General features: G+C 45.3%; 2 protein-coding genes across 6 annotated transcripts; both read left to right on the top strand.

The window, feature by feature from the left end:
* Window positions 1-10,585: 10,585 nt before the first annotated feature.
* Window positions 10,586-11,331, top strand: LOC115897425 (peptidyl-prolyl cis-trans isomerase A). The gene has a single exon (XM_030929903.1). The coding sequence runs from the start codon at window positions 10,609-10,611 to the stop codon at window positions 11,104-11,106; it is 498 nt and encodes a 165-aa protein (XP_030785763.1). The 5' UTR covers window positions 10,586-10,608; the 3' UTR covers window positions 11,107-11,331.
* Window positions 11,332-32,795: 21,464 nt separating this feature from the next.
* On the top strand, window positions 32,796-138,185 carry SUSD6 (sushi domain containing 6). Of its 5 annotated transcripts, XM_030929899.1 has the most exons (7): window positions 32,808-33,045; window positions 75,536-75,739; window positions 80,117-80,317; window positions 125,819-126,016; window positions 127,020-127,158; window positions 131,422-131,849; window positions 134,008-138,185. In XM_030929899.1, the coding sequence occupies exons 3-7, from the start codon at window positions 80,197-80,199 to the stop codon at window positions 134,031-134,033; spliced, it is 912 nt and encodes a 303-aa protein (XP_030785759.1). In that variant the 5' UTR covers window positions 32,808-33,045; window positions 75,536-75,739; window positions 80,117-80,196; the 3' UTR covers window positions 134,034-138,185. The 5 variants fall into 5 exon arrangements, with proteins under 5 accessions (XP_030785758.1, XP_030785759.1, XP_010358041.1 ...); XM_030929898.1 differs by lacking the exon at window positions 75,536-75,739 and having other exon boundaries at window positions 32,796-33,045; XM_010359739.2 differs by lacking the exons at window positions 32,808-33,045; window positions 75,536-75,739 and adding an exon at window positions 33,293-33,416.
* Window positions 138,186-143,396: the final 5,211 nt, after the last annotated feature.

Raw genomic sequence — 143,396 nt, 5'->3', positions numbered from 1 at the left:
AAGGGGGCTGCTCTTCCCGATCCTGCGTGCGGTGCTGTTTGCTTTTTCTTGCCCCTGCTGCATGGTTAGTGGTACTACAGCTGTGTGGGAACGTCTGTGGTACTCTGCTCCAATTGCATCTCCAGATCAACCCCTTGGTGACCTTGTAGCCCTGGCCCAGGCCTGGTGACCACCTTCCAGTGCCTTCCTGAGGTGGACACCAGGTGTTCCAGGCGTCATACCCACAGTGGCGCTCTGGCTCCCTCCCACCAGCCTCAGCTCACCTATAGTTTCCTACTTGCCCAACAGCATTGGAGTGGCTCTGCCCTGGGCAGACTTCTGTGCCACCCAATGGGCTGTAACAATACTTCCTCTAAGGAGGTCTGAACTCCAATCTTTTTTTTTTTTTTTTCGTAGAGATGAGGTCTTGAACTCCTGGCCTCTAGTGATCCTCCTGCCTCAGTCTCCCAAAATGCTGGGATTGCTGGCATGAGCCACTGCACCCAGCTCCCAGTCTTGAGGAGGGAACTCTCCTTCCAAGTTGTCCTTCCTTGAATACTCTCCTTCAGCCCTGGGGAACTGTTAGAGTTCTCTTTATATCTTTACATTTACTCTTCTTTCATAGCTTCATACCTCTTTGTGTTAGGCTTCTCTGTGTAAATTGCTATGTGGTTTCTGTATCTTGATTGGACCCAGAACTATATACAGCTTAATGTGTAACCATTCCCAATTTCTGAGACTAAAGCCTTAAGAAGAAATTTAAGACACAAACCAGCAGGTAAAATGTAATAGTTGTTAAAAGTAAAGTGTTTTATTTCATACTTTAATGAAGTAACATATGTTCATCAAAGGAGGAAATTAAAAAGTACAGGAAAAGGAAGGAAAAAAAATCACGTGTAGAAAAATCATTGCTGAAAGAACACCACTGTTACATCTTGGTGTGTAGGTGGCAGGGACTTGCAAGCTGCAGGAGTACAGGTTCTTGTCTGTTTCTGCTCTCAATTGCTTAGGGTCCAGTACGTGGTAGTCCTCCTGCTGGATGCATCGAGAGGGAGTGAGACCTAAGTAGTGCTACTTTGCCCACTGTGTGTACCATAAAACTACCTAAAGTACCCTGAGCCATTAAGCTGCTTTGGTGAATCTTCAGAGTTAGGCTTCTTAAGTAGGTGATGCTCATGTTTAAGAACTGTGTCGTGGGACAGGAGAGACCCAGCCTGCCCTTAACTGTGGAGCTGCATCAGTGAGGAGATCTAGAGGGAGCCTTACGATTAATCCAATGGGCTTTTCTCTCACTCTGTGAAGGGCTACACCTCGTTCCATCCACCAGCCTTTTGTATGATACTGCAGAAGCATCCTCCTTCCTGAGTATGACCAGGCACCAGGGGTGCTGCCCCACAGGCATCTTCTCTGTGAAATGCTTGTGCTTGAAAGAACGGGCTGGTGCTCAGGAGCCAGGCTTGTTTCCAGTCTCTGCCTCTCCTGCCGGGCCGTCCGCCTCTGGCATAAGCCACTTCTCTGCTCAGTCCCTTTAGGCCTCTTCCATTTCAGAGAGGCTAAATTGGCATTACAGCCACTGTTCCCACTGGCCTCTCCCCTGTGCCCATGCCTGCCAGCATGCATGTATGCACGCGTGCATGCACACACACACACACACACGTGCACACATGCGTGCTGATGTATTTCTTTTCTTTTTAAATTTTAACTTAACTTTAATTTTATTTTATTTTTTGAGACAGAGTCTTGCTCTATTGCCCAGACTGGAGTGCAGTGGCACGATCATGGCTCACTGTGTCCTTGACCCCCCATGGCTCAAGTGATCCTCCCACCTCAGTCTCCCAGTAGCTGGGACTAAAGGCATGCACCACCATGCCCACCTACTTTTTAAATTTTTTGTAGAGATGAGGTCTCACTATGCTGTCCAGGCTGGTCTCAAGCTCCCGGGCTCAAGCAATCCTCCCCGCTTGGCCTCCCAAAGTGTTGGGATTATAGGCATGAGCATTGTGCCTAGCCCCCCTTCCTTTTACTTCTTAATGGACAATTCTAATTTAAACCATTATGCACCATTGCCTTCCATGATGCCTTAGACCAGTTATCCCAATGTATATATCTAGACATTCAGAGATGAATCATATTCTACTTCTGGAATATGCATGATCACAGGCAGAATATGTATCCTTTGGGGATCAGGAATTTACCTTTGTGTGTGTGTGCTGGGGATCAGGAATTTACCGTCAGGCTCCTTTCAAATTTACTTTTTACTTTTTTTTTTTTTTTTTGAGATGAATTCTTGCTATGTTGCCCAGGCTGGCCTCAAACTCCTGGAATCTAGCAATCCTCCCACCTTAGCCTCCCAAGCAGCTGGGATAACAGGAATGAACTACCATGCCCAACCATCAGGCGCCTTTTTACCAATCCAAATGTGTCAATCAACCACACAACAACAACAACAAATGCATCGAAAAGTTATTGTTAAAATGCACCAAGCTTAGCTAGGATGTTTGGGAATACTGAGAAGGGGAAGACAGGGCCCCTTACCCTGAGTGCCAGTTGGAGCAATAAGACTCAAACACTCAAGAAGTTAAATAAGAGTTAAATCCATTGCAAGAGCTGATAATCAACATAAGACAGTGGTCACAGGCAGAATGTGATGAATGCATTACTAAGGAGCTATACAGCACTAGGTGAGTCCCTCAACCTTGCTGAGTCTGATTTCCTTTCTTGATTGTATTAGTTTGCTAGGGCTGCTGTAACAAAATGCCCCAGACTAGGTGACTGAAGCAATGAAAATGTATTTTCTCACAGTTCTGGAGGCCAGAAGTCCAAGATGATGATGTCAGCAGCTTGGTTTCTTCTGGTGCCTCTCTCCATGGCTTGCAGATGGCCACCTTCTCACTATGTCTTCACATTTGTCCCTCTGTTTCCTGTGTCCTAATTTCTTATAAGGATAGTAGTCACATTGGATTAGGGCCCACCCTAATGACTCCACTTTAACTTAACTACTTTTTATGTTTTAGAGATGGTATTGCTATGTTGATCAGGCCGGTCTCCAACTCCTGGATGCAAGCCATCCTCCCTTGGTCTCCCAAAGTGCTGGGGTTAGAGGCATAAGCCACCACATCCAGCCTTAATTACTTCTTTAAAGGGATGATATGGTTTGGATCTGTGTCCCTGCCCAAATCTCATGTCAATTGTAATCCCCAGTGTTGGAAATGAGGCCTAGTGGGAGGTGATTGGATCATGGGGATGGTCTTTCATGAATGTTTTGCATCATTCTGGTGCTATTTCTTGTGATAGTGAGTAAGTGAGTGACCATGAGAGCTGGTTGTTTCAAAATGTGTAGCACCTCCCTGCTATGTCTCTTCTGCCTGCTCCAGCCATGTAAGACGTGCCTGCTTCCTCTTTGCCTTCCACCATGATTATAAGTTTCCTGAGGCCTCCCCAGAAGCCAAGGAGATGCCAGCATCATGCTTCCTGTACAGCCTGTAGAACCATAAATACAGAACTTCCATAAATACAAAAAAATTAGCTGGGCATAGTGGCAGGTGCCTGTAATCCCAGCTACTCAGGGGGCTGAGGCAGGAAAATCTCTTGAACCTGGGAGGCGAAGGTTGCGGTGAGCTGAGATCGCACCACTGTACTCCAGCCAGAGTGACAGAGTGAGACTCTCTCTCAAAAAATAAAATAAATAAATAAATAGATAAATAAATAAATAAAGAATCACACATGTGCTGGGAAGCAAAGGGACTGCTAGGAGACCCTCTGATTAGGCAAGAGATGGGCATGACCTGAACTAAGGCAGCAGCAGCGAGGATAGAGAGCATAGGGAAAATAATGTGAATTTATGAGAGAGAATCAACAAAATTGTTGAGTGATTAGGTGTGGTATCAAAACTCCTGGGTGAGACGGGCACAGTGGCTCATGCCTGTAATCCCAGCACTTTAGGAGGCTGAGGTGGGCGGATCACTTGAGGCCAGGAGTTTGAGACCAGCCTGGCCAACATGGCAAAACCCTGTGTCTACTAAAAATATAAAAAATTAGCTGGGTGTGGTGGCCGGTGCCTGCAACTCCACCTACTTGGGAGACTGAGGCAGGAGAATTGCTTGAACCCGGGAGGTGGAGGTTGTAGTGAGCCAAGATGGTGCCACTGCACTCCAGCCTGGATGACAGAGTAAGACTCCATCTCAAACAAAGACAAAGACAAAAACAAAAACAAAGTCACCTGGGTGTCTGGTTTGGTCAACTGGATAGGTGTGGGGAGGACAGGTCGTGCTGTTTGCTGAGGTGTGAAGTGGAGGAGGAAGAGAAGCAAAGATGATGAGATCCACCTTCAACCTGTTCAGTAGCCATATCTATCAGGTGTCTAACCTAGTGGTTAATAGCATGAGTTTCAGAGTCCACAAACCTGAAGTCAAATCCCAGCTTATCAGGTCCTGGCTGTGTGATCCTGGGAATTACTCAAACTTTCTGAACTGACATTTGTTCACTATAAAATGGGTATAGTAATATCTCCCTTATAAGGTTGTTGCTGATAATTAAAGGAGATTAAATATGTTCAGCACATAGCACAGCATACCCATGCATCTGGAACGTAGTATTAATGCAGTAAGTGGAAAGTCATTATTATCATCACTACATTTAGATGAAATGATGAACAAATCCAAGCTTTCTTTTGGTTGCTTTCCTGTGTATTTATAGATTATGTCTCTAACTTGGATTTCAGTTCCTCTGCTCCATTTGGAAACACTGCCTTCTACTTTTTATTGCCATTTGTTCCTGGAGATCGGAGTTTTTCCCTGATGCTCAGCTCTTTGATAGGGTTGACTAGAAGGCAGGATTATTTTGCTTACTGGAGGCAAATTTTGAGAAGGGAACTCAATGCGCACTCCACACTTTTACCACCAGGTGGCGTCCCTCCTCTGGTCATCTCCATGTAGCTCTGGTATGAGAGAATCAACAAAATCAGTGTGTGATTAGGTATGGTATCAAAACTCCTGGCTGAGACAGGCGTGGTGGCTCATGCCTGTAATCCCAGCACTTTGGGAGGCCAAGGTGAGCAGATCATCTGAGGTCAGGAGTTCGAGACCAGCCTGGCCAACATGGCAAAACCCCGCCTCCTAACAACACAAAAAAATTAGCCGAATGTGGTGGTGTGCGCCTGTAATCCCAGCTACTGGGGAGGCTGAGGCAGAATTGCTTGAACCCGGGAGGCGGAGGTTGCAGTGAGCTGAGATTGCGCCCCTGCACTCCAGCCTGGGCGACAGAGCAAGACTCTGTCTCAAAAAACAAAGAAACAAAATACATCCTTAAAAAAGAACTTCAAACATAAGGAATAAATAATAACCCCCTACAACCCCAAACTTACTGAATTGTAATGTTTTATTTTCTTATCCAGTTCACCTACTAGACAGTGACTTCCGTGAAGAGAGGACCTCTATTTTATGACATTTCCTCCCCAGCCTCTGTGTCTGACATAGATATTCAGTAACAGTTTGATGAATAAATGGAAGTACACTCAGTCCCCCTTCTCTGTTCATACTCTTCTGCTTTCCTCCTTTTTTGGGAGATTCTCCTCATCTACGCCTTCAGTTTTTGAGAGGCAAGCAGGGAGTCAGCCATGGGCACTCCCTGACACTGAGAACTAGTGATGTCTCACCATGACACCCTCTGCCACCAAAGCTTGGTATACTACAAACAGCGCGGGCTTGGAACCACATACATGTATCCAAACTTCAGCTCTTTCTTTTTTATTCTTATTTATTTATTTATTTGAGACAGAATCTCACTCACTCCGTTGCCTAGGCTGGAGTGCAGTGGTGGCATCTCACCTCACTGCAACCTCTGCCTCCTAGGTTCAAGCAATTCTTCTGCTTCAGCCTCCAGAGTAGCTAGGACTACAGGCATGCATCACCATGACCGGCTAAGTTTTGTATTTTTAGTAGAGGCTGGGTTCACCATGTTGGCCAGGCTGGTCTCGAACTCCTGACCTCAAGTGATTATCCTGCCTCAGCCTCCTAAAGTGCTGGGATGACAGGCATGAGCCACCGTGCCTGGCCTTTCTTTTTTTAAAAAATGAACATGGCAAATTATTTATTGTCTCTGAGCCTCAGTTGTATTATCTGTAAAAATAAGAATTATAATTGCTTTGCAGAATGGTTGTGAGAATCAAATAAGATACCCAACTGCTTGGCATAGTAGGTGAGCATTAAATGTTTATTTCCTTTCCTGTAGGTTTTATGTTGATTCTGGGAAAATGACTTCATCCTTGGGGAGGAACGGCTGTTATTCATTATGCAGCTGGAACAATGACAATATGGATCTTTGGGAAACACCCACTTCCCCTGCCCCAGCATAGGAAATGGAATGTCAGCCTCCCCCACTTACCCAAGTCCTCTGTGTCCAACTAGGCCAGGGAAAAATGAGAAGGGGCTGCAGTGCCTCTGCACTGTGTCCTCCCAGTTCTATTTGTCCATTCTTCCATTCGTGTATTCATTCATATAACACTCCACATGGCTGAGTGCCTACTGTGTGCAGGCCCAGGGCTGGGTGCTCGGACTCAGTGGTGAACAGACAGACTTGGCCACTGTCATCACAGAGAGTTTGTGGATGGAGGTGAGATACCCGAACACCTTGCGACAGCCTTAACTGTAACTGGTAAGGGCTATGGATAAAAAGTGCAGGCTCTGGGAGGGAATGACACGGGGATCTCACTTGTTCTGAGGCCTGGAGGGCTTCCCTGAGGAATTGGTGCTGAAACTGAGATATGAAGGACACATGGGAGTCAGCCAGGCAAAGTGGGTGGGGAGAAGAGAACACCTTCCATCCTTGCACTCCCTGTTTACCCCCTTTCCCCATCAACTTGTGGGGTGCCTCATGTGGGTGCCCATCCCAGCGCTCCCTGCCACAAAGTTCTACCTGGGCCTCACCCCCAAAACCTCCTAGCTCAGCCCCTCCCTCCCCCTTCTTAAATGGCTGCAGGAACTAGAGTCTCCTTCTCCTCAAATAAGTTGTCCTAAGATGACAGCAGAGAAACGTGTCCCCTTCACAGAGCACTTGCCTTCTACTCAAGGACGCATACAGATGAAGTCTCTTTAAAGAACAGAATCTAAAAACGGAGATCTCAGGCACTTTCTGGCCAGAGTTTTGGGGAATCTGGCCAGTGTTTTGCTGACTCTACCCTGAGCATAATCTCCTGCCACATGGGTCCATCTTTCTTCTCTCCCTATGTCACTGCACTCCTCAGCCTCTCCCCACCAGAGCAAACAGGCAACACCCTGAGTCTGTCCTTCCTGGTTTGGCATAGCCAGAGGCCAGGGTCCAGAGCAGCCCAGGGCACCAGGTGAAGGTACACAAGTGTTCCATCGCTGGGCAAGAGGACCCAGCCCAAGCAAGGAAAAAGATGATCTTGACGTCAGCCCTGGGCGAGGCCGGCCAACGGTCGGTGTGTGAGCCTCAAAAGGAAAAGAAGGAATCATGATGAATGGAGTCAGGCTGCTTTCATTTTCTTTTCTTGAGTAGGCTGCAGAGCCGGGCAGTGCTGGCAACAAGAAGCAAGCCCTTGTAGACCCTCTGCGGATGGGATGGGGACGCATACGTCCAATCAGACTATAGCCAGATGGTGGCATCTCTAGTGGCAGTGTTGTCCTGAGTGCTGTGCCATTGAAGGGATATTGATAACTTGGATGTAGATAGAGTGATCAAAGATGACACTAATCTGGGCAGACAGATAATGAAAATCATCATAGTTAGCATTTATATGTCTGGCCCGTTTCACTTTGCCACACACTTTTGCATTGTATTTAATTCTCATGATGACTCTAAGAAGTGGGAGTGATGTCCCTAGGTGACAGATGAGGAAACAGAGACTTGGCAGGGTAAGCAACATACCCAACGTCGCATAGCTAATATGTGGTGAGTTGGGCTTGGAAAACCGTCTGAGGGTCTCACCAACACTTACAAACTCCACTCCTCTATCCATCGTCCATCCATCCATCCAACAAAGATTTATTGAACTCCTTCCAAGTGTTGGGCGACATGTGAGGTAAGGCAGACAAAGTCCTGCTCTCATGGAGCTTACATCCTAGGAAGGAGACTGAGAATAAAGAAGTCAACCAATTTTTAAGAATTTCACAGAGGCCGGGTGTGGTGGCTCAAGCCTGTAATCCCAGCACTTTGGGAGGCTGAGTCGGGCGGATCACGAGGTCAGGAGATCGAGACCATCCTGGTTAACATGGTGAAACCCCGTCTCTACTAAAAAAATATAAACAAACTAGCCGGGCGAGGTGGCGGGCACCTGTACTCCCAGCTACTCGGGAGGCTGAGGCAGGAGAATGGCGTAAACCTGGGAGGCGGAGCTTGCAGTGAGCTGAGATCCGGCCACTGCACTCCAGCCTGGGCGACAGAGCGAGACTCCGTCTCAACAACAACAACAACAACAACAACAAAAAGAATTTCACAGAAGTGCTATAAAAAATAAAGTCGTGGCCAGGTGTGGTGGCTCACACCTGTAATCCCAGCATGCTGGGAGGCTGAAGTGAGAGGATTCCTTGAGCCCAGGAGTTCAAGATCAGCCTGGACAATGTAGTGAGACCCCGATTATTTAAAAAAAAAATTAGCTGGGCATGGTGGCATGCGCCTGTAGTACCAGCTGCTTGGGAGGCTGAGATGAAAGGATCGCGTGAGTCCAAGAAGTTGATAAATAAATAAATAAATAAATAAATATAAAGTGAGGCAATAGGATAGTGCCACTTTACACTGAATGACAGGGGAAGATGTCTCTTCAGAAGTGACATCTGTGGCAAAAAGGAGCCAGGTGGGGAGCATCTGGGGAAGGCCCGTAGGCAGGGGTAGGTTTGGCATCTTTGAGAAACAGCATCAACTTGAATGGATTAAGTGATCTGTGCTTCTAGGCTGAGTTTCAAGAAATTGATTAGGATCAATGTCAGGTCTTGTGCTTGGGCCCAGGGTGCTGTGGACTTGCTTAGACTGGGCCTGAGTGAGAGAGGCTGGAGTCTCAGTTGGTCTGGTAAAGTTCACATGATCTTGAGTTGCGCTGCGCTGATAAAGTAGTGTCTGGGGTGGAGAAGGGGATGGACTCTCTCTCCTGTGTGCTGGTCGGACCCACCGGGAGATCTGCATGCTCCCAGGCCGCACATGGACAAATTAGACTGTCTGGCCTGGAGAACTGCCACCAGGACGGTGAGCAGGATGGGGCGGGAAAACCACTTACTCCTGGCAGAGGAGATCTGGGGAGGCACAAGCACCGCCTCCAGAAAAATCTAGGGTCCGTGGGAAGGAGTTACAAGGAATGAGATTTCTTTTACTTCTTTTTTTTTTTTTAATTCATTGATAAAAGAGATATGTGCAATATCTAAAGTAGAAATAAGTATTAGAAAAAGGAAAAGGAATCATTTAAATCCCATATCTACTATAGGCAGTCATTGATGACATCTGGCATAATTTGTTTTCTAGGCTTAAGAAAATATACTGGGGCCAGGTGTGGTGGCTCATGCCTGTAATCCCAGCACTTTGGGAGGCCGAGACTCTGTAAGAAAGAAAGACGGGGCAGGGGGGGCGGTGGGGAAGGGAGGGAGGGAGGGAAGGAAGGAAGGAAGGGAGGGAGGGAGGGAGGGAAGAAAACATGCTGAAATCATACTGTGCATATGCATGATTTTATTGATGTGTCTGTGCTTATATAGATGTTTAGGGAGGCAGTGGAGGAGAGGGGCTAGAGGCGGACTCTGGGTACTTGGCCTGGGCTTGGATCCCAGCTCTGCCTTTTATTACCTGTATGGTTCTAAGCAAGGGATTCCACCTCCCATCCCTCAGCCTCATCTGAAAAATGAGGGTAATATTAGTGTCTACCACAGAGAGTTATTTGAGGAATAAATGAGCCAATAGTAGTTATAGACACTAAAAACAGTGCTTGTACGAACCTAAGTTACATATTTAATACATAAATAATACCATCCTTCTTTTAAGACAATAAGCATTTTACAGTGACGTCAAGAACTGTACGTAAACATCTTTCCATTGTCTGAATAAAATCCCTTCATATATTTTCCCATAGCTTATTGAGACATCCCCCAATGTGAGACATTGTGTATTTCTCATGTTTCACTCCTTACGAGTGGCGCATTTTTGATTGGTTCATTTGGATAGAGTCACAGAAGTAAAATTATTGGGTTAAAGGATGTGGACGTTGTTCTGTATTTTTTTCTTTTTCTTCTTTTCCTTTTTTTTTTTTTGAGGTGGAATTTTGCTCTTGTGGCCCAGGTTGGAGTGCAATGGCACGGTCTCGGCTCACTGCAACCTCCGCCTCCCGGGTTCAAGTAATTCTCCTGCCTCTGTCTCCTGAGTAGCTGGGACTACAGGTGCATGCCACCACGCCCATCTAATTTTTGTGGGTTTTTTTTTTTAGTAGAGACGGGGTTTCACCATGTTGACCAGGATGGTCAGGATGGTCTCTATCTCTTGACCTCATGATCCACCCACCTTGGCCTCCCAAAGTGCTGGGATTACAGGTGTGAGCCACTGCGCTACCGCCCCCCCAACTTTTCTTTTTTTTTTACATTTTAAAAAAAGTTGGCTTTGCAGACGCTGCCCGCCGAGGAAATTCTTGTAGTACTAGCCATGGTCAACCCTACCGTGTTCTTCGACATTGCCGTCGACGGCGAGCCCTTGGGCCGCGTCTCCTTCGAGCTGTTTGCAGACAAGGTTCCAAAGACAGCAGAAAATTTTCGTGCTCTGAGCACTGGAGAGAAAGGATTTGGTTATAAGGGTTCCTGCTTTCACAGAATTATTCCAGGGTTTATGTGTCAGGGTGGTGACTTCACACGCCATAATGGCACTGGTGGCAAGTCCATCTATGGGGAGAAATTTGAAGATGAGAACTTCATCCTAAAGCATACAGGTCCTGGCATCTTGTCCATGGCAAATGCTGGACCCAACACAAATGGTTCCCAGTTTTTCATCTGCACTGCCAAGACTGAGTGGTTGGATGGCAAGCATGTGGTCTTTGGCAAAGTGAAAGAAGGCATGAATATTGTGGAGGCCATGGAGCGCTTTGGGTCCAGGAATGGCAAGACCAGCAAGAAGATCACCATTGCTGACTGTGGACAACTCGAATAAGTTTGACTTGTGTTTTATCTTAACCACCAGACCATTCCTTCTGTAGCTCAGGAGAGCACCCCTCCACCCCATTTGCTCGCAGTATCCTAGAATCTTTGTGCTCTTGCTGCAGTTCCCTTTGGGTTCCATGTTTTCCTTGTTCTCTCCCATGCCTAGCTGGATTGCAGAGTTAAGTTTATGATTATGAAATAAAAACTAAATAACAAAAAAAAAAAAAAAAAAAAACAAAAACAAAAAAAAAAAAAAAAAAAAAAAAAGTTTATTTTTGGATAGAGAAACCATACAAATGGTAAAACATTCAAACAATACAAAAGGATATACAGTAAGAAGGAAGTCTTCCAGTGACTCCTGTTTCCCAGTTTCCCAACTTAGTGACACCAAAATCAGGTTCTTGTTTATGCTTCAAATGATAATTAGTACAAACAGCAGATATAGGTATGTATAACCCCCATAAAAAATGATATTCGGGTGGGCATGGTGGCTCACACCTGTAATCCCAGCACTTTGGGAGGCTGAGGCAGGTGGATCACCTGAGGTCAGGAGTTCAATACCAGCCTGGCCAACATGGTGAAACCCCATATCTACTAAAAATACAAAAATTAGCCAGGCATGGTGGCACACGCCTGTAATCCCAGATACTCGGGAGTCTGAGGCAGCAGAATTGCTTGAACCCGAGAGGCGGAGGTTGCAGTGAGCCAAGATCACACCACTGCACTTCAGCCTGGGCGACAGATCGAGACTCTGTCTAAAAAAAAAAAATAGCTGTTGTGCCTTGTTAAGGACAGACAATAATTTAACTGGGGATTTTAAAGATGTTTGATGCCTATCAATAATTCATTTAGCAGAGGTGAGCACTGGTTTATACCTACCCTCTTTTAGCCCCAGATAATTAGTGGAATCAGGATTGAAATCCAGATCAGCTTATAGAGGTACAAAGACTAGTTAACAATGGTTGTCCCTGGGGAGGGGACCAGTTGCTGGAGAATACCTTCCTCACACCTCCCAGAGAAGATCTGACTAAAAATGAGCTGCCTCACTCACCATAAAGCCCTCTGTTTTAAAAATGTTCAGATGTCAGCCAGATAACTGTATCCTCTACAGCAGGTTCTTGTAAACATGTGAGGCATACGGCAGTGCCGAGTGGAGGTAACTATGGCAGGCTGCGAACAAACATGGTTTTCTTAGACATTCACACTCAAACACAGTTACAGACGGTGCTGGGCCAACAGCCAGTTAAGACCTCAAGATAGCAAAGAGATAATCTAAAGAACACACACTTTACATGCAAGTGGCTGTCTTTCTGGGTGGATGGGCATGGCCCCCACTGAACCCCAGATATCTTTTCCAAGGTCTGATCCTTGCAAATCCTCTCATGTGGAATGGAGAGGAAGTAGTGCCTTACCAAAGTGACAATGGGATGGGAAGACCACTCACTGGCATTGAGGGCCCTCTTATGGGGACAGAAGATCCTATCCAGGGCTGGCATCAGGAGCGTGAGACCATTTTTCCATCCAGCAATGCCAGTTTCAGGGAGAGAAAAATGAGGCTTCTAGGGTGCTGGTGCAAGAGCCTGGGAGGTGCTCTCGTCCCCTAGGGAAGCTGCAGAAGGCGACCAGTCAGAGGCAATGGGTTTTCACTGAATCTTGTTCCTGGACCCAGTGAAAGAATCAGTCCTGTACAGGTTGGGGTGGGTTGGGGATGGGTGTTACTGAGACTCGTGGCTCCAAGGGGCTCTAGGGAGAACTGGACATCAGGAAGGCTAGAGTCAGACCATGTGTGTTGGGGGGAAGTCTGAGAGATCCAAGGATGGATTCCCAAACTGAACATTCGGTGCCTCTAGAAAGGCTACAGATGGGCCTGCTGGAAGAGGGTGTGAGGGTTTTTGGGGTCTAGGACAAGATAGAAGGGTCTGGAGGACTTGCTGCAGGGTTCTGAGGCTAAGGTGACCCATGGGGAACTTGGGTCCTTGAGTTTGTTAAATCTGGGGGGTCTGGGAGTCATTGGATTTTTTGTTTGTTTGTTTGTTTTGCTGTTCTTTTGAGACAGAGTGTTATTCTTATTGCCCAGGCTGTAGTGCAATGGCATGATCTTGGCTCACTGCAACCTCTGCCTCCCAGGTTCAGGCCGTTCTCCTGCCTCAGCCTTCCAAGTAGCTGGGACTACAGGTGCCCACCACCACACCCGGCTAATTTTGTATTTTTAGTAGAGACAGGGTTTCACCATGTTGGCCAGGCTAGTCTCGAACTCCTGACCTCAGGTGATTCACCCACTTTGGCCTCCCAAATGCGCCTGGCCTGGATTGTTAATTATGTGGTTTTCTCTGCAAAATTTCTGTAACCTTGTCAAACTACTTCTTGTTTTTGAGCATCTGTGTTATCACTTGTCACAAAAGCTGTGTCCTCTTCTGAGGCATATTATACAGCAAGACTTTAGAATAATCTATGAAGCTGAGGCACCCAGAGAGTAGGACTGTAGACATAGTGTCTTTGTTAATATGATCACAAAATATTTAAATGTCTCATAACTAGATGAAAACTAGGTACATTCATAGACATCCCCTAACTCCAAAAGATGCGTTGATAGACATCCCCCTTAACTCCAAATTCCACAGTATACTCCTAGAACTGATAAATATTTCTGCCTGAGGGTTAGTATCAAAGTTGCATTTTAAATGTGTAAATCACACCTGTTGACTCCTCAGGGCTGTAGGGAGCCTTCAGGTGCTGGGCGCAAGGTCTTGAGCCTGAACAAGTGTGTGCAGGCCCTCCTTTCTTCTCTTCTTTGTACCTCCTCCATTCTCAGCCCTTCCCAGCAACACAAAGATCAAAGCTGCCCCCTACACATGCAAAGCTATTGCTGGAAAAGCCACATAAACGCTGCAGCTCTTTGCCGACTAGGGCTGGGAGTGGTGCCAGGCCAGAGATCTTAGAAGGGAAACCTTCCAAACGTGGGATTAAGCCTCTGGAGCAGATGTTGCCTGTGGATCGAGAGCATTCAGAGAGCTAGGCAGGCAGCAGGCAAGGACTGAGATTTGGATAGCTCAAAAAAACCACTGAACAAAGACCCACAGACACTGCGCCAATGGAGAGACCTAGGAAGGGTCAGCTGTCATCAGGGGTTCCTGGAGAGCCCCTGTCAGTCCCCTCAAGAGACTAGAATCACAGTGAGTCATTTCCAAAGTCAAAGAAAGGCACAGAACAAGTGTTCATGTGAACACCTCCCCGACACCTCACCCACGGAGGACTCAGCGGATATTCCTGCCTCTTCTAGCTTCACACTCAGCCTCCCTGTTTTAAAAATGGGAACAACTTCATGCCTGAAGTTTGCAAAGGAGTCAGGATTTGAGAAATTATAGAAATAATGTAGGCACTGTATCCGTTAACCACGTTTTTGCACACAAAGCCCAGGCACTCAGAGCTGATCTTACTGCCTTTTGGAATAGGTGATTTGAGGGACCAGAGAGGTATGCCAATTAGAAGCCATTTTCCCTGGGCCTGCCTGAAATTCTGCCACTTCAGTTTGAAGCACTGGGCAGTTGAGTCTGGGCAAAGAAGGGGGCAAAAAGGAGAAGCCAGGGGACCTTAACACACATGATGAAAAATACAGTTAGCTGACTACACTGATCTACTTAAGAGCAGCTTTAGGGAAAAGACACGTTATCCCACAGAACAAAGAAAAGAGCACTGGAGGCTGGGGGCGGTGGCTCATGCCTGTAATCCCAGCACTTTGGGAGGCCGAGGCAGGCGGATCATGAGGTCAGGAGTTCCAGACCAGCCTGGCCAACATAGTGAAACCTCGTCTCTACTAAAAATACAAAAATTAGCTGGGCATGGTGGCACGTGCCTGGAATCCCAGTTACTAGGGAGGCTGAGGCAGGAGAATTGCTTGAACCCGGGAGGCAGAGGTTGTGGTGAGCTGAGATCGTTTCACTGCACTCCAGCCTGAACAACAACAGAGTAAGACTCTGTCTCAAAAAGAAAAAAAAAAAAAAAGAAGAAGAAGAAAAAGAAAAGAAAAGAGCATTGGGCCTGTAATCTCAGCACTTTGGGAGGCCAAGGTGGGCGGATCACCTGAGGTCAGGAGTTCAAGACCAGCTTGGCCAACATGGTGAAACCCAGTCTCTACTAAATACACAAAAATTAGCTGGACACGGTGGTGCGTGCCTATAGTCTCAGCTACTTGGGAGGCTGAGGCTGGAGAACTGCTTGAACCCAGGAGGCGGAGGTTGCAGTGAGCCAAGATCATGCCACTGCACTCCAGCCTGGGTGACACAGTGAGACTCTGTCTCAAAAAAAAAAAAAAGAGCATTGGATTTGGGTTTGAATCCTGGCTCTGACATTTACTAGCTGGTGACTTTGAACTAGTTACTTGACTTTTCTGAGCCCTCATTTCCTATTGCTAAAGTAAGGCTGATAATCCCTGCCTTATTGGGTAGCTATGAATGTGAAATGCTCTTTTAACTGAGACCTCGAGCACACATGTAATTTATTAGAAGCGGCCCAAGAGTCATCACTGACAATGCGTATCTGGGGCTGGGATGTTCCATTAGCTAAGCAAATTCTCTCTGCTGTCATTGTTCATCTCAGCTCAAGACCTGGGATTGTTCTTGGGCGGTGACTTCAGAAGCTGGGACGACATTCCCTGAAAGCTGTTGAGAGGCTGGAGGCTTGGATTTCACTGAAGCCTTCAAAAGATACTTGCATTTTGAGGCCCGTTCCCCTTTGTCATGTTTTTCCCATTTATTCTTGGCTGATGAGAGAAGGGTTTTCATCTCTCTAGTTCCCCTGAAATAAACTTTTCTCTGAAAGTATTTCTTACCACCAAAGAAGATCTGAGCCTGTACCCAGACATTCTGCAAAGGTGAGTAGTGCAGGCGCTCTGGAAGAGTTGGAAGAGAAGCACAAAGAAGGAAAAAGTTGAAGTTGGAGGGAAGTCAGGAAAAGGAATAGATGTGATAGCGGCACATGGAGAAAATGCAGGAAGTTAAGAGGTGATAGGTAGAAGGCCTTGTAGCTGGTGGGTCGCTCCCTGAATTACTATGAGAAGCAGCAGTCCTTATGAACAGGCTTTTGGCCACTCCTGTGCCCTCTGGGATGCCAAGCAGCCAGCCCCACCATGGAGCTGTGCAGAAGGTGCCTCCATGTAGATTCTAAAATTGTCCTGAGTCTTCTGGCTCCCATTTCTGTCTGCCCTCCTGCTGCCTCTGGGAGGCCAACGCATTCTCATGGTAACTGGTCTCACTAAGCTTCTCACTAAGCACTGCTCTCACTAAGTATTTTATGGATGTGACAACATTGGAATACTGATACTGATAAATTACCCCCAAAATTCTGATAAATTATTTCAAAATATAAATTTCAGTGCATTTAGAGAGCATGATTCTCATGGAACAATTTTTCCAAATTTAATTCTTCATACAAATCAGCATTGCCACATGCATTTTGCATTGAGATGCATCAGCAATCTCATGCACTGCCCATCACTACGAAGTGCAGAGCCAGCTTGGGCATGCGACCTGTGCAGCTGTACCAGAAGGACCCTGTCTTGGTTTAATCTTCTGCTGTCTCTATCTTGAAATTCTTAATAATTTTATTTCCAAATTTGGGTTTTATAAGTGAAATCCAGTGGGTTGATGCAGGCTGGATGTGAGCAGTGGAGATTAGACACCTGGTGACAGCACACACAGGGCAGGGCAAGCACCAGAAACATGGAACAAAGGGCCAGATGGCCCTGCAAGCACATGCATACCTGAAACAGTCTGGAGCAATGCTAGGCCCCAAGGGGGCCAGAACCTGAGCCCAGACCGGTGGCAGCAACAGTGATGGCATCAGCAATCATAGGAAAGAGAAGGGGCTACATGAGACATCAGTGCTGGAACCCACCATGGGAAGTCTGATTGTCTGTCCCTGGCTGTATAAACAATAACTTGTAGGTCTGGGTGCAGTGGCTCACACCTATAATCCCAGCACTTTGGGAGGCCAAGGCGGGAGTTCGAGACCAGCTTGACCAACATGGTGACATCCCGTCTCTACTAAAAATACAAAATTAGCTGTACACCTGTAGTCCCAGCTACTTGGGAGGCTAAGGCAGGAGAATTACTTGAACCTAGGAGGTGAAGGTTGCAGTGAGCTGAGATCTTGCCATTGCACTCCAGCCTGGGCAACAAGAGTGAAACTCCGTCTCAATAATAATAATAAATAACTCTTAAGTCTAAGTTGCAGGACAAGAACTGTTGGCTCTCAGGCAGTAAACTTTGTAGATGATTAGAAAATAAAAGCATGTATATGGACATCGTAATAAAGCATATCAGGGAATTATTAGAATTCTTTTAAAAATTTTGAATTTTCAGTTTTGAAAAGTGCCGCAAAATTGCAAGCAAATATTCATAGACTTACAGAGGGAAATTAAAGGTCGTTGTACTCAATGGAAAAGAACACTTTGATATGAAGCTTTGGAGAAACCAATTATTAACAAGCAAAACAATTTCATAATTAATTTTTCTTGTAATTGAAGATACAATGAAAGAATGCATAGTAGGTGTTTTAAATTATACACAAAAGATGAAGCCACTTTTAGTTTGCTGTGTGACCTCCACAAATTATGGGATATGTCAGAGGAAATATGAAAAGGCCATTGTGGGGCTGGGTGCAGTGGCTCACGCCTGTAGTCCCAGCACTTTGGGAGGCTGAGGTGGGCAATCAATCACCTGAGGTCAGGAGTTTGAGACCAGCCTGGCCAACATGGCAAAACCCCCGTCTCTACACAAAATACAAAAATTAGCTGAGTGTGATGGCAGGTGCCTGTAATCCCAGCTACTCAGGAAGCTAAGGCGAAACAATCACTTGAAGCAGGGAGGCAGAGGTCGCAGTGAGCCAAGATCGTGCCATTGCACTCCAGCCTAGGTGACAGCACAAGATTCTGTCTCCAAAAAAAAAAAAAAAAAAAAGCCATTGTATAAACTTTCATTTATATTTATTTATTCATTATTTTTTGAGATAGAATCTCACTCTGTCACCCAAGCTGGAGTGCAATGGCATGATCTTGGCTCACTGTGACTTCTCCCTCTCGGGTTCAAGCAATTCTCCTGCCTCAGCCTCTCAAATAGCTGGAATTACAGGCACCTGCCACCATGCCTGGCTAATTTTTTTTTATTTTTAGTAGAGATGGGGTTTCACCATGTTCGCCAGGCTGGTCTTGAACTCCTGACCTCAAGTGTTCTGCCTGCCTTGGCCTCCCAAAGTGCTGGGATTACAGGCGTGAGCCACTGCACCCGGCCATGTAAACTTACATTTAAAACTAAATTTATGCCACTTCCACAGATGAGCTCCAAATAATTCTTTTAATTTTTAAAATAAAAAATAGTAATTAAAGTAAATTAATTCAGATCTACATGAAGCTGATTTGTATGAATTAAATTTGTTTGGAAAAATTGTCCCATGAGAATCATCATCTCTAAATGTAGTAAAATTTGGTGGGGTGTGGTGGCTCATGCCTGTAATCCCAGCACTTTGGGAGGCTGAGGCCAGTGAATCACCTGAGGTCAGGTGTTTAAGACCAGCCTGGTCAACATGGTAAAACCCAGTCTCTACTAAAAATACAAAAATTAGCTGGGCAAAAAAAAAAAAAAACAACAAAAAAAAAAACTAAGAATTAAATAATCAGAAATTATTTGTTTTGGGTTTTTTTTTTGTTTGTTTTTTGCTTTTTTTGTGTTTTGTAAGACCAAGTCTCTGTCACCCAGGCTGGAGTGCAGTGGCGTGATCTCACGCTCACTGCAACCTCTGCCTCCTAGGCTCAAGCGATTGTCCTGCCTCAGCCTCCCGGGTAGCTGAGATTACAGGTGCCTGCCACAACGCCCAGCTAATTTTTTTTTTTTTTTAGACGGAGTCTTGCTCTGTTGCCCAGTCTGGAGTGCAGTGAAGAGATCTCAGCTCACCACAACCTCTGCCTCCCAGGTTCAAGCGATTCTTCTGCTTCAGCCTCCCGAGTACCTGGGACTACAGGGGCCTGCCACCATGCACGGCTAATTTTTGTATTTTTAGTAGAGACGGGGTTTCACTATATTGGTAAGGCTGGTGTCGAACTCCTGACCTTGTGATCCACCTGCTTTGGCCTACCAAAGTGCTGGGATTACAGGGGTGAACCACAATACCCGGCCAATGCCCAGGTAATTTTTGTGCAGTACATTTGCTCACAATAATCAGAAATTATTTGTGATCTTGGATTTGCCAATGGCAACTAACATTGCTTTCAATGTTAGTTATATTCATTGAAAATAAAGTTACTCTGGCCGGGCGCGGTGGCTCAAGCCTGTAATCCCAGCACTTTGGGAGGCCGAGACGGGCGGATCACGAGGTCAGGAGATCAAGAGCATCCTGGCTAACACAGTGAAACCCCGTCTCTACTAAAAAATACAAAAAACTAGCCGGGCGAGGTGGCCGGCGCCTGTAGTCCCAGTTACTCCGGAGGCTGAGGCGGGAGAATGGCGTGAACCCGGGAGGCAGAGCTTGCAGTGAGCTGAGATCGCGCCACTGCACTCCAGCCCGGGCGACAGAGCAAGACTCCGTCTCAAAAAAAAAAAAAAAGAAAAAAAAGAAAAGAAAGTTGCTCAAATTGTAAATTTTGATAACCTGATAAATAAACTTGCAGAAAAGTGAGCCCGGATAATCTGGTCAAGATACTATATTAATAAAGTATTATTAATTATTATTAAAAGTATTAATAATTATTAAGTAATAATTAATAAAGTATTAACATTTATTGCATTACATGACATATGACACCAAAGTACTTTTTTGTCATTTGTGAGTTTATGTTGTTACTCATGTATCACTATTACCTCATTATGTTTGTAAGTAATAAAAAAAAATTTTTTTTTTTGGGGATGGAGTCTCACTTTGTCGCCCAGGCTGGAATGCAGTGGCACGATCTCGGCTCACTGCAACCTCTGCCTCCTTGGTTCATGCCATTCTCCTGCCTCAGCCTCCTGAGTAGCTGGGACTACAGGTGCCCACCACCACGCCTGGCTAATTTTTTGTATTTTTTTGTAGAGACGGGGTTTCACTGTGTTAGCCAGGATGGTCTCGATCTCCTGACCTTGTGATCTGCCCGCCTCAGCCTCCCAAAGCGCTGGGATTACAGGCGTGAGCCACCATGCCCGGCCGTAATAAAATATTTTTAAAGGTAAAAGCTTTATGTTTTCTAGTACCTTTAGCAACACCTTTTTCCTGTCTTCGAATAAGGTCACTGCCTCTTTATTTTGTACTGTGCTTTACAAAGTATATGGTCAGCCCTGTCTCAGTGTCTTGGAGTCTCTCTAGATTGCAGAAAAGCCCATAGGCCTTTTTTTTTTTTTTTTTTTTTTTTTTTTTTTTTTTTTTTTTTTAAGAGTTCCAGGCTGGGCTTAGTAGCTCACACCTGTAATCCCAGCACTTTAGGAGGTCGAGGCAGAAGGATCGCTTGAGCCCAGGAGTTCAAGACCAGACTGGGCAAAATAGGAAGACCTTATCTCTACAAAAAATTTAAAAATTAGATGAGCTTGATGGCATGTGCCTGTAGTCCCAGCTACTTGGGAGGCTGAGGTGGGAGGATCACTTGAGCCCAGAACATCAAGATTGCAGTGACTGTGATCACACCACTGCCTGACAGAAGACCTTATATATACATTTAAAAAAAAAGAGTTCCTCTAAAATTTTAACAGAGGGTTTTGCTTCTCTGATAGGGGAGACCGGGCAGGGCAATGTCTGAAGTCATTTTTTCTTTTCTTTTCTTTTTCTTTTTTTTTTGAGACGGAGTTTCGCTCTCGTTGCCCAGGCTGGAGTGCAATGGCGCAATTTCGGCCTGCAACCTTCATCTTCCAGGTTCAAGTGATTCTCCTGCCTCAGTCTCCCAAGTAGTTGGGATTACAGGCGTGTGCCACCATGCCCGGCTAATTTCATATATTTTTTAGTAGATACGGGGTTTCACCATGTTGGTCAAGCTGGTCTCAAACTCCTGTCTTCAAGTGATCCACCCGCCTCAGCCTTCCAAAGTGCTGGGATTACAGGTGTGAGCCACCACACCCACCCCAAAGTCATTTTTTCTTGTTACTACTAGGGGACTGCTGCCGACATCTTGTGGGTAGAGGTCAAAGGTGCTGTTAAACGTCCTACAAGGTACAAGACAGCCCATACAAATGCTTATCCCACACAATAGTGCTGCAGTTGAGAAACCCTGCTCCAGCAACTGTGTAAGTGTGGTCTTTGGACAAACAGCACAGCATCCCTGGTGGGTTTTTGAAATGAAGACTTTTAGGCTCCACTTCAGAACTACCGCATTTTAACAAGATCCCTAGGTGATTCATGTGCACATAAAAGTTTGAGAAGGACCGAGCTAGGGGATGCACATTCCTAATGATATGTTTCAGACGTGAGGGGAGCCCTTTCCTGCCCCTTCACTCACACCACGTTAAGTCAGCCCTGCAGGGACCTAAGGACCAGGCTGTTCCTGCTATTTCCCTCACTCTCTGAGGGCTGTCCCAGGGGCAAGGAGACTGTGAGCATTGTCCCACAGCACCTCAGCCCTGGAACTCACTTTGATTTTGAACTTGTACCTCTGCCAAGCAAGTGTGCAGAGCAGGAGAGCAGGCTGGTGTCAGACCTGGGAACTTTAAAGCTCAGGCCTCTTTCTTAGCTCACCCCTGGCCTCCTGCTGTAGTGGGCCTCAGGACTCTGTCAAGTGTCTCCATGAACGAGGGAATGGCCCTTGGGCATGGCACTGCTCTTATAGCGTGGATCTTTGAACATGCCACTCCTTCCACCCAGAAAGCCCTTCCCCACTTTATCTGCCTTGCACTGAGCCTTTGGGACTCTTCTGCCCCTTCTGGAAGTTTTTAGTTGTCCTGAGTTCCCGTAGCTATCAGGAGACGGACCTGTGAGATGGCTCCAAGCCCCAGGGTCTGCCAAGGCTTGGTAGGAAAACTAAATGAAGGTCAGGTGGGGGCTGTGGCAAACACAGGTCTCCTGACCATACACATGCAGGACTGATGTTTACAAAGTGATCGATTTTTCAAGAGAAGCAGGAAATCTCATCTTCAAATACTGGCAACTAAATAAAAAATGAAAGCAATGGTCAGGCACAGTGGCTCATGCCTGTAATCCCAGCATTTTGGGAGGCCAAGGCAGGTGGATCACCTGAGGTCAGGAGTTCGAGACCAGTCTGGCCAACATGGTGAAACCTCGTCTCTACTAAAAATACAAAAATTAGCTGGGCATGGTGGCGAGCGCCTGTAATCCCAGCTACTCGGGAGGCTGAGGCAGGAGAATCGCTTGAACCCAGGAGGCAGAAGTTGCAATGAGCTGATATTGTGCCACTGCACTCCAGTCTGGGTGAAAGAGGGAGACTCCGTCTCAAAATAAATAAATAAACAAAATAATAATAATAAATGAAAGCAAACCACAAAGTAGATCAAACCCCTCTGCAGGGGGCTGGAACCCGACAGAGACAATTTGCTGCCTCTGGGCTATGTAAACACTATCGCATTGTGTTGTCATTACTTGTGGAGGCCTTTACCTCCGCACTCAGAAACTTGAGGGCAGGAGCTGGACAGAGCAGTCCTCAGCACAGACTGCTTTGTGAGCAAATGAATGAACGAATGAATGGCACTGCTACTTGCTGTAAGTACAGTTCATCCAGTAGGTTTAAAGTCATGGTTTTTAAGGGCAGTGTCAACCCTAGAGGCTGTAATGTAAAATGACATCTGTGGGAGCATTTTGGTGTTATGACGATGAAGGCACCATTGACATTGACATTTAGTGGGTAGGGCCCAGGATGATACAAATAATATCAAGCACTTATTTTGCGCTCGTGTGTGCCAACTGCTGTTCTGAGCACTTTATTGAAGTGAATTCATTTCATTTTCACAACAGCCTTATGAAGCAGGTACTGCTGTCACTCCCATTTCACAGACAAGGGGGCATAGTCGGTCTGCAGTAGATAGCCCTGTACAGCATAGAACCATCCTGTGTGCCTATACAAAATCATAGACCCTTGTATGCCTACCACTAGATGTTTCTGTAGGGAAAACAAACAAATAAACAAAAACGAAAACCCTGTTATAATGATCAGAATACAACTACAGGAGCTGGGCGTGGTGGCTCACACCTGTAATCCCAGCACTTTGGGAGGCTGAGGCGGGCAGATCACTTGAGGTCAGGAGTTTGAGACCAGCCTGGCTAACATGGCAAAACCCTGTCTCTACTAAAATACAAAAATTAGCCGGTTGTGGTGGAAGGCACCTGTAATCCCGGCTACTCGGGAGGCTGAGGCAGGAGAATCGCTTGAACTCGGGAGGCAGAGGTTGCAGTGAGCCGAGATGGCGCCACTGCACTGCAGCCTGGGCAACAGAGTGAGGCTCCATCTCAAAAAATAAATAAATAAAAATAAATGGTAATAATAATAATACAACTACAGGAAAAATGTGCTTTATTTTTCAGCATTTTACCAAGAGCTGAACATTTCAGAACATAACAGCGACATTGCTGAAGGCATTTGCATCACTAAAATCCCACACCTACATCTGTCTGCATTTATAATTGCTGTGACTTGACTCTAGGTGCAAGCGGCCTTTTCTTTTTTATATTATAGTTAGGGCATTGTATTGATTTTAAGTAAACTTTTTATTGAATAACTACATACTTCAAAAAAGTGAACAGATCTTAAGAGTACAGCTCTATGAATTTTTGCAAAATAAACACACCTTCATAACCAGAACACTCTCAGTATCCTGGAAGTCCAACTCATGGTGCCTCCCAGTCACAACTCCTCTAGGTAACTCCTTACTTCTAACACCTGAAATTAATTTTGCCTACCTTTGAACTTGATATAATGGAATCATACAGTGCATGCTTTTTTCATGTCTGGTTTCTTCCAGCCAAAATCATATTTGTGAGATTCATCCATGTTGTGTGAATTGGAAGTTTGTTTGTTTGTTTGTTTGTTTTTGAGACAGAGTCTCACTGTCTCCCAGGCTGGAGTGCAGTGGTGCGATCTTGGCTCCCTGCCACCTCCGCCTCCCAGGTTCAAGCAATTCTCCTGCCTCAGCCTCCCGAGTATCTGGGACTACAGGCACCCGCCACCATGCCCCGCTAATTTTTGTATTTTTAGTAGAGACGGGGTTTCACTATGTTGACCAGGCTGGTCTCAAACTCCTGACCTCAAGTGATCTGCCTGCCTTGGCCTCCCAGAATGCTGGGATTACAGGCATGAGCCACTGTCCCCACCGTGCCTGGCAGAAGTTTGTTCGTTTTCATCATGTGGACATACCATATCCATTTGTGTTGTTTCTAGAGTCTGGCCATTATGAATAATGATGCTGTGAACATTCTTGTACATGTCTTTTGGTGAACCTATGTATGCATTTATTTTTTGCAATTATGTGTGTAGGCAGATTATGCTGATTTTCATTTCATGGTAGTGGGATGCGGAGTGTCATAAAATACTATCCAAAGGGGGCATAGATTCTAGGGGGATGGTGGAGACCCTCCTGTTGGAAGCAGATGCTTCTGTCCATCGTCCATTTGTCCCACAAGGATTGTCCCAGCTGTCCTGTGCTCTGTGCTGGGAAATGCCACGATTGTACTCTGTGCAGGGAGAGGGTTTCAGCATCTTGACCTAAGGTTGGAGGGCAGAGGCTGCATTCTTTCTCCCACCACTAGAGGCCAGGCATTCACAAGGGACTGAGGACCAGCGGTCCCCTTCTTCCAGGCAGGCTTCCTCTTAGGTTCCTGTTCCTCCATCTCCCTTGGTAACTGGCGAACACACTCTATTGGGGATATGGAAAGTAAGAAATCTTTATTTTGTTGCCCACGCTGGAGTGCAATGGCACTATCCCAGCTCACTGCAACCTCCGCCTCCTAGGTTCAAGACATTCTCCTGCCTCAGCCTCCTGAGTAGCTGGAATTATAGGCATGTGCTACCATGCCTGGCTAATTTTGTATTTTTAGCAGAGACGGGGTTTCTCCATATTGGTCAGGTTGGTCTAGAACTCCCGAACTCAGGTGATCCGCCCGCCTCGGCCTCCCAAAGTGCTGGGATTACAGGCATGAGCCACTGTGCCTGGCGGGAATCGACATACTTTTGAGGCATCAAACATTTCTCACCTGGTCTGAGGATTCACCTTCCCTGTAAAATGGAGACTATGTGGTCTGGCTGCCTCCTAGAGGTACTCCACATGCGCCCTGCACCCACTCACCCTGCTGGCTCTGCTGGTGAGCTCAGCTAGCCCTGGGTTCACCTCCTCTACTACTGCTACAGACCCTCGTGCTGGAAGCTTTCAGTTTTCCAGATGTAAATGTTTCACATTTCAATTGTAAATGTTTAGCAACTTGTTCTATAGGTGGGAGCTGATTTATGTTTGGTAATTTCTGTGGTGTAAATACTTCCACTGTATCTGATTTCAAACTATCAATGTGATGTCACTGAATGTGGAGTTGAGAAGAGATGAGAAGCAGCATAATATGATGTACTTCCACCATATAGATATAAGAGACATAAATAAACTTGAAAGCATAGATAAGAGTATAATGTAAGAGGAGGGAGGCAGAAAAAGTAAAAAAAAATACAATGTAGTAAAATAACTAATAATTAGGAAGTGGTAACTTGAGTATTTATTACTTTAACAACTATAATTTAATTTTACATATATATATATATTATTTATTTATTTATTTATTTATTTATTTATTTATTTTTAAGACAGAGTCTTGCTCTGTCACCTAGGCTGGAGTGTAGAGGCGCAATCACAGCTTACTTTAGTCCTGACCTCCCGGGCTCAAGTAATCCTCCCACGCAGCCTCCTGAGCAGCTGGGACCACAGGCATGTGCCACCGTGCCTGGCTAATTTTTGTATTTTTTGTAGAGAAGAGGTCTCACTCTATTGCCCAGGCTGGTCTCAAACTTCTGAGCTCAAGTGATCCTCCTGCTTTGGCCTCCCAAAGTGCTGGGATTACAGGCGTGAGCCACTGCTCCTGGCCATAATTTAATTTTTAACAAAGGCTGTGTTTAACAGCTAGCTTACGAAAATCTTGGACATTTTAGAATTGATTCTTGACAGTTCGAGCACTCTTCAGCACACCACTGTAGGTAACCTGCTTTGGTCCCCCTTGAAAAATCACATTGCTTTTTACAGTGCAAATTACAGCTGTATTCTGTAAGAAGCAGGACATGCTACTAGTAACTGTGGCCTTGGCCTCATCTTTAAACTTTATGTACCTCAGTTTCCTCATATGCAAAATGAAGATAATAGTATTAATACCTATTTCAGAGGCTATTGCAGGGATTAAATGAGATCATATACGTGGAGCCACTAGCAGTGTCTGGCAGACAGTACATACTTAATGTATTGGAGCTTTTTTCAGGGGGTTCATTGACATGCCTGGGGGTAAACCTGTACCTTGGGGTCCATCATCAGCACTTTCAAAATACCCTGATTTTGGAGGTATCAGAATACCCTGATTTTGAAGGTCCCTGGCTAGCAAAAAAGAGGGACTGACCCTACTGATCCAGCCAACAAGTCCTAGAGCCAAGACCTTCTGAGGTGTTGTGTCTGCCAGAGCTTCACAGCTCTGTCTTCTCACCATTAAATCACATGAAAATGAACCATCAGGGAGGGAATACAGTGTCCAATGACCAGGAGCAGTGTGTGTGCGTGTGTGTGTGTGTGTGTGTGTATGTGGGAGGGGTTTGTGGGTTTGTGGGCTGGCTGTGTCTAGAAAGGCCTCAGGCCCTAGGCTATCCCCAGTCCCTTCCTTCTTCCCTGCATATTGTCTCCCAGAGTCACTGCCCAGCCCTTGGGCAAAGGGCAAAGAGGAGCAGCACGTCATCAGGCTGGTTGGCACCAGGGGTGGGGGGGATTTGGTATTCATTCATCTCCCACTGGGATACCATCTGGGGACATAGCAGGTAGATGCTCCCTTTCTACCTTGGCTTTTCCTTGTGTGAAAAATGGGGCCAACACTTTTACCAGTTAACCTGATCTGTGTCAGGGAAAGAATGTTGTCAAAGACATGCTTCAGAAAAGCAGGTGGGGCTAGGTTGCCCTCTTATATGTACCTGCTAATTGGGCAGCCTCAAGTGCACATTTTCTAGGGCTAGGGTCAGAGTTGGAGTGGATAGGGAATCATAGCTGCTGCTGTGAATAGCCTAGATCTAAGCCCTGAACTATGACCTCTACAAAGCTCCCTCCGACCAATGGCTGGCAGGGATTGCGTCACCAAGCCTGGCTCTCACAGGCTCCTGACAAGCTCCAAGAAGGGTTGCCCCTGTTGATGGTGCAGGCTCACAAATTCAGATAACCACCTGAGCCCAGATATTCCTCGTCTGGAGTGGGAGTTGCTTCTCAGTTCCTGTTGGCCTAGCCCTGTACAACCCACCCATTTTGGACTCTGACATTCTGCGGTGAGGGTGGGCTGAATACTTCCACCTCCTCTGGGGTCAAATGGGTTTACTTTCACAGGGCTTTGAAGGCTGCCCAAGGAATCTTGAATCAAAACATGAAACTCATGCTAATTTCTATATGAGATCAGACAAGCTAGTGACATTTCCATGCCTCAACTTCCTTATAGGTAAAACTGGGGAAAATAATGTCTCTTCATTTTATGGGGATGTTGTAAAAAAAACTAGCTGGTATGCAAAAAAAGCACTTTTTTAAAAAGCAAGAGATATATGAGGACAATTTCAGTCTTTATTTGCTATTTTTATTGGGGGTGGGAGGAACCACATGGTTTATTTGGAAAAGTGTGACCTTTGGAACAGATAAACAAGAATGAATTCTGGTTTTGCAACATACATACTATGTGGTTTTGATATGTCAAAAAAAGAATCTCCTAAGCCTTGCTTGTAAAATGGTGTTAATGATAATTAACTTGGAGGACTGTTGCCAAAATTGAGGTTACACATAAAGTCCCTACCAAGCACCTGACACACAGTAGGTGCTTTGTAAATAGTAGCTGTCATAACTACTATTGTAATAACCATAGCAACTGAGATTCCATGTACTTATTCTGAACCTTTTCTCTCACTTTCAGAGAGCCAAACTCCTTTGCCTACAAGCAGTAAAGGCACACACCCCTTGTTAGATTCCTGGGAGATGAAAGGAATACCATGCCTCCTGACTCTTATCATAGGAATGACTACCTCATCCTGATTGGCCCAGGACTGTCCTAATTTTGGCACTGGAAGTCCCACGTGCCAGGAATCCCCTTAGTCCCAGGCAAACTGGGATGGCTGGCTATTCTACTCACCACCAACTGGGACTAATCTAACCCCCATGCCATTTTCCAGCACCTAGATTTAGAGCAGAGTATTAAGATTTGCGCTGGAAATTGGCCGGGTGTGGTGGCTCACGCCTGTAATCCTAGCACTTTGGGAGGCAGAAGCAGGCTGATCACTGAGGTCAGGAGTTTGAGACCAGCCTGGCAACATGGTGAAACCCCGTCTCTACTAAAAATACAAAAATTAGCTGGGCGTGGTGGCACGCACCTGTAGTCCCAGCTACTTGGGAGACTGAGACAGGATAATCCCCTGAACCCAGGAGGCAGAGGTTGCAGTGAGCTCAGATCACACCACTGCATTCCAGCCTGGGCTACAGAGCAAGACTCTGTCCAAAAAAACAAAACAAAACAAAAAAAGATTTATGCTGGACATCTGGAAGGACCCAGAAATATTAGTTCAAAGAGCCATATTAAGTCCTTTTAGAATAAGGCAGGGTCCGAATTAAAAAGTGAAAATAAAAAATTAGCTCTGGTTTAAAATTCATTATGTTGGGTGGAAGAAACAAAAAATCAATTATAAAGGCCACATATTTGTATGATTCCATTTATAGGGAGTGCTCAGAATAGGCAAATCTATAGAGACAGAAAGTAGATTGTTGGTTGCCTAGGGAGGGAGGCAAGGAAGGTGGTAGGGAGGGAGGAAATGGGTAGTGACTGCTAATGGGTATGGGAGTTTTTTTAGGGTCATGGAAATGTTCTAAAATATTGTACAACTCTGTAAATATACTAAAAACCATTGTTCACTCTAAATGTACAATTGTACATGTACAAATTTGTACAATTTGTAAAGTTATACAAAATAAATATACAAATTTAAACTGTAACTTGCTGGTATGTGAATATCTCAATAAAGCTGTTAATTAATTTATTTATTTGAGACATAGTCTCACTCTGTCGCCCAGGCTGGAGTGCAGTGGCGCAATCTTGGCTCATTGCAGCCTCTGCCTCCCAGGTTCAAGCAATTCTTTTGACTAGCCTCCCACATAGCTGGGATTACAGGCGTACACCACCATGTCCAGTTAATTTTTGTATTTTTAGTAGAGATGAGGTTTTGCCATGTTGGTCAGGCTGGTCTTGAACTCCTGGCCTCAAATGATCGGCCTGCTTCAGGTTCCCAAGATGCTGGGATTCCAGGTGTGAGAAAGCTGTTAAATTAAAAAAAAAAAAATCTTAAAAAAATTTTAAACAATTTTATTTTTAAAAATCTATGATCCCTCCCACTTGAGAATGTCTAAGTCTAAATTATTCTTAACCTTCATCTTGTGAGATCTTTTCAATGACAGAAAGATGATATTCACCCCAGACCAGGAAGTACCATTCCATTTTGTGGGTGAGAAGAGCAAGGGCTATGTGTAGAATGTAACAGGGGCTTTTCGTCAGTTCAACAGAGGAGGCCAGTGGAACTTCAGATGGGAGAGGAAGAGCAGACAGGAAACGCTGGTGAGCTGGCGTTTATAAAGGGAGGAGGCCGGGCGCGGTGGCTCAAGCCTGTAATCCCAGCACTTTGGGAGGCCGAGATGGGCGGATCACGAGGTCAGGAGATCGAGACCATCCTGGCTAACACGGTGAAACCCCGTCTCTACTAAAAAATACAAAAAACTAGCCGGGCGAGGTGGCGGGCGCCTGTAGTCTCAGCTACTCGGGAGGCTGAGGCAGCAGAATGGCGTAAACCCGGGAGGTGGAGCTTGCAGTGAGCTGAGATCCGGCCACTGCACTCCAGCCTGGGCGACAGAGCGAGACTCCGTCTCAAAAAATAAAAAAAATAAAATAAAATAAAATAAAGGGAGGAGACTTGACCCTGATTCTGGCAATTCAAAGCAGAAGGAAATGGATGCTAATCCCAGCTGTAATCCCAGCTACTCGGGAGACTGAGGCAGGAGAATCCCCTGAACCCAGGAGGCAGAGGTTGCCGTGAACTCAGATCATGCTACTGCACTCCAGCCTGGGCGACAGAGCAAGACTCCGTTAAAATACATACATACATACATACATACATACATATTTAAAATGTTTAAAATTTTAAATTTAATACTATTCTGTGGCACTTTGGGGCTCAACCAAAGTGCCACAGAAAAGTAGAAGCAGCAGCTTTGGGAAGATTCTGAAGGGTAAGTGGAGAAGGCCTTCAAGATTGAGGAAACAGCATGGGCACCTGGTTTGTGACTGAGATGTGACAGGAACGGCTTGTTAGAGACCAGCACGTGTGGTATGGGGAGGCTGGAGTGGGGTGTTTGGAGGGATGGAGAGCATTTGGGCCCAATTGTGGAGAGCACAGGATACTACAGTCCTTGCTGATGAGTTTGAGTTCATTCTGTGGACCCTGAAGGTCTGGGAGAGGATTTTTGTTTTTTTGGTTTTTTTGAGACAGTCTCACTCTCTCACCCAGGCTGGAGTGCAATGGCACAATCTAGGCTCACTGCAACCTCTGCTTCCTGAGTTCAAGCGATTCTCTTGCCTCAGACTCTCGAGTAGCTGAGATTACAGGCATGTGCCACCATGCCTGGCTAATTTTTGTATTTTTAGTAGAGAAGGGGTTTCACCATGTTGTCCAGGCTGGTCTCAAACTCCTGACTTCGTGATCCGCCCGCCTTGGCCTCCCAAAGTGTTGGGATTACAGGCGTGAGCCACCGTGCCCGGCTGAGGATTTTTGGGTAGTGATGGACAGATCTGCATAGGGTCTCATAAGGGATTTTATAAGGTGGCAGTTCTTGCACGAAGTTACTGAGCCTCTTAGTGGCCAAACTGACTTCAGTGCACAGCCAAGGGCTCAGTTACCTCGGCAGCTGATCTGATCTGAACCATCCATGCCTGCTTTCTTCCCTTTCTTCTCTTTTTCTCCTTCTCTCCATTCGTCTTCTCCAATTCTTCCTCCATCCCTTTCCCTTGCTTCCTTCCCTCCTTGTCCCCTCCCTGAGCCTTGGGTCTGCCTGGCGTGTTCCTGCTGCCCACACTGATTTGGTTGCGCTCTGCTGCAGACCCAGGTAGTTCTGAAGTTTACTTTTCAATCTTCTAGTGGTCTGGGCAGTGTGGCCCCAAATGAGCAGGAAGGGAGGGGTGCCCATCTTCTCTAATGAGTGTGGACCCAAGAAGGCAAGGATGAAAGAAGGCAGAACAAGGATAGGCTTATGAAAAAGGCGTTTTAGCAACAAGCCACAGGTTGCTGTGGGGCCCAGAAGGGAAGGGTTCTTTTGGGGATGGGTCTGTGTGCATGGGGAGGAGCATCCTGTTTATTTGGTTCAAGCTACTTCACAAGGACATGCCCTGTTAATTCACAGCAATTTTCCTGAAAGCCTATTAGAACTAGGCCTGGTGAGAGGCCCAGAGAAGGTGTATCCTTTTGTCCAAGAGCATCTGGGAGAAGAGGCCTGCCTGACCCAAGCTGCAGCAAAGACACAAGTCTGTAGGTCCAGATGTGAACTCTACCACTGATTTACAAGTAGGAGTTCCTTAACATTTATTTAGGACCTCTGAGACCTACACGGTGCAAGGTCCTGGGGCACAAAGATAAAAAGCCAGAGTCTTCCCCATCAAGGCGCCAGGGGCCCTGTAAACACATAAACCGAGAACACACTGCATGAGAGATCACCAATAAACGATGTAGCCATACAGTGCACAAACTGCCCACTCAGTATGTGCTAGAAAATAGCCCCAGGAGGCAAGGCCCAAGAGGGGAAATACAGTTAGGAATGTGGCAGGCTTCTAACCTGGGCTCTGCCAGTCGTGCCTCTGAACTGCGGTTTTCTCAACCTTGAGATCCCTTGTGTGCTTTTAGCATGCTGAAGGATCACTCACTTCGGAATGCTAGTGAAAATACAGATTCCCAAGTCCAACCCCACTGAACCACAATGGCTGGAGGTGGGGCCCCGAATCTGCATTTTCACCCCCACCCACCCCCTGGGCAGCTTTAATGTTGGCAGGCTAGGAACCAGTTTGGAGTACTGCTTAACAGGGAGATAATAACCTGCTTCAGAGATAGGTCAGACGAGCAATTCAACAGCTAACAAGGCAACATGCGTCAAAAGCCTTGTAAACCTGACAGCAGTACAATTCTTTTCAAATAATAGTAATTCAATAATGCAAATAATAATAATAGTAAACGAACTGGAGAGCGCACTGCAAACGCCGCACAGTCCAGCTGAGTCGGTGCCACCGCCCCATCCACTCCAGCGCAGAGGGACTGTCCCTTTAAGGACCCCCCCACTTCCCCAACCGCGTCGCTTCTCCCGTGGGTACCTGGCCCGGCCTGCGGCGCGTGCGTGCGGGGCCTCCCGGCGGGGCGGTCGCGGCGGCGCGACGCCGGCGCGACGCCGTCGCTGTTGCGTGCGCGCCTGGCCCCGCCCCTTCCCCGCCCCCTCCCCTCCGCGGGGCCTCCCCCGCCCGCGCGGTACAGCTGGGTTAGTGACGCTGGCGCTGCAGCCGCCGCTAGCGCCGAGTTCTATTCTCCCAAGCCGGCGACCGCCCCGCCGCCTCCCTCCCTCCCGCCCGCTTCCTCTGCCCACCGCGCCGGCCAGAGCGAGCTAGACAAGGGCACGCGGGGCCTCGCCTAGACCCGAGAAGGCTGCGGGCGCGCGCAAGCGGCGGCGTGGAAGCGGTGAGCGCCCCCATCCCGGAGGTCTCCGCCGGCTCCCGGGTGAGTTGTCACCGCGGGCGGGGGGCGGCGGGGCCGGCATTGTGCCACCTACGCGCCCGGCCGGCTGTCAGGGGCGCGGGACCAGCGCGCACCGCCCAGGAGTGACGCTGGCCGTAGCCCGGGCCGGCTTCGGCGGCTCCCCGTTCTTCTCTGCGCCTGCCCGCTGTCACCCGGCGGCGAACCGCGCCGCTGGGAGTCCCGCGCTGGCGTGGCGCGGCCGGCGGGCCGGCAGTGGCGGCTGCGCGGCCGGGGGGACCGGCGGCTGGTTTGCGGCCGGGAACTTAGTGACCTGCGGTCCGGGGCGCGCCGTCCCGCGTCGCTGCCGGGGCAGCGCTGGCAGAGCCAGACGCCGTGCCGGTGGTGCAGAGGAGGTAAGCAGAGGCCCTCTGTGCCACTGTCATTACTGCCCTCAGCGCAGCAAAGCTGCGGGGCTTGCGCTGGGGCAGGCAGGGCAGGGTTAGAGAAGGTGGATTTCCTGAGGAAATCTCAGAGCCAGCCTATGCGCTCCGCAGCATTCTGGAGTCCCTGCGCCTCGGCAGCTCTTTCATCTCAAAAACGTCTCTTATTAACCAGGCTAAACTCCCCGAAACCAGTTCTTTTCTTTCAAAAAGTAGGCACGTACATACAGACTTTCCTTTTTTACGCTTGGTTTTGAGACCCCAGCTATGAGTGTGGATCTGACTCTCCCTCATGGAAGTCGTGGCTGGGGAGCTGCTGAAGTGGAGAAAAGTTACTCTGGACGAATTTAGGAGCAGGAGGGGGAGGTGGTTATGCGGACAGCAAGACCCAGGAGCAAAGAGGCGTCAACATAGTCTTGGTCTGGTTAAAGGGAAGTTGGCGTCTGGGCAAAGAGGCCTAAAGCTGTTGTTCCCACAGAATTTTCTTTCGGTGGCAGGCGACATGCTGGGCTTTGTTGCTCTTGCTAACTGGGCTCCTGTGTGCTCTTCCAGAGGTGCAGTAAGATTACTCGGTTCAATTAGGCCTAGGGATTTACCCCCTTTTTTGATCTACAGAGATGGGAAGTGTGGCTTTCTACCCTTCACAGTAGTTAATTCATTTCTTGCTGTTTTCGTTCCTCTCGTGTTAAAAAAATACATAGGAGTTACGCGCACACACCTTTTCTGTTTTGGGAATTCCACACCCAAATTGTCACCATCTAGTGGAGGCTAGTAGAGACATGTGCTTGGCACTGACTTCTGAGTTCTCTGGGCTTTATGTTTTTAGCTAGAAGCATATTCAACCAGAAATTAAAATTTTCCTGGAGTTGGGTGAGGTATTTCTGCATCTCAGGAAAGAAGGTATTTAATTAAGCAGCAATGATATGGAAAGGTTCTTGAGGACTTACAAGCTTTGTGCTAAGGGCTTTACTTTTTTGAACTTATTTAATAAACAACAGACTTTTGAGGTAGATATTATTATCCCCATTCTTCTAGTTGAGACCCAAACCAAACAAGTTAAATAACTCGCCTGTGTCAGATAGGTATCTCATGGTGGAGCCCACAGTCTGAACTACTAGATTATACTGCTGGTTTCTGGTTTGTTTACCTTTTGGTAAAATTGAACCTGGAGTCTTTCTAAAACCTTCTCAAAGCACTGCTGCTTCAGGCTGTTTCTCAGATCAGGAGCATTCTAAACTCTTTCTCCAGGGTACACACTTACGGTATGTTTGCATAAGAGTCATTTGTTCATTCTTTCATTCAGTACTCCCAAGTATTTATGTGATACAGAATGTATGCCAGGCACTGTGCTATGTATTGCAGGTACTGCATTGAGTAAGTCAGAATCCAGCTCTCATGGACTCACAGCCTTTAAGTCAATTTGTTTTGGTTTATGTTGTTAGCTTTCATTGTTGGCCATTTGCTGCTGAAAGAACTTCTGCCCAGCGAGTTAAACAGAGGACAGTATTGGTATGAGTCCTGATAGATAGGACTTCCTGTCTATAGAGTAATTTTTTGGATATTGTAGTAGAAATGGCATATGAAACAAATCCTCACTTACACCTAGATAGAGCCAGGTGCCAGGATGCTCAGTGTTTCAACACCTGAGAGCAAATCCACTGTCAAATGGCTGAGTTTGACTTCTTTCGCTGAAGCCTGTCTTCTGAAAGCCCAGAATTTGGTGAGATAGAAGAGGAAGAAGGGTGGAATGAGGTGTTACAGATGCAGGCTGGCAGATAAAGAGATCTCAGCACTTTGTTTTCCTGGCCAGTCTCTGAGGTGTGATGATTGAACTTGTGTTCTTTTTTATTTTTTTGAGATAGAGTCTCACTCTCTCACCCAGGCTGGAGTGCAGTGGTGCAATCTGGGCTCACTGCAACCTTCGCCTCCCAGGTTCAAATGATTCTCTGCCTCAGCCTCCTGAGCAGCTGGGACTACAGGTGCATGCCATCACGCCTGGCTAATTTTTGTATTTTTAGTAGAGACAGGGTTTTACCATGTTGGCCAGGCTGGTCTCAAACTCCTGACCTCAGGTGATCTGCCCATCTTGGCCTCCCAAAGTGCTGGGATTACAGGAGTGAACCACCGCGTGCGGCCTGAGCTTGTGTTCTTATGTAATGGTGCATCTCTCAGTAGGGGATATCCTCCTTTGCTCTTTTGCTGGGGCAGCAATTCCTGCGGCAGCCTTCCCTCTACATACACACACACACCCCTTCCAAAAGGTAATAATTCACCTGGTTGCATAACCTGGTTGCTTAAAAGTTAGAACTTCTTTCAAGTTTATTGCTACAAAGCATTGTTTCACTCCCTCCCTGCTTGTCCGTTTCCCACATAAAAACTTGACTTTTGCTTCAAATATTTATTTTCTTCTGCCCTTTTTTCATATCCTTAGCTCTTCTGACAACCACGTTACTACTGGTATCATTTGTGGGCTGGGAGAAATACAGCATCTTTAAAAAAAAAAAAGTGAGGTACATACTCTTCCTCATTTCAGTACCAAACAAGTGAACTGTGGAGAATGAAGCAGAACCACTTGCCAGCAGAGAGGGAAGGCCAGAGGGCACACATGGTTGTCTTTCCCCTCTAGTTCCCCATTTACTAAGAGTTCACACTTGCAGGCCCAAACGTCAGCAGATCCACTGGGCCCAGGTTGTATAATTGCCATACATGAAGTGATTTATTAAGCTCCTGAATTGACATGCTGTCTCCTAGTTGAAGCTGACAAGCAGGATTTATTTTCCCTCTTTCTGTCTGGACACTATGGAAGTCTTGTTAGAGGGTGTTTGCTCAAGCAGTAGGAGAAAGATCAGAAGGAGCCAATAGAGGAAGGAACCCCATGTCTTGTCTTTTTTTCAACTTTGAGAGCAAACATTGCTTTGTTGCAGACTTGAATGTTGAGGATTCGGACATTTGGTTAAGGGTAAGCTTTGGGACAAATGCAAAACTAGGGGAAATAGAGACTTTCCCCAGGTTTCTCACGAGCTCCATACTACTCAGGAACCTTTGGGTGGACTGTCCTTGCGCATGAAGATCTGTTCACTCCACCCCTGGCTTGGATTCAAGGCAACAGCCATTGTGTGTCCCTTGGATGAGTGTAAGTTTGTGTTTCTGTGTAAGAACCTTTTATCTTAAAAAGTACAAGTTCTGGGGAAAGAGGTACCTCTTACAAGGCTTAGGTTTTCGCAGCAGAGCCTGTTAGGCACCTGTGTTCTTCTCGTGCTTGTGTGTCTGCGATGGTGTCCTTTTTCTTGCCTTTTTAGTTTTTTTTTTGGCCTAGAAACCAGCAGGGTTCCTCCATTTGCTCTCTCGTCCTCTGGTTCTTACTTGAGTGTGGAAGTCGCTCTGCTGGTGGACCTTGCAGTGGCACTGAGCTGGGTCACTTCAGCCATGAAAGGCCAACTGTGCTACTATCAAGGCTTGGGACAGTTAAGCATCTGAGAAGGTGCTGGATACAGCGACAGCAGGAAGTGCAGCAGTGAGAACTGAAACTAACTTCACAGACTGTGGTGTTGCCTGTGATGTAGTCTCCCTCCCTGGCTCTTGTATCTCAAAAAGGGAAAATAACCACCCTTGAAACATCTGAAGGCTGCGTGCCAAGAATTCACACAGTACTCCTGAAACAGGATATTACTGAAGCATTTTTCTCAAACAGAAACAGATGTAGTTCCCTCTTACTGTCGCCAGTGTTAGTAGATCCTTAAAATTACCTGATAGCATTGTGCCCTTAAATGTACTCCCCCCTCCTGCACACATACATAAGTGTTTTATTTTATTTTATTTTATTTTAAGTTTATGTTATTTTATTTTTTGGCAAAGCCTCCTTGCTTGGTTTGAGGGAAGTTAGCCTGGGATTCCTGATGACAGTAATAGATTCTCAGTGGGTTTGCAGACGGCAGAGGTGGTGACTGACAATTCTTTATTACTCAGAAGAGGATTTTCTCTGATGAAAAATGATTCAGGATTCTGCAGTTGGAGATTGGATACAAAACCTCAGGGAAGAGACACAAATAGAGATCTTTCCCAGCCTCCCCTTTCTTGCCACCCTTTGTAGAGTAGAGGGAATGTCTAATCTTTCCAAGTCCAACCTACTGCCAGTAGTGACTTGCCTTCACCCACAGAAATTTAAGATTAGAGTGTGGAGTTGCCCTTTATGTAAACTGTCCTTGCTGAAATTTTCTTTGGCTAGACTAGCTTCTGACAAAGACAGTAAAATGAAACTGGCTTCTGGGAATGGCATAAGAGCCTGTTTATCCAATTTTTCCTTTAGATTATTCTCGGTTGAGCTCAACAAACTAAGTGGACGGACGGAGGCTTGTAAAAGGTAACTGCAAAAAGGGAAAAAGGTGATTTTACTTAATTTCCTTTTTAAATTATAGCAGTCTATGCAAACTGTTTGAAGGAAGACTGAGAGATGTTTTTTGGTGGGGAAGCACAAGATTACAGATAGCTTGGAAAATAAAAGGGGAAAAAAATCAGCATGATTCTACCACCCTAATATAAACATAATGTGTTTTCTGTTTTTTCCATCTTCAGCTGGTAGTACCTGTACATTCAGCTTTGTATTTTTTTCACTTAGCTTTTTTTTTTTAACATGTCATAAAATTCACACATTTAAAGTACAATTCAGTAGTTTTTAGTATATTTACAGAGTTGTACATCTATCACCATAACCTAATTTTGGAACATTTTCATCACCCCAAAAAGTCACTCCCTATTTCTCTACAATCCCATCTATCCCTACGCAACCATTCATCTTTCTCTCTATATAGGTTTGCCTATTTGGACATTTCATATAGCTGGAATCATATGATATGTGGTCTTTAATAACTGGCTTCTTTTACTTAGCATAATGTTTTTGAGGCTTATTCATGTTTTAGCATGTATCAGTACTTCATTCCATTTTATTGCTGAATGCTGTTCTGTTGTATTGATATACCACATTTTGTTTATCCATTCATAACCTGATGGACAGTTGGGTTGTTTCTGTTTTTTGGTTATGAATAATTTTGCAGTATTGCTAAGAACATGTGTGTATAAGTTTTTCTGTGGGTATATGTTTTCATTTCTCATATCTTTAAAGCTGCATCCATCCATATCTCTACTTTGAGGTTAACATTCTACTAGGTTATGCAGTTTGTTTGAGGAAGAACAGTGTTACAGTAAACTCTTGGCCCTACTGTGGTGTTGCGGATATTGCCCTGGATCAAGAAAAGGTGCCACCAAAAAAATTCCAAAACCCAAAAACAGAAAGAGAGAATCCTGTTTTTAAGTTTGAACTCTCCAGTAGCATTGTTTCCAAATATTTGGTGCAAAACTTTAACCACTGGTGAGAGTTGACAGACGCAATAGTGCCTAAATTCAATGCACATGTACTGCTGCTTTAAAAAAAAATAAAGAGGATTTTCAATGCGAAGCCTCGGCTCTAAATCTCATCTTTGTGTTTTATAGAGAGAACTTTACCATGAACCCCTAAAGCCTTCCTTATCAAATGTGATTTATAGTTCTCAGAAGCTTTTCCTTTTCTTGTGAAAAATTCCATGCCAGGGTTCTGTGCACCAGCTCAGAGGCTTCTGCTAGGTTGGGGAGTGGAATGCTTATTGACTAGAGAGCCAGCCAGCAAGATAGGGAAGAGGGAGAGGGGCTGTGAGTGCCCTGAAAATGTAGATCCGAGAAAGAGTGCTCTTTAGAGCAGCTGCCACAGGGCTTTTCCAGGTGGACCTCAGGTGTAACCTGAGGTTAAAAACAGATCATGCCAGACACAAAAAGGAGCAGATGGTGCTGCTTGGAGTGTCATTTCCTCTACAGGATGTGTCCCTGGGTGGTTTTACATCATGCCAACCATATTAATGAAATAATGCAACAGAATGTCTCCTTTTGCCCTTGTTCTAATTGGAACCACAGGTTGAGTTTCCCTAATCTGCAATAAGAAGTGCTCCAAAATCTTAAACTTTTTGAGCACCCACATGATGGAAAATTCCACACCTGATCTCATGTTTTGGGTCGCAGTCAAAACTACCTTCAGGCTGTGCGTATTAGGTGTATATGAAATACAAATGGATTTTGTGTTTAGACTGGGGTCCCATCTCTGAGATACCTGATTGTATATATGCAAATATTCCAAAATCTAAAATATTTGTGATCCCAAGCATTTCTGATAAGGGACACTCAGCCTGTACTAGCACTTGTGACCAGCTAGTCTTGCTTTCAATAGCTAGTCTTGCTTTCCCTGCTCCTAGATCCCCAGTAAAAGCTCTTGAAAGTGTGCATATGCAGGCTACCTAGTGATTTAACAGAGGATCAAGATAGTTACACTGCAGAGAAACAGGAGGGATAGGGCACATGCCCTTTGTCCAGCAAGACAGACAAAAACTAGGAACTTGAACTCTCTTCTCTGGGTTCCTGGATCTGGAGCCAAGGCCAAGGATCAGTTCTTCTAGAAAGTTTCCTCCTGTGTATGTGTAAATGTGTGTGAATGCAGCTGTAACTTCTCTGCCAAAATTCATTGCCAAAAATTTTGTGATTTGGAGCAGGACCTACCTGTTAATGCAAATTTGATTCCCAAATCCTAAGAGTTTCCAAAGGTTGAAGTGAGACGAGACTCGTAGTTGAAGATCCAGATTTTTCACTGTTGGTATCTAGATGCTACCAAAACTCCCTGCACGACAAAGTATATGAAGAGAGACTCTAGGCTCATGAAATGTTAGAGTTGGAAAAATGGGACTTTGGGGTTCTTCTTGTTCTACCTCCTCATTTTAAAGAAATGCAAATGGGAAATGGATGCTCAGAGCTGACTTGCCTGAGAGGTGAAAGGGCTAGTGGAGAAGCCAAGGCCCCTGATTCCTAGTCTAGTGCTTTTCCCTCCCGGTGTGATCACCTGTTTGTTTCTCCCCCTCCTTTGGGCCTGGACCAGGAATGGGGATTGGGAGTCCAGCAGGGTGTCGTGGTTCATATTTTTGGGAACAAATTCAAGTTACTTCTGTGATTGTAGTTTTGAATCTAATAGTGAAATTACAAAGGAAATGAGTCTTGAAGTCCAATTCTTCTGAAAGAAAACTGTTCTTAAAATGGGTGCAGAGCCCTCAGGGCCGCTCTGCCTATGGAGTAACCATTCTTTATTCCTTTACTTTCTTAATAAACTTGCTTTCACTTTAAAAAATTGTTGTAGTTGTGTTTAGACTGGGCCTGCTTAACTTTTAAATTTCTGTGCTGTGTATCTTTGCCATTCAAAAATGCTACCTGGCCCGGTACGATGGCTCACACCTGTAATCCCAGCACTTTGGGAGGCTGAGGTGGGACAATTGCTCAAGACCAGTTCAAGACTAGCCTGGGCAACATAGTGAGAGTCCACATCTCTACAGAAAAAAAAATAAAAATAAAAATAAAAATTAGCTGGGCATGGTGGCATACACCTGTAGTCCCAGCTACTTGGGAAGCTGGAGTTGGGGGATCGCTTGAGCTTGGGAAGTCAAAGCTGCAATGAGCTATGATGGTGCCACTGTACTCCAGCCTGGTGACACAGTTGAGACCCTGTCTCAAAAAAAAAAAAAAAAAAAAAAAACCCCACCTGACCCCAGGCCAATGGGTGTGTTCTCTGTCTGGGAGAACTGATCCTGCCCCCACACCCCATTAACCAACCAAACCCTTCAGAGCTGTGTCTCGACTTCCTTGGACTTACGGTATGTGAAATCAGCTACCCACCTAAATGCAGCGTGACCACACATCTATAACTGTATGACTCTAACCAGGCACGAAGGAAGCAGGTCATATATACTGGCTTTCCCTATCCCAGAAAACCAGTGAACAGAGTCTTGTGTTTAGTGTGGGTGCTGCTGTTTCAGTTGGCATGCTTGAGGCATTGCTAGGAAATTAATCAGTGGTATGTTATCTGGTCTACCCCTTTATCAATCCTCCATCTGCCTCCAGGTAGAAACTCTGCCATGGGAAGACTGTCTACATCCTTGTTTCTGTCCTGTGGGGATTTTGCTTGTTACACAGCAGAATAGCAAGAAAAACAGGCTCTGAGTTTCATAAGAATTCATCGATCCGTCTTTCCTTTACATGTACCCTCAAGTCATAATAATTTGTGAGCTGATAATCTGGTTAGGCTATGATGTCAGGCTGGTGGGAGGCTGGTAGGTGGTTGCTGCAGAAACCAAAGGGAAGTAAGTCTAGTTGTCTGGCAAATAATTAGTGGATGCCTGTTCTAGGCACTAGGTATACAGTTATGAACAAAGAACAAAATGGACATAGTACTTGCTGGCGTGGAGTTAGCATACTGCGGGAATACTCACGAGGTTTTTAATTTGAGAGTAGTGTTGGAGGAGTCTTTTGTGTACAGTAGACCTTCAGCTTGACTGTTTGGGATTTGTCAGTTACTTCTGTGTTCCAAACCACAGTCACCCTGGAAGGGAAAAACTTGAAAAGTATCATTAGAGCGTTCCCCCTAGGCTCCCTATTAAAGAAATGAATTGTCTTTCTCTGCAGTGAGCTAGGTCTAGGAGTTTGGTGTGCTTTGAGGATTCCTGTTTCTTGCTTTATTTAATCAACTAGTTTTTAATCTGGGAATGTTTTCAGTCCTTGACTTATCCTATTTTTAATTAAAAGAAAAAAGGAGATGTGGGTTCAACTATGAGAAACTGGGAGAAGGGAATAGAGAGGATCAGTGGCATGAATTCCTTAGGGAATCTTTTTTCTTCTTCCATCTCCCTCAAGCCTCAATTTTAGATAGAAATGTAGATTTGTGAGATCTCTTTTCCTGATATCTCTGTGGCTTTACAACCTGCTGTGGGCAGTAAAGGACCTAGTTCCCAGTAAACATACGCCCTCCCCCTATATTTTACCTCTTTGGGTGGCCATCTCTGTGTAGGCCCTGGTTCCAGGCTGACGTTGGAAGTTCCCTGAGGTCGGTGACTGTCTCATCCACTTCCTGGTACCCCCTCCTGGATTAATTGGATGATTAATAAATGATTGACCAGGTGTAGGGGATTAAAATAAGTATAGGAGGGCAGGGTGACTTCGAGGTTATGAGCCTTGGTGAAAAGGAATCAAAGAGTGGTATTATTGATGAAATTCTAAAAATGGAGTCATTTGGAGGAAGGCCTGGTTTGAGTGAAAAACAAATATAAACAGGGTGTTAAAAAGCTGTTAACATTCACCATGTTCACCCTGTCTGGTGGCAGGAAAAGAAGACAGCTCAGGAACCATGGCAATGGGAGGTGAAGGAGAGAGACGGTATTGGAGGTTCTCCAGAATGTTTTAGGAAGGCCAGTCAAAAACAAACTATAGGGCCCCCTTGTTACGGGGCTGAAGACCAGAAAGTCATCCCTGCTAATTTTTAGGTAGCAGGTCTTTGTTTCTAGAATTCTGTTCTTTTAAAAGCCTCGGGAGGCATCATTTATTCTTGAAAGCCAACTTACACCTTTGCCTCTGTAGTTTGGAGAGAAATACATTTAGTATCCAGTGTGTCAGGTTGCAGGCAAGGAAGTCGTTGCAAGGAAGACTTTTGTCTTTGTTCTCCACAATTGAACTCTTTTTTGGGGGGGGCAGTTCTACTGCTTCTGGAATTATATAATTGTGTGGGTCATCTCCTTTGAAGGTCTGTCCATGCTTTTTTAAAAGCACATCGTTGAAAGAAGGGTGCTCTGTACAAATGCTGACATGCTTTTTTCTTGGGTTATACATAAGCAATGGTAGAATGAACAGACTTTGGGGTTTTGGTGTTGGTATCACTTTCTGTGAATAGTGAAGGTATTAGGAGTCTAATGCTAAAGTAGCAGATGAGATGTTTTTCAAACAACACATCTGAACTCATTAATTGATCAAGTATTTATCAGATGCTCTTTCCCATATACTAATTATCTCAGCACAGGAATTCTTTGCAGCACAAAAGTTTAACACTTAATTATATATTTTTGAATTGTTCTCTAGTGTTTTTTGGCTTTTTTTTTTTTTTTTTTTTTTTTTGAAACAGGATCTTGTTCTGTTGCCCAGGCTAGAGTGCAGTGGTACCATCGCAGCTCACTGCAGCCTTGACCTCCTGGGCTTAAGCGATCCTCCCACCTCAGCCTTCTGAATAGTTGGGACTACAGGCATGCGTCACCATGCCTGGCTAATTTTTTTGTATTTTTTTGTAGAGATGGGGTTTTGCCGTGTTGCCCAGGCTTGTCTTGAACTTCCAGATTCAAGTGATCTGCCTGCCTCAGCCTCCCAAAGTGCTGGGATTACAGGCATGAGCTACCACCCCTGTCCCAGTGTTTTGGTTAGTCTCTTCCCTCATGGATTTCAACCCCCTTGAGGATGGTTTACGTTTCTCCATGTTTACTGTGCAGACTAAGCATCCATATTGATAGCAGTAAAGATTTCTTCCTTTTACAAACTGCTTTCTTTTCTTTTTTTTGAGATGGAGTCTCTGTTGCGTAGGCTGGAGTGCAGTAGTGCGATCTCGATTCACCACAACCTCTGCCTCCCAGGTTCAAGAGAATCTCCTGCCTCAGCCTCCTGAGTAGCTGGGATTACAGGCACCCGCCACCACGCCCGGCTAATTTTTATGTTTTTAGAAGAGATGAGGTTTCGCCATGTTGGTCAGGCTGGTCTCGAACTCCTGACCAGAAGTGATCCGCCCACCTTGGCCTCTCAAAGTGTTGGGATTACAGGCATAAGCCACAGCGCCCAGCCAAACTGCTTTCATGTAAGATATGACATACTGTCAGGAAGATTGTAGTCCCATTTTACAAATGGGAAAGATAAGACCTTTGGCAACTGGCATGCATTTGGCAGCAACTGTACTTGTATGTAGTAGTGATGTTAAGTCAGCTGGAGTTCAAACGCTAAATCAGACACTGGTATGATAGCACATGTTGAGAGATGAGAAACCTCCTAGGATTGCAGACTTGATTAACCTGCCAAGGAACAGCAACCAGCAACATGATAGCAATAGCCCCTTTTTGGTTCCTCCATCCCTATCTCGGCACAGGTACCCTAAGGTCAACATGTTTTTGTGTACTAATGGAACAAAAATGTAAACGTGTGCATACAGTCATGTGTGGTGTAATGACATTTTGCTGCATATATGATGGTGGCTCCATAAGATTATAATGGAACTGAAAAATTTCTATCACCCAGTGACATTGTAGCCATGGTAAGGTCATAGCACAATGCATTACTCACCTGTTTGTGGTGATGCTGGTGTAAATAAATCTACAGCATGGCCAGTCGTATTAGAGTCTAGCACATACAATTATGTATAGTACGTAATATTTGATGATAATAACTGTGTTTCTGGTTTTTGTATTTACTATACTATGTTTTTTGTCGTCAATATAGACTGTACTCCTTCTACTTAGGAAAAAAAAAAAACCCAAAAAACAGTTAACTGTAAAACAGCCTCAGGCAGGTTTTCCAGGAGGCATTGTTATAGGAGATAACAGTTCTGTTACTGCCCTTGAAGACCTACTAGTGGAATAAGATGCGGAGATGGAAGACAGTGATATAGATGATCCTTACCCTTTGTAGGCCTAGGCTAATGTGTGTGTTTGTGTCTTAGTTTTTTTTAACAAAAAAAAGGTTTTTTAAAATAGAAAATAGCTTATACATAAGGATATAAAGAAAGAAAATATTTTGTCACAGCTGTATGTCTTAACCTAAGTGTTATTACAAATGAGTCAAAAAGTTTAAAATAATTAAAAAGTTTATAAAGTAAAAAAGTCACAGTAAGCTAAGATTAGTTTATGGAAGAAAAAAGTTTTAAAAATGTAGTGTAGCCTAAGTGTACAGTGTTTATAAAGTCTACAGTAATGTACACTAATGTCCTAGGCCTTCACACTCACTCTTTATTCACTCACTTACCTAGGGCAATTTTCAGTCATGCAAGCCCCATTCATGGTAAGTGCTCTATACAGATGTACCATTTTTTATCTTTTATACCATATTGTATTTTTTCTATGTTTAAGTATGTTTAGAGACACAATTACCATCATGTTAGAGTTGCCTACAGTATTCAGTAACGTATCTGCTGTACAGGTTTGTAGCCTAGGCCATGCCATGTAGCTGAGGTGTATAGTAGGCTATGCCATTTAGGTTTATGTAAGTTCACTCTGTGATATCCATACAACAACATTGCCTAATGACACATTTCTCAGAAAGTATCCATGGAATCAGAGTGACCCTGCTTCAGTGTCAGTTCTGCCACGTATCAGCTATATGACCTTGAGCAAATTTAACCTCTTTGATACTTAGTTGTTTTTTTCTGAGACGGAGTTTCACTCTTGTTGCCCAGGCTGGAGTGCAATGGCGCAATCTTGGCTCACCGCAACCTCCGCCTCCCAGGTTCAAGTGATTCTCCTACTTCAGCCTCCCAAGTAGCTGGGGTTACAGGAATGCGGCACCACACCCAGCTAATTTTTTGTATTTTTAGTAGAGACAGAGTTTCTCCATGTTGTTCAGGCTGGTCTCGATCTCCTGACCTCAGGTGATCTGCCCGCCTTGGCCTCCCAAAGTGCTGGAATTACAGGCGTGAGTCACCGTGCCTGGCCAATACTTAGTTTTATCATTTGTAGGATGGAAATGATATTAACACTACCAATTTATAGAAGGGTGGCTACCAAAGTATTGATGATTGCCTGGTGTGGGGAATTCTGCATGTGAATGGTAAAGGATAAAGGAGACTTTTTAACTTCTTAAACTTTTTGTTTCATTTGAATTTTTTACTATTGGCGTATATAACTTGAATAATTTATTAAAATTACATTTAAAAGTACTCCCTTGTAGAATTTTATGAAAATCAAATGAAATGGGATATTTAAAAAGATGTGTATGTGCCTGACAGCTAAAAGATATTCAAATGGTAGACTGGGGAAGTATTAATTAGTGGCTGACCCTTTTGTAGTGTTAGATGTTCTGTCTAGCTGTGTGGCGCTGGGCAACTCTCTTAACTTTGTTAACCTCCAGCTTCTTTAACTGAAATTGGGAGTTAAGAGTAGTGTCTATCCCATGGGGGGTTTTGAGGATTAAATGATTCTAGACGGTTAAGCGGTTAACTCAGTATCTGGCACGTAGTAAGTGCCCAGTAAATATTAGCTGTTATCGGCTGGGCGCAGTGGCTCAAGCCTGTAATCCCAGCACTTTGGGAGGCCGACATGGGCGGATCACGAGGTCAGGGGATCGAGACCATCCTGGCTAACACGGTGAAACCCCGTCTCTACTAAAAAATACAAAAAACTAGCTGGGCGAGGTGGCGGGCACCTGTAGTCCCAGCTACTCTGGAGGCTGAGGCAGGAGAATGGCATAAACCCGGGAGGCGGAGCTTGCAGTGAGCTGAGATCTGGCCACTGCACTCCAGCCTGGGCGACAGAGTGAGACTCCGTCTCAAAAAAAAAAACATTAGCTGTTATCAGCTTTTATCCTCACAACCATGCTTGAAGAGAGGAGGCAGTTTTACCTACTTTAAAGTTACAGAAAATGAGGCACAGAGTAGTGAGTGACTTGTCCTAAGGCTAGATGTTGGGTTAGCAGCAGAAATGGGGCTGACTCCTGCATGGTCTCCTTCATGTTTCAGTGCAGCCTTGTCAGAGTGGGTGGCAGCAAACCACGGAGGCCTCGCGGATGTGCAGACAGGAAGCAATGGCCAGGCCTGTGGAGGTGAAACTCAGCAGAACATGGCCGGTCTGGACAGAGGGGGTTAGCAAGGGTCAATGTGGAGCTGAGTGAGTGAGAGAAGCCAGCTTCAGACCACATCCTTTTCCCACTTTCCAGGGCAGATGGACCACATCCAGAGTGATCAAAGGGAGAGGCTTGTTTCCCCTCTCCTTTCTGCCTCCAGGTCTTGTTGGTGGCACACTCTTTACCACTCTTTACCACTCCCTTCGTGGTCTCAGTTCTCTGAACTCTGTCACATCTAGAAAATTCAGGTCTGACCTTCTTTGTGAAACCGTCCCTGCTGCTGGAGTCCGCACTGACAGCCACACCACCTGAGTCTGCTCATCCTCTCCTGCTTTAAACCTGGATGGCCTGTGTGAGGACATCTTTGCTTCTCTAAGGAAGGCCTCTTTCCTTATACCACTTTAGCGCTCCCCGTGGTGTTCTACCTGCTCCTGGAACTATCTGCCTGTTGGTGGGACTGAATGGTTGAGTTGAAGCCAGTCTTGGTGGGAAATAGGTTTTGAGCTTCTCTGTGGGCTCCTCTTCTGCATATTTGCATTTTGAGAGGGGGAAAAAAAGCCCTGAGTGATTTCTGCCCAGTACAGTTTCCAGAGAGTGCGAGATTCTCCTCCTCAAACTCAGTCGTGGGACCAGAACTAATTAAGCACCCGGCTTCTCACCTTCCCACCTTGGGTTTTTACAGTACACTTCTTATCCTTGCCCTTTCTGTTTTCTGCTTATCAGACCTTCCCACATGTGCCCTGCTCTCTTCCTGCTGCACAGGGTTCATGAAATACCAATTAGTGAAAAATACAGACAGTGCAGTATCAAATTTTACCAAATCTCAATTGGCACAGTGGACTGGAAGATGGCACGTGCCATCTTCTTGCAGGACTTGATCATTTTTGGGTGTGCATGTGTTTCAAATATTCACTTTTCCAAATATGCATTTAATGGTGGCTGGCAAACCCCCATAGTTCACTTTTCATTTTTCATTGTAGATATTCTTTGAATATCTTCTTGCTATGAGTATTGGGTTTCCATTTAATAATTCCCCATCAGGATCTGAAAAGTATGAAGGGGCCTACCTATGAAGCACCCATTTTTTCATGCTTAATACCAACTAAGTCACCAGACTTTTTTTTTTCTTTTTTTTTGAGGTAGGGTCTCGTTCTGTTGCCCAGATTGCAGTGCAGTGGCTTGATCATAGCTCACTATAGCTTCGAACTCCTGGACTTAAGTGCTTATCTTCCCAGCTAAGCCTCCTCAGCAGCTCGGATTACAGGCAAGCACCACCACACCGGGCTAATTAAAAAAAAAAAAAAAAAAAAATATATATATATATATATATATATATATATTTATATATTTATATATTTATATATATATATATTTATATATTTATATATATATATATATATTGTCTTGCTGTGTTCCCCAGGTTGGTCTTAAACCCCTGGCCTCAAGTGATCCTCCTGCTTTGGACTCCCAGAGTGCTGGGATTACAGTCATGAGCCACTGCAACTGACCTATCACACTTCTTTAGAGGACTCTGCTCTGACTCCTTTTGGCCTGGCAACAGGTGGATCCTAGAGGATGTTAAAGACCTCATGGAAGGGACCCTGTTAACTTATTGCAAAATAAGAATCTTCATTGGAAAAGAAACCCTCCCACTACCATGGTAAAAGTCGCTATAAAACACAAGTTGTTCAGGACTTTTATTATGTTGCTCTAGTATTTATCTGGTTTTTGAAGATAGTCTTGCTTAAATTAATTCTGATTTCAAGAGTGATGACTAAAAGTTTTGGAGGCGGTATTTAGAAAACAATGAAGCTCTGGGTTTATTTCAGGGCTAATCATGAATTTGCAGGAGCAGCTTCAGGACACCAGGGAGAGAGGCATGGCACACTGCCTTGGAGCTGTCATTAGGATGCTGCTGCCTTTTAGGGACATACTGTAGGGAGTCCTTGGTCTATGTAAAGTTGTGCCTGCACCTTATCAGAAATTAACCAGATGGTATTTGTAGTAAAAGTGGCAGATATTCTTGCTGTTGGAATTAATTTTAATTTTTTTTACATGTAAATGTGGGATTATGGGACTCTTTTTTGGGGGGTCTTAGTCTCATATGGAAGTGCTGCTCTTACCTTACAGAGACTTTATTTATCCCTTACTCTTGCCCAAAGTGACTTTTTTTTTTTTTTAGACAGAGTCTTGCTCTGTCACCCAGTCTGGAGGGCAGTGGCGCAATCTTGGCTCACTGCAACCTCTGCCTCCTGGATTCAAGCGATTGGTCTGCCTCAGCTCCTACATAGCTGGGATTACAGGCACCTGCCACCACGCCCAGCTGATTTTTGTATTTTTAGTAGAGACGGTGTTTCACCACATTGGCCAGGCTGGTCTGGAACTCGTGACCTCAGGTGATCCACCCACCTCTGCCTCCCAGAGTGCTGGGATGACAGGCATGAGCCACCGCACTCGGCCCTAAAGTGACTCCTAACTCTATTTTCCCATCCCTTCTGATCACTTTCTCTCAGCACATGTGTCATTTGTGGTGGCAAAGTACAAAGTGACCAGCCTTCTCTCTAGTAGAATTTGAAGGTTGCTGATGGGGCTATGTTGATGATAAGGCTGTGTGCTTGCTACAGAGATACTGCTGGTGATGAAATTATGCAACATTTGAGTCATTCCTTTGGGTTAAGACATCTGTATTTAGCAGGTATTATACCTAGAAAGAGTGTCTATATGAGAGTGTCCTAGAAAAGAAAGAAGAAAAATCCCCCTGGGGAGTAGGACAAGGCAGAAAGTATTGGATGTGTGCCCTATGCCAGGCAGTGTGCTGAGTGCTTTAACTCGCTAGGCTGATCTTCACTGGATAAATCAGGAAACCAAGCTCTGAAACATTAAGTACTGTAATTTACTGTATTGGAACTAGAACCAAGGTTGGAGTGATTCCAAAGCCTGTGGGGTGTGTGTGTGTGTGTGTGTGTGTGTGTGTGTGTGTGTATGTATGTGTGTGTGTTTTTTGGAGACAGAGTATCACTCTGTTGCCCAGGCTGGAGTGCAGTGGGGCTATGTGGGCTCACTGCAGCCTCTGCCTCCCTACCTCAGCCCTCAACCCCAGTAGCTGGGACTACAGGCACACACCACCACACCCAGCTAATTTTTGTATTTTTTTAAGAGATGGGGTTTTGCCATGTTGCCCAGGCTGGTCTTGAATTCCTGGACTCAAGTAATCTGCCAGCCTTGGCCTCCTGAAGTGCTGGGATTACAAGCATGAGCCACTGAGCTCAGTTCTGCTTGTGGTTATTTTATGGCAGGTAAAGCATATGTGGATTAGAAAGTTGGGTGGGGGATGAGGTGGTGAGAGAGGCAGAGAACAAATGCCTGGAGAGAGGAGGGTAGGGCCAGTTGGGAGCTGCAGTGGAGGAGCACTTGGGAGTGAATGGCCCTGGTGAGGATGTGGAAAGGAGGGGTTGGTTAGCAAAAACAAGCTGAAATGGAAGAGAGGGTTGGGGGTCCCTTGAAGGGGTATAATGTTGGATGATAGCACTTCTTCCCTGAGGGGTGAGGGATGGACCAGAGGAGCCTGGAGGACCAGATAGCCTCTGTATTTAGGTAGATGGCCGTTGGGCCCCCACAGGAAGCCTTTTAATCCGTGGTATTTATAGACTGGCCTGTACTCTACTGAAAGGCAGTTACCATTTCAGTCAGCGAAGGCAACATTATCTGCCTTTGAAACACCACCTCCATGGATTCCCATTTGGCCCAGTGGGAGGGTCTGGATAATGCCCATTATGTTATCCTAATGCCTTGCTACCTCAGAGGTTGTTCAGGGGCACTTCTTCTGTTTCTCCCTGAATGACCTCTGGCTGCCCCTCTCTTGCAGATACTCCTTTTCCTCTCAGGGATGAGTTGGAGCTGGGACTGGGAAAGGCAGCCCTCTTGTTTCTGTTCAGATTGGCCAGGAATGCCCAGGAATGATGATTCTGGTTTGCCAGCTTCTTGCCATGAGGCTGGGGTTGCTGTGTTTACAGCACAACCAACCCTAAAGTCAGTGCAATTCACTGTGGATTTATTGAGCACCTGCTAGTACGTGTGTGTGTTGGGGGTGGTATGTGAAAATGATGGAGGCAGGTCTCTGACCTAAATGAGGGAGGATGGGCAAACAGCTCCCACAGTTGACAGTTGAGCCAGTTCCTTTTCCTTCTCATAGGAAGTGTCATAAACATTGTCTTGTCTCATTTGCATGGTTGTTGAGAGGTTTGAATATAGTGGTAATGAATTGAGACTGCTTCTAAAGGTATTAAGCTCTCGATTTATGTAAAACTTTCTTCAATATTACTAGGCAGGCTGATAATAAAAGCTAACATATATTGAATGCCTTCTATTTGCCAGGCACTGCTCTAAGTGCTTTCTACATATTAGCTTATTTAATCTTTGTAGCAACTTTGAAGTAGATTGCTTGTGTACCCACTTTATAGGTAAAAGAGGATAAAAAAAAAACTTACCGAGGATAGCACAGCAGTAAGTAGCAGAGCTAGGCAGTCTGAATGTTTGGCCAAACACCGGCCACTGTAAAGATCTTGTGGAAGTCGGGGAGTAGAGGTGGTCTCAAGGGAAGGCAGCAGCCAGGACCTACCCTCAGAGACCAGCAAGGAGCAGAGAAAGGTCAGGCTGGTGCCTCAGAAAGCATCAGCATTTCTGCACAACTTAATTAAATTACTGAAACCTTTTCTGAGCTTGGAGCCATCTTTCTTGGAGAGTAATACAATTGAAACAGATAATTTAAGCCAAGGAGGAAGGACCGAATTGGTGAGCTCGCATATGTAGATGGACACTTACTGACTCTGACTAAAATGCAGAGGAAAAACCTTAAAGTGATTCATGTTTATTCAATTTCCAAACAAGTGCAAAGACCCAGGCAGCGTGCTTCGTGTTTGGACTCTTGAAGAACACATATGGAAAAAAAAAGTAAAAAACCTCTTCGCCTCTCAACCCTTTGATAAGTTTTATTAAGAGTGTATTAATTGAGCATTAATATGCATGTATCCATCTTTGGCAGTTATTTTCCAGAAAAATCAAGCTCATTTTTTGAGGCAGCTTCTAGCCAGGTTGTTTCAGTTGTGGAGAACTGGGGGCAAGCATACCTGCTCATCATGGAAAAGGCAATCTTAAATGCATGTCTGTAAAGAGGACTCTGAGAGTTCATGTTTCGGAATTCTTGTTTTACTCCACTCCAATCTGTCAGCAGCTTTCTTAACATGAGGTGCCTGTGACTTAAAGTGATTATCTGTTTCCTTAGCAATTCAGGGGACTTAACCATCATCTAGTGACCTGTGTCCCCAAAGCTTGCAGCAGCTTCAGAAGTCTCCTAGAATGCCCCAAGGCAGTGTCACTCAAAGTATGCTGTAGCATCACCTGGCCCACCTTAGACTTTCAAAATCAGCTCTCACATGTACATGTTCAACTGGCTTTCTGCTGCTTGCTCAAATCCAAGTCCCATCCCACCTCAAGAGGGTGCATAGCTGCAAGCTGCAGGGGAACAATCTTCAGAACTTCCCATCTCTTTATGCTGATGCCTCCTAGTCCATAATACATCTAGGATAATTTTAACATTTAAAATGAATTATGTTATATAATGTGGAATAAATTTCAGCTCTACCAAGATTGCATGCTTTTGGGTCAGACTGCTTAGTTTGATATCTTGGTCTCATTACTTTCTATCTGTGTAAGCTTGGATAGGTTATTTAGTGTCCCTCTGCTTCTGTTTTTTGTTTTGTTTTGTTTTGCCTAAAAATGGAGATAACAGTATCTACCTTATAAGGTTGTTGCAAGAATTAAATAAGATATTAGATGTAAAATGCTTATATCTGTGCACAGTGAATAAGCACTCAAATGCCAGTTAATGATAATGATTCTGTGATTATCCTGAGGTTTCATGTTCCTGGAGTAGGATTATGACCATGACATTTACAGAATGAAGTCCTGCAGGGTGACAAAACATCCCTGTCCCCATCGACACAGCCAAGGCACAAGCTTATAAAAGAATGTTTGCCGTCCCCAGGAAGCCTCACACAGGGCACTGGGAAATGCTTGCAAAAACAGATATTCTCAGGTCACATCCTTTTAGTTTTCTGAGGCCCCTGTGTGGAAAGGGTACAGCATGACTGTTCTAGGGTGGTCAGACTCTGTCACAGGTGGGAGGGAAGTACTTGTTTAGAATATGGCAGAGAATCCACCAAGGTGTTATAACCAACAACGATTTCTTCTTCATTCTGGGCTTTTTCCCCCTTATGCTTGTTTAATGGTTAGGAAAGAGGGCTAAATTGTACTTTTCCTTTGTAAAGGTGCACATCTCAAATTTCTTCCCCATAGTAGCTTGTTTTTTAAAAAGCTTTAAGAAATTACAATTTGTACTTGTTTTTGGAAGAAAGATTAGGAAATACAGGTTAATGGCAACCCTTCCAGAGAGCACCGCTGTTCACCCTGCTATTACCCTGCTGCTTCTCTCCCTGGTCTAGGATGTCAGGGATGGCAGAGTGGCCGGTGGAGGGGTCAGGCTTCAGAGGGAGGGGCTGCATTTCTGGGAGCCAGGCTGGCCCTCTTGTTGCTCTCAGGGCTGACACTTCTCTGTCTCATCCCTCCTCCCTCAGTAAATGCAGCTGGGGAGGGTTGCCTAGAAGGGGAAAACTCATTGTGTAAGGAGAACACTTCCCTTCTGTGTTTTAAAACTAATGCTTCCTTCCCCTTTTCTCTTCTTCCCAGAATAAGAGCTGCCAGTAAAACTTTAGTGCAGGACTGTTGAGATGTATTTGTCATGATATGATGGACAAAAGAATTGTCAGCTCCTCCTTTCTGTATCATCTCATTGATCCCCCCCTTATCCCCTTGCAAATGAGAATTACAGGAAATCACAACTAGCATTAAAACAAAACAACATAAAACAACAACAACAAAAAAACACTGGGCAGATGGGAAGGACGGAATGTGTAACCCCCGTTCTCAGAAATAGGCAGAATGGCTGAACTGACTGACCCTAGCATTTGGTGTTCACTGAGCCAAAGCATTGCCTAAAGATAATGACACCATCTGGAAATCAAAACCTGAATCTTCCTGCTCTCATCCAAAACTCCCCTCTTTTGAACTTCTCCAATCTAGTCAGTGACCTGCCCTGCCAGTTCTTTCTTTCACAGGTTCCTATCTCCACCACTCTAGTCAGACCTTGTCATCCGCTGGCCTTCCAGGCTGTTTTAGTCTCTCTTGCCAGGTTCACCCCCCTAGAACACGGTTCTCCTCTCCGGTGAGACTAGGTAAGAGAAAAAAGCCCTATGTGTATGGGAGGTAGCGTTGCTATCCCTTCCCATGGTAGAGGTGCTCCTTGAGGGTATTCTTGGTCCTCAAATGTAGGAGGCCTTTAGGAAATACTTGTTAAACTGGACTAGGTCAGGTTTCCTGCTCAAGAATATTTGTTGACTTCCCACTACTTACCCAAGGCAGAATTTCTCTGCCTGTTTTTCATGGCTATGCAAACTAGCCTTACCTTAAATATTCAGTTGAATACTCAATACTTTGTGGAATAGCCAGAGTCTGCTATGTGACGGATGCTAAGAAAACCAGCAAGAACTGTCTCTTGCCCTGACAGATTTCTGAATGGAGTTTATTTTCTGTTCTTCCCTGATCCTTGGCCTCTCTCCCCGACCTTACCCTGCCACCCCCCATCTAGCATGCTTGCTTCAGCATTCCTGCCCCAGAAGGAATGTTCCCTCTTCCCATCCTCATACTTATTCAGCCCTCAAAGCTTTCAGGTCAGATCTCCTTTCTTTCCTTTTCAAGGCCCTCTTTGATTATCTTAGTTCAGATTAATTTCCTTTTTTCCAATTTTTTCATTATTTTGTTCATAACTCACAAATAGCTACAGCTTATTCTTCGTTATATTCTAATCATTCATATCTCACTGGTTAGCATTTTATTGCACCCATATAGAATACTGAAGTAGATATGCTTGCCTTATTGTGTGTTTTGATTGTTTGCGGTCTGGGTTTGCAGCCTCCTCAACTCCATTGAAGTTCTTGGTAGGCTGGGGATTGTGCCTTCTTTGCATTTTAAAGCTGTGTATAGAAGATTGTCAGGAAATGATGATACGTGGAATAAACAAATGTGAACCATAGGAGGTGGAAGGCAGCCTGATAGTACTTTGGGAGTGTGGTTCCCAGTAGTATTTTAGGTGGCCTGGAGCACAGCAGGGGCTGGAGGCTGGGGACCATCCAGTTTTAGGACTCTGGTAACCAAGACCTGAGAGAAACTGGAAAGGTCAGGAAGGGTCAGTCTTGTCTCCCAAGAGTTTGTATTATCATGGGATTCTCATGAAACTCTGGTTCATGTGGAAAATGTGCTTATCCTAGAAGTTGACTAGGGTTCTTGGGGAATGATGGTGAGGCCAGATGCCTCTGTTTGATCCAGGTTCTCTGCATGGTGAATCACCCCAGAAGGAGGGTGTGAAAGGTGCCTGGCCACAGGGAAGCTTATAGCTTCAGGGAATGAACTCTTGGGAGCAATGGTAAGCAGACCTGTCAGACTGAGGATTTGATTTATTTGTATTACTGGCATTTGTATTGATTTTTCTGGGGAGTTTGGGGATTTGAATGTATTTTGCAAATACAAACATTTTCTTTGTCATGTCACTGATGTGGTATATAGGCTTATGTTGCATTTTTTCTTTGAATAATAGCATCTTGCATGAAATTAAAAGCAGTATCCTCCACTTCTGACTTGGTAGGGCTTTAAGCATCATGCTCGCTTTTCCCGTCCATCTCCCTTTCATTTCTTAGATCCACCTGGGACTGTGAAACAGGTTGGTAACATCTGTGGGCTAGGATGGTTTCAGCCAGCTAAATTCCCTGTTACATAGTTTAGATTTATGAGGCACATCTAAATTTACTGGAATTCTAGATAGGAAGTGTGGTTGCAAAGGCAAAACTCATGTGATCGTAGCTTGTATGAAAATAGAAGCAGCTGGAATTTTTTTCTCACAAACTTTATGCAAAACATGTCTTTATATCTTTTATTTTTGGTAAATGGATTTTGGGGTGGCATCCCCACTACTGTTGGGATGAAGGGATATAACAAGCCAGTTTGAGATTTCACAGAATCCTGAGCCTTTGAAAAATGCTGTTGCTTTTGAAAAGTAATAAGTATAGAAGCCAGGCCGCCTTTTTCAGATTTATACCCTCTTCCCATTCTATTCTCAACTAGTAAATACTATGGCCTCAGTTTGCCTAAAAAGATAATGGCTTAAGTTTATTTAAATGTCGGCAGTAGTTTGGTAATGAATTAAGTCCTTTGATGATGATGATGATGATGATGATGATGGTAATGTTGATGATGATGGAGGACACTCAGTAGCAGTGGACTGAGTTGTGGACTAGTTCTTTCTAAGGCTCCCAGGAAGAAAATTGCTAACTCACTTTATATGTGAAGGCCTTAGTGTCAGGTAGAGGAGGAAGCAGCTGTGGAGTCATCTGGCCAAAGGTACACTTTAGAGAAGGACTTTGGATGAAGTCGTGTGTTTTCTTTTTGGAATAGGGTGTATTGCTTCGTTTGAGAAGGCCTTTTACAATAGTACAATAGTTCCTCTGGAACTCATAGCAGGATTCTTTTTCCACCCTCTTCTATATTTACAGCTGCTTTTCCCCTAGGGGAGCATTCATCTGTTTTAAAAAGCAGAGAGAGAAAACAAGAAGTTCTCTCAAACAGTGAGGTTTGGAAATCAGAACTGTACTTATTTGCCTTTCAGGAGGACATATTCTAAAGGGTTGTTGTTTGGGTGGAAGAGAAGGAAGTCATCTCCTCTGCCCCCACTCCACCCAAGGCACACCACACACACACACACACACATACACACACATACATGTTCACCTCCACCCAGAGGTTCCTTGTGGCAGATGTGAAGGAGTTTAGAACACAGGATTCCCTTTATAACCCCTTTGTTGTACGAGACCAAACATGGTTTTTCAGCCCCAGAGTAAACTTTTTCTGGCAGGCCACTTTCTTGCCCTTCATATCCATGTCTAGGGCCCTGGGCTGGCATTGGCTCTGAAGGCCAGGGCCAGCCTTTGGGGATTGCACTTGAGCATGTGGTCAGGGACAGCATCTGAGGGCATTTTGGACAGGAAAGATTTCTGATTATTAGGATGTTTTCATCACACCTGTGCTTCAGAGTCATAGAACTGAGGATTTCCAGGGACTGAGGTGAATTTAGTAAGTTGGTTTAACCCCAGTGCCTCTTAGTCTCTTTCTGCACAGTTTTTAGTCAGCTAGTGGGTGTTGACATGCATCTTTGTTTTACTATGAGAAGAGGAGGAATTGTGCCTTAGCAGTTGAATAACTGTGTCTTCTATTTAGATTCTGTGGAGGGTTACACTCAAAGCTAATGAGTGCTTTCTTCCACCCTGCACACACTCCTGCTGCCTGGAGTGGGCGGCAGGCTGGAGGACCGCAATAGAGCAAGTACTGTTGCTGTTGAAGGCATAGACGGAGGTGACAGTAAGGGCAGCTAAGCCCTGAAATTCCAGTGGCTCAGACCCTGGCTGATGGCTTACCTCCTGAGGTGAGACCAAGAGGAAGGCCTTCAGCTTCCCTGAAATGAGTGCTTCTCACAGCTAAGGTAGTGTGACCAGCCAGGGGTGGGGACGGGCTTCCTGGGGAAGAGGGTGGGAGAGCCTTAATTAAGCCTGCCTGGTTTGGCAGTACCTCAGACTCGCCTCCTGTTTCTGTGTTGGCTGATAATTTCCTTCAGCTCTAAGAACAACTCTTCATTTCCAGGGGGAAGCCATTGTTGCCAACACACACTCACAGAGCCTATCCCCAGTACTGCTGTGTGTGCTTTCTGCCTCCTTTCCAGAAGAGGCAGGTAGCCACTTTTTTTTTTATGAGCTGTTCCTGCCTTGTTGGAGCTCCTGGAGACTAGTGCTGCTGGACCTCTAATCTGGCAGAGGCCTGGATGAGAGCCATGCCTTAGGTTCTCAGAACAGACCTAGCCTAGTGGAGAACAGTCCTGGGGCTGCCACTGTGTCCAAAAGCGCTTGGTCACTGGTCGGATTCTGATTGCGAGATATATGAAGAAACTTTGGTGAGTTAGAATGGGGTTCTGGTTCAGCCATTCTCTCAAGAAGTCATGGTTCTTTGATAGGCCTCAGTTTTCCCCTCCTAAAATGGGTAGATTGGACTTTATAAGATGATCCCAGACTTCCTTTAGACAGTAATGTATTAGGATTCCATGACAAACCCAGGAGTCTGCCCCTGGTGTATGTGACCAAGGTTGGCAAAGGCTGGGACAGAAAGCTTGCAGTTCCCAGTTCTCTTTTGCCTCCCAGCTTTTTGATGTTTCTTCTCCTTGGAATGCCCCACACTCCCTGTACCCACCTCTTTCTGCTCTGTCCAGCTAATACCTTCTTAAAGCCAGGTATCAGCTTAGACTACCGCTTGCACCATACTTGTGTGGGTGCCTCTCCTTGGTGCTGCCATTACACCCTGTGCTCAGCACTTACCCCACTGTATTACTGTTTGTTTCCTTGTTCTTCCTGACCTTACCTGAGCTTCTTGAGGGCAGAAACTGTCTGCCGTCACCACTGTATCCCTCATTACTGGTGCAGCGCCTGGGATGTGGTATATACACAGCAAATGTTGAAGAAATGAATGTCCCCCGCTAACCAGGGTCAGCATACCCCAGTGCACTCTGGGAACTGTTCTCTGACCTTTTCCACCCTTACCCTGCCTAAGGCTCTCTTTTTCTGAACTGTGTGTGGGTGTTGGAGAGCCTTGGATAATGCTGAGTTGTTTTTGAAGTGTGTCTCATTGTGGCAAAGCATTGGGTGATGTTGCCATCCCCACCCCCAGGGTACGCTTGCAAGAATTGCTTCCACCAGGGATGGGCGTTGACTTTGCCCTGCTCCTCCTCATCTCCAGCCCTGGGGGAGGGACAGGCAAGCATGTGCAGATTGCTGTCCTCTGCCCAGCTGCCCGGGGCTGGGCCATCTGCTGCTTGTGACAGCGGGTGAGGTGAGAGGGGTGAGTGACCTGTGTGGGGTGAGCAGCAGCCTAGTCTCCTTCAGTGCACTGACTGTGTGACAGAGTTCAGCCCTGCTTCTACCCGCTTCTCCCCATGTCCTGTCTTCTTTTCCAGTTCTCTGTTGTGCTGTTTCATCCAGGTCTTGGTTTTGTTCCAGCTGCTGCCCCCCAGCACTCTGCTAGGAGAACTCTTGCTGTGTTTTTGTTAACTCTGTGTGTGTGCTTTGCCCTTTTGCCCATGCCTTCAAGAATCTTTATGTTACATAAGACAGCAGCAGCAAAAAACAGAAACAGAAACAAAAAATGTTAGAAACGAAACTTTGGACCGTTGTTGTTCTCTGTTCAGATGCAAATGATGAATCTCTTTCCATCAGAGTTTGTACCTTTGTGCTCACCACCCCGTTTTCTTGTCCCTCCTCCTGGGGAGCCTTTGAATGGCAGGGATGGGCTGAATCACTTACTTGGACTGTAATTTAGCTTGTGCTTCAAACCTTGCCTCTTTCTGACCTTGTATGGACCTAAGAAAGACGCAAAAAGGAAGTAACCTACCCCCATCACTCTTGGTGTGGGTTTGAAGGTTCTGAACCGGGGTGGGGAGGGGAGCGGGAGTGGGAGTGTGTGTGTGTGTGTGTGTGTGTGTGTGTGTGTGTGTATAAACTGTGCAAGGAGATGGGATTTGTGGATGAGAATTGTGGACAGTCTTAAAAGCCACCTTTACCAAATGAAGAGGTGACAAAGCAGGGACTAGAAGGGCAGCATGCCCTAACCAGGACTTCCCAAACTTTAACATGCATGTGAATCACCTGGGGAACCTTACTAAAATGCAGATTCTAATTCAGTAGATCTGGGATGAGGGCTGAAATTCCTCATTTCTAACAAGCTCCCAGGTGCTGCCAGTGCTGCCCTTAATGGACCATACTTTGAATAGTAGGCTCTGTTCCTCCTATTCCACCTTTTAACAGTTGATTTAAAAGATTGACCTGGGGAAGGCAAGACAGGGGCTAGTCAGGACTTGCATATTTTAAACCCAAGGCTCTGGGCTGGCCTCTCAGCCAGTGTCTATAGAGCCTTATAGGCAAGTCCCTCTTATCTAAGCTCCTGGCTTCTCTGAGCTCCTTTGGTCCAGTTTGGTTTCCAAGGTATAAGAGCTACAGCCCTTCAGAAGGTGTGTGTGCATACTCACAACAAGATTGGGTCCTTGCCCCTTTCTCTTTGGATCATTAGAAATAGATAAGGCCAAACCTAGCATTTAAAATAGAAGTTTAGAGCTGAAAGAATTTTTAATCTTTTCCAGTTTATTTTACTGAGGGGAAATGGGCCCAGAAAGCTTTTGTTACATGTCCAGAATCACAGCCAGGGGCAGAGCTGGGATGAAAAACCAGATGTCTTAATTCCCAAGCCCCTCTCTGAGGGAGTGTAAATCTGAGTTAGAGATGAGAGAATCAGAATGTTGGTTTGGGGACATGCTGATTGGACAAAAAGGCTTTCCAGTGGTTTAGGGGAATTTTGTATCACATGAACAACTCAGGTAGATCAGCTGACATCTCAGCAGCCCATCGTTTATTCACCTAGGCCAGGGCTCTTAGCTGCAGCACCCCTGACATTGAATCAAGTGATTCTTTGTGGTATGGGGTTGTCCTGTGCATTGTGGGATGTTTAGTTGCCATCCCTTGCTGTACCCATTAGATACCAGTAACACCTTGCCCCCAAGTTGTGACAATCAAAAATGCCTCTAGACATTGCCAAATGGGGGAGGTGGCACAAAATTGTTCCCAGTTGAGAAACCACTGCTTCAGGCAACTAGTATTTTGGGGAAGAAATTCCCTCTGGGGCACCTACACTGGGGGTTTTTTTTTTTTTTTTGGAGTGTATGTTAATCTCGGATTATAAAGGAAGCGTGGGGTCCCAGTCTTCCTGGGAGTTTATTTACAGTTTAGTTTATAGTTTAGTGGGGGAGGGGGGAACCACGAAACTATTAACTATAGACTCCCAGGAAAGCTCCCACCTTAATACCTCCTCCAGGATGTGTAGAGACCCAGGCTGGACTCTGAAGAATGTGGTGCAAGCCCAGGGTGCTTAATGAGGAAGAGATTTTGCTGTCCTGGGCTGGATTGCATAGCTAAGAACTGAATAACTATCTTTCACTTACTCCTTAGGAGAATTCTTCCATTTTGAAAAAAATTTATACACACACACACACACACACACACACACAATATATAATATATATATTTGGAGACAAGATCTCACTCTGTCACCCGGGTTGGAGTGCAGTGGCACAATCATAGCTTACTGTAACCTCGAACTCCTTGGCTCAAGTGATTTCTCCTGTCTCAGTTTCCCGAGTATCCAGGACTACAGGTGCACACCACCACACCTGGCTGATTTTCTTTTTGTTTATTTTAGAGACAGGGTCTCGCTATGTTGCCCAGGTGGTTTCAAACTCCTGACCTTGAGTGATCCCTCCACCTCAGCCTCCCAAAGCACTGGGATTACAGGCATGAACCACTGCACCTGGTGTGAAAAATAAATTTTATCTGAATTTGTAGAGGGCAGTCAGACACATTAACCAACAAATGTCTACCTTTGAATGGAGAGAGACAAACTCAAGCCTGATATTGGTAGACTAACTCCTTATTTTTTATTTCTACTTTGATTTTATTATGATATGGGTTGAATCCTCTGATAGCTTTTCCTGTCTATTTTCTAGTGTGTTAAGAGATTATTACTATAAGACTGGAACTATAGTCTGTAATGTTCTGAGGACATAGGTATAAAACATGGGTAATGCTCTTTTTAGATGTGAGCCTAAGAAAGGGTTTTTATCCATTTTCAATTTTCAGAAGATGCTGTACTTGCAAATGTTTTTAAGGCCACAGAGTTCTCACCTTGTCCTCAACACTAGGCCTTCCTAAATATTATTCCAGTGCACAAAAAGCATTAGTGATGGAATAGAGCCTCCATTGCCTCCTGGCTTGCATCATTCCTGACACTGAATCTGCGGTAATTCTTTGCTCCTCTGTCCGCCATGTGTCTAATTTTCCCTGCCCCATGGCTACTTTTAGGACTTTCTTTATCACTGCTTTTTTTTTTTTTTTAACATTTTGATTATGATGTACCTTGTGTTTTCTTTTTGTGTTTCTTCTTCTTGGGGTTTGATGAGCTTCTTGTATCTGTTTGTGTATAATTTTCATATAATTTGGAAAATTTGGGGCATTCTTTTCTCAGTATTGTTGCTGTGCCTTGCTACCTCTCTCCAGCCATTACTCCTGTTCTATTAAGCTGCTTGTTATGTTCCACAGTTCACTGATGTTCTGTTCTTTTTTTTTTTTTTTAAGTCTTTTTTTCTCAGTATATAATTTTGGATAATTTCTTTTGCAAATTTACTATTTTTTCTTCTGCATTGTCTAATCTGCTGTTAATCCTATCCTGTGTATTTTTTATTTCAGATACTGGTATTTTTCCCTCTAGAAGTTCAATATGAATATTTGAATCTTTATATTTTTTGAGACAGGGTCTTGCTCTACCACTCAGGCTGGAGTGCAGTGCCGCTATCATAGCTTGTTGCAGCCTCAACGTCCTGGGCTCCAGCAGTCTTCCCACTTCAATCTCCTGAGTAGCTGAGATTACAGGTGCATGTCACCACACCCAGATAATTTAAAAAAAAATTTTTTTTTAGAGAGAGGAGGGACTCATCCTATGTTGCCCAGGCTAGTCTCAAACTCCTGGAATCAAGAGATCCTCCTACCTTGGCCTCCCAAAGTGCTGGGATTACAGGCACAAGCCACTGTGCCTAGCCACTTCAAATCTTCTTTATGGCTTTTCTCTCTTCATCATGCTCGTGCCTTGTTCTCTCTTGAACACATGGAGTATATTTATAATAGAGATTTAATATCCTTGTCTACTAGTTCTGTCCTCTCTGTCATTTCTTGATCTGTTTCTGTTGTTCGATTATTCTCCTAGTTTTGGCTCATATCTTTCTGGGCTTTATTTTGCATGCCTGTTAATTTTTTATTGAAAGCCAATCGTAGTTTTACCTTGCTGGGTGCTGGAACTTTTTGTATTTTTTAAAATACTTTTGGGCTTTGTTCTCAGGAGCAGTTCAGTTACTTGGAATTGGTTTGATCCTTTCATGGCTTACTTTTAAGCTTTGTTAGGCTGAGTCCAGAATAGCTAAGATAACTAAGCTGGTCCCACTTGGAGGCAAAACTCTTCTGAAGATACACAGTGCCCTGTGTATTAGAAGACTTTCCTGCCTTGGCTGGTGGGAGCATGTATTAGTCTGTTTTCACACTACTGGTAAAGACATACTCAAAACTGGGAAGAAAAAGAGGTTTGATTGGACTTACAGTTCCACATGGCTGGGGAGGCCTCAGAATCATGGCAGGAGGCGAAAGGCACATCTTACATGGTGGCGGCAAGAGAAAATGAGGAAGAAGCAAAAGTGGAAACCCTTGATAAACCCATCAAATCTTGTGAGAATTATTCACTATCACGAGAATAGCATGGGAAAGACCAGCACCCGTGATTCAATTACCTCCCCCTGGGTCCCTCCCACAACACATGGGAATTCTGGGAGATACAATTCAAGTTGAGATTTGGGTGGGGACACAGCCGAACCATATCAGAGCATGAACTATTTCTGGCTCTGAGTGAGTTCTAGGGGTTGTGCCACCCACTTCTTTGTGATCATTATTTTCCCACCCTTGCTAGTTTCCTCACAGGCATGCACAGATCAGTACTTAGCCTAAAACTCAAAGGGGTCCATCTGCAGGTGTTTGTTGATTTTGCTCTTTGCAGCTCTCTACTTTTCAATTAATTTGCTCTGTAAATTCTAGCCACCTGGACCTCTCCAAATTTCCAACTGTTTTTTTTTTCAGCTGAGACTGTTGAACTCTTTCAGGTTTCTCTGCCCTACCCTATGGCCTGGAAACTCTCAAGGGAGTTAAGTGGGGCCGTAGTAGGGCTCACTGCGTTTTTTTCCCCCATATCTCAAGGATTACTGCCCTGTGCTGCCTGTTGTCCGATGTCTGAAAACCGTTATTTTATCTGGTTTTTCAGTGGTTTAGGGAAGGAGAATAAATTGAGTCCCCATTATTCCATCATGACTAGAGGTAGATATTCCTCAGCTGTCCCTCAAATCAGGTATTAGCCTTGGATGTCATTTTGCTTCTGTGTTCACTTATTGAAACATGGATCATTTAGACAAATCTTATGGTAGTTCAGCTAGATTCACATCATGTCAAGTTGCCAAACATTTAGCACCTGCTATGTCCAAAAGAATGGCATGGGCAGTATCTTGCTGAATGTGGTATAATCTGTAACTTTACCTGTATTCTAATGCTGCACCTTCTAGCAGAAGATTCTGTGCATCTAGACATGCATGTGACATAGATACACTTTGAGTCTTCTTCCTGTACCTCCTGATCATGGTCCCATTAAACCTGGGCAAACAACTGAACTAACTAGTCACAATTGGTGAGCAAACAGCAGGTGCTTGGCTGTCTGCCTATTCATGAGTCAGACCCAGACAACCCTGTGCGGGGAGGAAAGAGAGCATTAAGTCTCTGTGTGTGGGTGGTCACCTCCATTTTACCTGGCCTTGCTCTGTGCCAGATACTATATTCAATTTCAAAAATGTGTGACTCATTGACTCTGTAATTCCATGAAGTATAGGTCTATTACCTCAATTTTATATGTGACAAACAGAGGCTCACAACAGTAAAGCAGCATACCTAGGCCCTGTGAGAAGCTAGAGGCAGAGTCAGGATTTGAATTCCCTTTTGTGTGACTCAGAGACTATGTACTATTCACTAGACTACATTGATTGACCCTATAATTTTCTCTGTCACTTCCCTCTTCTGGACTCTAGCTTATCTTCCTGTTTTATCTTTGACATGTTGGCTGTATATCTCCCATGACTTTTCACTTTGTACCTCATGTTATAATTATTTGTGTTTGTGTCTTATATATATACACAATATACAGTAGACTGTAAACTCTTAAGGGCGTATGCTTCCTTCCCGTCTTTGTACGTCTCAAAGAATCTTGTACCTGTAGGTGCCCAATGTATGTGTTGAATAGTCACTGAGTTCCTTAAGAAAGAAGTGTGTTAGGAATGAGTTCAGAAGCCCTGTCTGGAGGGAAATATCAATTTATGATGTTTCTTCTTCTTCTTCTCTGTGTTTATCATAATCCCTTTTACCATATTCCAGAATGTTGCCTGAATTAATTAATTAATTAATTACGTCCGGGCGCAGTGGCTCACGCCTGTCATCCCAGCACTTTGGTAGGCTGAGATGGGTGGATCACAAGGTTAAGAGATGGAGACCATCGTGGTCAGCATGGTGAAACCCTGTCTTTACTAAAAATACAAAAATTAGCTGGGCATGGGGGCGTGTGCCTATAGTCCCAGCTACTCGGGAGGCTGAGGCAGGAGAATTGCTTAAAGCAGGGAGGCGGAGCTTGCAGTGAGCCGAGATTATGCCACTGCACTCCAGCCTTGCGACAGAGTGAGACTCCGTCTCAAAAAAAAAAAAAAAAAAAAAAAAAATATTTTCTCAGGATGTGTTCTCATCTGACTTGCCTGGATTTTATAAAGTTATTTGTTTGGTGCCTTTGCCTGAACTTTGACTAATTTGTGATTACTTTTGGAATCTCTATTCGGACATTTGAAGGACTCTCCTTTATGTGAATTAGTTTAAGCAAATTCCTTCTTGATTCCTGATTTAGGGCCCCAATGCAAGGAACTGGAAGTATGACTAGGACTAGAACTAGAACATACAGGCCTTGGCAGAGGGACTTTGTACAATTAGAAGGTGATGTAAGGGTGGGTATAGGTGGCGGCAGGGGCATGGGGCTAATCAAAGAGAAGGAAGAGTGGGCAAGTTCCTACTTCTCATTTTTGTTTGTACCTCACAGTCTAACCTTGACAGCTTACAGGAAGTTTGGGTAATTTATGATGAAGAGGACAGGAGGAATCATGGTTTGGTTGTAAGTTAGGAGGCTTCCTGGAAGTTACACAAGATGGAGAACATTTGGAGCCAGAAGACAGGATCTTGTTTGGCTTGAGTGTGTGCCTCATTGGGGCTGCTAAGTTTCATTAGATGGAGGTGAAGACTTGTCCCTGGAATCCTAAACCTGAAACTCAGGGAAGAAACTCAGGTTACTTTCTGAGTAGAAAGGAGGGAAATGGCAAAAACTGAGACCATATGTATGGAGAAACTTAAGGCCTCAGATGTATTAGGGAAGGTCACCTCTTTGGCCCTGCCACTAGGCTATTTTTTTCCATTCATGAATCCTATGGAAGAGGTAGCAATTTCAGGGGAGGGGATGATGGGGTAGAGAGACTTTGTTGTTGTTGAACACTAAGGAAGCAGGAAACTCTAAGCTGTCTGCCCAACTTCTACCTAACTTTTGCTAAATATAGAGTATGGAAGTGTTAGTTCAGAGAGACTTTCCATGGAAGGGGTGGAGGATGTCTCTGAGCTATCCGTACCATTTAGGAAGCCTTAACTCCAATCATTGGGTTAACTGAGAAGTTATACCTCATAAGACACAAACCCCCTCTAGTTATCATCCAGTCTTTCTTCTCCCTTCTTTATCACCTCCTTCCCCAAATAGTTTTGCCCTTATTGTGTCCACTTTCTCACTGCTTTTTTTGAGACAGCATCTCACTCTGTTGCCCAGGCTGGAGTGCAATGGTGCGATCTCAGCTCACTGCAACCTCTGCCTCCCTGCTTCAAGCGATTTTCCTGCCTCAGCCTCTTGAGTAGCTGGGAGTACAAGTGCGCACCACCACGCCCAGCTAATTTTTGTATTTTTAGTAGAGACGAGGTTTTACTGTGTTGGCCAGGCTGGTCTGGAGCTCCTGACCTCAGGTGATCCGCCTGCATTGGCCTCCCAAAGTTCTGGGATTACAAGCGTGAGCCACTGTGCCCAGCCTCCCACTTTTAATTCATGTTAAATTTGATATAATCTGCCTTCACCACTTTGATAAAACTGTTATTGATTAGATCACCACTGATCTCCTAGTGGCCAGATCCAGTGGGCCTTTTTCAGTCTTCGTCTTTCTGGGCCTTTGTTGCATCTGCCACTTCTCATGTTTTCCTTGAGTCTCTCTGTCCCTCTCTTGACATCTGTTGCACATGCCCCTGGTTTCCATGTACCTTTTGGAGTATCTTTCATAGGCTTTCCTTCCTCAGTATGCATATTATAGGTTTGCGTTCTCCCTAGGATTCTGTCCTTGACTTTCTTCTCAACCTGCCCTCTTTCCTAGGTGAGCTCATCTATTTTGCATGGTTTCAACCGTCACTTACAGGTTGATCACGCCAGGGCTACATCCCAAGCTCAGAGTGCTCTGTAGGGTTTCACATTCATTTCTAATTTGCCTGCTAGACCTTTCTACCAGTTATCCCTCAGGTACCCCCAGCTCAGTATATTAAAGAATAATCTGAATGAAATTCATTATGTTCCCTGACAAAACCTGCTTATTTACCTGTATTATTTTTCTCCTGTGGTAGCTTCTACCATTTATGCATAAGCCAAAAACTTAGGCATCATCTTTTTTTTTTTTTCTGAGGTGGAGTCTTGCTCTGTCGCCCAGGCTGGAGTGCAGTGGTACGATCTTGGCTCACTGCAAGCTCCGCCTCCCAAGTTCACACCATTCTCCTGCCTCAGCCTCTCAAGTAACTGGGACTACAGGCGCCCGCCGCTATGTCTGGCTAATTTTTTGTATTTTTATTAGCAGTGGAGTTTCACCGTGTTAGCCAGGCTGGTCTTGAATTCCTGACCTCGTGATCCACGACTGCTGGGATTACTGGCATGAGCCACTGCGCCCAGCCTCAGGCATCATCCTTTATTGTTCTCGCTCACCCCATCCTATTAGCTTTTGGTATCTTCGATAGCATTTGGCACATCACAAGCACTGAATGAATGGATGGATGGATGAAAATGTTTGTTTATTTCATCCAAATTTAATTACAATTAAGTACCTTGGCCTTGGTGAAGCTGAATGCTCTTGGTTACACTAACTTTTGGGAAGGTCATTTGATTTTTGGCCACATTGAAATTATATCAGGAAGACTCTTTTTAAAGATAAATACTTTGTTGGAAGGATTAGTCATTATTAGAAAGGGGTGGATTGGCCACTCTACTATCTTATAGGGCTCTCTAAGGAACTGCTGAGAAATTTGTTTGTGCAGTTAAAGGTGAGGTGGGTGAAGTCAAATTGTGCTGGCTGATGGAGTGGGGGTGGGGTTGTCCATGGTGCTCATGGGAGTACAGAGAGTGTGTTGTTGGTGAACTTGTCACAGTGCTATGGATTTAATGCAAGAAATAGGCAAGGCTCTTCTGTTGGGGGGAGTAATATGCCCCATTTCACTCACTAATGGATTTCCTAATTGTATCCTAGTATTTCTAACATAAAGGCTGATGATGTGTATTTAACCATTTTGCCAAGTTTATCTCCCTTTTCTTGTTGTCCAGCCCCCGGGGGGGGGGGGGGGGAGGAAAAAAGGAGAAAGTGACTTAAAGAATCAGGATTTGGGCCGGCCTCTGTGACTCACACCTGTAATCCCAGCACCTTGGAAGGCTGAGGCAGGCAGATCACATGAGGCCAGAAGTTTGAGACCAGCCTGGCCAACGTGGTGAAACCCTGTCTCTACTGAAAATACAAAAATTATTCGGGCTTGGTGGTGCACCCCTATAATTCTGGCTAATCAGGTGGCTGAGGCATGAGAATCACTTGAACCCGAGAGGCAAAGGTTGCTGTGAACTGAGATTGTGCCACTGCACCCCAGCCTGGGCAACAGAACATCCAAGGAAAAAAAAAAAATAAAGAATCAGGATAATCAGGATTTAGAACCAGAGAAATTCTTCAAGTAGAGATGGTCTAGTCCAGCCCTGCATTTTCAGATGATGATGACAATAATAATGATAGATGGTGATGAATATAATAGTAACTACCATTTTTGATGACTTACTAAGTCACAGGCACTATGCTATGTACTTTATATACATTTCCCCGTATAATACTTAAAGTATCCCTGTGAGATAGGAATTACTAGTACCATTTTATAGGAAGGAAACAGAGGTCCTGAAAGGTTGGATAACTACATTGAGGTAAAGAGAATGCTGAAGTAGCTATCATGCAGAGAGATGGAGCATCCTCCTTGTTCAAGATCAAGTTTTCCAGTTAAAGGAGAAACACAAGTGGAATCCAAGTCTCTTGACCTTGAGCTCAGTTGAGCACCTATTTTTTGTTTTGACTTGAGAACTCACTTTCTGTGGTCATTTTTGTCTTATTCTCACTATGCTTTTAATTTCAGTGAAATTGAATGAAATAGGGGGAAGGGTGATTTAGAGTTGGGGTTTTTGGTGAGTTTTTAAAGTTTATTTTTAAATAGGCAGCTTTCCCAGACTGACTGGGAATGTAGCAGAAGGCCTGAGAACCAGGAAGTGACACAGACCTGTTTATACCATCCCACTCTGGGGCCTTTGCAAAAGGATCCACAGAGATGGTAAAAAGTAAACATAACTGCATCAGCCAGTTCTCTAGGGTTTGCTATTTTTGACCTGGAGGAGGTGTTTCCTGAATAGCTATAAGTACTCAGAATACCAAAATTTATCTCATAAACATTCCTTGAGTGAAGGTATATTGACAGACAGACATTTTTTTGTTATCACACAGCAGCATTCAGTGATTCTAGGCAGACAAAATTAACAGTTTTTTTCCCTCCTCTTTCTGCCACACTTTTGGTGAATTGTTCTTCCATTTGTTTATCTTTCTTTGTAAGTATCACTGTGCATGCAAAACACTGTCCTGGGAGCTCTAAATGTGTGCATGGGTTCAAGGTCCAACTCAAAGCTTTCTCTTTCACTTCTCCCTACTCCCATCAGAAGTCTTTGTTCCTGTGTCCTCTGTGTTCTCAGAGCACTTTTTAAAAAACCTTCTTTGGGCCCTAGTAACAATTTGACAGTGTTATATAGATAAACGTAATTCCTCTCACGTAAGTTGTGAATTCCTTGAGAGTAAGAACTGTGCCCCAATTCATCTCTATGATCACCCGAGCCTTGCACAGAAGACAGCCAGTAAATATTAGCTGAATTGCGGTATAGTCATTGGAAACACAGAGCCCTAAGAAGTCAGCTTTAGCAAATCGGCTTCCCGGACTTTATTTGCCAACTGAGTATTGAAGCCTGTTCCACTCAGCCCTGATGGGAACCAAGCAGAGAGATGTGATGACACATGAGATATATCTCTAGGGTCTAGGAGCCAATTACAGTTGCCTCTGCCAAGCATCTGTTTTGCTACCTGGCCAAAATTTCAGGATTTATATAATCTTTTCCCTCTTGTTTTATACATGCTACTATTTTGCCATTTTGTATGTTTCTATACAAATTATATCTTGTGAGTTTATCTTTTTTTCTCATTCACTGGAGAAGTATTGTTGAGCACTTTAGGGGCAGAGAATTGGTGGTTTCTGCAGGAGTTTATTACCTGCGGAAATGCAGCATACCAAAGTTAAATAACTGTGAGTGGCCTTTGGGGAGGGATATGATTGACTGTCCTATTCCTGGTCCAGGCAGGGATGCTGAGGGTTTGGAAGAGCCTTCCATGCCTTTGGGCTGAACTGAGAAATTCTTCCAAAACTAAGATAGGAACTAAGCTTGCCCTTTTATTTGGAAAACAAAAGAGCAGGGAGCCCTATTAGGGAAGCAGGAGGAGGAAAGACTTCCAGGCCCCTTGGATTCCATTTATCTGTAAAATTGGGCTAATACCACCTATTTAATGAGGTAATGAGTGTGTGTATGTGTATATTCCCTAAGTCTCCTAGAAACTAATATTATTTCAGGATAGTCACAAACAATAGCTGTTTAATTTGGAGGGGAGGTAGTGCTAAGTGCTTTAAAAAATTTTTAAGAATTTGATGGGAAAGATTGTGGGAGGCTCACTTGTTTAACCTGTTGGCTGTTCTCTTGTCTTAAACTAACATTGTGTTTTGAGCCTAGTCTCAGGCAGTGTTTCCAAACCAGCTGAAACGGTGCCCTTTGGTTGTCTAGTGGGGGTCAGTCACAGCCTGTTAGAACAGGAAGGGGCTTAGCCAGCATGAATTTGAGCACCCACTGTTTCATGCATCATCCTACGTGTCTCACGTTTGTCTTAATTTCACCGCACAACAACCCAATGAAGTGGGTATCGTTTATCCAGTTTACAGATGGCAACTGAAAATAACTTGCCTTAGCCACCCAACTGATAATATCTGCCAAAATTTTTCCATGATACTGGCCTCCCTGAGAGATACATAGTTCAACTGTTTCATTTTGCTGATGAGAAAACAGAAGCATGGAAGCCAAGTGCTTGTCTGAGGTTGGCCCATCAGTCATGTTGAAGCTGGGACTGGAGAAAGGGTTTCCTACCTTCAGGTCAGGAACTTATGACAGGCTTGGTTCCTGCTCACAGGCATTTTGCCTCCTCTCCCCCTTTTTTCTGTCCGGTCTTGTTCTCTCTTGCCTTTCTCTCTTGCATCTTTTCTCCCTTTCTCCCTGGGCCCCTGTAGCTCTGCAGTGTGTGCAGAGGCTGGGTTTTGTTGTTGTGTTGTTAAGACGTGTGTTATTTTTAGAAAGCATTTTAGGAACACTGTGTACAGATAGTCCATACAAATGTGCTGATGGATTGATTAAACCCTAAAGGGAAAGTGAACTGTCCTGGGTTTGCTGCAATGCAGAGGAAGATAGATGCTGGGGATCTGCCTTGGAGATGTAGGGGAATATGCTGTCAGTCAGAACAGTGAGGATAAAGTTAATGTTGCTTCCTTCCAGTCAGAACCTGTGTTGACTTTTTTTTTAGAGGAAATACTTTGGGCCCCTCCTATTCCCTAGAAGACATTCCAGTTTTCTTAAAACTGAAAGGTCCTTTGGGGATCATCCAGGTTCACCCCCGAGACAGGAAGACTCACTGAGTTGCCCAAGGCCAAACCACTTTTCAGTGGCTGGGACCTAGGCTGTCTCTCCTGTCCTGTGATCAGGTCCCTGCTGCAGTCATCCTGCTGTTAGGTGCTAGAAGAGAGGTGTTAGAGACTTGTTAAAGAGAAGAAGACTTAGGTGGGGTGATAGTATGTCGGCTGGCGTTCCTGTTGTCTGAAGCTGGGGAAAGCGTGTTGCCCAGATGATGTGGTGAGCAATTCTGGGGGTGACAGACAAGGGCACAGGGAATATCAAAGCAATTCAGAAAAACCTCTGAGTGGCTTAAGAGGAAAGCTGAGGGTAATGTTTGTGATTTGGAGGGGGTGTGATTTTAACAGGAGTTTGATGTTTGCCTTTTCAGGTAGGAGCTGGAGATTAAAGGAAATGGATAAGTTAATATTCTGGCCTGAAAGGATGTCAGAGTCCAGTAGCATTTGTGGCTGTCAAAGCACTCAAGTGTTAGTGGCACAAAGGAAAGGGGAAGATATACAAGTTAGTAGGACTGGAAGAATCCATTGATCCACAGTGGGAGAAGACAGAAGGCATCTATAAATAACTGAATTTTGGGGGGTAGGAGGCATTAAGTTCCAATAAGTGTTTAGATATCTTTTGATGCTGTAGCCTGGCCATTTCAGGGTGAGTAGGGGTACTGAGGGGAGATGTTGCAGGGAAGAAAGAGAGGTTAAGGAAGGGCCTGGGCAGCTTTGGCTGTATTAGTCATTTCTTTTACTTATCACACCCCTCTGGGGAACTTTGGACTTCAAACTGTTAGGACTTCTTATCATTACAACCTTAAATATAATTAGCTGGTTAAATTCTGTTCATGTTTCTGGAACCGTTCTTTGTCCTTTCTCATCATGTAGCAGGATCAAGGTTGGTGAACATGGTTAATTAAAGGAATAAACTCTTGTTCTGGGCTCTTACCACTACTACTGTTATCCCCTGTCTAGATTAGTCTGAGGCAAGAAAAGGATTTATGTTGGTTTTGTCATCCCAGTTCCCTCTCTTAACTAATGGACAGAGGAGCCATGGTTTAGGAAACAATTTGTTCTAAAAATTACATGTAGAGGCCGAGGCAGGCAGATCACTTGAGGTCAGGAGTTTGAGACCAGCCTGACCAACATGGCAAAACCCTGTCTCTACTAAAAATACAAAAATTAGCCAGTCATGGTGGTGTGCACCTGTGGTCCCAGCTACTCAGGAGGCTGAGGCAGGGGAATCACTTGAACCCAGGAGGTGAAGGCTGCAGTGACCCAAGATTGTGCCACTCCTGCTGCACTCCGGCCTGGGCAACAGAGCGAGACTCTGTCTCAATAAATAAATAAATAAATAAATAACATGTAAACGGAGTCTGACTTTACCCACGCAGCACCTGGGAGCCACACTTGACTGAATCAGACCCCTCTTGCCTTCAGGAGAAGAGTTCGATAGTGTAAGATGACCTTGCACCTTCAGCAGGACTATAGCATTCTCGGGAGGGGTGGGCCCCAGGGTAGTCAGACACGTGGACTGAGGAGATCTGGGCTTTGGCTGCCTTGGGAACAGGGGGCCCTGGCTGTTTACTGGCTGGCCCCAGCTGCTGCTGATGCTGCCTCCCAAGGCCGGAGCCATTTTTGAAGGTGACTCCAGGGCACTTTTAATCTTATTAGCAGGCTCTTGGGTTAACCTGGAAGCATCTGTGGCAACAACAAGCAAGTAAACCATGTGAACTTTGGGCTTGTGTTGCAGGCCCTTAACACCAGAAACCCACCATGCGTGTCATCATTTCTCAGCCCTTTGCTGTCTTGGCTTCTGGCTAAGACAGTAAACATAAGCCCCAGGTGTTTCTAGTTTACAGAGCATTTCCTCATATTTTGTTCCTTTTGAGCCTCAACAGAGTCTAGGGAGATAGTCAAAGCAAGTAACAGCCCCATTTTACAAATGAGGAAACGGGCAGAGATGAAGTAAGTGACTTCCTCAAGGTCAGAGCTGTGGCTTGAGGGCAGTGTTCTTCCTCATTGGAGGAACTTATGGACAGGAAGTGAGTGTCCACAATATCACATTCAGCAGGGCACAGTCACCCAGCTGTTGATGTTCTAAGTTTACAGAGGTGGGAGAGGCTGCCCTTTTGGGGCTGACAGTCTAGCTGAGGCCTCCTGTTACCACCAGCTGTTGGGGCAGCAGCACTAGCTCCCAAGAAATAAAATCAGAAGGGTGACTCTCCTCACCTGTGTTTTGAAGAGGAACGCTGGCTACTGGGATAAGAGATGGATTACAGCAAGAGAAGGGTAGAAGCAGTGAAGAATTATGTGGCCTTAGAGCCTTTTTCAGATGTGGAAACAGAAGGCAGACAGCCTTCATGACCAGCCCTCTGCCTGGTGGCAGAGGTGGGACTGAGTCATTGCAGGCCCTCTCCTCTGTCTCACCTCTAAGTTCAGATGTGATACTCCTTGTGAGGATGGCCGAGTACTGGTTTTGAACTTGATGCTTAGTTCTAGGTTCCTCTTCAGTGATAATTTTTTTTTTTTTATTTTTATTTTTGAGACTGAGTCTCGCTCTGTCACCCGGGCTGGAGTGCAGTGGCCGGATCTCAGCTCACTGCAAGCTCCGCCTCCCGGGTTTTTACACCATTCTCCTGCCTCAGCCTCCCAAGTAGCTGGGACTGCAGGCGCCCACCACCTTGCCCGGCTAGTTTTTTGTATTTTTTAGTAGAGATGGGGTTTCACTGTGTTAGCCGATCTCCTGACCTCGTGATCCGCCCGTCTCAGCCTCCCAAAGTGCTGGGACTACAGGCTTGAGCCACCGCGCCCGGCCAATAATTTTTTTTAATTAGGAGAAGTAGTCACTAACATGCCTAAGGAATACTGAAGTGAAATGGATTGTTTTTGTTTAAACAAAGTTTTAGTCTCAATATTTCTCTAGGGATAATGAATACCTAGTGAAACGTTTTTGTTTTTGCTTGGTGTACTAAAGCCACCATCCAAGGACAGGTCTTGTTTTTTAAAATTCTATGTTCAAGGCAGATCATTTCTTAAAATGATTAGATTTATAGTGTGGCCTTTTCTCCACAGTAGCTGGGTTCTCCCATTCTGGGTAATACTTTGGAGATTTAGGGGTTAGCTTTCTTCTGTTTTATTTCTGAAGCAGTAACCCTTGACCTAGCCTTACATGTAAACACCCCACTGACTATTTTCCATTTATCTTTTCTTTACAAACCCCCCTTTCCATCACCCCATCTGTTCTGCACCTGTCCCGTCTTAGGCTTCATGGTGGAATTGGTTCCCTGACTCAGGTAGCTGCTTAAGCAGTAAGGGAGGAGCCAACTGTTCTTGCAAAACAAAACCAAAACCAAACAAAAAACCTAAAACCGATCAGGAACTTATACTTGTACATCTTGTCTTCTCCAGTTCCATACTGGCTCCTCCCCACAGTATTCACGATTTTGGCAAACCTTTGCTACCTGCCTGTCAGATGCCAGTCCTTGTGCTGGCGATTGAAGATTCCGAGTTGAGTAATTCACTGTCCCTGCCTTCAAGGAACTCTCAGCCTGGTGTGATGAGACAGATAAACAAATAGATATAATAACCTGTTAAAGGTACACTCACAGCAAGGTAAGAAGGGGTCATTTCTGCGTTGGAGGTGGGTGTGGTGTGAAGTGTCAGGAAAGAATTCCTCTAGATGACCCTTGTACTGAGCCCCTAAAATGACTGTATTCCTGGGAGAGGGAGCAATTAGGTTTTTGAGATTTGTTTTAATGGCAGTTTGTTGAGAGAGGAGACAGTCTATAGGAAGGCCTTGCTACATTAACTTTATATTTTGTTTTTGAATAGATAATACATGTACAAAGTACAACACTCAAGATAGTAAAAGGGAATATATGCAGTGAAAAATGTTTTTCTCCTTCACCGTTAACCACTCAGTTCCCCTCCCTGAAGGCAATCATTAGCTACCAATTTCTTTTTTTTTTTTTTTTTCTTTTTTTTTTTTGAGACGGAGTCTCACTCTGTCGCCCAGGCTGGAGTGCAGTGGCACAATACTGGCTCACTGCAACCTCCGCCTCCCAGGTTCAAACGATTCTCCTGCCTCAGGCTCCCGAATAGCTGGGATTATAGGTGCCCGCCACCACACCTGGCTAATTTTTGTATATTTAGTAGAGATGGGGTTTCACCATTTTGGCCAGGTTGGTTTTGAACTCGTGACCTTGTGATCCACCCACCTCGGTCTCCCAAAGTGCTGGGATTACAGGTGTGAACCACTGTGCCCAGCAGTTACCAATTTCCTATGCTTTATTCCAGGTGAGTTTTTCAGTGCTTATGGCGGGGGTGTCTTTTAAGAATACATGCATGTACACAAGTTATTTTTTTCACATACTAATTTTAGAAGTCATTCCATATTAGCACAGGTTGAAGCGCCCTGTTCTTTTTAAACCACTGCACGATATTCCATTATTTTGGGTGTACTATAACTTATTTAAGTACTCCCCTTTCACGAACTTTTAGGTTGCTTCAGTCTTTTGCCTTTACAAACAATATGTGAGTATCTTTCATATATGTCATTGCACATGTGATTTCTTAGGACACATTCTAGAACTGATAGGTCAGAGTATAGGTGCATTTTTTTTGGAATATTCACAAGTTGCTCTCTGAAGGGTTCTATATTGATTATAAAATGCTAGCCAGGCAGAATGGCTCATCCCTCTAATTTCAGCCCTTTGGGAGGCTGAGTTAGGAGTATCGCTTGAGGCCAGAAGTTTGAGACCAGCTGGGCAACATAGTGAGTCACCCTCTCTCTTAAAAAAAAAAAAAAGGTAGGTGTGGTGGCATGCTCCTGTAGACCCAGCTACTTGGGATGCTGAAGCAGAAGGATTGCTTGAGCCCAGGAGTTCAAGTGAGCTGTGCTCACACCACTGCATTCCAGCCTGGATGACAGAGCAAGACCCTGTCTCTTAGAAAAACAAACCAAAAAACACACCAAAAAACTAAATTTAAGATTCTTTACCATTTGGCCAGCCCCACAGCTCTTCCCCTGCCTGCCCCCTCGCTCCCCACCAAAATCCTCTAAAATCCCTGCCAGTGTGATCTTCCTAAATGAGTTTCGTCTTTTAATTTCCCTGTTTAGAATCCTTGTAAGGGTAAAGTTTAAACCCCTCTGCTTAGCCCCTGCCTCCAGCCTCTGCCAGTAGTAATGTGCTCCCATAGTACTCTCATCCACTTGTATTTGGTGCTTCCTTTTTTTTTTCTTTTCCTTCTTCGTTTTCTCCTTCCTTCCTTCCTTCCTTCCTTCCTTCCTTCCTTCCTTCCTTCCTTCTTTCCTTCCTTCCTTCCTCCCTTCCTCCCTCCCTCCCTCCCTCTCTCCCTCCCTCCCTCCCTCCCTCCCTCCCTCTCTCCCTCCCTCCCTCCCTCTCTCCCTCCCTCCCTCCCTCTCTCACTCCCTCTCTCTCCCTCCCTCCCTCTCTCTCCCTCTCTCTCCCTCTCTCTCTCTCTCTCTCTCCCTTTCTCTCTCTCTCTCCCTCCATTCTTCCCTCCCTCCCTCTTCCTCCATTCTTCCCTCCCTCCCTCCCTCTCACGTCCTTTAGGACTCAGCTTAGCATCACCTCCTCTAGGTAGTCTTTCCTGACTACCACCACTTATGCACAGAACACCTAAGCATTACCTTATGTGGCCTCATTTATTCACTGCTTAAATGTTTTTTATGCACATGCTGTGATGTGGCACATGCAGGTATCATTCTTGATGATCTACTGGTTATTGCCTCGAGGGGATGACAACTGCCCAGTAGGGTTACCTGGTGTGGCTGCACCTAAAACAGCAATACCAAAGGGCCCATTGCCAACTCTGTCAGTGACCAGCTGAGGCCTCTGTGCATATCCCTTAACTCCTTTGGACCTTGATTTGGCATCTGTCAAATGAGATGGTGAAACTTGAGGAACTCTAAGGCCCCTGCTGTACAGGTCTTATTAATGATTAAAACAGCAGCAGCAGCCAGTGTTTACTGAGGACTTACAAAGTACCAAGCACTTTGCCAGCCACTTTGTCTATCCTAATTCTTACATCAACCCTACAAAGTTAGTATGGTTACTCTGCGCATTTTACAGATGAGGAAACTAAGGCTAAGAGAGGTTATACAACTTGACCACAAGGTCATAATAAGTAAACAGATTTGAACCCAGGCATTCTGACTTTACTGTTCTTAGCCACATAAATGGGCACACATTCCACATACAGTCTTGTGTACTGTTTGGTGGTCACTCACAGACTCCACCCCAGACCTCTACATGAACCGTCCCTGTTCTACAGTTTTAAAGGCTCAAACTGGAGTCTGGGTGAAAGCTGGGGACAGAAGACTGCTATAGTCACAGTTATTAGAGGGAAATGGGTGAGGATCAGTGGCCAGCTCTGTTCCTGAACCTTTGACAACTCTCAGAGTCTTGTTTTGGACAGAGACAACTTACATTGCTGTTTTCAGTTACCCTCTTTAGGAGGGGAGAGTAGGCCTGAGTCACGCTTCAGACACAGATTAAAATCAGATCTCGTACCAGGTGCAGTGGTTCATACCTGTAATCCCAGCACTTTGGGAGGCCGAGATGGTGGATCACTTAAGGTCAGGAGTTTGAGACCAGTCTGGCCAACATGGGGAAACCCCATCTCTACTAAAAATACAAAAATTAGTTGGGTGTGGTGATGGGCACCTGTAATCCCAGCTACTTGGGAGGCTGAGGCAGGAGAATCACTTGAACCTGGGAGGTGAAGGTTACAGTGAGCCAAGATCATGCCATTGCACTCTAGCCTGGGCAACAGAGCAAGACTCTGCCTCAAAAAAAAAAAAAAAAAAGAAAAGAAAACCAAAATCAGATCTGGGTAGTATTCCTGGCAGAGTCCCGGGGCATCCTTTATTAGGGTTATAGATGGCAGACTCCCTAATCTGTGCATATAAAGCCTTATTAATGGAGAAGGGTGTGTGTGTGTGTGTGTGTGTAACTTTAAAAAAGGAGGTATAATATTATATGGAATACCTGTTATAAACTAAAATAACTGGCAAATGAAATTAAACAAGTTAACTGAAATATAATAGGCCCACATCATAATGTATTGTAATGTATATGTATTTGTCAACCCAGTTGCCTCCCTAAAGGCTTATAGAAAATAATCTTTAAAGTCTTGACCTCTGATAAATACACACACACACACACACACACACACACACACTCTCTCTCTCTCTCTCTCTCTCTCTTCCCCCCCTCTCCCCCCCCACTCCTCCCCCACTCCCATCCCCCCACTGGTTCCTACTTTTCTGAAGTCTTTGTCTGAACTAGAGTGGGTAGGTGGTAGGACTATTTAGCAATTACAGCCCATTCTCCATGCCTACCCCCGCCCCATCTTTTTCGGGGACAGCCAACAGAATGTGGTCACAGGTGTGCTGGGTGAGCCTTGATTAATTAGTCAATTTTTGAGATTCACGGCTGTCGAGTCAGATCCTCCGGCTCATCAGCCTTTGGCAGTTTAGCCAGCAGGCTGGGGCCCTCAGCTCCCACTGCTGCATTCCTTCTCTAGGTGGTGTATTCTCTCTTTACGACACGTGTTCTCTCTCTCTTTTTTTCCTTTTGGTTAGTTGAACTTGTTCTGAATCCAGGTGGCAAAGGCAAAGCCTGACTTGGGTGTAGCAGCTCTGTGTCAATAGCCGCCTCTCTGCTGGAGCCTCCAGGCAGGCGGTGGGGCAGAACTGGGCAATTTCTGAAAGCCCTGCTGTGCCTGACCAACATCCAGGTGAGACAGAGCTCACCTTCTGGCTTCTGCACGCTGCAGGCCTTGTTTCCCCAGGGAGGAGTTGAAAAGCCACCTCTGTTCTTGCCTCTCCTGGCAGCAGGGATTCAGTTGCTAGAATTCTTTCAACTTTGTGTGTGATTATGACTTCCTTACCAAAGTGGCTGCTTTTGACTAACTTATGGTTGAAGTTTTCAGTTTATCTATGTCCTTGTTTGTTTGTTACAGGTGAATCGGCTCCCGGCCAACTTTAGGATTCTTCTGGATTTTAAATTTTTTCTTTTTAAAAAAACTTGGACGGATAAAAGATGTGCCATGGCAGGATAGCACCAAAGAGCACCTCAGTGTTTGCCGTGGCCTCCGTGGGACATGGAGTGTTCCTTCCTCTGGTGATCCTTTGCACCCTGCTTGGAGACGGACTTGCTTCTGGTAAGTCCTGACCTGCCTTCTGTGTGTGGGTGGGAAAATATTTAATACCATTGTTTCTCTCGAAGACTAGGACAGGGGACTCTCCTCCTGGCAGGCAGTTTCAGGGAGAGCAGAGGGTGGAGGGCTTTTGTGCTGTGGTAAATATAGCAGGGAGCCAGTCCTTCTGGGGCCTAATGAGTCAGCTGGAGGAGGGATGTGTGGCAGCCTGCTGGTGGTAACCTTGTCAACCCTCCCCGCCAGCCATAATCATCATCAGGAGGACAAAGGTGTAGGGTTCAGAGCATGATATGCAGGTTAAGGGGGCAGACTTTGGAATCAGACTGCCTGTGTTCAGTGCTCATTCTCACTACTTGCTTGCCCTGTGACTCTGAACAAGTTATTTTACTGCTGCAAGCCTCTGTTTCCTCAGCTGCAGAATGGGATAATAATAGTACCTACTTCATTGGGTGGATGTGAAGATTGAGGTAATAAGTATGTAACGGTTGTTAGCTCTCTTTTGTTCGTTCGTCATTCTGTGCTTTTTCTCAGAATTAGTTGAAGTATTACAATTTAGTGAAAATAAGACCTGGTCACTGACACTACAAATGTTGTGATCTTGGGCAAGTGAATTAACCATCCTGGGGCTCAGTTTTTCCTTCTGTCAGATGAATGGGTCTACCTGGAATAACATTTAAAGTCACTTCCTTGACCCTCAGTAAATGCTTTCATGATTCTAAGGACTTTGCGATTGAAGATGGTGAGCTGGACGGGCCCTAGCAGGGACTAGAAATGCACCATTGAGCCTGTTTGTTTGTTTGTTTTGAGACAGAGTCTCACCCTGTCGCCCAGGCTGGAGTACAGTGGCACAATCTTGGCTCACTGCAACCTCTGCCTCCCGGCTTCCAGTGATTCTCCTGCCCCAGCCTCCTGAGTAGCTGGGACTACAGGCATGTGCCACCACACCCAGCTAATATTTTTAATATTTAGTAAAGATGGGGTTTCACCATGTTGGCCAGGCTGGTCTTGAATTCCTGACCTCAGGTGACCCACCCGTACCCACCTTGGCCTCCCAAAGTGTTGGGATTACAGGCGTGAGCCACGTGCTCGGCCCATTGAACCTTTTTGTGTTTGTACAGCCCTTGTTGCCTTCAACAGTGCTCCAGAGACCCTTCTAGGTAGTCTTTGTGTGGTCTTCTACACAAAATGTTCTTTTAGAAAGGCTGTATTTGGGTGTGTACAGTAGGCCTCTGGGTGGTGTGCTACAACCTACCTCTGTGTCTGCGAGTTCCAGAATCATCATTGAACTCACCAGTACTGGTGTTCCTACTGGACTTTATTAGAAGCACATACATGGCAGTTTCCTTGGCCAGTGCTTCCTGGAGAGGGATCTCAGAACTAGATCCTGGAAGGGGACTTTGGTGGGGACAGTAGGGGAGTGGTATATTGTGGCTGTAGAGCCTCCACAGTTTAGTGCTGCTTCTTTCATTCTCTGTCAGCTCCCACCACCCACTTACCCAATGTAAACAGATAATGGCACGGTCTCAGCTAATCTTTTTTTTTTTTTTTTTTTCCTGAATTGTTGGAAGAAACAATTACAGATTTTTTTGTTCCATTGTAGCCTTCTCCACTACCAACATATAGATTTGCCTTTCCTTCCACCCCATTCTGACACTTAACCTAAATCTTTTCTCCCTAGTTATGAGGAACTCCTGGCACAATCCGGGGGGCCATAATGATTGGGACCCCACAATGTGGCCATCAAGGTTATATGAGGTTTCAAAGGAAGAGAAGACCAGGCTGCACCAATGTGCAACAAAATGAAGCACAGCTTCCTTTCATAGGGTCACCCCAAAACCAGAGGAAGCCTTTAGAAGTGCTAGTTGCAGAACCGCGGAGTGTGGTGACTTTTTTATTCACCAGTGTGTCTTTAGAGCAGAAGTTGGCATACTGGCCCACAGGCCAAATCCTACCTGCCATCTGCTTTTGTAGAGCCTTGTAGTTAACTGTTTATATTTTTAAATGGTTGGAAAAATCAGAAAGATATTTCATGACTTGTAAAAATGTATATGAAACTTAAATTTCAATGTCTATAAAGTTTTATTGGAACACAGCAGTGCTCATTCATGTATGTATTGTCTATGGCTGCTTTTATGCTACAGTGGCAGAGTTGAGTAGTTGTGACAAAGACCATGTGGTCTGAAAAGCCTAAAATGTTGGGGCTTTAGAATATTTAGGTCTTTGTAAAAGAGGTTCTCCCCCAGCCCAGAACAAATGGTGCTCAATAAGTGTGCACGTGAATGGAATGACTGTCAGAGCAGGAAGTAAAGGAAGGACTAGTCAGAACCAGCTTGGGCCTCAGAGAACTGTGCCCTTGCTGCCCAGAGTCTCACAGCTAATGGTAGGGCCAAGACCTAACCTGGTGCCTGGCGTACCACCGTGACCTGCTTCTTCCAAGGCTCCTCTAAGGAAACTGCCCTGGCATATGGTATTAGTGGCAGAACGTCTGCCTTAAGTGTCTGAAGCCTCTTGAGTGTCATTAAGCTATCCTACTTACCCCTACCCTCCCTTTTGTTGGCTGCATCCCTCCCATTCCCCACCTCATTTTCCAACTACCCACACCTTCCCAACTTCCCACTCCAGGTCCGAAATCAATTATCAGGTTCCATACTGGCTGGATAAAGGGATTATTATTTTCCACTGTGGAAAAATGTGTCTGTTTATAGTGTGGGCTCAGACCAGGATGGGAAAGTTGGCTCTGTTGTTTTCTTTCCCCTCCCCCACCTGCAAAGAATGCTCCCTCCCTGCCACCCCAACCTCCAAGTCTTTTCTACCCCCCATAAAACATGTGTACTGGCAGGGGAAAGGGGTTCACCTTTGCTTAGATCCAGTGTACCAAGTTGCTACCAATGTTTTTCCCTTTCTTTGGAGTGGCTTCTAGGGGAGGAGGTACCCTTTCTAGGCCTGAAACCCAAAGCACACCTGTATGGCCGTGCCTGCCATAAGCAGCATGCCAAGCAGGCTTGTCCAGAAACCAGGATCTCAGATACTCTGAAGCCGAGGAAATGCAGTTTAGTTAAGGAAAAGCCTCTTTTCCTCTTCTTGTGTTTCTTTTTTCTTTTTCTTTTTATTTATTTATTTTAGAGATGAGGTCTTACTCTGTTGCTAGGCTGGAGTGCAGTGGTACAATCATAGCTCACTGCAGCCTTGATCTCCCAGACTCAAACAGTCCTTCCACCTCAGCCTCCTGAGTAGCTGGGACATAGGCGTGCACCACCATGCCCAGCTAATAAAAAAAATGTTTTTTTTATGTTGCCCGGGCTGATCTCAAACTCCTGGGCTGAAGTGATCCTCTCCCCTCTACCTTCCAAAGTGCTGGGATTATAGGTGTGAACCACTGTGCCTGGCCTTCTTCTTGCATTTCTTAGCTGTTCTTATAGCTGCTCCTGAACACCCACCTCAGAGACGTTTTTAAATGGGTGCTTATAAAATATACAGCCTTGCTATCCAGTGGGCTGTAGTAGACCCTGGCTATATACGTGTGTACATGCACATTCACGACTCTGAGAATCCCACAAGACATAGATAAGTGGGCATCCTCTGGAGACAATTTGTCTGCATCATCTCTGGTTGTAGATACCACAGTCATCATAATCTATATCATCTCATCAAGTATCACAGTTTTGATCACAATCTAAGGTAGAAAGAATCATGTATGAAGAGGTACTTCAGAGTTCTGGAGTAAAATTACATCGTGTTTAAAGTTCAGTTTCCATACTGGTTTCTTTCATCCACAGCTCGAGATTTGCAGTTATAGCAGAAAAGGTGTTAGAGAGGCATTGGGTCCAGCTTTCACTTGGCCATTCCTTTAAATGGGGAGAATTACTGAAAAGTTTCCTTTTTAAGAGTGGCAAAAAGAAGCATATCTTATTCTTCACACCTAGTCACACCATGCAGTGGATAGACCAGAATTAAAATCTATGCACATGCTACCCAATTTGCCTTTCTTGGACTAGGTAGAATTAAGATCTCTTCTCTGTAGCAGCCTTTCTCAGGTCTCCAAGTCTTTCATTTTACCTGTAGTCTTAAGAAACTTCCTGTATGACCTGAGGCAAATCACATGACCTCTTTGTGTCTTTTGCAAAACAGAAACAATAATCCTTAAGAATGTTAAGTTGATGTTGTGTAGACTAATAAAAATGATTGGAAGGCTCTTGGCATATTAAATGAAGTATGTGATGTAATTCCCAAATAACAACAACAGAATTGGTATGTGACCTACTGTTGAGTCACGAGATGCAGTAGACTTTTTATGCAGATGATATTATTTACTGTCATTGAAACACAAAACTTAAGGTGCAAAGTACTGTTTGAGTTGGGGATAAGAGATTTTTGGAGCAGTTATCAAATTTGACCAGTGAGGAGGGATTAATTTACTTCAGGAATCCCCACTGCCTTCAGAAAGCTCATATTTGCATAGCTTGATCTCAACCCAACTGGCTTGCTGACTCATAAAAAGTTTTTGTTTGCACTCTCTTTCTTTCCTGAGCTTATTTACTAAACAAAGTCAGTATTTTACTTGTTTCTGATTTTTTTACCCTTAAAACGTTGCCATGACATGTTAGGCCGTGTTAAACATCACACAATCACCTAAAACAATTTTAGAATAGCAAGGAAAACAGCCATCTGCATTTGTACATGACAGAAAGCCAGGCAGTTAGTTTTCGTTGAAAATGGAAAATGTTGAGAACTAGGTTCTCTGGGAGATGACTTGACTTTGGCCTGTAGCAGAGAGATGTTGGCAGGTGGCCCTGGCTCACCTCATCTCGGAAGGACCCTGGAGTCAGAGATAATGTACACTGAGTTGAGAGGAGAAGACAAATGGGAAACTAATGTGTATAGAGCATCAATTATGTGTCAGGCTCTGTTATCATTCCAGGCAGATGTGCAATCATTTAATAAAAGAGAAACTGAGCCAGAGAGAGGTTCGATAACTTGTTCAGAGACTGATGATTTTAAGTGGTGGGGCTGACTGGGATTTGTGCTCAGTATGTCTGACTCTTGCCCATGGTCTTTTCTGGGAGCCCCACTACCTGTGCTGAGTGACAGGCTTCACTGAGACCTGTTTTTTGTATTTCCTGATTGAAGTGCTCAGATCAGCCTCCAGAAAATTATTCTGATGGAGGAAGAAAGAGACCATGTTTTCTCCTGATGGATAAAAAGGATACAGGAGTCATCTCTGGGTTACCATGTTTCCCTCTGTGGTTGTTTCTTTTTGACTCCGTTGCCCAGGCTGGAGTGAAGTGGCGCGATCTCGGCTCACTGCAAGCTCCGCCTCCCGGGTTCACATCATCTTCCTGCCTCAGCTTCCCGAGTAGCTGAGACCACAGGCGCCCACCACCACACCCAGCTAATTTTTTTGTGTTTTTCAGTGGAGATGGGTTTTCACCGTGTTAGCCAGAATGGTCTCAATCTCCTGACCTCGTGATCTGCCTGCCTCAGCCTCCCAAAGTGCTGGGATTACAGGCGTGAGACACCGCACCCGGCCCTCTGTGATTGATTGTTTCTGTTCTCATCTACTGTGGCTCTTGGTTGTTTGGTTCCAGTTTAGGCACAAGGTTTGCCAAGGTGGTTCTATTCTTGGAAAGGAACAATAGGGACCATAGCAAACAGTTCCCAAAACATCCGCAAAGCATCTTCCTGTCAGCTGCAAACCCTGTTGATGGAAGGGATGTAATCTCTCCATGGTGTAATTACCTGTGACTATAAAAAAACTTAGGGATTGTGGTGGGAGGCTGGATGGATCATTATAGTTCTTGTTGATCCCTAGTGTCATGAAAAGGCATTGATAAATTACCCTCTGCACACTAATTGTTGTGCCATGTTGACAATACATGGTACCACCCTTGCATTGTAACTTTCTAATAAAAGAAACCGAGAGTCCACATAACTGGGTTTCTGTTGGGTTAAAGCCCTCATTAAACACAGATTCCATCTGCTGAGCAATGGTACCCCACTACCCTGCTAACTTGCTAGCTTAGAGGTTATTCTTCTTACCTACCTGACTTTCTGCAAAAGAGGGGCACAGGGTGCTAATAAAACAATTAGGGTTAGCACTCGGAGTCTTCAGTGATTCTAGGTAGGTTTCCAGATGAACACCTCTCACCGCTTCTTACCCACTGGAAGAGTCCAGTGCATCACTTGGGAGTGGGAGCCTGCAGAGGGTGTGAGGAGCCCTTCCATTCCAGGTGGCCTGTGCTGGTGTGCCTGGCTGCCTGGACTGAGGTCAGATCAGGAGAGACCTTGGTCTGCCTCAGATTTAGCTTTGGGGCCCAGAGGGACAGAAACGTTCAGAGACAACCTTTCCGTGTGCAATGTGGATGAAGAGTGCCCTGGCTACTGACTTCTTTCCAGCTCTGTTCATTGACCTCATCTTAAGCTAATTTAACACATGAAAATCCGAATTCACTGGAAGATGAGGGTGTGACTTTAACTTTTTTTTTTTCTGAGACAGGGTTTCGCTCAATTGCCCAGGCTGGAGTGCAGTGGCACTGTCACAGCTCACTGCAGCCTCTGCCTCCTGGGTTCAAGTGATCCTCCCACCTCACCGCCTCAGCCTGAGTAGCTGGGACTATAGGCGTGCATCACCACACCTGGCTAATTTTTTTTAAAGTATTTTTTGTAGAGATGGGTTTTGCTGGGTTTGCCCAGGCTGGTCTTGAACTCCTGGGCTCAATTGATCTACCCGCTTTGGCCTCCCAAAGTGCTGAGATTACAGGCATTAGCCACTGCACCCGACTGACTATAACTTTTAGGATTGTCGCTAGGATTTCTTCACATAGCTGTCTCTTATGAGGTGGAGGGGGATTCAATTCATGTACACCCCTCAAAATAGTAAATACCACCTGCAGCTCTCATGGAGCCACTGAGGTCATGAGTATAGCTCAGTATTATATCTAGCTACCATTATGCTTCAACTCTTCACCTTGTTTTTTGGAATGACTGCATAGTCTGATGAAAAGCATGTACTCTAGAGTCAGATTGTCTGGGTTGAATACTGCCTGTATGCTTTGCTACTTTTGTTGTCTTGTATAATTTTTGTGACCTCACTGTCTGTGTTTCACCAGAAAGGGGATGATAATGTCTACTTTATAAGATTGTAGTGGGGATCAAATAAGATAGTATATGTAAGGCATTTGGAACATTGCTGGGTACACAGATAAATATTCCCATATTGGAAGATCAGATCCTAGCACCAATTGATATCATTCCACACTTCTGGTTTTATGACGCCACAGCTGCTTGGGTGGCAGACTCAGGGTTGGAACGTGCTCCCCGTTTCTTCCGTATCTCTTGGATTCTGTTTGATTCAATTCAGTGCTTACTGAGTAGAGTTAGATCCTTGATAATTCATGAGGTTTTCTGAGTCCCTAAATTCTCAAGTAACACATGTTGGTTTTCCATACATGAAGACGAGTAGCAAAGAGTGGTAAATGCCCTTCTGAGATGTTGGTGCTGGAGTGAGATCAGCTAAGTGATCTCACTGTGAACTGTTTGTTCTCTTCAGGGAGGCTGCCTTGTTGGTATTTCAGAGCTGATGTTCCTCAGGGATGCTACTTGTTAGGAACATTTGGAGTCACTTTTGAAACCTTACATATTAAATATGAGAATGCCAAGGTTCTGTTCTTTTAAAGACATTTTTTATTTAATCAGCACAGTGATGTGATTGAAAGATTGCATTTTACATGATACCAAAATGCAACTGGGAGAATATAACATTAGAATTAAAAAATAAGAAATATCTTTCCCATTTGGTAGTCCTTTTGCCTCCTCTTGCTTTTCTTAGCTATATTGGTATTTCTTTTAGGAGCCCCTTTCTACCTAGATTTATTGGCATCCCTGGTGATGGAGATTTTTTTCTTGTTTAACTTCTTTGACTTATTAGCTTTGCCAGTAACCAAATCTCTTAAAGGAGAATTGTTTAGTCATCCAAAATTCTGGGAAGTAGTGCAGGGAAGGTAAACAGATTCTCTTCAAGATTTCTTGGCCAAGTTTTTTTTCTTTTTTTTCATTCTTTTTAAATCGCAAAAGTATTCTTGGTATTTCTGTGGGGAGGGGGCACAAAATGTGTTTCAGGAAGTTATGACCAAGTAAAAACAGGTCTGTAAAATAATTCTGCTTCATCCTTTGTTATTCTGAGTAACAAGTGACACTCTATGAAATACAAAGGGCTTGATCAATTCTTCCCATGTAGTAGACACATGTCTCCTTGGGAGAGGGTGGGACCTTTGTGTTTATTGTCACTGGCTTGGGTTCTGATGGTTCAGCCTTGTTGACACTGGCTATGGTAAGAGGCACCAGAGAATGTCATTGGGATTGTTGCACACTAGACTATGACTGAGTGGATGTGAGGATCAGCCTGTCAGTGTTTCCTGAGCACCGGTCTAGGCACAGAGAGGTTTGGTGGCAGATGGGAGAAAAGTCTTGGATTTCTCTTCTTCCCAGTTAATCTGATTATGATCCAGAGGCTGGATTGCAAAGGACCCAGTGGAGTCTTGAGCCAGTGCAGCCCCACTAAGGCTCCTTGATAACTATGCATGGTTGCTCATGATTTCTTTTCTTTTTTTTTTTTTTTTTAGACGGAGTCTCGCTATATCACCCAGGCTGGAGTGCAGTGGTGTGATCTCAGCTTACTGCAAGCTCCGCCTCCTGGGTTCACACCATTCTCCTGCCTCAGCCTCCGGAGTAGCTGGGACTACAGGCGCTTGCCTCCATGCCTGGCTAATTTTTTTTTGTATTTTTAGTAGAGATGGGATTTCACCGTGTTAGCCCGGATGGTCTCGATCTCCTGACCTCTTGATCTGCCCACCTCAGCCTCCGAAGGTGCTGGGATTACAGGCATGAGCCACTGCGCCCAGCGGTTGCTCACAGTTTATGATTAGCGGCCCATGAAGTTAGCTGGAGTCCTTCAGTAGGCTGTGTGGCTATCTGCTTTATACCTCTCACACACCTCTCTGAGCTTTGATATCTATACTTACTGCTTTCAGTTTTATTTCTTCGTTTTTGCTCTTTGTTCTTGATTCTTGTTCTTTGTTCTTGATTCCGGATGTGTTTGCATATAAGCTCATTGAACACAGAGACAAAATCTTTTGTATGTTGCTCCTTTGCTACAACCAGGCCAGTGATCATCCCAGTAGATCCAACACACACATCGTGGGAAAGGTACTCCATAGGTGGGTTTACCCCGTAGGACGATCCAGAATCATGGCTTGTCCTCCATGTGAGGAAAGCAGGAGCAAGTCCAGGGATCTGTGAGCAGTAGCAGTGTGTGGGGGCTCCCCACTGAGTGATGATTCCTCATAGTCCCCAGCCATCTGGGGGAGGAAGTGGAGAAGCATGTGAAAGTGTCTTCATGCCTCAGGGATGCAGGTGATGGGGCTCTTCTGTGGAGAAGAGAGGGCCCAAGCAACTGCCTAGAAGAGTACATTGCAGAGTGTGCTACCTTATAGCTTGGGTGAGGATTTTGAACCCAGTGTGGATCCTGTTAGGTGATGAAGAGTTACATAGTTTGAAAATATGTCCCGAGCCGGGCGCAGTGGCTCACGCCTGTAATCCCAGCAGCACTATGGGAGGCCAAGGCGGGTGTATCATTTGAGGTCAGGAGTTCGAGACCAGCCCAGCCAACGTGGTGAAACCCCATCTCCACTAAAAACACAAAAATCATCCGGGTGTGGTGATGCACACCTGTAATCCCAACTACTTGGGAGGCTGAGGCAAGAGAATCGCTTGAACCTGGGAGGTGGAGGTTGCAGTGAGCCAAGATCGTGCCACTGCACTCCAGCCTGGGCAACAAGAGCAAGAATTCATCTCAAAAAAAAGGAAAAGAAAGAAAGTATACCCCTGCCAAATCTCATGCTAAATTGTAATTGCCAGTGTTGGAGGTGGGGCTTGGTGGGAGGTATTTGGATCATGGGAGCAGATTCCTCATGAATGGCTTGGGCCATCCCCTTGATGGTGAGCTCTCACTCTGAGTTCACGTGAGATCTGGTGGTTTAAAAATATGTGGCACCCCCTCCCTACCCCACTTTTTTCCTTTCATTCTCATTCTCACCATGTGATGTGCCTGTTCCCCCTTTGCCTTCCACCACGATTGAAAGCTTCTTGAGGCCACCCCAGAAGCACATGCCACTCTGCTTCCTGTACAGCTTACAGAACCATGAGCCAGTTAAAAAAATATATATCTTTTAAAATAAATTACCCAGTCTCAAGTATTTTTCTTTTCTTTTTTGAGATAGAGTCTCGCTTTGTCGCCAGGCTGGAGTACAGTGGTGCGATCTTGGCTCACTGCAACCGCCATCTCCGGGTTCAAATGATTCTCCTGCCTCAACCCCCCAAGTAGCTGGGATTACAGGCGTATGCCACCATGCCTGGCTAATTTTTGTATTTTTAATAGAGACGGAGTTTCACCATGTTGGCCAGGATGGTCTCAATCTCTTGACCTTGTGATCCAACTGCCTTGGCCTCCCGAAGTGCTGGGATTACAGACCTCAGCCAGCGCTCCCGGCCTCAAGTATTTCTTTATAGCAGAGTAAGAATTGCCTAGTTGAAGGAGGAAGGAAAGGCAGGCTTTCATTACCAGTGGGAAGTGAAGATAAGGAGGAATGTATATGAAAATCTTGCTGGCTGTAAACATATCCTGACATTAGAGAGGGGCTCGGGAAGTGCCACTTGGGTGGGTTTGGCTTCACTTTCTTACCTACTGCCTTTGCAGCCACAGCTTTCTCTACCTCTACATCTGTTTCAAAAGATCAAAGATAAGGGACAGCTCCTTCTCCTCGAAACATTAGCACCTTCAAGCTTATTCTCACCCTGTTCTTCCTGTGGCTGGAATTCTACCTCCTGCCTTTTCCTCCCATACTCCTCTTTATCCTTCAAGGTCCTACTCAGCTTTTTCTGTGGAACATCACCCATCTCTCTTACCACTAGAATTAATAGGGTCTGAAGGAAGGAGAGTGGGCTTTGAGTGTATTTATTGAATGGAATTAACAAGAGCTCCTTGTCTTAGTTCTTTCTTTGGGAGGATGTCAGACAGGTTTTCCTAGGAGCAGGATTCCAACTCTTAGAATCTTGACTGACTTTGATTTGATGGGATTGGCCAGCTTGTTATGACCTCTGGGAATTGCAGCTTTGGGAAACTTGAACCCTTTGTTCTATACATTATGGTACATGAACGCTATAGACTTGCTCCAAACCCTAACGACCCTGAGTTTGTAGGGTTGCTGTGGGGTCGATTGGGTTTCGTATTTTCATGACCGTTAACTCCTTTAGCAAGTATGTGTTGACATAAGGTGGGCAGGAGCTGTGTAATGCCACAGAGGGCTTTCTGGGGACAAGGTACTAGGCTGGATCTTGACAGAAGTTAATCATATGTAGTAAGCCTGTGAGAGGAGGGCAGCAGCAGCCAGGAACTGTGCTCTGCACTGGAGGAATGCAGAGCTTGTGGTTTAGCACTCTGATTTATTCCACCAGTACTCGTTGAGCTCCTGCTGAATGCCAAGACTGTGCCAGCTACTGGAAATAGAACAATTCCATGTGATACATGCTATAATCAGGGAAGTCACTGCACTACACAGTGCATTAGGGGGTCTCCTGACTCAGTTTGAGTTGGTCATGGAAGGCTTTTCTGAGGGAGAGAAGTCTGCACTGAGATCTAAAGGCAAGTAGGAGTTAATGGGTAGGGGAAGACAAGGTGGCATAGTCAGGTGAAGAAGACAGTCTCTTGGGCCAGACACGCTGGTTTGAATCCTAGTTCTGCCAGTAGTGTGTCATTTTAAGCAAGTTTCTTGAACTCTATGTCTCTCAGTTCTTCATATCTGTAAAATTGGGATGATAACATACATACCATATAGGGTTGTGGTGAAGATGAAATGTTGCTGTTATCATCATCATGGTTGTTAAAATGTGGCACTTGCCAGTGGCAGGTACAGCCTGCTGTTGCGGGGAGTCTGGAGGGAGGAGAGGAAGAGAGTCTGCTCTGTTCATCTCAGCACTTCCTTTCCTTGGAACTTCCCAAGGTTTGAATCCAATATACTGTATTCCCTAAACTGATTTGTTTCTTGCCCTGTGGATGAAAGAGTGGTCTCTTTTCACTCTGGTGGAGTGTGTTCAGTAGCTGTAGTTTCAAAAAAGAAAAAGTCTAACCTTAGCCTGAGAATTTGGGGATTTAGGTTGAGCACACCAAAAGCACAGTTTGAGGAAGCACCCAGAGAGGACTGAGATGCTGCTAGTGGAGGCAGGTGCCTGTCCTGGTTGAATTGTCAGAATTGTGGAGGAAGAGAAGGAGGAAGAGAAACAAGCTCTCCTGGAGTATCCTAGGGATCAAAGAGTTAAAGAAAAAACAAACACTAGTTAATGAATCAAGAAGTTGAATGAGTCTAAACAGGAAAGGAAAGAGGGTTGGAAGGAGGATGTTAATTTTAGGTACAACTTGTGGGAGAGGATTGGGGATGAGAAGAATAGCAGTGGGCACCTAGTTGCCCATGAGACAGGAAGTGATGGGCTAGGTGAGGCTGCCCTTCTGGTCTGAGGGGAGAGGTCACTCAGGACAGGCCACAGGAGATGCTTCTTGACCCTCGTCACCTGGCCTCAGCTCAGCCAACTTGTAGGAGGCATGTCTGACAAAGGCTCCTTATTTCAGCAAGTCTGATGCACCGTGTGGGGTCCCATGTGGGTCTTAACTGGCGTCACAAATTCCATGGGGAGGCTGGAGGGTGTCAGAGGTTCTTAATTGCTTGGGGAAGGGAGAAGAGTGGAGGAGCAGCTGGCGTCTGGGCCCTTCAGATGTATTCCAGGATTTGTCATCTTGGATCAGGCTGGGGTAATTGGAGAAGTTGGGGTGAGGACTGTCTGTGATTTGATGTGTTCGAGGGTGCAGAGAACTATTGTGACTTCCAGCAGAGATGTGTCTCAGGTTTCTTAGACTGGCTTTCAACAAAGGAACCCTTTCTTGGTGCTATTGTTCTCAATACCTTGTTGTTAGGCAGTTTAGAGGCTTTGCCATTCAACTGACTCCTCTCCTTGGCATTCAGAAAATCTGTCACCAGTAACGCAGACCCTGGCCTTGTAGAAATAGTTAAGATTGTGAATAATAGGATTAAGTGAGATAATATATGTAAAAGTCCTGGGTAAACAATAAAAGTCTATTCCAATGGAAAGGATTATTATAATACTATTTTTTCAGTCAGCATCTCTCTTCTGAATTGCTCAGAGCACTTCGTTAACGCTAACTGGTTAATCCACCATCCATCCCTGGTTGGAGGCTGCCATTTAATAGCCTCCCTTTGTATGCGAGATCAAACACAAGTTTCCAACAAACCCCCACATCTTGAGCTTGAAGCCCAAACCTGTGGAATCTAAATCTAAAGCTTGGCCTTCTAAATGTGATAAGGCGTCATTCCTGGGAATAAAGAAGGTGAAAAGAGAAAGGAGGGATCATTACAAATTTTTTTTTTTCGTGAATAACTGGTCATGTCAGACAAGGCTGTCATAGTCAGGATTTTGAGTGACCTAGAAGTCAGTCATTCATTTTCCTCTGAGAAGCCAGAGTTCCTGCTGGAAATGAAACTTGATAGGAGCTGGAGAAGCAGAAGGCTAAGAAGAGCAGCTTTGGGACAAAGAACAGGGAAGCAGAGAGGGGGCTGGCAGATTTCTTAATTCTGTTCTATTAGACTGTGGTGGAAGTACTTGAGATGCCAGGTTCTGCATCACAGTGCTGACTGCCTGGCACATGCCAGTGGAAACACATTCTCTCCTCTGGTGTGTACCAGGAAGTGTCAGGGGGACCCACAACAGGTGCTTGGTGTATTCTGCAGGTCTCATGTTGAAACTTCACAGACCCACCTGAGTGTCCTGCTCAGACCAGTTTTGCTGCAGACCAAGTATTGCAGTCCAGTTTGGCAGGGTGGGATCTGGGCAGATCAGCATTAGGCCAATTCTTCAGTCAAGGAAAGGCCTAGGTGCATTGGTCCACCTGTGTCCCTTCCAAAGGCTGGTCTCACCAGCCTAGAACTGGTGTGGAAAGGTCCTGTTTTGTTCATAGTACTAGGTGAGGCCATTCAGAGTCATCAGGACCTTTTTCCAAGCTTGTGCTTCCCTGCCTCTGGTCAAGGCTTAAAGGACAGTTCCATCCTCACCTTTTGTACTCTCATGCACAAAGTCTTGAACCCTGGGAGCAGGAGAAGGATATACTGAGTTGGGAAGCCCCTCCTTCCTCCAGTGGCAGATGTGTGGGCTCCCAAGTTTGAAACTCTAGAGGTCATTCAGGTGTGCCAGTGAAGAGGCACATACTCATGAGAGAACCAACAGGCTGGACCTTGGAGGTTATTTGCACTAGTGAGTTTCAAATTTGAGCTAGCGTCAGATTCCTCTAGAGGGCTTGTTCAACAGAGATTGCTGGGTCCCATCCCCAGAGTTTCTGGTTCAGTCGGTCTGGGATGTGGTTTTAAAAGTTCTCTAAAGAAGAACTTGGTGGACATGGAGCAGCAGCTGCTGCTGGTCTGAAGACCACACTTTGAGAACCACCAGTTTATACTTGGACTGAAAAAAACCTGTCTGACTCTTTTCGGAGCAAATTTTGCTGAGGTGAGGACAGAGGGGTGGAGAAATCTTGAACCCACTAGGGAGACAAGTGGCCCTCTCAGAAATAGGCTACTACAGGTGGGCCAACCTATAAAACTGAGAAGAGGTTAAGGGAGGATGCCTTCAGATGTATCTCTTCTCCAGGCTGGTCTGGTCCTTGCATACTACCCTATGGAAAGGAGCCAGACCTGGTGAACCCCGGGGCTGGGTCACTTTCATTTCCTATTCTGCCCCCTGAGGCAGCAGTGAGTTCTAAAAGTCTGCAGTTTCGGAAGCCTTTCCTCAGTCTGGGCTCTGCGGTATGAAGAATGGGACCCTGAGCTGGGGTCCTGGGCATTGGCCCTAGCACCGCCTCTCATGAACAGTAACTGAAGGCACCTCATGTTACTCAAGGGTAATGTGAGTGTGGACTAGTTCTCTGGTGCCTTTTGTGCTCTGATACTCTGGATTCTCTAATGCTTTACCCTGACAGCTTCCTCCTCAGGGTCAGGAACTTCTGCTGGCTTGTTAACCTGTTTTTTATTTTTCTGTGTACGAGAACTTCTGTTGATCAGAATCCCATCCAGAGACTGGCTCACCAAAAGTGAAACTAGAGACAAGTTTAGGAATTGGAGAGAATAACTTTTCTTTTTGGAGTCATTGTCACCTGCACTTGTGCTGCTGCCATAACACCTACCTGCAGAGAGGGTGACTTAGCATCACTGTTGTGCCTGCTCATTTCACCCCACTGCCAGCTTCACAGGCTGTCTGATCAGCTCTGGTTTCCAGGGTGCTCAGGATTGTTATTTGACATTCCCCATTGCCTGACACAGTGTGTGGCTCATCGTAGGCCTGTGTGTGTGCTTATTGGATGTATGGAATAAGGGGTTGTATCCAGCTACCTCTTCTTTTCTTAATTTTCTTCCTTCTTCTTGACTTGGTACAGTTGTCTTCCTTTGCCCTCCTCCCTTCCATCCTTCCTCCCTGCTTCCTTTGTACCCATTTTTACTCCTCAGCACTCTGGCAGAGCTAGCATGTACGTTGAGTGCTTTGGGGGTTAAAGGATACACAAGACAATCATAAAAGACCCTATGCAAGCCATCTGTGTGAGGGGTTCCTCCAGAGCTCCCCGCTCTTCCTCCCTCCTTCTGTCTTCTGCCCACTTTGTCTAGGGTAGCTGTGAGTGTTTTCACTGTCCTAGGGGAATTTGCTGTTCTTCAGATTGAGTTTGACCCCGTTTTCAGCCTTTATTTCCCACTGGAGCCTGCTAGTGTTTGTATTGGCAAGCCAGAAGACTCCTGGCTTGGAGAGAATTAGTACAGCCTGCCTCAGAACCATTGTCTGGCCCTGTCTTTTCAGCCTCTATCTGAAGGGGCAAAACAAATATTTTTCAGCCTTGGTTAATTGTTACTTAGTCCCTCTGATCCAGCCTGGGCAACTTTCAGGTAGCTCAGGCACTGACTAGCCTGAAGTCTCTGTTGAAATGGGGACAGATTAAAGTTGATTTGATTCATTTGAAGTAAAATCAGCAGGCTTTTGATGATTTCATTAATTTCCTCCCTTCTGAACACCCTCCTGTTAGCAGTAATTGGAAACCCTGACTCTGTTTCTCATTTCCCCCCACCACTCTGCTTTAATCTGAGACAGCTGGAGACTGCACTCAGCTTTTTCATTTACTGGAAGAATGGTTTGAAGATGGTTTTAATGACTGGCTTTGACACTATTTCCAGAAGCTAAGACTGTTGCTCTGCTTAAGTTCACACCCACCTGGGGGCCTCAGTTTTGCTCACCTTGCTCCTATAAAGCTGCTTAGTTCTTGGTGTGCAGGTGGAAGAGGGTCCCCATGAGAATTCTTTTTATCCCAGGCAGTATATATGCAAGCTTTTCATTACTCATTTTCATCACTCAACATTTACAGACTGCCTGGGGTGTGTGCCAGGCACTGTCCTAGTAACTGAATGTGTTCCCAGCACCTCCTCCTGGCCCTGGTGGAAGTCCAGAGGCCTAGGTAGGTGAGATTCCAGCAGGGTGGTGGCTAAACTCAAACCTTGGGAACTGTGGTCTCTGGGGCTTTTTTTCTGTATGTGTTTTTATAGTTGCAACTCCAGTTACTGTGCTTTTTTTTTTTTTTCTTGGCCCTAAAGAGGAATAAATAATATGGACCACCTCTTGATATCAGAGAAATAACAGATAGCAATAGCTGTAAAACAGCTAATCACTAGTGGAAGTTGACAAGATGTACAAACACTTCCTTGTATATCATGTCATATTGTTATCCTCACAGTAAACCTGTCACAGCCAGTGAAGGACAAAGCCGGGATTCAACCTAGGTCTTCCCATTACAAATCAAATACTTTTTTTTTATTATTGTTATTTTTAGAGATGGGGTTTCACTGTGTTGTCCAGGCTGGTCTCGAACTCCTGGCATGATGCCATTCTCCCACCTGAGTGGCTGGGATTACACGTGGGAGGCACCATGCCTGGCTCTGCTTTTTGTACTGTGTTGTTTTATTTGATGGTTTTGTTTTGTTTTTAATGCTGACTTCCTATGCCATTGTCTTTAGTAAGACTTCAACCACTTAAGTGTTAAGAACCATTATGTATGCATTGGGTCTTGTGCAAGGAAATCAGGGTCTCACAATCTAATTGGGGGAAAAAGATAAGACAAGAATTCATCTTAGTTCCCCTTGAATGATTCAGGTACTGAATGCTTTTAGAAAGAAGAGTATTAACCCTGATGTCTGCCTAGGGAGGCTTCCAGAAGAGCCAAGACTTGAATTGGGCATGGTGGAAAGGCAATCCTCAAACCAGGGGAGAGCTGAGAAGGAGTTTTGGTTCCTATCTGACTACCTCAGACTCTGGGATACAAAGAAGGTGGTGAGGTTTGTTTCCTTCTTCAGACTTAGAAAACCAGTATCCTCTGGGATGATGCTCCTCCAACTTTACTGTGCTTTTTCTTTGTTTTTTTTTTTTTTTTTTTTTTTTCTTTTTGAGACAGGGTCTTGCTCTGTTTCCCAGATTGGAGTGTGGTGGGCAATCACGGCTCATTGCAGCCTCCACCTCCTGGGCTAAAGCAGTCTCCGCACCGCAGCCTTCTGAGTAGCTGGGACTACAGGTGCATGCCACCATGCCTGGCTAATGTTTTAATTTTTTTTTTAATTGTTTTTTTAGAGATGACATCTTACTGTGTTGCCCAGGTTGGTCTTGAACTCCTAGGTTCAAGCAATCCTCATGCCTCGGCCTCCCAGAGTGCTGGGATTATAGGCGTGAGCCACTGCCCACGGCCTTTACTGTGCTTTTAAAATGAGATTCCCATATATTTTGCCCACAAAGAACCATTCAGTAGAACTCTGTACAGCCCAGCAATCTGCATTCTTTAAAAGTTTGCTAATAATGTAAAACAGTTTCCCAGCCTCTCAATTCTCCTGCCTGAAGAGAAGAACCCAAAGGTATAGATTTCATGTGTTCCTTTCTGGAGGCAGAAACTGTTTGGTCAATCAGCTGCCCCCATCGTTGTGTTGCAGGTGGTGAGGTGGCTCAGGCTTTGAGAAACACCGTAACCCAAGGGTGTTCTGGTGCCCTTAGTGTTGCAGAGAGCATTAGGAACCGAGGACCTAGGTTTTGATACCGTAGAGGTCCTACTTGATGAGAAGGGGACTTAGAGCGTTTAGGATAAAACCAAGGAGGAATGGGGACAGTGGATAATAAATGGTGTAAGTTAAGTTGACTCTGACAGCACCTGGGTCAGTCTGTCTGTCAGCTTGATTTGAACGCAGGTGGGGACACCCACTGAGTCTGAGTACCTTTGAAACAAAGTTCTGGCCTTGCTCAGAGTTGCTCATGTTACTTTGTTAAGAAAAGTGTTTTTACAGATCCTGTTTGGTAGCTTAGCTTTCAGATGACTATTTTGCAGAGGGGAGTGGGTGGGGTGGGTGGCGGCAGCAGAGACAGCTGCATGGTCAATCAGTGGGTGAGTAGAAACAGGTCTGCCAGAAGATTTAGCAGTCTTGGTGAATCTAATGATTTATTTCTGTATTTTATGACCGTGTACCTAGGATGGTTGTAAAGATTAGAAAACAATCACAAAGTTACCAAATACCCTATTAAGAAGTGATATGCCTTAGGTTGGAGGCATTATAAAAATACTATAGGTGAAAAGAATTAACATTTATAAACATGTCATGTGTTCCACTGTAAACTTAAAAAAATAGAGACAAGTGTAATCACACATGGATACTTGCCTCCCAGATTTAATATTTTGCCATACTTGCTTCAGACCTTTTCCTTGAGATGACCAGTATCCTAAGTTGATGTGCATCATTCCAACCATTTCTGTTTTTAGATACTTAAACATGTATTCGTAAGCAATACATAATATTGTTTTATGTGTTTAAAAATGTGCAGCGCATTTGGTGTTCCTGCTTCAATGGTGTTTGGATGGAACAGATTCAGGGATTCTCTTGGGGGAAAAAAAAAGTATGTAACCTTCCATAGCATACTTTTTTCACTCAACATTGCTTTTGACATTTGGCTATGTTAGTACATTTCCTTTACCTGCAGTATAGCATTCCATTGTGTTAATGTAAGTGTATATTACATATTGTAACATTACAATAATTTATAATTATGTATAATTATATAAATGTAACTATTGATTACAAATTATAGTTGTAAATTATAAGTTGCAATTATTTACAATGATGATATGTAACAGTATAATTGTATTAATAATAAAATATTTATAACCATTCTCTCACTGATGGATCTATGGGCGGCTCCAGTTTTTCACTGTTAAAAACAATGCTGCGGCTGGGCATGATGGCTCACACCTGTAATCCCAGCACTTTGGGAGGCTGAGGTGGGCAGATCTCTTGGGCCCAGGAGTGAGACCAGCCTGGCCAACATGGTGAAACCCTGTCTCTACAACAAATACAAAAATTAGCAAGGTGTAGTGGCACATGCCTTTAATCCCAGCTCTTCAGGAGGGTGAGGTGAGAGGGTCACTTAAGTCCCAGAGGCCAAGGTTGCAGTGAGCCATGAACGCACCACTGCACTCCAGCCTGGGCAACAGAGCAAGACCCTATCCCAGAAAAAGAAAAAGAGTTAATAGAAGAAAAAAAGTTGTTTAAAAAAACAATGCTGCAAGGAACATCCTTGTACATGTGTCCTAAGCGTGTTGTGCGGAATTTCTCTGGTACCTACACCTGGCAGAAGAGTTGCTGGGTTGTTGGAAATGTACAACTTCAACTTTCTGCATATTGTTCTTCACAGTAGTTGTACCAATTTACACCACTACTGATGTATAGGAAAATTCTTGTATCTCCATATGCTTTACAACAACTGGTATTGTTAGGTGTTAATTTTTACCAGTTTGATGGACATGAAATGGAATCTCCTTATGGCTTTAATTTTGCATTTCCTTGATTATCTTCTCCCAATTTGTAGATTTTTTAAACTTTTCTTATGGCAGTGGTTCTCAAGGACCTTTGAGATCCTTTTAGGGGATTGACAGGGTTGAAACTAATTTCATATTAAGATGCTATATTACATACTAAGATCTTGTTTGCCTTTTTTGCACTCATTGTTTCATGAGTGAATAATTGAGTTTACAAAAGCTATGTGGCATGTGTTGTGATCATCGATGCTAACATCTGTGGGTTTATTGTTTTAAAATGAATATATAAATATTTAAATTTTTTAGTTCTATTTTCAAATATGGTAATATTGATAGATGTAACACAAAAATTCTTTGGGCATTCTCAATAAGTTTTAGTAGTATAAAGCAAGCTTGTTCAACCCACGGGCCATGGGCTGCATGCGGCCAAACACAAATTCATAAACTTTCGTAAAATATTATGAGTTTATTTTGCTTTTTTTTTTTTAAGCTCATCAGCTATTGTTAGTGTTAGTGTATTTCATGTGTGGCCCAAGACAATTCTTCTCTCAGTGTGGCCCAGGGAAGCCAAAAGATTGAACACCCCTGGTGTAAAGGAACCTGAAAGCAAAGAGTTTGAGAACCACTATTACTTCACTATGTCGATTAAAAAAAATTTTTTTTCCTTTCTGGTATGTTTCTTGTTTAAGAAATTATTTTCTGTCCAAATTCATAAAGATGGGCTTTTGTATTTTCTTGTAGAAGTTTTGGAATGTATTTTTGTGGGCAGTGTCTGCCAATTCCCAGGCCCTTCAGCCACTAGGAATAGTTTTTAATTTTATGCCTTCTCCGAAACACTTATATGGCCTGAATGGAACATCTTCCCTATCTGAATATAATTTTTTGGGAAGGCAGTATGTGGGGATAGGGATTTAGCCGCCTTCTGCACATCCCTTTTGTTCAAGAGCGCCTCCTAGCATTTTGCAGAGTACAGCAGTCTCTCCTTGAGAATGGTGTACACTCTCATTTTGGATCCTTGGGTTCACTGATTTAGCAGAACCCACAAGCGACAGGGATTCTGGAAGCAAAATCCCTCTCTGCACTCCCTAACCTCCATGCCCCAGTTTCCACTGGATACTTGAGTTTCTGTCGAGGCACCAGTGCCCTTACTCCTGGTTGTGTTTGTGCTGGGGTGGGAAGGTGTGTCGGCAGCTAGCTCGTTAACTGTAGTCAAGAATATAAACAATGGCCTCCTCTAAGAAAAAAAAATTACATTGCTGACATCCAGGGCTCCATCATCTCTCACCAGGCTCTTACTGGTTTTCCTGTCTCCAGTGTCTTTCTCACCCCTCTCCCCACAAATCTGTTTTCTACACTGCCAGAGTAACTCACAGAATCTCATACTTGGCATGATGCTACTTCTCCTCTTAAAAGAAAACAAACTCAGGGACCCATAAGACTTATGGTAAGGTCCATTCTTCTAGCAATGTAACCCTCATCTGTGCTTTCAGCTTTCTTGCCAGCCTCTTCTGTATCCTATCCTCTGTCCTGGAATCTCACCAGGCATCTCATTTTTATTCATTTTCCTAGTATGCTGTGTGGCCTTGCTTATGCTGTTCCCTCCAACTCAAGTGTTGTTCCCCCTTTGTCTGCTGGGGGAGATCTTTTTTGTCTCTCAGACCCTACAAAACTCAACAAGTATGAATTCTGAGAAGATGATTCCTTTAGTCTTCCCACTGATAGCCTTTCAGTCAAAATGAAGATTCAGCAAAATTATCTTGGTCTTTGTTGCACTTGTCGCTTTATTAGGAGAAGGCTGATATGTCTCCATCCCTTCCCCAAAAGTTTCTTACCCATAAATTTTGTTTACAGAGTTGGCCCCAGTGGTTTTGCAGCCTGATTCTTCAGTAGCTACAAAAAAGGAAGATGCCTTTTTTGTGATTAAGAGCTGATGTTGATATCCTAATAAATTGTCTTCTAGTATGCCTTGCCTACAGGGAGGGAATACACTGAACAGTCTGATGGCAACACCTAGTCTCTCACCCTTCGCTACCACCAATTCACTTATTGTACATTTTGAAAAAGTAGTACATTGACATCTGTCATTTTTTAAATGGTACATGAAATACATGTATGCATTAATGCTGTCTGCAGAAAGGTCCTGCTCAGGAAAAGAATTCTGGATGGTACTGTTTTTCCCATTTAGCCACACCTAGCCTCCTGCCTCCCCTTTAGCAGCCTAAAAAAATAAAACTTCCTAAACCCTGGACATCTGTTAGACATGCAAATTAAGCAGATTAACATTTATTTTCTGAAAGAGCTTTATAGCAGAAATCCACATGGATGTGGAGACAAGGGGGCTCCTGCTTGGAAGACTGCTGACATAAGTGGCCTGCAATAAGAGGGTTGAGGTGGGCCAGAGAAGGGGAGGGCCCCATAGAGGGATCTGAAGTGGGAGACTTTGATTGCAAATCTTCATGTCATTGTTAACATCTGAAAGAGTTGACTTTCTTTGGCAACTTTTTTATAGCCCTTTCATTAGTTATTGAGAATGATTGCTATAAAGGTAGGGAAAGTAAGATAATAAAATGGGGGAAAAATTATTTCCCTGGCTCACATTGCTGTGATCAGTGCAAAGGTAGGATTGGATCTGTTGCATGCTGCCTTTTAGTCTGTTGCAAACAGGCTAGGTGGGTATGAATTCTCAAGTTCATGAAAAGGGCTTACAGCTAAAGAAGTGAGGTCTGAGCACTCACAAATGCTGGGTTACTGTGTTAAACACTGTGTTAAATGTTATTGAAAAATATGTTTTCATATGGACATGGATCAGAGAGAAGTTTCCTTTGTGGGTGATGCTTGTCTTGTTACTTGAAGAGTACTGCTAATGTTGCTGTAATGTTTGATTAGTAGTAGTTTGAGAAATGAAATATGGGCCTGGTGGGGTGGTTCACACTTTACTCCTAGCGCTTTGAGGGGCCGAGGTGGGAAGATCACTTGAGGCCAGGAATTCAAGACCAGCCTGGGCAATACAGCGAGGCTCCATCTCTATAAAAAAAAAAAAATTATAAAATTTACCTGTGCATAGTAATGCATGCCTGGAATCCCAGCTACTCAGGAGGCTGAGGCAGGAGGATCATTTGAGCCCAGGAATTTGAGGCTGTGGTGAGCTATGATTATGCCACTGCAGTCAAGTCTGGGTGACAGAGTGAAACCTTGTCTCAGAAAAAGAAAGAAGTGGTAAAATATGAGGAGTAATTAGGTAAGCCTTGCATATCAAGCAGAATGGTACCAATTTTTCTCATTCTGCCCTACTTTGCCCATGTCTCTTCCCCTGGAACCCAGGCCCTCTGGAACATATGAGAAAAATAATCCTTGTAATCAAACCAAATGTATGAAATACAAATTTAACACTCTCCCCAATTAAAAAAAAAAAAAACAAAAAAAAAAAACAGAGTCTACTTATTGCGAAAAGATTTTACCATCCACTGAAGGAGTCACTGTGCAATTGTTTTAAATAGCAAGTGCTCTGGTTTATCTATAATAAGATTACATTTTCCCCTAGTTTTTTATAATCACATTTGTTGTTTAAGGCGTCTAAGAGAAAGAGAAGGTAGGAGGGTGCAGTCCCAGTGGCACCTTGGGCAATATCAGATGAAGTGTTTGGCTGAGCCTGCAACTCTGAAACCTATGCTGAGCTCCACATCTGGTCATAAGAAGTTGCCTCCCTTTTTTCCCCTGCAGCCCTGCTCTCCTAGAACAGGCTTTGCCAAGGATGAAAAGCCTGGATGTCAAATCCTTTCTCTCTGCCCTGACAGGGAAGCTGTTCTGTTTTTTTTTTTTCACTTGGGGAATTTTTACTTTCTTCTTATGGGAAGTTGCTTCATCATTTCCCAAAAATATACTGTACCTCTTGTTTAAACAGGGTGCCCTTGAAGAGCTCTGGAGCCTGAAGCGGGGTGGGGGTGTTGTGAAGTCCTTTGTTTCATGCTTTGATGTGAGCTGAAATGCAGGCTTTCTATAGGCAGAAGTCTCAGAGTTTGCCAGGACTGGGTTCTGGAATGGGGTGTAGGAGGAGAGACTCCCTGGGAAGCAAGAGCTGGGATCTTTTTTTTTTTTTTTTTTTTTTTTGAGACGGAGTCTCGCTCTGTCGCCCAGGCTAGAGTGCAGTGGCCGGATCTCAGTTCACTGCAAGCTCCGCCTCCTGGGTTTATGCCATTCTCCTGCCTCAGCCTCCCGAGTAGCTGGGACTACATTAGCTGGGACTACAGGCGCCTGCCACCTCGCCCGGCTAGTTTTTTGTATTTTTTAGTAGAGACGGGGTTTCACTGTGTTAGCCAGGATGGTCTTGATCTCCTGACCTCATGATCCGCCCGTCTCGGCCTCCCAAAGTGCTGGGATTACAGGCTTGAGCCACCGCGCCCAGCCAAGCTGGGATCTTTTTAAGCATTTAGTTTATACATGTTGTGAGAGGTAACAGCCCTTCCAGACACAGACACCATCAGGTATTTATTTGTCCAGTGCCTTAAATATGCCCAGGATGGTAAAGGTGGGCGCTCTGCCCTTTTGAGGAATTCATGAAGAGGACCATGTCACATTTAGAAATGGTGAACAAAATGGTATTTAACTACTAGATTGTGTAGACATAGATGCTTTTGTTTAGAGAGGAAGGATATTCCTGTAAAAGAGAGCACTAAGATTGAGCCTTGCATTATTGTTTGGGTCTGAGTTGATGGAGGAAAAACTAGAGGATGTTGAGGGAGAAAGGAGAAAGAACTGAGAGGAGCCAGAAGGCTGACCTGAGGCCATGATTATGGGTGAGTGAGGCCAGTGGGGGCTGCCTAGTTGGACTTGATGTTGGAGAAATGGAACACCAAAGTGTGGAGACATGCATAGCCAGCAGAAGCATTTAGACTTGTAGAAATTGGCAGCCTTTGGAAGATTCTGAAAGTCATCATGAGGAAAAATGTGTTTTGGGGGAAGATTTGCATATGAGGGTAAATTATAGTATGCCTCCTGGTGGGCTGCAGGAAGGAGCCCCAACTCTGTCCATGGGTTTTGGGAGGAGATCATGTTGTAAGATAGTGGGAGGGGAAAATGGCCTGGTAGAAGTCTCCTTCTTTTGTCTTGGGTGAGTGTGGTCCCATAGTGGTGCCTGTGGCCCAGTGGCCTTCTGCAGTCCCCCGGCAGGGCACAGCAGTTGGAGCCATCAGGTTGTTGCTGGCTGAGTAGGATCAGCTCTCAGGCACCATCCTGAATAAAGCTTTGATCAGGCCCTGCTGCAGGTGGAAGTGATGTCCCCTGGCAGGCCCAGTGGGGTCAAGTATAATGTGTAGCAGGTTTCAAGCCTCTGCTGGTCATTGGGGAATGAGATTGGCTAGGGGATACTGTCCATGTCCAGGTGACGCCAGTCACTTCATGCCTAATCAGCAATGAAAGTGCTGTTTCCTGAGACCCTTGCTGATACTGGGTGTTACTACCTTCCTTTGTGCCTTGGACCCCCTTAAAGATTTTAAATAAGAAATTTGATATGTGAAATAAAGGAGGATCAGTCAAAAAGTGTTCTTAGTAGAATATGTATCTAGCAGTGACTCTTTGTGAAAAATGGAAATTGGGAAAATATTTTGAGTCAGATTCTATCAGTGGGGACAAACAAGCATAAACATGTTATGCTTATCCCAAGATCTGTTAATTTCCAGTAGAAGTAGGGAGAGTAAATTACTGCCAAGGGAGATACTGCCCAGTTTTCTTAATAGTCAGAAAATGAATGACAGTTTCAATTTCAGCTGCTGTCCCTGGGCCGGGCCTGCCACTGCCAGCTGACTTGCCCCAAGTGCCCTGGCACAGACTGTAGTGTGGCCAGTGGAAACATCATGTCTGTAGCCCCGTGAATGAGCAGTTCCTCTTTGGGAGTCAGCTCAGCCTATTGCCAGGCCAAGGGGCAGGTCAGGCCGAGGCGCCACTGTTAGCCTTGACTCACCCTGCCAAGAGATGTGGGGCCATTATGGCAGAAGAGCTAAGGAGAAACACTTAGCTTGGAGCCTTGAGTCTTCAACTTTCACCTCAAGTTACTACCCTTAAAGACCAGCACTTTCTTTCCCACTTTTCTTGAAAGCCTCTAGGTCCCTGATCCTCTGTTTCAAACTACTGGTAGATAAACTGTTCATACCATTCTGAGTTATCACTTTGTAAGGGCTGAGTAGTAGGGTGCCCCTAAACAGGCCTGACTTTCAGTGGCTCCGCCCACATTTGCAGAAGTCACAGTGGGAAATTTTAACATTTTTCTCTGTCCTTCTAAGATGAGACAGTTGAGAGGACTCAGAAAGGGTTGAGAGAGAACAGCAAGCCCAGAGTTCAGAATCGGTTGCCTTACAGCTTGTCTTTTTGTCGTGGGTGATTTCATTTGGTTTTTCAAGGGAAGGGCTGCAAGTACAAATGGACTAGCCCTAAAGGACATTACCCACATGCATAGAGTGCATGAGGCACATTCATTGTTTCCCATAGGCCATGTTGCTCCCCGTTGAGGAAGAAACCATTGTGCTACTAATATAATTCCACTGCAAGGTCTGGCTGGAGGCATCTGCAAAGACTTCAGGGCCCTGATTGCACATTTGACAAGTCTTTTCCATCAACAAGGCATAGAGTTCGGGGGAAACCCAGGATGAGCTGTCATTCTGAGTAACAGGCTTATGCAGGTGCTGACTAGCTTGACTTCCCTTGATTCAGTGCAAACCTTGGGGCCCTGTATGCAGTCCTGGTCTCTTTGTAAAATGCAGGTGTGTGTGTGTTGCTGAGTGCCCGAGATTTTGGAGCCTACTTTCCTCATTTGTATGTGGGCCTACCTAAGAATATGTTTTCTCTGGGTTCACCAAAGTGATTCCGGGCCTTTAGGGCCAGGAGAGTGAAGGGGCAAGAAATCTAAATTTTATAAACCTGTGGTCAGGGGTGAGCGGGTAGAGGTAGTGGGGATTCTGAAGCAGCTCCAAGCAGTCTGCCTATAAACATTTGTCGTAGGAACAGCCTGTACTCTGGTACGTTGTAAATCGACACCCCGATTGCCTTTGTGTAGTGAATTTGGACTTTTGTGCAGCAGCTGAGAAAAAACCTCTTGAGCTGTCGTGAGGTGTGGCTGCCTGCCAGTCAGCAGCACACTCTGAGCAGCCTTGCCAGCTCCCTCTGTGCAGCTGCGTGTGCTGGAGCGGTAACTTGCATTATTGGACCTTGGTTTTGTAAGGATGAGTTGAAAATGGAAAAATGAAATTACTAATGGTAGTTGTAAGGGTAGGTCTTCTAAAGTTGATAGAATTGAAAGATTTTTAAATTCAATGAATGTGCCAAAAGTGAGAAATCTTCAGTGTCAGTTGAACACTCTTTGTAAGTCAACAGCCCTGCTCAGTTGTGAAGAGGAAAAAACACACATAGCCAAAGAATAATGTCTAAAATGCCCGGGTTATGTTGTCCAAGATTGTTTCTAAAAGGCAGGCTATAATTAGGTATTTTATGATCTTTGTTGGCTTTCTGAGTTGACTTTCTTATAATATGTAAACCTATTGTTTGACTATGAGGTTCCTTGCTAGGGAAGTACGGGGACTACCTGCAACAGGTTCTGGTGTAAGAGTCGTGCAAAAACAAAACCCTTTTTGTAAGTGTAAAAGGTCCTTTCAGAGCCATGAGTATACATTATGTGTTGACGATTAGTTTGTTTTCACACTGCTGATAAAGACATACCCGAGACTGGGCAATTTACAAAAGAAAGAGATTTAATTGGACTTACATTTCCGTGTGGTGGGGGAAGCCCTCCCACTCATGGTGGAAGGCAAGGAAAAGCAAGTTACATCTTACATGGATGACAGCAGGCAAAAACAGAGCTTGTGCAGAGAAACTCCCGTTTTTAAAACCATCAAATCTTGTGAGACCCATTCACTATCATGAGAACAACACGGGAAAGATGCACACCCATGATTCAGTCATCTCCCACCAGGTTCCTCCGACAACATGTGGGAATTATGGGAGCTACAAGATGTGATTTGGGTGGGGACACAGAGTCAAACCATATCATTGACCTAGTCTGTTCGCGTATTAATTAGTACTTTTCCCCACATATTGTACTCATTTATATGCTAATTTCTGCCATCTTTATTCTATTTAGATACATTTAGCCTATGATTTTGTTTTATTTTATTTTGAGTCAGAGTCTTGCTGTGTTGCCCAGGCTGGAATGCAGTGGCATGATCCTGTCTGACTGCAACCTCTACCTCCCAGGTTCAAGTGATTCTCCTGCCTTAGCTTCCTGAGTAGCTAGAGTTACAAGCACCTGTCACCATGCCCAGCTAATTTTTTTTTCTTTCCCTTTTTTTTTTTTTTTGAGACAGAATTTCGCTCTTGTCACCCAGGCTGGAGTGCGATGGCACAATCTTGGCTTACTGCAACCTCTGCCTCCTGGGTTCAGGCGATTCTCCTGCCTCAGCCTCCTGAGTAGCTGGATTACAGGCACCCGCCACCATGCCTGGCTAATTTTTGTATTTTTAGTAGAGACGGGCACCATATTGGCCAGGGTGGTCTCGAACTCCTGACTTCAGGTAATTTGCCCGCCTTGGTCTCCCAAAATGCTGGGATTACAGGTGTGAGAGCCACTGCACCCGGCTTAATTTTTGTATTTTTAGTAGAGTCAGGTTTTCGCCATGTTGGCCAGGCTGTTCTTGAACTCCTGACCTCAGGTGATCTGCCTGCTTTGGCCTCCCAAAGTGCTGGGATTACAGGCGTGAGCCACCGTGCCTAGCCTATGATTTTAAGCCGTCACATGGGCTTTTATTTAAAAGGCTGGCCTGCTCAAACATTGCTAGCCTTTTGTAATTTAAAACCCCAGGTTTGGGGAGTTAAGAGAAAAGAACCAAAAAGTAAACCGGCTCTTAGACTGTGAACTTTCTCATACTCTCTAGTCTTAATCCCTAACTGGGTAAACTTGTTATGTATGTGCTTTAAATGACAAAGTTTTTAAGAAAAACTAACCAACATTCCACATTCTGGGGTACTATTATAATAGAAAAGAGAAAAATCTCTCTAATTATAGCAGTAGTGCGGGCTTCTCCCATGCCTAGCTGGCCATGACATGGAGCTGATAAGCATACAGTGTCTTTCATACTTCCCATTACAACATGTTAATTAAGAGAATTCAGCTGTGGCACCAGCTGGGGATGTCTGGCTTTGTGGAAGATTGCAATTACATGATTTTTTTTTCTTTCTTTTTTTTTTTTTTTTTTTTCCCTTTTCAACTTTGGTGGAATGCCTTTGAGTAGGGGCTTTTAGTCTCAGCAGTATAAATACTTTATAATGTGCCTAATTATGTAATTATACAGTTATACTCTTCTGTGTACACACACATTGTTTTATGAATTTGTATCCCCTTTTCTAATACATGAAACATCTAGCCTGCTTTTTGGTTGTTGTGGTAGAGCCAGACTCCATTCTGCGTTGGGCAGAAAGAGGAGGACTAGATGTATTCACTGATTAGCCTCTGATTGTGATCTGCCCTACTTCTGTTCCTCTTCCACCCCCCTCTTGACCCTCTATCTCCCAAATAATTAGCATCTTAGTAGTTACCTAGCAAAGTCAAGGTAATTTAAATAAAATTGGATTGTATAGTACTCTATCTTTCCATTAATTTGCAAATGTAGTCCTTCAAAGTGTGTAGTGTTATTTTTCCCAGTCCTCTGTTCTAGGCAGTTATAGAGCTTGAGCCTGGACGTGAGAGCTCATGCATGCATGCAGGCACAATGGGACCCATTGATTTCTGGCATTCAGCTTGTGCATAGAGGACCTGTGACCCCAGCTGTTAGAACCAGGACCTGGGAGCAGCTGCTTTCTGGATCCAGTCCTCCAGGGATAGGCCATCTGCTGCCATGTGAGAGAACCCTGGGAAAGAAACTGACCACAAGATATCTTTGTATTCCTTTTCTGTGTGCTCCAACCCCTTTAGTTCTTTCCTGTCCTCTCTCACCTGGGCAAACTCGAGAAGCATGATCAATCTGCACTGGAAAACTCGCAATGGGTTTTCCATTTTCTTCCCCTTTCCCCACTCCACCCTGTCAGCACATCCAGCTCATTGAAAAACAGTTTCCAGGGGATGTAGGCAGATTTATATGGGCAACTTCTTCAGTGGGATTGGTACTATTTAGCAGGCTTTCATTTTATTATGAATAACATGGCTTTGCATTATAGGCCTAGAAGTGTCCTTAAAATCTCATCTCATGGAAGAGGAACCCAAGATTCCACATTCTTTAGCCTTGCATTCAGGGCCTACCCTCTTCTGGCACCAGCCTGATTTTCTAAATCTTCAGTTATCTCCTGCTAAACCTGGAAACATTTGCTAACTTCTCCGTACACATACCATCTCTTCTTGCTTCTCTGCCTTTGTTTGTGCCTATATCTCTCCCACCAGGTTCTTCCCACTCTACTTTATCCCCATCATAATCCTTTATTCCGTGCTCACGATCCTACTTCCCTTGAAGTTGAAGCTCTAATACCATTTCTACAATCTTCTTTGGTCTCTTCCCCATTGGACTAGTCCTTCTTCAGAACTTTCTGTAGTCCATATTGATTTCTAACATATGTCCATTATAGTCATTTATTAGAAAGCTCCTAGAGTGTAGGACCAATATCTTTTTATCTTTCCACTTGCCTACCTTCATTGCCTGCCACAGTGCTTTTGGTACTTAGTAAAAACTTGTTGAAAAAATGAATGGTAGAATTAAGCTGAGGGAAGAGAAAAAAAAAAGAATGAATAGATAAATATAATCCTTACATGGATTCTGGAAGAGAAACAGTAGATATTACTATTATTTTAATCTTGTTGGGGCACCTTATCTGTATTCCCGAAGAGACTGAAATCTCCTCAAGGGCATACCATGTGTATTATGTGCTCTTGAATTTCTAGCACCAGCCTAACACATAGTGCTTAATAGAAATTCATTAAATGAGTGAAGGAATTTGTTAGGAAAGTGAAACCCGGCGAGAATAAGAATCAACACTCGTAAATGCTTTTTAAAATTTATTTAATTTTTTGAGATGGAGTCACCCAGGCTGTCACCCAGGCTGGAGTGCAGTGGCGCGATCTCTGCTTACTGAAGCCTCCGCCTCCTGGGTTCAAGCGATTCTCGTGCCAAGCCTCCCGAGTAGCTGGAATTACAGGCGTGCGCCACATCGCCTGGCTAATTTTTGTATTTTTGGTGGAGACAAGGTTTTACCATGTTGGCCAGGCTGGTCTCGATCTGCTGGTCTCGAGTGATCCACCTGCCTTGGTCTCCCAAAGTGCTGGGATTACAGGCCTAAGCCACCATGCCCGTGTTTTTTTACTCTCTTTTGAGTGAAAGTTATTAAACCTGCTGTCTGGAGGACAAGAGATTAAAGGTATTTTCTGTACATCAATGGGGCATTTAGACATAGTTATCTACCAACATGCAGTGTGTGTGAAGCTGTCTGAGGCATTATCTTCTGACCAGGCATCTCAGACTGGTCAGTCAAAAGTGGCTTGCGAGAGTCTAAGGTCCAAAGAGCCAGACAGGCCATGACAGGTGACAGGGACATGGTCTTCACCCTGGTAAATAAACGTAGTTGAGACTCTACTCCTGACTGTTAGCTAGTTTGGGCCCAAGTTTCACTATTTTGAGGTTACTTTGTTTTACTAGAGCCAGACCAGTATGTACACAGGCTAACATCAAAGGCAAGTCCTAGACCTTCAGGGCCACGCATCCATCCTTCTTTGGACTTTGCAGCAGGCTTGAATGCATTCCTGTTGTTTTTGAAGATCCTTAAAGAGGCTAAGTGTGGCTTCCTCAGAGAAAAGCATGTGGGAAGGATTCACAGAGAAAGCTCGTAGGAGGAGCAGAGGAATCTTCCAGGAGCACTGTATGCTGAGCAAGATGCAAAAGTTCAAAGTAGTGAAGAAGAGAACTCCTAGGGGGATTTGACTCCTCACTGTCCAGAATCAGTTGGTGAAAGTTCCCCTCTAGGGAAGTGCAAAGGAAACCAAGAAGGCATGGCAAACTGCTTTTCCTGTGGTGGTCATTTGGGAGAAGGTGATTTAAAATTTTGTGGTTTAAGATTGTTCAAAACAGAGAATCTCATCCCGCACAAGATGGAGGAGGAAGAATATCTAGGTCAATGGACTTGGTAACTTACGCTCCACCTGCGTGTGCACAGCGAGTCCAGGATTCCTTAGGCTTGTTGTTTCAGAGGCAAGAGAGATAAGACTTGTGGCTTCGTCCAGCCTCCTCCCCCCACACCAAAAAACCACACACCTTTTATTGTCTCTTTTGTATTTGTAGTCCCTGTCTCATGGTGGGACCCCACCCCCTAGAATGCACAGGGCTCACTTCATGGCATGCCTTAGACCCAATCACATCTCCTTCTTCAGAAAAGACCATTCAGAGCTGGGCGTAGTGGCTCACATCTGTAATCCTAGCTAGCACTTTGGGAGGTCGAAGCAGGTGGATCACCTGAGGTCAGGAGTTCAAGACCAGCCCGGGCAACATGGCAAAACCTGTCCTTACTAAAAATACAAAAAATTAGCTAGACTTGGTGGTATGCACCTATAATCGCAGCTACTCAGGAGGCTGAGGCATGAGAATTGCTTGAACCTGGGAGGAGGCGGAGGTTGCAGTGAGCCAAGACGAGATCGCGTCACTGCACACCAGCCAGGCAACAGAGCAAGACTTTATCTCAAAACAACAACAATGACAAAAAAACCATTTAGACCTCTACCCCTCAACTGCTAGTGGGTGTTTCTCAGAGACCTGTGGTGTTTGCTGCTTTTGGGCCATTGCATCCTCAGTGGATTTCTGTTACCATCCATAACTAGAGTTTACTGGTGTTTCCTTTCTTTCTTTGCAGTTGTCTAGGCCTTTGTGAATAGCAGTGGCCTGTTGAGTGCCTAAGAGAATCAGCACACTGCCTGACCCCCTGTTTGGGGGTATGTGGCAGAGGCTGTTTATTTCAGGCTTTGGCAGTGATAATCCAGTGGCCTCGTGTGCTCTGAACAGTGGCAGAAAGGCAGCCCTCTAATTCCAGGTCACATCCCCATTCTGCATTTAGTGACAACCTTCCTTTCACATATCCCTTTTAGAAGTCTTGTGTTCTCAGCTGGGCATGTTGGCTTACGCCTGTAATCCCAGTACTTCAGGAGGCTGAGGTGGGTGGATTACCTGAGGTCAGGAGTTCAAGACCAGCCTGGCCAACGTGGTGAAACCCTGTCTCTACTGAAAATACAAAAATTAGCCCAGTGTGATGGCACGCGCCTGTAGTCCCAGCTACTCAGGAGCTGAGGCAGGAGAATCGCTTGAACCCGGGAGGCGGAGGTTGCAGTGAGCTGAGATTGTGCCAGTGCACTCCAGCCTGGGTGACAGAGTGAGACTCCGTCTCAAAAAAAAAAAAAGAAGTCAGTTCTCAGCTGAAAATGCCCGCGTATCTTCTCCCACTTGCAGCTGTGGTGTCTGTGATCCTTAAATAGCTCCATTGTGTGTAGTACACAGAAATTAGTAAGGAAACTGTCTTGCTTTTTCCCTCCACTTCTCTGGAAAAATGTGGCCCCAATTGAGATGTGAACTGAGTCATCTGGGTACAACTAAACTTACCAGGCCATATTCTTCTCCAGAGATGAATTATAGCAGCTCTTGTCCATATGTATCCCACCCCATGTTATACTTTGTAGGTCTTGGGGTAAATTTTTTCTGGTGGTATCAGAAAAAATCAAGAAGCTTCCTTACAATAGGTAGACGGGCCAACCAGAGTTTGAATCCAGACTCTAGTATTTAGTATCCAGGTGACCTCAGTCCATCACTAAATTTTTCAGAGCCTCAGTTTTTTCTGAACAAATCAAGTTTTATACCACCTTCTTCCTAGGGTGGAAGAATTTAATAGGATAATGCTTTTAAAGTACCAGTGCAGTGCCTGGTGATAAATGGTAATTCTCTTCCTCACTTGTATCCTTTCAGCAACATAGATCATTAAATTTGTTTTAAATTTGACTGTGTGTTTCTTGAGGCCCTGCTGTGTATGCCTGGCATTGTACTTGGCATTAGGAGTTACCATTAGATGGTAGAATTGGAAACAAAACCACAATTTTGGCCTTTGTACCCAAGAGTCCAACCCTGTTTTAAATTCTAAGCCAGACTCCTAAGTCAGTTATCACCTGCTCATCAGCTTTCCTTCTGAGCTGCCCTAAGCAGCCATCTGGGCCTTTCTTGAGAGGACCACCCACCTCCTCTGGGAGATGAGGAATTCTGAGAGGGGAGAGCAAACACATCCTTTAGCTCAGGTGGGTAATATGGTAAAGGAGATGAGAACAAGAAGTGACAGTTGCTGATGAGGGAAAAATAAGCATTCTCTGCTTTTTCTTAAGCTTTTAACTGCCACTGTCAATGGAAACAGTAACACTTGCTAATACAGGTGGAATAGCCTGGCTCCCTATCTCCAGTGTCATCCCACCATCCTGGGGGAGGAGGTAGGAGACAGCTGTGGGCTCTGCTCTGTAGGGCACTGTACTGACCTATAGCAGTGGTAGTGGCTTTGGGCACTGAGTGGCCTAGCCCTGTACCTGGAGCAACAGGATAAAGGAGAGTGGTCCTCCTGCCCCTCCTTGTAGCAGTTGTAACAGTGAGAGGAGGAGGGGTGCCCAACCCCAGCTGGCAGCCTGTTTCCCGGGGTCCCTGAGCTGCAAGAACAAGAGGAGGTGAAAGGGTAACAGGCCATATGGAGTCCATTTGTCAGCCAAGAGCAGCCTGGGCTGTATTGTCGAGAAGGGGAAGTGAAAAAGGAGTTGGCTTATTACTGAGCTGGAACAAGGAGAGAGCAAACAGCATCCCCCAAACTGCTTACCCTGCTCTGTTTTCTGCCTGCCCCCTCTCCAAATATCCAGAAATTTCTGAAATAATCATTTTTCTTTTTACCAAAGTCTTTGCCCATTCCAAAAATCAGAGATAAGGGTTTAGTTTGCTACATGAAAATCTATCGGTGCCTGATAATGTGCCACAGGCATGGTACAAGACCTTTTCAAGTATGCAGTTTTGTTAGTCCACTAAAAAAAACCTATGGAGTTGGATATTGGCTGCTAAGTACTAAGGCTCAGAGGAGTTATGGCAGTTGACAAGGCTGCAGAGCAGGCCCCTGGGTCAAACCCAGATTCATCTGTCTGACCCCCAAGACCATGCTAGTACTCCATGTGGCTCTGGTCCTGTTAGGTAGGCAGTATATTTTCACAGTTAGGTACCAATTTGGAGAACACAAATTGTACCCTGGAGAGGGATTCTCTTTGCCGTTGTCTGTTATTGACTCATCTCAAATAAAAAATCATTGTGGCTGATTGCAGTTGAAAACAAGACTGTCTTCAAATGACAAAATTTTGCAAGTCACGTTGGTCTTCTACTAAGCATCTATCTGCTGGATTCTTTGTCAGGTACTAGGGATACAAAAATGGGCAGAACAAGTCTCTGCCCTATGGCTTAGGTGTGCGAATTGGTGGTTAGTGGAGAAATGGAGGAAGGACCAACCTGTGAGAAAACCTGCAGAGACTGCAACATGGTGATAGGTTACAAATAGGAGTGAAGACAATGTAATGGGAACCCAGAGGAGGAATAATAAAGCTGCTGTTATTGAACACTTAGTGTGTGACAGACTCATTACCAGGTACTTTACCTGCATAGTTGTGATTAACCTTTTGAATCCCCATGTTACAAATGAGGAAACTGAGGAATAGGAAGATCTCCCCAGGACTACCCAGTGGGTAACTGTTGGAGCCGTGTGCAACCCCAGGCAGTGTAAGTCTCAGCCCAAGCTGATAAGCTCCACCCTGTGCTGCTTGTTGTTTCTCTCTGGCCATGCCTGAGAAGGTGGCCTTGGAACCTTGGAGATGGGTGGGATTCCAGCTGACTGCATGTGCTTTCAGGTCAGGGTTTCTAGGCTGGGAGAGAAACAGTACTTTTTACTGAATGACTAAGGACTTCAGAGGCTTAGGTGCCAAAAGCACTTTCTTTTATTGAACGCTGTGCCTCAAACATGAAAACTCCAGGTGACAGGGAGGAACTGAGGGGCCCAGACCTGAAACAAGATGGACAGGTCCGAGGCCTGTCCCACCTGTCAGTTGCTGATCTTCCGAGGAGGGCTTAGGCTGAGCCTCTTTTAGGAAGGCAGTGGTGGGGGCCCAGGAAGAGCCACAGGAGGTAGCCTGAGCCATGGGTGGTTTCTCCCTGTGTTCTCCCACCCCAGCTCTGGTACCATACCCTGAAAAAGGCTTGAGCTACTGCAGGCTGGCTCTCCCCCAGTGAGTGGGAAGTTCTCATGAGAAAAGGGATCCTGGCTGGACAATAGGCTTCCTGTCTGACTGCTGGGAAGATTTGTCTCATAGGAGAGGAAGGTTGCAAATGGCATGAGAAACCATCTCACTTCCCTCTCACTGCAGCCTGTTTTAAACTTCACTATTTGCGGGGGTCTGGAAGCCAGAAGGCTGGGCCGAGCCATGGACCAGAGCAGCTCCAGGTATCTCTTAAGTAATGGGACTCCTGCCTGTGTTCCGGCTCTCACCACAAATCCACAGCAGGAATCTGTCCCGATGCAGGAGTTTCTGCATGGACAGGATGATCTCTAGCCCCTAACACCTTGTGTAGTATCCAAAACCACAATGGTTGTGGGACTTTTGCGAAGGAAACTTGGGGAGGTAGTGAGGCCCGCCAACTTGAGACAAATTTGTAAATGTCAGAAGAGATCTCAGAGGTGATCTGGTTCAGGGCCTTCGTGGATTGAAACTGAGGCCCAGAGTCTACGGACAGTACCTAGATTGTCCTTGTCACTGGACTCTGCTGTCTGACTCCCTTGACAGATTATGGGTGTGACAGAAGCCTGGCTCTGAGACCCTCTGATACTGCCCAGTGCTGTGGAGTGGGAATACAGCCTTCTGGGGTTCAAATCCTAACTGTGCCACCCACCTGTTGGGTGAAATTGAGCAAGTATCTCAACCCCTGGCTCAATTTGCTTATCTGTGTAATGCAGTGTTATGTTTCTAGAGGGTTTTTTGTGAAGCTTAAATGAGTTAACACATGTAAAGTGCTCAGATAGTGCTTGGCCTATAGTCAGTGAACGGGGGCTGTTATTATTAGGAGGCTTCAGAAGAAACCTTTTGACCCTATCAGATGTGATCACTTGTTTTTTCTTCTTTGTATTTGTCTGGAATGCTCCAATTCCAACTTGCCTGGGAGGCTTTCTTTAGGGGAATCACCTTCCCTTGGAAAAAGGCTGTTCATACTAGGGTATAACTCTTTCTTTTTTATGCTGTACACAGTAGCTGGATGTCTCCAAAGCTGTAGGCTGAGCACATCAAATGGGGAAATGAGCCACAGAACAGAACCTGGCAGGTTTCCTGATGCCCTGCCCCCCTCAGCAGGCCCTGCTTAACTTAGTGGTCAGGCTTGCAGCTTATAAACCAGAGTTTCTGGTGAATCCAGCCCTGCCAATTACAAATGTGTGGCTTGAGGCAGATCACTCAACTCAGTTAAGCCTTATTGTCCTTATCTGTAAAGCAGAGAAAGCATAGTAGCTGCTTCATGTAGAGAGAGAACTCAGAAGAGTACTCGGCACAGGTAGTAAACTATCTGTTCGCAATAATTACTGTTTTCCTTATCTTATGTCCCAAACAAACAAAAGTATACATTTAAACACCTTTGTTCTCTGTATTGACCTTGCTTTTTCTCTGGATCTCTTTGCTTCTACAAACCATTGAAGATTAGAAGTAGCAATATAACCTTTATATATAAGAAAGGGTTTTGAGAGCAAGCACATAAACAGTGCTTTTCTAAACTTTAAGAGACTCTCCAGGAGGTTGAGGCAGGAGAATGGTGTGAACCCAGGAGGCGGAGCTTACAGTGAGCCGAGATTGTGCCACTGCACTCCAGCCTGGGCGACAGAGCAAGACTCCGTCTCAAAAAAAAAAAAAAGAGACCCTCAGCGCTAAATGCTTCCTTCTTTCCACATCTTCAGCCTCACATTTCATGCCCTGTGGTGTGGTTCTGAACCTTTTCCACTGTTTTCAGATCCCCAGACCTATCCTCTTGACTGTTGGCCAAAGACTCCTTCACTGAGACTCTGCTGTCCACTGCAGGCAGTGGACTACTACGCAGCCGCATGTGGTGACTGAGAACTTGAAATGTGTTTAGTCTGAGTTGAGATGTGCTATAAGTGTAACCGGAAAGGGGTCCAGATTCAGACCCCAAGAGAGGGTCCTTGGATCTCCCACAAGAAAGAATTCAGGGCGAGTCCACAGAGTAAAGTGAAAGCAAGTTTATGAAGAAAGTAAAGGAATGAAAGAATGGCTACTGTATAGACAGAGCAGTGTGGCATGGGCTGCTCGACTGAGTATATTTATAGTTATTTCTTGATTATATGCTAAACAAGGGGTGGATTATGCGTTAGTTTTCCAGGAAAGGGGCGGGAATTCCTGGAACTGAGGGTTCCTCCCCTTTTCAGACCATATAGGATAACTTCCTGTGTTGCCATGGCATTTGTAAACTGTCATGGCTATGGTGGGGGAGTGTCTTTTAGCATGCTACTGCATTATAATTAGCATATAATGAGCAGTGAGGACACTGGAGGTCACTTTCATCACCATCTTGGTTTTGATGGATTTTGGCCAACTTCTCTGCCCAACCTGTTTTATCGGTGTGGTCTTTGTGACCTGTATCTTGTGTCTCATCCTGTGATTTAGAATGCCTAACTTCTTGGGAATGCAGCCCAGTGGGTCTCAGCCTCATTTTACCCAGCCCCTATTCAAGATGGAGTCGCTTTCATTCAGATGCCTCTTATGTAAGTGTACAGACTACTATGAGAAAAAGAATATAAAGTATCTCATTAGTGAAATTTTATGTTGACTACATGTTGAGATGTAATCAGTCATGTATTTTTTCATATGTTGGGTTAAAGACAATATTAAGATTAATTTCACCTGTTTCCGTTTATGTTCCTAATTGGCTACTAGAACATTTTAAATTACATCCGTAGCCGTGTTACTTCTTTTGGACAGCTTTGTGCTGGGTTTGTGATTTCCTTCCATTCCTTCCTCCTCTCCTTAGTTTCTACTTTTTCTTCTTTGCCTCAGGCTCTTACCCTCCCTGGGTGCAGATGAATGATCATCTGGCCAGAAAGACACCCCAGGCTATTAGAAAAGCTCATATTTGAGCAGCTTGTGTCACATTTAACACTTACTTTTCATTGGTTTAGGGTAGAGTTGGCTGTGACCATGTCTGTCTTCTCTAGGTTGTAGGCTTTTGGCAGGGCATGATTCTGTTACCAGAAAGAGGTCCAGATCCAGACCCCAAGAGAGGATTCTTGGATCTCACACAAGAGATAATTTAGGGAAGTCCATAGAGTAAAGTGAAAACAAGTTGATTAGGAAAGTAAAGGGGCTGGGTGCAGTGGCTCACGCCTGTAATCTCAATACTTTGGGAGGCCGAGGCAGGCAGATCACTTGAGGTTAGGAGTTCGAGACCAGCCTGGTCAACATGGTGAAACTCTGTCTCTACGGAAAATACAAAAAGTAGCCAGGTGTGGTGGCACATGCCTGTAGTTCCTACTACTCAGGAGGCTGAAGCAGGAGAATTGCTTGAACCCGTGAGGCAGACGTTGCAGTGAGCCCAGATCTTGCAGTGAGCCCAGATTGGCACTGCACTCCAGCCTGGGCAACAGGGCCAGACTCATCACAGACAAACAAAAAATGCACTATAGATAATTTAAATGTAACCTTCCCCAACTCAACCCTAATCCCTTTGAGGCTGCACGCATGTCACACTGATCTTTGTATTCCCTACTTTCCACACCTTGTTTCGTAGGAGCTCAAGTATTTGTTCTGTTTGTTAAATTGAATGCTTTGACCCCGGTGGCCTTTCTTGGAGGTTATTTTGCTTTGCTTGTTTTGGAATGTTGTAAAAGTTTATTTTGTTTTAATTTGCCTCATCCTTCTGAAAGGCTGGCCTGCAAAACCAACAAAAGCAGGGAACCTTTAAAAGGCCTGGTGAGGGTCCTCAACACTTAGTTTCTGCTGAGGGTGTCAGGCTGAGGTGATGGAGGTGGTGGAAGCATCAGCTAGATCATTTTGCGTCTCATCTGAATTGTTACCAGGGTGGACTTTGACTGAATGCCTACCGTGTGCACTCCCTGTGCTCACTGAAAGCCTAAGTGGCTGTGGGACAGAATGGAAAGCAGAGGAAGCTAAAGATAATTCATTGACTTTTTTTCCCCCCTGTAAAATTGTCTGGCTTTCTCCTTTTCTTTTTAAAGTTATGTGACACTGCCACATCAGTTGAGTTCATTGCCTTCCCAGAGTTAAGTATGGAGCTTCCTTCTGCGGGCCTGGAATTGTCAGAGAATGATCCTGGTGCACAGATGAAGACGGTTTCTTGCCTAGACTGTGACTTCTGGAAGCCTTTGGGCAATTTCTTTGCCATGTGGGTTTTGGTTTTTTTTTTTTCATGTTCTTCCCAGGCATCACTGAGAGGGTCTTCTTCAACACCTGCCGTTGGCCAGGACTCTGCTCTTGGTCAAGAGGATCATATTTTTTCACGTGTTCTTTTTCTTTTCTTTTTTCTTTTCTTTTCTTTTCTTTTCTTTCTTTCTTTTTTTTTTTTTTTTTAAACAGAGTCTCACTCTGTCACCCAGGCTGGAGTGCAATGGTATAATCTCAGCTCACTGCAACCTCTGCCTCATGGGTTCAAGCAATTCTTGTGCCTCAGTATCCTGAGTAGCTGGGTCTAGAGGTGTGCATCACCACACCTGGCTAATTTTTGTATTTTTAGTAGAGATGGGGATTCACCATATTGACCAGGCTTGTCTCGAACTCCTGACCTCAAGTGATCTGCCCACCTTGACCTCCCAAAGCGCTGGGATTGTAGGTGTGAGCCACGGTACCCGGCCTTTTCACATGTTCTTAGTGTCTTAAAATGACTTGCCTTTTTTGGGGGGGGACCCTTTCTTCTTAGGCCTCTTTATTTCTTCTTTGAACCTGGAGCAGCATCTTATGACATACTTCAACTTATTTCTTTTCTATGACCTTCATAGATGGGCATAAAAGAATTTTTGTACTGAGTTTATTTTGCCATACTGAAGTGGTGTTGTCTGAACCTGTGGTTCATTGCCCCACAGCCATGGAAAATTAGGATGCAGACACATCAGAGTGAGGTTAAGAGTGGAAGTTTTATAAGCAAAAGAAAGAGAAGAGCTCTGCATAGAGAGGGATCCCAGAGAAAATGGATTGCCACTTCTGCAGTAAAATGAAGAAGGTTTTATAGATGAACTTGAGGAGACCATTTACATAGGGGACAAAAGATTGGTTGGACCAGGTGTGCCATTTGCATAGTTGTGGAATAGCTGGCCGTCCCACCCTAATCTTTTATTATGCAGATAGGTTCTCTACCTGGTGGGCACCCTGTTGCCTGGTCCTTACTGTACACGTGGTGACAAAGAAAAGGGAAGATGGAGCTTCCACGTTGAACATACCTGGCTTCCAGGTAGCCCTTTTCTATTGGCACAGCTGCTGGCATTCACCTGTGCAAGCTTCCAGCTTGCTTATCTATGCAGCTCGATTTTTCAGGCCGCTTTTTGTTAGAAAAGAAATGATTTTGAGGCTGCTTTTCCTTAAAAGGGAAACCTTGCTGAGGACTCTTTTGCCCTCACTATCTACCTAAATAATTTCTTTCTAGCTCGTGTATCAATACTAGGATTGCTATAATGTTGACATAATCTAAGGGGTCTCTCTTAACCTCTAGTCCCTCTTACATCAGATTATAAATTTACTTTTCTTATAATGCTACCCTTCTCAAGAACCTTCAGTGGCTTCCCCTTTTCTTTGACTATAATTATAAATATCTCCTTTTGCAAGGAAGGTCCTCTACAAGATGGTTTCATCACTCTTCATGGTTTTTTTTTTTTTTTGGACTTTTAAAAAATTATTCAACCCAGCCAAACTGGGCTACTTGCCGTTCTCTGAACTTAACCTACATTTTCCCACTTCAGTGCATTTACTTCAAACTATCAGCTCCCTTCCTGATGAAGTGAAGCCCCATCTGAAATGCTCCTTCCTCGGAAATCCTTTCCTAGGCTCCCCTATTCCTGCTTTGAACTTCGTCTCTTGTGGCACAAATCACATTATTTGACATGTGTTAGAATACATTTGTATATAGAGTATCTTTGGAAGAATATGGTAAAAACTGGTGCAGTGCCTTTGGAGAGAGGAACCAAGTGACCAGGGGACAGGAGAAAGGCTTGCTTTTCGCTGTGTACTCTTTGAATTTTATACCGTGTATATTTCCCATGAGTCTGTTTTCTTTGTTTTGTTTTGTTTTTTGTTTTTTTTTTTTTTATTTTTGTTTTTTGGTTTTGTATAAGTATTTTAAATAACAAAACCCTGATCCCTAAAACATTACAAGAAAATACTAGAGAGTATGTTTATAACCTCAGAGTAGAGAAAATGTCCTTAAACCAGAAGCCATAAAGAGAATGATTTTTTAAATATATGTGTGCACTTAATGATCATATCCCTATTTGGCAAGAAGGACCTGAGGTGCTTATGTTTTTATCCTTTTTCAGAGCATAGCACAGTGACCCCCCTACTCAGAATCAATAAGTATTAGTTGAATTGAAATTAAACTGAATTGCAAGTCATTTCTTTGCAGGCCTCAGTTTTTTTTTTTTTTTTTTGGACTTATCATGAGTGTTAGGTGACCTCCAGGGTCCCACTCAAAGATTCTGTGGGCCGGGCACGGTGGCTCAAGCCTGTAATCCCAGCACTTTGGGAGGCCAAGACGGGCGGATCATGAAGTCAGGAAATCGAGACCATCCTGGCTAACACGGTGAAACCCCGTCTCTACTAAAAAAACAATACAAAAAACTAGCCGGGCGTGGTGGCGGGCGCCTGTAGTCCCAGCTACTCGGGAGGCTGAGGCAGGAGAATGGCGTAAACCCGGGAGGCAGAGCTTGCAGTGAGCTGAGATCCGGCCACTGCATTCCAGCCTGGGCAACAGAGCGAGACTCCGTCTCAAAAAAAAAAAAAAAAAAAAAAAAAAGATTCTGTGGAGATGTGCGTTTTATGGAAAGGAGATACCCAGCGAAGCAGGAGTGGCTTTAGAATCAGCAGCTCTTCCCCTGAGACTATCCTTCCCAGCACATTGGACTTGTGCGTGGGTCCTGCCTGCTTTCAGGAGCTGCCCTGGGGTGCTCAGCACTAATTATGCCGAGGAAATGAACCAATTAGACACAGTCCAAGGAGAGCCAGGGAGCAAGTCAGGGAGATCTGTGGCAGGCCTGCTGCCCTGAACAAAAGAGGGAAAGTGTAAAGGCTAAAGCAGTTTGTGGAGGTTTCTTTGGAAATCTAGCTGGCCAGCGCTCTGAACTACTTAGCCAAAGTTAAAGAGCACCAGAAGGAGTGTTTGTGTTTGTCTTCCTCCTGTTCAAGACCCTGGTGGTGGAGTAGAATAGGGACAAGTTGGGTCTTTAGAGGGGACTCGGGGGAGCTTACTGGGGCTCATCTCCTAGTTTCAGAGAAGCTGCCAGACTTCTCTGGATCCCTGTGGCACCTACCCAGCTTTGTTTTGTTAATAGCTTTTTTAAAATGGCATTTTTTTTAGTGGCATCACCTAAAAAAAGAAAAGAAAAAGTGTCTTTTCTCCCCATCTCAAGTGATAAGCAAGTTGAGGGTAGGGAACCATCATCTCTTTTTCATTTGGTGTCCGCTCCCTAACCTGGCTGGCAGTCAGCTGGCTTAACAGCCATTTGTAGATTGGAAAGAAGTGGCATGGATGAGAGAGGCTGTGAGCGCACAGCCGCAGGGTGGTGTGGTCTGCCCATCTTGTGGATGAGAAACTGCCTTATCTTGGACAGTCAGGCACTGCGGTGTGACTCCCAGTCACTCCAGCCTGTTAGAGGAAATGAGAAAAAGAAAACGACTGTTCTTATTCTCATACAGATGTCCTTGTGATATTCAGGATGGGGGCAGGGTATTCGTCAGCAAAATTGAATTTCCTTTAGAAAACTTTTGGTCTTTATTGGCCGGGCACGGTGGCTCAAGCCTGTAATCCCAGCACTTTGGGAGGCCGAGACGGGCGGATCACGAGGTCAGGAGATGGAGACCATCTTGGCTAACACGGTGAAACCCCGTCTCTACTAAAAAAAAAATACAAAAAACTAGCCAGGCGTGGTGGCGGGCGCTTGTAGTCCCAGCTACTCGGGAGGCTGAGGCAGGAGAATGGCGTAAACCTGGGAGGCGGAGCTTGCAGTGAGCTGAGATCCAGCCACTGCACTCCAGCCTGGGTGACAGAGCGAGACTCCATCTCAAAAAAAAAAAAAAAAAACTTTTGGTCTTTATTGCATTCATGGTTTCCTGGCCATTCTACCTCGCCCAACATTCCAAACAGTGATTCTTTAGTGCCCCCACTTTTACTGTTTTGGCTGGTAATGCCCAGCAGTCCACCACCTGGGGACTTCAGTTTTGCAGTGTATATCCAGAGTGGAATCAGAGGCTGTCCTTTTCCTCCTCAAGGTCACTCAGACCTTCCAGATCCTCTGACTTATCATTCCTGCAACTTATCAGCATTCCCACCACACCTAGGCACTGCCTGCCATCTCCCTAACCAGTTTCAAGAGGGCAAAGGGGAGGTAACCTTGACACCCATACCCCTTAAAGGCCATGCCCCTCATGGGGTAGAAGCAGTGTCTGCTAGTGGAAAGAGCAGAAGTTTAGGATCAAAAGATTTGAATGTGACCCCAAGCCTGATATTTACCCTGCTATAAGCTTGGCTAAAAGTCACTTAACTTTTGTGGCCCTCAGTGTCTTCATCTTCAAAGGAGAGTAACGATAGCTGTCTCACAGACTTGTCAGGGCAAATAAGATAGGAGGTGAAGGTGCTTTTGAAACTAGGCAGTCCTGTATATCAGTGGAAAATGTGGGATTTATTACGGGATAGAGACAGGTGGTGCCATTGACTACTATAGTCAGAGAATGGAAGATGCACAGGGGGTTTGGGAAGCCTCCCAGGGAATCCATCAGAAATCCCCTCTCAGGCCAAGAGTGCACGTTTTTATTATATTACGGAGTCTTTTCTGACATTGATAGTGGAAACAAGGCCAACATTTTACCTCCTTTCACTCTGATTTATTGTGTGTGTTACAAGCTTTATTATATAATGCAGGCTTTATTAAAACATATTATGTCTAGATCTCTATAGGTTCAAGACTTTATAGAGTTGGCTGTTAATTTATGGATGGAATTCTCTTAAGGCATGGTGGGGAGGGAGGGGAAATGTTGCAAGCAACCACACTTCCCCTGTTGCCAGTGTACTTCCCCTCTGTCAGTGGCAGCCTCAGTTTCCAGGGTTTGGTTAACAACTCCTCCAAGGAAAGGGTTCTTTGCTCCTCTTGTGTTTCCTGTGGAGGCCTTCAGAGCTGTGTCACTGAGAGCAGACTCCTACTGTATACCTCACCACTGTACCCCTGCGCTCTCCCTGTCTTTGCAGTGTGCCCCCTACCACCGGAGCCAGAGAATGGTGGCTACATCTGCCATCCCCGGCCCTGCAGAGACCCCCTGACAGCGGGCAGTGTCATCGAATACCTGTGTGCTGAAGGCTACATGTTGAAGGGCGATTACAAATACCTGACGTGTAAGAATGGCGAGTGGAAACCAGCCATGGAGATTAGCTGCCGTCTCAACGAGGGTCAGTCTGGCAGTTGAAAAAGGGGTGCTGCTGGGGTTCTGCTTTCTGTTAACTCACAGGACACAATGCATGCTTCCTCCAGAGCACCCTTTGCTGTGGTGCAGCCCAGCCCCATTTGATGCTCTGCAGCCTCCCTTCCTTGGGTCTTCATGTCTTTATGGAAGATACTTGAGGTTGCTGGTGCATGTCCTATTGCATTTCATTGAGCCATCTGCCCTGCTCTGTAAAGCCCCTTTGATGTTCAAGATCTCTTATTCGCCTGACCAAGTGCTGGTGATCCTTGACCATGTTCTGCTCTCACAGTGAGCACAATGCTAATACCTTCTCTAGTGTCTCTTCCATTTCATTTTTCCTTGAATGGAGCTACAGACCAGCTGGACAAAAGACTTCCCACCCTTCCTGCTTCCTCCTGTCTTGCATGACAGGAAAATCCAACTGCAGGAAAGTGTGTCACATGACCATCTTTGTGCTTCCCACTCAGGCTTCAAGACCAGAGCATGTTTAACCCATGACACCCCAGAAGTGGGTGGGAACCAACCTGAGAGTTACAATTAAAGCTGTGGATCTTAAGACAAGGTCTTATTACAGCCCAGTTTCTGTAAATTAATCCTGCCACTTGGGGAGAACATAGGTAGAACTTAAGATGGTGGAAGGATGTGCCCAGTTAAATGGTTGATGTTTACAAACTTGCTTTTGAGGATGGGATCAAAGTGGTTTATAAAGGTAAAATCTCTAGGGTTAAGTGAGTTTATGTATCAGATGGACCTCAAAGATTGGAAGTGAAGGGAATTTTTATTCAGGAAACAGGATAGGGAAATGGTCCTTTTCCAGGAGAACTGTGTATACATAGGTCATTGTAAGCTGTTATTCCTGAAATGACCCTGTCCATAGGATGTCTGTATTGCCTCATTCAGGAGGCATTTGACAAGATCAGCTGTGGGGCCCGTCAGCTGTTTTGTGTATTTGGGTACAAAACCCTTCTGATGATGGCTTGTTTTTATAGATAAAGACACCCACACATCACTTGGGGTCCCCACGCTGTCCATAGTGGCTTCTACTGCCAGCTCCGTGGCGCTCATTCTCCTCCTCGTGGTGCTGTTTGTGCTGCTGCAGCCAAAGCTGAAGTCTTTCCATCATAGCAGGTGAGCCCAGTGGCAGAGCTGCTGTGAGACAGGCAGGTGCAAGCATCACTGTGGGGGCCAGTCTTTGGTGGAGGGTTGCTGGTGGCCTGCCAATCTCTGTGGGTCTGTGTGTGTCCAGGGAGTGGGGAGGACCCTGCCATGTGTTAAACTCCTAGATGTGCCTAGCGTTGTGCTTATTGCTTTGCATACATTATCTTAATTCTCATAGGAACATTGCAGATGAGGAAATTGAGGCTCAGAGAGGTTAAGTTATTCACTCAGGGTTATACCTCTAGATGACAGCAGAGCTCAGAACTGAAGCTGGGCGCAGTGGCTCACGCCTGTAATCCCAGCACTTAGGGAGGCCAGGGTGGGCGGATCACCTGAGGTCAGGAGTTGGAGACCAGCTTGACTACCATGGTGAAACCCTGTCTTACTAAAAATACAAAACAATTAGCTGGGTGTGGTGGCACGCACCTGTAGTCCCAGCTACTCGGGAGGCTGAGGCAGGAGAATCGCTTGAACCCATGAGGCAGAGGTTGCAGTGAGCCGAGATCGCACCACTGCGCTCCAGCCTGGGAGACAGAGTAAGACTCTGTCCCATAAAAAACTGAAATCTGTTCAATTCCAAAGCCATGTCATTTCCCCTACACCAGTGGTTCTCAAAGCGTGGTTCCAGCAGCATCAGGATCATGGAACTTGTTAGGATCAACCAAATGAGAAGTTCTAGGGGTGAGGCCCAGTGATACTGTTTAACAAGCTGTCCAGGTGATTTTGATGCACACTTAAGTTTGTGAGCCACTATCCTGTACTCTTGGTTCCCAGTCCTGGCTGCAATATAGAGGCACTTGGGGGAGTTTAAAAACAAATATCAACACTTGGGCCTCCATTCCCATTCTGATTTATTTGGTTTGGAATGGAACCCTGGCATTCACTTTTTATAAAAAGCTTCTCAGTTTTTCTGTGCAGCTAGGATTGAGAAGCACTGCACCAACTGAGGAGAAACAGAGGAAGTGGATTTTCTTGCCTGCCTTTATCAGTTTCCTTTTCCAGTCTAATGCTTTAGCCACAAGTTGTCTAGGGGTGAGGAGCATGAAGGGTGGGGCTGATGGTGCTGGCCCTGCGTGGATTCCCAATGATGGACTTTTCTTCCAGGCCATTGTGGCTTCTGCAGTTGCTTGGCCCTTCCTGGCAGTTCCTCATTCCCTCTTGAGGAGTAACTTTTTTTTTTTTTTTTTTGAGACGGAGTCTCGCTCTGTTGCCCGGGCTGGAGTGCAGTGGCCAGATCTCAGCTCACTGCAAGCTCCGCCTCCCGGGTTCACGCCATTCTCCTGCCTCAGCCTCCCGAGTAGCTGGGACTACAGGCGCCCGCCACCGCGCCCGGCTAGTTTTTTGTATTTTTTAGTAGAGACGGGTTTTCACCGCATTAGCCAGGATGGTCTCGATCTCCTGACCTCGTGATCCGCCCGTCTCGGCCTCCCAAAGTGCTGGGATTACAGGCTTGAGCCACCGCGCCCGGCCGGAGTAACATTTTTTATATATCTTCACAGTCCTCCATCAGTCACTGTTATAACTCACAAACATAAAAGGCCAAACTAAACTGCAGTCAGTAAAATGTTCCAAGTTTGGATTTACAGACAAGGACCAGGCTGGATTTGATCTCTGTGTACTATGTGTGATTTTCTTTCTTTTGCTTTGTTTTTGGGAAGAGGCTAGCAGTTATTTTTAAAGGCTATTACTTAATAGGATGAACAGAATTTGAAGGGGATTGTTTACTTGAAATAATCAGCTATTTCCACCTAAAGTCAAACTGATCAGTTCTGCATCTCATCTAAATTAGGGAGTTCCCCCCCCCCCGACTATAGTTAACTTTTGTAAGTTTGTTAAAAGTGACTGGCTAGTTTTGCTTGATTTGAGGGGAGATTTGGTTTTCATTATAGACCCCATTTAAATTTTGTGCTATGTACATACATATATTACTTTTTAAGCCAAACACTATTTTGAGTAATAAACATCAAGTGCATACCCGTGTACACACTGCTTTCTCTTTTGTCTTTTTCTGAGACAGGGTCTCACTCATGTTGCCCAGGCTGGAGTGCAGTGGCGTGATCACAGCCTACTGCAGCCTCAACTTCCCTGGGCTCAGGTGAGCCTCCCACCTCAGCCTCCCTAGTAACTGCGACCACAGGCATGTGCCACCATACCCAGCTAATTTTTTTGTATTTTTTGTAGATACGGGTTTCACCACGTTGCCAGGCTGGTCTTGAATCCTGGTCTCAAGCAGTCTGCCCACCTCAGCTTCCTAAAGTGCTCCCATCAAATTTTCCCTTCCTCCCAAAACTCTCTGCCACTTCTCTCCTCTCAGAGTGTAGGTAGCACAGATTTTACTTCCAAGAGCAGGTGAGGAAATTGAGAACTACTAACAGCAATCTAGCAACAATAATATGGTCCAGCAACAGACCATCTGTATTTCTTGAAGTGATGAGCTAAAAGGACACAGCATCACCTAGGATTGGCCTGAATCCAGTCCTGAGGAAACTATTAGACAAGTCCAGATTGTGGGACATTCTTTGAGACAGCTGGCCTGGACTCTTAAAAAAAAAAAAAAGTCAATGTAATGAAAGAAAAACTAGTGGACTGTTTAACAGATTAAATGAGATGAAAGAGACAGGACAATTAAATGCAATACATTGATACTTAACTGGGTCCTGGATGAAAACAAAGAAGACTGCAGCTGAAGTAGATATACTTTTGGATAGTTAGGAAAATGTGTGTTATTGTATTACACCAAGGTTGAATTTCTGGGATCTGATAATGTAGTTATATCAGAAAGGATACTGTTAGGAAGTATATGTTAAGTAACGTCTTCACCTTACTTTTAGATGGTTCAGGGAAAAAAAGGCATATTTATGTGTGTAAGAAAAGTGATCCCCAAAAAAGGTATCTGCATTACACGTATGATGTTGAATAAAAGAAGCCAGAAACAGATATGTACTCTCACAAATATACTTTGTTATCCCATTCAAGTAAAGATTAAAAATATGCAAAACTGTCTGGGTGCCATGGCTCATGCCTGTAATCCTTTGGGAAGAGGAGGTGGGAGGATTGCCTGAGCCCAGGAGTTCAAGACCAGCCTGGGCAACATGGAGAAACTCCGTCTCTACAAAAAATTGGCCAGGCATGGTGGTGCATGCGTTAGTCCCAGCTACTTGGGAGGCTGAGGTGGGAGGATCACCTGAGCCCAGGACATTAAGGCTGTAGTGGGTTGTGATCACGCCACTGTACTTCAGCCTGGGCAACAGTAAGACCCTTTCTCAAAAGAAAAACAATTTTTTTATTAAAAAAAATATGCAAAACTAAACCATAGTGTTAAAGGATTCATGTTTAGGTAGTAGAACTGCTAAAATAAAAAGCAAAGAAATGATTTTCATGAAAGTCTGGATAGTGGTTATTTTTTGTGGTGAGGCAATGGGAGTGATTTTGGGACAGGTGCAAAGGGTCTAGGGTCTGGGCAGTGTTCTTTTTCTTGATCTGTGTAGGAGTTTAATACCAGTGTTACTTTTGGAGTAAATCAGCTAGCTGTACATAGATTTTTCTTGTGTTCTCTTTTCTGTATTTGTGTTCTAATTTTTTTAAAAGTTTACAAAGTTAAAAAAAAAAATCAAGCAGTATGGCTGAGTCAAAACAAAATTATTGTGATTTCTAGTCCAGTATCCCACTTTAAGGCCATAGTGCTTCCCTGTTTTTTTAACGGCTTTATTGAGATATATTCCACATACCATACAATGTACCTATTTAATGTGTACAGTGAAGTGGTTTTTAGTATATTCACAGATATATGCCACCATCATTCTCTCACTTTCTTATCTTAGCCATGCTCAATGAATGCTTTTATTTCTGGGTCTCTAGGCTCCTAGTTTTTCCACAGGGCAAAAGGGCCAGGTGCCTGTGTACCCAGAGGTTAAGAACACAGTTTTTGGAGGCTGATGGAACTGGATTCAAATCCTAGCTCCATCCTTTACCAGCTGTGTGATCGTGGGCAAGTTAATTAACTTCTCTGAGTCTCATTTGCATTCTTGGCAAATCCCTACCTGAAAGGGCTGAGGTGAGAATCCAGCATGATAAGATGTTTAAAATTCTTAGTGCTTTGCCTGTTACATAGTAAGTGCTTGAAACTGGTGACTGCTGCTATTATTATTATTGTACTTGTTTATCTGTGTGTTTATTCTAATTCATCCTCATCATCATCATCATCTAATCATGTCTTTTCCTCCTCCATTCCAGGCGTGACCAGGGAGTATCTGGGGACCAGGTCTCCATCATGGTGGATGGAGTCCAGGTTGCACTACCATCATATGAGGAGGCCGTATATGGCAGTTCTGGTCACTGTGTACCACCCGCTGACCCCAGAGTACAGATTGTGCTGTCAGAAGGGTCTGGGCCCAGTGGGAGGAGTGTGTCAAGGGAGCAACAGCCGCCGGACCAGGGGGCCTGCTCCTCTGCAGGTGGAGAGGATGAGGCCCCAGGCCAGTCTGGACTATGTGAAGTCTGGGGCCCTCGGGGCTCAGAGACTGTGATGGTGCATCAGGCAACCACCTCTTCCTGGGTGGCCGGCTCAGGGAACCGCCAACTGGCACACAAAGAAGCTGCAGATTCAGAGAACAGTGACATACAAAGCCTTTTATCCCTCACGTCAGAGGAGTACACAGATGGTGAGTGGTCTGAGCTGAACATGAATTATTAGCTGCTTAGGGTCCTTGCTGGGAGTGAGGAAGGACTGTGAGCCTCTCTAATAATTGGTATATTTTTAGCAAAAAAAGATAATACCTGGGGTATTTGCCTGCAAAATAGAATTTCACCCTCAGAGTACTGAGTAGGGCTTTGGGCTCTCTATAGTGAGACTTTTCACTGTTGCCCGTGAATTCTGATCGTTTGGAGTCTCTGAGGCCATTCATGGTCACAGAGCCTTGCTAAATCAAAAGATAGACAGCTTGTTGGAGTTGCGGATGGGGTCTGTCCTCTTGTTATAAATGTTATGTTCCTGAAAGGTCGGGAATGACAAGGAGGCATAGGTTATTTTACAGAAAAATGAGAGCCTATCCAGAGCAGACAGCTGCTGCTTTCTAAACAGGAATGTTCCTGGTACTATGCTAGTTCGTTTGCTTGCACTATCTCAGTTAAACATCACAATGATCCTAAGACATAGGTGTTTATTGACATCCCCATTTTATAGCTGAGGAAACTATGGCTCAAAGAAAGTAAGTCACTTGGCCCACTGGTAAATGGCTGAGCTGGGATTTGAAGCCAGATGCTGCCTTCCAGGTGGCTCTAGCACCTTTGTGGCAAACAATCATAGAATGAAATTATTGCCTCCTGATGTTTCTGCCTTTGCCAGAGCCCAGTTTACCTTGGGCTTGAGTCTGTCACTTTGAAAGCTATCTTTGGCCGGGCGTGGTGGCTCAAGCCTGTAATCCCAGCACTGTGGGAGGCCAAGACGGGCGAATCACGAGGTCAGGAGATCGAGACCATCCTGGCTAACACAGTGAAACCCCGTCTCTACTAAAAAATACAAAAAACTAGCCAGGCGAAGTTGCGGGCGCCTATAGTCCCAGCTACTCGGGAGGCTGAGGCAGGAGAATGGCGGGAACCCGGGAGGCGGAGCTTGCAGTGAGCTGAGATCCGGCCACTGCACTCCAGCCCGGGCGACAGAGCAAGACTCCGTCTCAAAAAAAAAAAAAAAAGAAAGCTATCTTTAAGGTAAATCCCAGTGTGGTTCAGGATGAGACTAAGCCTAGATGCCCCTTTCTATAGTGAAGACTTGTACACTCAGAAAGCTTCCCTAAAAGAGCCTTAGAGGAAACTTTATGCTTCCTGGGTATCCTGGGCGTAGTAAATGTCTAAGGTTTAGAATATCTGAAAGCAAAGAAGTTGGAAATTATTGAAGGCAGATCATGTTTATGGAGCTTCCTGGTTATCAACAGCTTGCCTTCCTTTTTCTTGGTTGGCCGTTAAAATAGTTGACCCAGGTTTGAATCTGGAAGCCAGTAACCCCACAGTCAGCCACATATATTGTGAGATCTGTCTAAGTATATATCATAGCCCTTATCCTCCCAAGGAGCGAAGGTGGGGCCCTCCTCTTCCTCCTCTTCCATGCTACCTAGCTTTGTTTTTTGTATTTAACAAGCATTTTGAGAGGTCATCTTGTGCCTAACGCTGGACTAGGTTTCAGGGATGATACAGAGAAAATATGAAATGTGCTATCTTCTTGCACGGAGTATCAGCCATTTGGGAAGATGGGAGGGCCTATACTCAAGAAATAATAGAACCAGGAATTGTAGCATCTATGTCAAAATGAGGGGTTCAGAAAACAAGACACAGAAGTCAGTGAGTTCTTTGCAGGCCATGCCTGAGCTGTTTGGGACTGATAATATCCTAGGAAGTTGGGAGCTTGAGGCCCACAGCATATGAAAAAGCTGAAACCAAAAGAGGGGAAATGATTTATCCAAAGTCACACGACTGGCAGATCGCTTTAGGAGGCAGTGGGACTTCACAGGGCTTTGTAGCCTCATAGGGTGGAATTAGGAGAGAAAGGGAAGTGACTAGACCAGCAGAACTAAGGCAGAGAGGAGGGTGGTTTGAATACCAGGCTGAACATTCAGTTTTGTTTCACATAGACAGTGAGAAAGATAAGCTAGAAAGTCATAAAAAGGAAGTAGGGAGTTTTTGCCTACCTAGAAGTGTATGAGTGGGACATTTACTTTCTTTAAATTAGGGGCTATGTGGAATAGCCCCTAATTCGCAGAGGGGTCGAGAGTGCTCTGGAGACCCACACGAGATAACCACTGTGCTTTTCTTCTGGTCTTCCTGCAGATATTCCACTGTTGAAAGAAGCATGAGGGCAGCAGCCAGCCTTTCCTCTCTGCGAGGTTCTCTCAGCCCTTCCTCCCTCTCCCTGTGGGATTGAGCACCCTGTACTCTCCAGCCACCTTACCTGGATACCTGAGCTGCCACCTGTGTATCTATGTATCTCTGAGGGCCCTATAGGCCCACCTTGCTGGAAACTCAAGGAAGATTCTCACCATCTGCCTGTTGGACAGCTAGAGGAATTGGCTCTTTGCCTGGCCCAGCCTTCCCGTCTGTTGGAGACATATTTGAATGTGCTGGATCGAACCCTCCCTTTTCCTAAGCCTCTGGGTCCCCTCCAGCCAGCTCTTTGGCGGCAGCCCCCACAAGCTCCTGTGGGCCTGAGTGCTGCTGTGTTTACTTGTGCCTTTCCCCCACCCTGTCCAGTTTCCCTGTCATGCAGGCTTGTTGCTGTCTACAAGCCTTAGTGGCTGCACTGCTGCCCCCTGCCACATAGGGGGCCAGGCCTGGGTCTATCCTGTTTCCTTTGAGGGCTGCCCCTGCTGCCCTTTGCAGGAGCTGATCCAGGTGTGAGAGCTCTTGAGTCAGGAGTGGCAGAAGTGGCTCTAACTGGGGTGAGAGTGTAGTCCCTGGGCTTGCCCTGGGTTGACCCTGGTGGCACATTTCCTTGGCCGAGGATGGAAGATTTGGAAAATCATGCCTAAGCTGGCCCAGGACCCAGCCATCTGGCCCAAAGGCGCAAGCTCCTGGCCTTGTTGAGTTGAGAGTTTCCAAGAAGCATCCAGAAGATCCCAAGGGAGAGAAGGAAAATGGCTGATAATGATTGTCTTCCTAATATGCAAGTTCTCACTTCCTACTTCCAGCGTCGGCCTTCCTGGCCTTGTCTTTTTTCTGTTTCCCTGGAGTATAAGGGGAAGTTGCATGCTGCCTCCTGGGTTTTATCCCAGATAGCTCTGGCTTTCTTGCTACCCACAGGGGCCTTGGGCAGGAAGGAGAGTTGCTGAGATGTCATGGAGTGCCCATCTGGTCACTGGCAATCTGGGCAGGTTGCCCCTTTCTGGGTTTGTGGTGATGGAGGGGAGGCCGAGGGGCACAGACTGAGTCCCCGGGTGGCTGCAGGCAGCTCTAGCCCAGTCCTGAGGATCCTCCTCACCATAGTCACGTGCCTTAGTAACTGTGCCCAGGAAGTGGCCTGCTGCTTGCTGTGCTGCTGCTTTTCCTACTTCTGCCCTTCCCTGCCACCACTCGCATGTCACGGCTGACAAACGATTCCTTGTCTTCCCTGGCCCCCTGGGAGAAGGGCTGAGAAACAGTCCATGTGCACCCTGACCTTACTGGCCTGAGGTGGGCAGAGGGGTGTGGAGTAGCCTGGAGTACAGAGCCCTGGGGGAGGAGCCCGCTGATGAGGGGCACTCTCCCATAGCCATGTGTTGAATGCTAACTAGGCTGGGGTGGACGAACTCTGCCAGCTGCTATCATCTTCAGAAGATAGACGCAGCAGTAAGGAATGTTTGTTTCGCTTTTTTCTGAAATTTTCTGAAGCACTGTGGCTGGGAAACTTCGAAGCGGACCCTGTGCTGCATGTCTGCTCCTCCCCTGAGCCTCTCTGATTGGGGGTGGTAAAAATAATAAAAATCCCAGTATATTTTTCAGTACCTTACCTAACAGGGTTGGCTTCAGGCGTGGGTGGCCTAGAAGATGAGGGGAGTGGTCTTCTCCCAGCCTGTTACCCTCTTGCCTCTTGCCTCTTGCCTCTTGCCTCTGCGCTTACACACGCACTTTACCACCCAGTCATTCCCTGGCCTCTTACTGCCACTTGTAGTCTTCCTTCCTTCCTCTCAGGGTAAGGGCAGTGCCTGCTGTGCCTGTTGGCCACTCCCACACTTCGCCTCCCCCAGAAGCCCTCATCTGCTGTGCTGAGTCCAAGAAAGCATAGTTAGGTAGGGAGCTGGTTGGAGAAGGTGCTAGAACCAGAAGGCAGATGAGACTAGCATTGGCCCACCTGGAGAGGTGTCCCTAATGGCCCCAGTCGCCTTACCACACCCACAGCAGTGCCCTTGTCTTCTTCCAAAAAAGAAAGCAGGGACAAATGGGGGAGGGGTGGTAGTCCGAAGACTCACTACTGAGCCTTCAGCTTTTATTTTTCACTGCTTCAAAACCTGAATTCTATTCTAGAATGGTTTTTAAAATGGAAGATCTTACCTTTTTCTATCTTGTTACTCTGGGGTTTTTCCCCACTAAGAGATTGCACTTTTTGTTTGGGGTTTATTCAGCTGCATAGATGACCAGCTTGATCCCTGGTGAAATGAAAAGCCTTCCTTCTCCTGAAACCTCTTTCCGCCCTGCCCTCCACTTAACAACACTGAGGAGCGCAAGCCCAGGCTTGCCCACCTGGTAGGAAAGGAAACCAGAACAATGGGAGCCTTGACTCGTCTCTTGGCTCCTCCCCTCCTTCTTGTCACTGGCTTTGATGAGGCCCACTTCCCAGAGGCTCCTGGGCCTGTGAGTACAGGAGCTCATTCTCCCCTCGCTGCTGAAGTCTGTGACAGCTTCTTCCCCCGGTTATTTCTCTTTCTTCCAAAGCAATTTCTTCTTAACCATCAGCCATGTGCTGCTATTTCTAGGGCTTCTGGGCTTTGTCCCTTACTGAGGGATTAGGGACTCCACAGCTGCCTTGAGGTGGGGCCTGGCTGAGAGACAAGGGCAGCAGCAGGTGGCAGGCTGTTAGAAGAGAGGCTGTCTAAGGAGCCCGGAGCAGGTGGAAACAGGTGGTAGAAACCGGCCACAGCCCTGCTTTCCCGGGCTCACCTCTAGGGCATTCCAGCAGAAGGCTGATGCAGGAGAATGGCCAGCACCAAAGGACATTTAAAAGAGTTTTTGGGTTTGTTTTTGTTTGTTTTGTTTTGCACACTTGAGCTGATGGTTTAATATCCTGGTGACTTGCAGTGACATTCTAATGACTTTCAAGGGCCAGAATATGGTGAAAATCACTTAAAAAATCCGTCCCTTCCATGCCTTCGTTTAGCGGGTAGGCTGTATCTTTTGCCATTTCTGTATTTTATGTGCTGTGTTCCCGTTTCACTGGGTATGAACTGTGAAATGGACTGAATCCTGGCCACTTTATGAGTTTGGTTTTATAAGGCATTTCAATGTACATTCTATAAATACAAGCACTCCATTTACAAACAGATCTTAAGCTAATATTTTCTTTCCCATTCATCTTGCCCTCCTCCTCCTTCCGCCAGCTTTAAAGTTCAGTGGAGAAGCCAGATGGCAATTCAGACAAAGGTATACTCTTCCTGCTTCATGGGTGGTGGCACGGGAATAGATGGCCCTTGGCCCTTTGCCTCCCAGTCCCAGCCGAGCACTCAAACCACTTGGTTCCCACATAACGTTGTCGCCTCCATTTCTGAGAAACATCCTTGCATAGAGAATGAAATATGCTGCAAACATTTCTGCATCCTTACTTCTCGCCCCCAAAGAAAAAAAAAAGGCCTAGCAGGGAAGCAGCATGCAGGCTTCACAGCTTAATGCCAAGGACAGCGAGTGAGGCTGGGAGCTTCTTTTAGGCTTGCTGGGTCTCTAGGCTCTTGGAATAGGGACAGTCATTATTGGTGCCCCAAGGTGGGACTTGGAGAATATTTTGCTTGGCATATGTTTGGTCTGAATGATATAGTTGCTGGTTCCCTAGAGAGGAAAAGGTGGCAGGCCCAGCTTTGCTGGGAAATAGCCCTTAATTTCCCGTTGAAACCCTAGTAGAATTGTGAATGAAAACCCCAAAGTTGAGCCCCTCTGCCAAGCAGCAGAGCTAACAGAAGGGGATGCAGGGGCAAAGCACTCAATTGCCAAGCAAGGAGGAGAGATGTACGTGGGCTGTGTGGCAGTCCCCACACCCTGCTCTGGCTTCTTCAGGTTATCGCACCACTATGGAATCCTTTGTAGAATGGTACTCATATAATGGTTTAAAACAACACATTCATAATCGGCTCTGTGCAGGATGTCACTCAATCAGTTTGGGTTTGCTTTATTTTATTTTATATATATATATTTTTTGGTATCCTGTACATTGCAGTGGGTGTGAAGATAGTATTTTAATATTTGTACAAAGTTTAATTTAATTTTAATTGTTCTATGTATATAACTGCATTTCTAAATAATTAAAAAAAAAGTTCTTATGAAGGCAATTATGGGAAATGTAATCCTTCCTGAAAGCTTTTGCAGAAACCTTAGATTGAAAGAGGATATGTGGGCCAGAGGTCATGGAAGGATGAGGCACTAGCTCTGTAGGGAGGGTGCCTGGCAAGAGGTGGAAGAGCCAGGATGGAGAGCACTTTGTGAGGCCAAGGTGGTTGGATCACTTGAGGCTAGGAGTTTGAGACCAGCCTGGCCCATCAAGGCTGGTCTCAGGATGGACCAGCAAAAGTCCATCTCGACTAAAAATACAAAAGTTAGCTGGGTGCAGTGGTGCATGCTTGTAATCCCATCTACTTGGGAGGCTGAGGCTGGAGAATCGCTTCAACCTGGAAGATGGAGGTTGCAGCCCCAGAGATTGCACCATTACACGCCAGCCTGAGCAACGGAGCAAGACTGTCTAAAACAGTAAATAAATATAAAAAAGAAGCGTTGGCCGGGCACAGTAGCTCATGCCTGTAATCCCAGCACTCTGGGAGGCCTATTCAGGCAGATCATGAGGTCAAGAGATTGAGACCATGCTGGCTAACACAGTGAAACCCTGTCTCTACTAAAAATACAAAAAAAAAAAAAATTAGTCGGGTGTGGTGGCGGGCACCCGTAGTCCCAGCTACTCAGGAGGCCGAGGCAGGAGAATGGTGTGAACCTGGGGGGGCGGAGCTTGCAGTGAGTTGAGATCACGCCACTGCACTCCAGCCTGGGCAGCAGAGCAAGACTCTTGTCTCAAAAAAAAAAAAAAAAAAAAAAAAAAAAGTCTTGGCCACCAAATCTTCAGTATGGTGGGGTGCGGGTGCTTGGGCAAGGGAGGGATGACAGCAAAGGGAGGTTCAAACCGGGCAGAAAGCCACCACGGCTTCAGTGTGGCAAGGAGGGCATTTGAAATGAGCTCACAGAAGCAAGGCTTTGGATTATATTCCTGGAAAGAGCAGATGTCTTGGAGCAGACGGGAAGAGAGAAGGAACTGTGGTGATGGCTCCCAAAACACCAAGGGTTTCAGGAAGAAGGCAGTGAGGCCCAAGTTAAAATAAGGGAAGCATTCTATTTATCTGGGGAAACTATGGCAACAGTAGGCATTGCTGGCAATTCAGTGGGCAGGAGCAGTGAGGAGGGCAGGAACACAGGGAGACATGGTGGGAATGCATTCAGGGAAGCCAAAAGCAAAAGATAGCTGGCAACATGCCAGGATTCATGTTGATGTGAGCCAGTGTCTACTGAGTGCTTCCGTATGTAGCAGGCGCCCTTCTAGGTCTTGGCCTGCAGTAACTCCAGATCTGGCGGCTGCAGTAGGGGATGGGCATTGTGATTAACCCTGACTTTGCAGGTGAAGAAGCAGGCTCAACATAGTGTAGTGAAGCTTTATTATAAAGTCACACAGTTCTGAAATATGGAAATTGGGACTCAAACATGATTGTCTCACTGCCCAGTGTCTTAATATCTGCCTTAAAGAACACTGCGCCCAGCATGCAGGCTTCTTTATGTTGCAAGAACAGAAAACCCCACTGGCTTAAACCACAATGCGCAGCTGATTCAACACCCAGCACCCCACTTCCAGGCTAATTCTATCAAGACCTGGCTGGAATGACATCATTTTCTTTCTCAGAAACTCTTCATGAGTCTTGCCTTATTGTTTAGAGTAGGAAAGAAATGACAAACCCTCAGTAGTCATTTGTTTCAAATGCCCAGTTTTACAGATGAGGGCACTGATGTGCATGGCTGTACTCTGATTTGATCAAGACCACATGGCTAGTTGGTGGCAGAGCTGGGCTGAAATTCTAAGCCCCTAGTCCGCGTCCAGTGTGTGTCCCTGTCCCACCATCTTCAGCAAGTCCACTCTCTTCTGCTTGGCTTTGGAGCCCGGCCCCATCCTGTTCTCCAACACAACTTCCCTCTGCATCCTGAACACCCATGACATTGTGTCAGAGTATGCTAGAGTCACTGTGGCTCTCTTGGCCCTGAATGCTGCTCCTGGGGAGGTTGGAAGGAGGAGCAACACCTGAGGACAAACTCCTGTATTAGTCCATTCTCATGCTGCTATGAAGAAATAACATGAGACTGGGTAATTCATGAAGAAAAGAGGTTTAGTTAACTCACAGTTCTGCGTGGCTGGGGAAGCCTCAGGAAACTTACAATCATGGGGGAAGGTACCTCTTCACGGGGTGGCAGGAGAGACAATGAGTGCCAAGTGAAGGGGGAAGACCCTTATAAAACCATCACATTGGCCAGGCGCAGTGGCTCATGCCTGTAATCCCAGCACTTTGGGAGGCTGAGGCGGGTGGATTACCTGAGGTTAGGAGTTTGAGACAAGCCTGGCCAACATGGCGAAACCCCGTCTCTACTAAAAATACAAAAATTAGCGAGGCGTGGTGGCTCATGCCTGTAATCCCAGCTACTTGGGAGACTGAGGCATGAGGATTGCTTGAACCTGGGAGGCAGAGGCTGCAGTGAGCTGAGATTGCACCATCGCACTCCAGCCTGGGCAACAGAGCGAGATTCAGTCTCAAAACAACCAAAAACAAAACCCAGCACATCCTGTGAGAACTCACTATCATGAGAACAGCATGGGGGAAATTGTCCCCATGATTCAGTTACCTCCACCTGATACCGCTCTTGACACGTGGGGATTATTACAATTCAAGGTGAGATTTGGATGGGGACACAGAGCCAAACCATATTACCTCCTGAGGCAGCCTAGGTATCTAGGGGAAGTTCTGAGAAGCTCTTCACTCCTTTCCTAGTTCCTTCAGATCAGGGCCTGGGCAGGAGGCAAGGAAAAGAGTCCCAGTATGAATAGGGAATACTTCCCAGAGTTCAAGACCTGGGACAGCACTTTATTTTCCTTCCAGTCTTGATCTCAACCTGAGGCTGTGGCCCATCTGCAGCCTAGACTATGGAGAGGAGACTGGGGAAGGAAGAGAGCTGCCTCCTTTATCACCTGCTTCCTCCTCACTGGGTGACAGGCGGCCTCTTTCCCCTGCATTGGAAGTGGCAGGAGAGGAGGGAGCTCAGAGGCACGGGTAGTGAGACTCCGGCTGGCCAGAGGCACTGCTGCTGAATCCCCCACTCTGATAGTGGCAAGGCCCAGCTGAAAGGAGACTCTTTCTTTTCTCCACAGACCTTGGAATGGGAAGAAGGGATCATAGGGAGATTCTGAGTGGCCCAGTCCATGGTAGCCGCCCAGGGTGGGGGAAATGGCACTGTCCCAACCTTCCCCACTCAAGTGATCCCAGAAGCCAAGCTACATATGGAGCGGGTCTCATGGTCTATCTTCAAGATGAGAGGTGACAGCAGCAAATGCAGTTGTGCCCCAATAGGGACTTCGGTCTGGTGGGGAGCATGTGGGGGAGTGTCAGCTCCACAGGACATCTACCACACATCTTCCCTTTCCCCAACCTTCCTTGATGTTTACTGAGCACCTAATAGGTTCCCAGGACTGGGTAAGGTGCTTTAAAGATATTATTTTAGGCTGGGAGAAATGGCTCATGCCTGCAATCCCAGCACTTTGGGAGGTCGAGGTGGGAGCAATCACTTGAGGCCAAGAGTTTGAGACCAGCCGGGGCAACAGAGCAAGATCCTGTCTCTACAAAAATTTTTAAAAATTAGCCGGGTGAGGTGGTTTGCACCTGTAGTCCCAGGTGCTCGGGAGGTTGAGGTGGGAGGACTGCTTGAGCCCAGGAGGTTGAGGCTGCAGTGAGCTATGATTGCTTCACTGCACTCCAGCCTGGGCAACAGAGCAAGACCCCATCTCCAAAACCAAAAAAAAAAAAAAAAAAAAGAGGTGTTCTTTTAATCAATCAACTCAGCCAGTTTTGCAAGGCAGATGTCATTACCCATTTTATAGGTGAGGACAGTAAGGCTCAGAGAGATTCAAGTATAGTCCAAGACCACATAGGTCATGAATCCTCAGCTGAGCTGGGGTTTGAATTCAGGTGTGCCACTCCAGGCCTCTTCACCTCACACTGCTGACTCACTCTCCTCTTCTACTCCCCAGCTTTTCTCCCTGGGTTCACCTGACCCCTTCACACCTACTATCCTACCCGAGAATCCCTCTCAGCAATGCCCAAAGCCAGGACACCAAGCCATTTAGAAAAATGCAGTCCCAGATGCTCAACAGTCTCAGCAGTCAGGATGGGTTCTCGGTCCCTGGAAAGATCAGGCAAAGCCAGGAGACCCAGGCAGCCCATGTCTCCTCCCTGGGCCTTGCTTCTGAAAGGTGAGGAGAACGCTCTGTATTCTCAGGTCTTCCCGCTTCTCCTTGGCACTAGAGCTGGGGGCACTTGCCAGGCTTTTCTCTTTGTTACTGAAAAGGGAATTTCATCGGCTGTGAACGTGGGGTGAGACATGACACATTCCCAAGTTGAGCCTGGGTTTGTCCTTCAAGCTGCCTAGTGATGAAGGAGCATTACCGGGCTTGGGGACCATCCAGTCCCACACCCAAGAGGCGAACAGCTGCTTGGCATTTCCTGTGACGCTCCAGTGCCCCTAGAAAAGGAAATTTCACAAGCTAGGAATGTCCCGAGCAGGCTGTCTGGGACAGCGTACACTGTTCTGAACCTGGGGGAGTAGATGATTCTCTGGTTCTTCCTGCAGAGGTTTTGGCAAGTGTGGACTTCCCCATAGCAGAGGTTTTCTGGGGGAGTAAGTAGCCCTGCCTGCAGCAAAGGCAGCCTATTGCAGATGAAACGTGCCAGCAGGGCTCAGCATCTGAAGAGACTGGGGTATGTGACAAGACTATGGCTCAACACAAATGCACCCAGCATGGGGGCTGCCCTGGCTTCTGGGGTTGGCCTCTTGAGGGCCTTAAGCAGCTGGGCTCCAGAGACTTTTAGGGACTTTTGGTGCTGTAGCCTCTCTCTGGGAAGGCCATTCCCCATTCCTGCTGCAGTCCTCATTCATTGACTCGTTTGCTAATTCATTCAACAAAATTGTATTTATTCATATTCATTTTGAGGACTTTACACAAAGCCTGCTGTTAGGTTCTAGGAACATAGTGATGAATAAGACTCAGTCTTTGCCCTCAAAGAGTTTGTAGTCCAATAGGGGAGAAAGAGATTAGACAGCTTTCTAAAAGTTAAGGCAGAACTTAAAATTGAAACAAACAAACAAAAAACAAACCTATAATGATAAACACCAGAAAAGTGCTTGGGAGTGATGAGAAAGGAGCTAATTTCTTTAGGGTATGAGCAAAGATTCCCCAGAAAGGTGCC

Source organism: Rhinopithecus roxellana, chromosome 5 (genome assembly GCF_007565055.1).
Source record: "Rhinopithecus roxellana isolate Shanxi Qingling chromosome 5, ASM756505v1, whole genome shotgun sequence".
In the NCBI taxonomy this organism is placed as follows: Eukaryota; Metazoa; Chordata; class Mammalia; order Primates; family Cercopithecidae; genus Rhinopithecus; species Rhinopithecus roxellana.
The sequence above is the reverse complement of the archived record's forward strand: the minus strand, read 5'-3'. Positions and strand labels throughout refer to the sequence as shown.

Coding starts and splice junctions, on each gene's coding strand:
- LOC115897425 (XM_030929903.1), top strand. CDS start 10,609: ATGGTCAACCCTACCGTGTTCTTCGACATTGCCGTCGACGGCGAGCCC.
- SUSD6 (XM_030929898.1), top strand. CDS start 80,197: ATGTGCCATGGCAGGATAGCACCAAAGAGCACCTCAGTGTTTGCCGTG. Junction 126,017..127,019: donor TAGCTGCCGTCTCAACGAGG/GTCAGTCTGGCA, acceptor TTGTTTTTATAG/ATAAAGACACCCACACATCA. Junction 131,850..134,007: donor GTCAGAGGAGTACACAGATG/GTGAGTGGTCTG, acceptor GTCTTCCTGCAG/ATATTCCACTGTTGAAAGAA.